This window comes from Gobio gobio (genome assembly GCF_949357685.1).
Source record: "Gobio gobio genome assembly, chromosome: 4".
In the NCBI taxonomy this organism is placed as follows: Eukaryota; Metazoa; Chordata; class Actinopteri; order Cypriniformes; family Gobionidae; genus Gobio; species Gobio gobio.
In genome coordinates, this window is record NC_137100.1 from 40,060,884 (window position 1) to 40,182,563 (window position 121,680).

At 37.7% G+C, this 121,680-nt stretch overlaps 5 protein-coding genes across 11 annotated transcripts; 4 read left to right on the top strand and 1 right to left on the bottom strand.

The window, feature by feature from the left end:
- The first annotated feature begins 27,046 nt into the window (after positions 1-27,046).
- ntmt1 (N-terminal Xaa-Pro-Lys N-methyltransferase 1) lies at positions 27,047-35,644 on the top strand. The gene is made up of 4 exons (XM_079814746.1): positions 27,047-27,204; positions 28,343-28,517; positions 30,442-30,694; positions 34,518-35,644. The coding sequence occupies exons 1-4, from the start codon at positions 27,164-27,166 to the stop codon at positions 34,772-34,774; spliced, it is 726 nt and encodes a 241-aa protein (XP_079670872.1). The 5' UTR covers positions 27,047-27,163; the 3' UTR covers positions 34,775-35,644.
- Positions 35,645-36,067: 423 nt separating this feature from the next.
- On the bottom strand, positions 36,068-44,008 carry ndor1 (NADPH dependent diflavin oxidoreductase 1). Of its 6 annotated transcripts, none has more exons than XM_079813988.1 (15): positions 43,924-44,008; positions 43,318-43,459; positions 43,125-43,202; positions 42,954-43,051; positions 40,802-40,900; positions 40,188-40,289; positions 39,883-40,086; positions 39,673-39,800; positions 39,329-39,546; positions 38,933-39,040; positions 38,425-38,539; positions 38,155-38,301; positions 37,706-37,824; positions 36,734-36,828; positions 36,068-36,564 (listed from the first exon to the last, which is right to left on the bottom strand). In XM_079813988.1, the coding sequence occupies exons 2-15, from the start codon at positions 43,450-43,452 to the stop codon at positions 36,420-36,422; spliced, it is 1,791 nt and encodes a 596-aa protein (XP_079670114.1). In that variant the 5' UTR covers positions 43,453-43,459; positions 43,924-44,008; the 3' UTR covers positions 36,068-36,419. The 6 variants fall into 6 exon arrangements, with proteins under 6 accessions (XP_079670114.1, XP_079670116.1, XP_079670112.1 ...); XM_079813990.1 differs by having other exon boundaries at positions 39,329-39,543; positions 43,924-43,999; XM_079813986.1 differs by lacking the exon at positions 43,924-44,008 and adding an exon at positions 43,619-43,830.
- Positions 44,009-44,442: 434 nt separating this feature from the next.
- Positions 44,443-65,056, top strand: gpr107 (G protein-coupled receptor 107; the record flags this gene model as incomplete). 2 transcript variants are annotated; one of them, XM_079816035.1, is made up of 18 exons in its annotated part: positions 44,443-44,577; positions 44,795-44,917; positions 45,095-45,145; positions 45,444-45,532; positions 45,654-45,796; positions 47,449-47,477; positions 47,565-47,621; positions 47,766-47,888; positions 47,977-48,110; positions 48,252-48,327; positions 48,585-48,658; positions 49,064-49,181; positions 50,694-50,824; positions 51,007-51,050; positions 56,710-56,759; positions 57,296-57,379; positions 57,987-58,108; positions 64,088-65,056. In XM_079816035.1, the coding sequence occupies exons 1-18, from the start codon at positions 44,479-44,481 to the stop codon at positions 64,176-64,178; spliced, it is 1,638 nt and encodes a 545-aa protein (XP_079672161.1). In that variant the 5' UTR covers positions 44,443-44,478. The 2 variants fall into 2 exon arrangements, with proteins under 2 accessions (XP_079672161.1, XP_079672162.1); XM_079816036.1 differs by lacking the exon at positions 64,088-65,056 and having other exon boundaries at positions 44,446-44,577; positions 57,987-58,112.
- A 4,433-nt stretch (positions 65,057-69,489) lies between these two features.
- ncs1a (neuronal calcium sensor 1a) lies at positions 69,490-93,107 on the top strand. The gene is made up of 9 exons (XM_079815374.1): positions 69,490-69,790; positions 69,944-70,072; positions 80,440-80,464; positions 86,047-86,185; positions 87,505-87,583; positions 87,952-88,040; positions 89,149-89,226; positions 89,756-89,876; positions 91,980-93,107. The coding sequence occupies exons 2-8, from the start codon at positions 70,009-70,011 to the stop codon at positions 89,852-89,854; spliced, it is 573 nt and encodes a 190-aa protein (XP_079671500.1). The 5' UTR covers positions 69,490-69,790; positions 69,944-70,008; the 3' UTR covers positions 89,855-89,876; positions 91,980-93,107.
- A 2,192-nt stretch (positions 93,108-95,299) lies between these two features.
- On the top strand, positions 95,300-115,044 carry fbxw2 (F-box and WD repeat domain containing 2). Its single transcript, XM_079815388.1, has 7 exons — positions 95,300-95,762; positions 97,235-97,744; positions 104,230-104,424; positions 104,582-104,715; positions 104,820-104,906; positions 108,922-109,091; positions 111,627-115,044. The coding sequence occupies exons 2-7, from the start codon at positions 97,255-97,257 to the stop codon at positions 111,916-111,918; spliced, it is 1,368 nt and encodes a 455-aa protein (XP_079671514.1). The 5' UTR covers positions 95,300-95,762; positions 97,235-97,254; the 3' UTR covers positions 111,919-115,044.
- The last annotated feature ends 6,636 nt before the right edge of the window (positions 115,045-121,680 follow it).

The following is a 121,680-nucleotide window of genomic DNA, read 5'->3' on the forward strand; positions in this document are numbered from 1 at the left end:
GGCGTCCCAAAACTTTTGGCAATATAGTGTACATCGTTTTTTTCCCCCTCATCGTTAGCCAATTTTGTTATGTATTTGTTCAATCATTTTTCCTTTGTTGCTGTTGTAGAATAAAATGTTTACTATCTGTGACCCTGGACCACAAAACCAGTCATGGTTTCCCATGCTAGACATGGACAAAGTTTCAAAAATTAAGTTGGACGTTTGATGGAGCCAAAAATACTCCTAAACTACTCCGGTTTCTCACAAGTTTCGGAAAGTTTTTTTCGAGTATGCGCCTATGTGACATCAAATGAGGCGGAATTTCCTTAGACGAGTCCTAAGGGCACTTCTCCCGGAAGGGCGCGCATGCACCCGTAGACCAGCGCGAGAGAGCGAAAGCAGTACGCCCATCAAAGCGCTTTGCTCGGCTGTCACAGGACTTCACAACATCAACAATGTCGCCAAAGATGTGTGTTTTTGGTTGTCAGGGCAAGACAACCTGTACAGCTTTCCAAAGAACCCAGCGTTAATGGGACAGTGGATGGAGTTTGTTTTTCCGGAGCAGCAACAGAGTTGTGCAAGTGTTTTGTTTGTTCCCTGCATTTCGGCTACGATGGTTTAAAAGCAAGGCCCAGTTCGACGCCGGATTTGTAGCTCGTCTAATGCTGAAAGATGGAGTGGTCAACGCGATTAAGGTTCACGTCGTGTGTGGGAAGCAGGCAGTGAGTAAAACTGCTTCAAATGTCTTTGTGTTGTTAGCTATCGACTCGTTCATTCAAATGCGCTACTATTCCATTGTTTTTCTATGTAAACACGCACTAGTCTGACGTGCAAAACCATTACGCTTGCTACTGTTAACATTAAATCACATACAATAGTCCATACACCAAGTTATATCCTCATAAACCATGAGTAAACACACACAAATGTTGTAAAACTCACACATGACAAGCCGCTAAGCATATATAAGTTACAGCTACAGTGCATACCATTGAGACATCCTGCTGTAGTCGTTGTTGCTGCTCCTGTTCAATTTCAGCCTCCGGATCTGATTCTGGATCATATATGTATGGCTAAATCTGATTGATCTCCATGGTTTATTTAGGATAACGTTTTTTTTCCACGTTCAAGGATGTCACAGCTTTCAGACGCTCTCAACGCATTAGCTGTATGCGCTCGTGACTCTTTAGCTCCGCCCACACTATATGCCTCCAGCGGCTCATTTTTTTTCCGGAAAGACTAGTACAGCGTATCTTTCTTTTATAAATATAATAAAACCTAAAGACTTTTCGGAGATATGAAGGATGCAATACTACTCTATAGGTACTCAAGATTGACATGAGATTGACTGAAACTGAGTGTTTCACCCCCCCTTTAAAGATGCTTAAAGCCAACTGCAAACTGAATGGTTTTTAATTGATGCTTTTCAAACCGTGTCCATGTGAGATCTTTTCAATATCAAACTGCACGTCTGCAACATCGAATTTTTTGGCAAATTTCTACAACTTTGTTGTAGGCTAAGAATGAACACTTTGTAACGCCTTGTAACACTGTGTCTACACCGGGCGCAAGAGGCACAATATGACAATAAAAGTCAATAGAACCCATTATAATCAGTGATGCTGTCTACATGTGGTATAATACAACGAATCCCAGACAGTAAATTGAAGCCACATTCTATTTCTGACGTACTCCACATGTCGTAAATTTCCCCATGCTGAAGCAACTTATTTTCCATTTCTCTGGGGTAAGATACACCTGACTTTACAATCGCGATATTGTCAAATTCACTCATTTAAATTGAGCAGGGCCCTCTAAAATAAAGGCTGCTCATAAAACAGCCAACCATGATCTGTAATTTGGCCACAACATTCAGGGGGCAAAAACTTTTGCACACCTGAAGATCACATAATTGAAACATAGAACCAAACTTTTGTGACTCTGTGTACAACCACAATCTGGCCACATATAGTGTTAAAAAACATTTCCCAGCACTGTAGATACTTAAAATGAGATTACTAAATCAAAAGTAACATATTTTTGAATAAATTACCAGCAGCCAGTACACAACACGTGAACATACACAAACCTGCCTTGCCACACCCTGAAGAGTCATTCAACCTATTTAGCACGTGACACACCCAACACAGAAGGTGAAATTGTTGCTTGGTGTGGTATAGCCTAGTTAACATACAACAAACTTGATTGCTCCTTACAACTTTTTGTGAAAGGCAGACTCAATCTTATGTAATGTCCCACGTCATTCTCTTCCCGATAAACAAGAGCTGCGCTGCACTGGAGCTGAAAAGGGTTTAGAGCTCACATTAAACCTAACTCTGACAGAGACAGTTTTGCCTACAGTACAACCATCCAGCACTTCTTTATGCCTCCATGTCCTCGCAAAGGCACTTCAGATCTCCTAAAAGTGTGGTAGAAGATCATTGTTATAGGTTGAGCTGGCAAAACTTGTGTTCATGAGGTTTGTCTGTTTGATGGGGATAGTTGAGTAGCTTTAAATATGTTTAACAAGTTTTTAGAGCCATTAAAATGTCCTTTTGCATTTGTCCTTGTTCCCAAAACTGTGGAATTTGATTTTCAGTGTGTACACGGACACAACTTTGATTTTTCATCAGCAAAGTAAGGCGGTGAATGTATTACTGATCTGCTTGCTGATAAAAGCATGAGTAGGCTCTAGAGTCCTGCTGAGGCAGATGAGGTTGACTCACCTCCGCTCCCTGCCCTATCTCCTCTGTGATTTCCAGTCACTGAACTCAGCCCCATGTACTTTTTATGGGCCAAATAGTCCACTTCATCTCTTCCTGTTCTAGCAGCACTGAGTACCTTGCAAGCGCTGGGTCAAGAATACTGGGAAGTGCCCTAACTAACAGTGCCACCTGATGGCTAATGGTTGCTACTACGATAATCACATGACAGTCGATAGGAACTAGAGCACCACCACAGGCTAATTGCCACAACTGCACAGCTGAGATTTCAACAACCTTAACCTTTTTGTCACAGCACTACTTTGATTTTTAGAACTAAGTTTCAGCTATTTAAAAATGTTCAGACTCAGTTAGACCAAAATATTTTGATTGTTTATTTGTTTTGTTTTTTGTACATTTTGATGAAACAAATAAGCAAAAGAAAGGATTGCTATTTCTTCACCATATTCATATCCTCCCTCTGTATTTTGTGCGTACGCTCCATTTCCTGGAAGTACTTCCTTGGTTATGACGCACTTCCTGTCTGTTTCTGTGCAATAGGGGGAAATGGTGGGTGGAGGAGAGAACTCATGGAAGGAGATGACTGTTTTCCTGACTCACATATTCAGATTCCATTACTATTATGTGGAAGGAGAAAGAGGTTAATCTCAGAACAATAGGTGACATGAAGAAGAGAAGATGAACCTTATGGTGACTCCAGCTATGACATTATATGCTGTTTTTAATATATATATATGACCTTCCTTTTTTATTATTGTACTAAAATGCTCAATCACATTTTCAAGACTTGATTCAACTTGATTTAAAGGAATAGTCAACAAAAATATATATATATATTCTGCCATCATTTACCCTCATGTTATTCTAAAGCTGTATGACTAACACAAAAGAAGATATTTCGAAGAATGTTGGTAACAGTTCCAATTGACTTTCATTGTATGGTCAAAAGTATAATGGCAGTCAATGGGAACCAAATATGGGAACCAATATTCCATTTTTTTTTTATGTTTTTCGTTTCGTAGAAACCTCAAAGGTTCACAGCACAGTACAAAATCACACATCAAAACCAGCAAATTGATTTTACCATCGATATATTTGCACTATGAATGGCTACTGTCCCTGTTTTGTAGAAAACCCTGTCTTTTATTGAATTCTGGAGGTCATTTCTCTCATGGAAGAGAGTGAAGAGCTCTCGTTTCCTATAGATCACCAGTCATTTCATCTGTTGAGAAGGACGGATACCATTTCTCTCATAAAACAGAGAGGTAATTTTTCCAGTAGGTGCTCGTATAAGCCTTTTGTTTTATAGAGTTGCATGTATTACAGTTAATCTTTACTCTTGGTTAGCCATGCTCCCCTCTCTGGAACGTGGGTTATTGGACTACCATACTAGAATTTAGAGGTTTAATGGACATTACACCAAACACATACACACACACACACACACACACTAAACCCGAGCCAGGTGATATGTGGTAGGTTCCAGGAAGGACTTTTTTTCCATTTGGGAGAGCAAGTGGGGGATCCCAATAAAGTAAACATTCCTTTCACCTCACCATCTTGCTCTCGCGATGACCCTAATACACCCTCCCTGCCACATCCCACACCCATGCACGGCATGAAGACCCTTATCGTACCACGCTCCCCCTGAAGCCAAGCTGTACAGCTACCCCCGCACTGCAGAGCCCTGACAGGCGCATGAAAAGGCGGGGGCTGGGAGGCATTTGGGCAGGGGGTTCGAAGGGAGGAGGAGGAGAAGGAGAGGAGGGGGAGGTTGAGGGGGTTCCATTTAAATTCCTGCTTTGTTCCCGTGTTCTCCACCAACCCCCTTTACTATTTCCGTTCCTTAGTTTTCTCCTCCTGGAGCTCTGTTTCCCAGCCTAGTGAGATCAGAAGAGAGCAAGAGCGTACGGAGCGCTAAGAGCGGGAGGGCTGTGGGTTAATTGAGCTGAGGTTACTACTTCCTGTTCGACTACAAAATATAACTTCTGCTTCAGTAGAGTTTCTTTGTGGCTTCAGCCTCACAATGGTAGAGCTGTCGGTGTTAGCAAAAACTTAATGAAAACATTTTTTGTTAATGGAACAAAAATACACACTAATTGAAACTCAACTAAAATGCATATTAATGTTCAAAAATATAACAAACAAAAAATCTTACTTGTCCCAAACCTTTGAATGGTACTGTACAGTATAAAAAAATTCAAATGTCATAATCCACCTTCATTAAACATGAAAATTCAACTAAAAACTCAACAAAAACTAAAAGTCATAAAGGGTGAAATAAATTGATTAAAGAGACAGAAATAAAAAAATCAACCCTGAAAACGGTTTAGGGGTCACAATTAAACAGGACCACCTATATCTGAAGGGACCCCTCATAAAGTCAAATGAGAAAAAAAAAGAAAGAAAGACTGGAATCCATTTCTTAGAGGCAAGAAGAGAATTAGAAGTTAAGTCAATTTCTTAGATGTAAAATCATCCTTTCATTTGTATAACCTAAATTTGAACCCTGACAAACATGAACAGACAACTGTCTTCCCAGAGAACTGTGGTTTTGGTAGCCAAATGGCAGCAGCAGGATAAATGAGCCAACAACATTGTTGCCAAGCACAGAATCTTCCCCGTTCCCTGACTGAATCACTGAAGTGTACATGTTAGATAATTTTTGTTGTCCAATTGTAATTTGAGCACAAAGCATTGACACTTCAATTACCGACCCAATCAGAGGCCAAGTCCTTTTCAAGCTGCCTTCTTGGTGGTGTCTTAATATGAGAAAGCAATGCAGTCTGGGAACTTGAGTAAGAAACTACCCTGACCTGTTAAAGCTACCTTAAAAATGTCAGTTCAATGTTCTCTCCACATGCTAATGCTCATGTGGCCGAAGGAATGAAATGAAGTAATGTGGGGACCTCTCTCTGTCCTGCTAAGGAAAGAAAATGAAAAAGAGAAACATAAGGCAATAAAGCTCCAAAGCAACAGCACAGTGCCACAAAACGGTCTCTAAAGCTTTTTTATGTGATTTAGACCTTTTGTGTGTGTGTGTGTGTGTGTGTGTGTGTGTGTGTGTGTGTGTGTGTGTGTGTGTGTGTGTGTGTGTGTGTGTGTGTGTGTGTGTGTGTGTGTGTGTGTGTGTGTGTGTGTGTGTGTGTGTGTGTGTGTGTGTGTGTGTGTGTGTGTGTGTGTGTGAACCAAGCGTGCCACACACGTCCTGAAAAGTGAAGCCAAAGTGTATCGATCGCCCCCAGGTGGTTGGTCCCAGTATAGCTCATAAACCTCGCCCCTCCATTTATTCTAATGGGACACCAGACAAACTAAACAATCAAATTACACTTACACAACTATTTTTCCCCAAAGATGGTTTCTGTCATTTTAGGTCGTTTTTTATCACGCTGATAAAATAAAATAAAAAATGTTTTTCCTACTATGGTAGTCAATAGTTGCTCTATCTGCTTGGTTACAAACATTCTTCTAAATATCTTCTTTTGTGTTCAGCAGAACAAAGAAACTCATACAGGTTTGGAACAACTTGAGGGTGAGTAAATGATGACAGAATTTTCATTTTTGGGTGAACTATCCCTTTAACAGCTAAGATATACAGCTTCTCTGAGTAAGGTTGTCACTGAGGCACCAACTTTTTTCAGTATTTTCAGGAGGAGATTGGAGCTTTAGCTTTAATTTCTACATTTCCATAACTGTTTATTTCAGACAAACATAATAATGAATTGTTCTGCATCTGGGCGGGCTTTTGATATCGCGGGTCTACTTCCTGCTCTCTACTGCGCAGACTCGGGTCCCAAATCAGCACAAGATGTCAGCGCCATTTTCAGACGTTGGCGGCTTTACTTTTCTTCAGTGGAAGATCTTTTTTACGGCCTATTGTATGAACCTCTTTTTACTAGTATTTGCAATGCAAGATTTTATGGAGAGAAAAAAACAAGGAACACCCTCCCTACCTCCAACACAAGAGCCATAAAAGAACATTCACACACATGAATAAAAAAATGTGATCGCACATATCAATGAAAATGTGTTCAGCACATACATGCATGTATTAACAAAAAAGAAAACACTTCAGCATGATCACATTATTGGTATTACTCAAGAGTCAGTCCATTCTGTTCTAGAAAGTGGGAGGAAGGAATCCAGGATCTTGTGATATATATATGATCTTGTGTATATGTATGTGTGTATATATATATATATATATATGTATGTGTGTATATATATATATATATATATATATATATATATATATATATATATATATATATATATATATATATATATATATATACGTGTGTGTGTTTTTTTGTTTAAGTCTTTCCATTGCTATACAAGAAGACAAGTCTTTGATAATAAAGATGATGGACCATTAATACTTTTCCAGTGTATGGCAAAGATGCATTTTGCTTGCAATAAACAAGGGTATACAAACTTCTGTTCATGTATTTTTAAAGATGAGGCAGGTGGAAAAAGACCAAGAATACATATTTTGGGGCAAACCAATTTCTTTACCAATAGTTTTAGATATTACACCAACTACTTCTTTCCAAAAGGACAGTAATTCTCACATTGCCAAATGAAATGAAATGAGTGGTACATTTTCCACAGATATCCAGAATTTGGATTCAATTTATTCAACTTTTTTGGTGTTATGTATATGGGATGATTTTAGACTCAAATTGATTAATAAATGCACACACAATTATCCATGAACTTGATAAATGTTGCAGACATGTTTTACTATCCACAAACAAATGCCTTTTAACTTGTGTGTGCAAAATACAGAATTACATGAATGTGCAGCGATTTGTACAAATAGAGACATAGTTGTGAATACAAAACTTCGATTTTGTATTAATGTAAGTCAGAATTTGTGCGTGCAACGAGTAAGATGTGCATTTGTGGGTCCGGTGACGCACATTAATTCATTGACTCATTTGTGAGACTTTCATTTCGCCGGGTTGGCCTTGCACGATCCACATACACAGCTGTCTGAGAAAACCTGCTGCCACTAGGTGGCAGTATCTGCCAAAACAGACACCGGCACCGTGAGCGTTATTCTGCCAATAAGACGCTTTATGAGTCCTCGTTATAAATACGAGGAAAACGCTTAACAGTAGGCTAGCATTAAAAAGGTATTAATAACGCATAGGCTACTTTGTATAGGCAAGCAGGTTAAATCCGGTTATGAACACAACATTGTTCATCACAATTTTTCTCCCATAGAAAACCATTATAAAATGCTTTATATGCAATATAGAGCATGTTCAATGAAGTGTATAGCCTACTTTTAATTTCCAATTATATTGGATCAATTTAAAATGGGTTAAATCAATAATGTTTGTGCTTGAACCAAGCGGCAACCTCCCGCAGTTTCTCTTGAAGCCAATACGGAAGTGACTTAAACTGCAATTCACCGACTGGCCACTAGGGACAGGCTCCAGAAAGGAGCAGAATCTCATTGAGCTCCATGTTAAAATGCCCAACTTTACACCATAAAAAACATGTTTACAGCCTGGTAAATATTGTGGTTTTGGTCTATACGGCTAATTTTGCTCTTCATGACAACTGTTAGGGGGGTGAATTTTTCTTTTGTTTACATTATATAAAGCCTTAAAGTTCTACATAATTAAGGGCGTGGCCACTTTGAGTGACAGCTGGATTGTCATTTGTCTGCTGTCTGTTAGTCATCGCGTCACCTCAGCTTCACCCACGTCCTGCCTCTTTGCCCATTTTCTATTATCCGGGAGTGACGCGCAATGACGCGCTGCCAAGATGGCAACGGCCAGCTCGTCCCAACTTTGCGCTTCAAAACTGCTCTTCAGAATCCTAAGGGTGACGTCACGGACACTTCGTCCATATTTTTTTTACAGTCTATGGCTTGAACACATTTTTTTCCATTCATTTTCTGTAACTCATTTGAAGGTCATCAATCCGAGCCAATATTTTATGATTTGTTGAGTCTTTGGATGCATTAACAAATTTGCTATGCATCATAGAGATTTTACATTTAGCACTAGGAAATTTAACAGCCATTGATTTAGACTCTTTAAAGGAATAGTTTTCATTAATAAACAAACTGTCCCTTTAAACTCGTATTCATGATGTGTTAGATACAAGAAGTCAGAATGTGTTGGATAACTTATGTACAATTCAAAGATGAGTTGACTGCTGTTTAACATGTTTTTATCTAGCCTACTTTGCTATGTACCTCAATATGGTGATAATATAATTTCATAACTCAGGAGACACAATGAAATTACATTAACTGCAGCAGATAAATCCAGGCACTCATCAGGAGGAAGGTCGGGAGCTTGAATAGCACTCGTACAGACTCTATTTAAGCTTTGTTTTGTAGATGATATCAGCCTTTGATTTTTGTTTTTGTAAATGTTATACTTTTAGAACATTTAAGAGGCAAGTTTGAAAATATCCAATGACATCATTGTAATATTTGCATATGTAGATTATGTAGACGTGCATATGTTGATAATGTATACATATTGTATATCCAAGGAAGACCAATTACAATTATTTTTGCAAATAGATAAGAAATAATTGTAAGATGAAAGAAATGCTTATTTAAAAAACGTTTGAAAAAGTCTTACTGACCGTAAACTGAATCTGCATGCATATACAGAATTGAAATTGGTTGTAATGTAAAAGGATTTATAGCCACTTTGACACTGTAAATATGTTTCTGTACATATTAATGCTTATATACAGCTGATAGAACACAAGGCACACACTGAGTGTCATGACAACGGCATCTCATTTACACAGAACCAAAGCCTTTACTAAAAATTAAACTCACCTTTAGGTTTACCATAATTTTTTGCTGCGTATATAGTGTCTGTCACAATTGCATCACGTGTTTCTGCTTGTAGTTGTAGTGTGTGTTAGTATGTGAATGCATATTTTGTTTTGTGTGTAAATATGTCTATTTTCTATGATCATGGCTTAACCATTAGGACACGTTCTTAATTTCCTTTCCCCTCACTGCACCAATTACATCTGCATTTATCCCTCAGCTCTGTCTCTCTCCCTTTCTCTCTCGCTCCTTCTTGCTCTGTCTTTCCTTTAAATTATAACTAGTGTGTGCAGCTGACTGCAGAATTGATGCAGCTGAGAGAAAGGAGGCGAAGACGAGAAATAAAAAGAGAGCAATGGAAAAGAAAGAGTCGCTCGTGGATGAAAAAAGAACAAGGGAGAACGATAGCAAGACAGGGTTGAGGGAAGGAAGTGGATGGGAAAGAAAACAGAATTAAAAAAGAATGATAGGTAGGCAAAGCGATAGAACAAGTTATGGTATAAGAAGAGGGAGAAATCGGCAGAAGATTAACCAATCAGAGAACCGCTGACAACAGAGAGAGAACTGATCAAAACCACGGAAGGCTGGTTCTTGGCAACAAAGGACTGAAAACGTAAAACACGGATGTATGTATGGAACGAAAAGGGGTGTCTGCTGAAAGAGAGAGCCGGGGAACGAACGAGGAAGAGGGGAACAAATGAAAAAGAGTAGGAATCAGCAGAAGAGGCTTTTGTGGTCCCAAAGCGGAGGGGGGGAGGAGGAGGGCAAGAGAGAGGCAGGTTGGGGATGGGAAGGCAAGATCAATAACTAATTTCAGTGCCGAGCCTCAGTCGGACTGTTTTCCAATAAGCCCTGGACATAACGAGTTAGCTTGAATAGCTGTGCTGCTGCTATTGCTGCTCTCTCTCTCTCTCTTCATCCATCCCCCTCTCGCTCGACCCGCCTCATGTCTCTCAGGGCCCTGGTGTTAGCGATGGCTGGATCGATCCTCTGCACGCACACAAACACGCACATAGACATACAGGCCTGAGTTCTGCAACAGGATGTCAAGACATGTCACTGCTACTGCAGCAGTCTTGCATGCTGTTTCAATGCGTGTGTGATTGTGCGTTATAATTATTTCCATCATTATGAATCGCCTCATATGCGCATGATAAAAAAAAATGTAAAGACCCCCTGTGGTGAAAATCAAGTTGCTTAAATGTCTATGTGGTGTTTTGTGCAAATTCACAAGTCAACACTATTGCTGAGTATTTTCTCCCTAAAACTGCAGTGAACCAAGGACAGTCTCAAAAACGCGGTTTGAAATCGCCGGTGTTTCTTTCGTCACAAACTACCTTGTAACCAATCACGTCAACGTGCGGCAAGGCTTTAGCATATCGTTAACTATGACCGCTTTGAAGTCTCAAGAGAAGCCAGGTTATCACGGTATATTTAGCAAAATAGCGGGTGAATTATGTAAATGATGTATATTACAATGTTATGATGGACTATATGCCTTTCTCCACTGACGTTCTAAGATGTTCAAAGCATTTGTAAGGATACTGATTTTTAGAAGGCAGCTGTCTGACTCTGAGATGGCGAACGGGAACATGGTTTGTGTAACATTAGCAACACATTATTAGTTGTTTGATAACGTAGTCAAGCAAAAGGCTCCTATTGATTACTGTTAATTACTGTAATTACTGTGTCTGACGTTGTAAAGAGCGGCATTGTGCAGCGTTTACTACAGTAAAGTTGACCGAGTGAGTGGAGGCGGGGCTAATTTCCATATTCATGTTACATTCAAGTTATTTTAAGGCATGAAGACATTTTTTCCACAGGATTTTTTTTTTATTATGTCATTTCAGTGATCAAAGATTAGTTTTAAGGGATAAAATGATTGACTATGAGGGGACTTTAAGATTTTATCTGAAAAAAGAAAACTTATCTGGTTGAGTCTTTGCATGTGCAGCTTGTGAATGACTTAGTACTGCAGACAAAGAAAATTCATATCTATATATTTATAACAAATCAAAAATCAGTTTCTTCAAACTTTATTCCCTTAAATAAATATATAAAAATGCTTTGTGTACATTTTGACATTTACATGCAAACTTAGAATTAAAAACATATTTTATTAAATCATTTCTAAAACAAAAAAATGACAACATGTAATTCCACATAAGGGGCCCCGATTTGAAAAATCTAAGCGCATGGTCTAAAGCACATGGTCTAAAACACATGGTGCAAGTGCACTTAGGGTGTGTCCAAATCCACTTTTGCGAGTTTAATGACAGGAAAAATGGTCGGTCCGCCCAGCGCATGGGTTGTCTCTATTCTCTTAATGAGTCATGGGTGTGTTTTGGGAGTAACGCAGGGCAGTAACCACCATAGACATTGTTTATTATATTATTGCCAATATTTGAAATTCTTGCACTGCTGTCCTGCATTCCATTATGCAGCGCTCTTTATGTTAGGATGACAAAAAAGTTTAAAAGTTACATTTTTATTCTGGTCTGCTTCAGGTCTAACGCGGCTTGTCAATGTCAAAATGATTGAGATGGCCAATCAAATCAAAGTAGGCAGGGTTTACGTTCTCTTTTGGCTTGGGCATAGTCTTCACACAGACGAGCGTGTCAATCTATCGCTTCATGCAATTGGGACTCCATTCTTTCCGGTGAAATCACAAAACAAAATGCACACAATCGTGTCCATGCTCTTAATACAACCATTGAAAATGTTTGATTTTAAAGGGTTAGTTCACCCAAAAATGAAAATTCTGTCATTAATTACTTACCCTCATGTCGTTCGACACCCGTAAGACCTCCGTTCATCTTCAGAACACAAATGAAGATATTTTAGTTGAAATCTGATGGCTCTGAAAGGCCTCCATTGGCACAATGCACGGTACACTCTCAAGACCCTTAAAAGGTACTAAAGACGTCGTTACAAAGTCCATCTCACTACAGTGGTTCTACAATAACTTTATGGAGTGACGAGAATAGTTTTTGTGCGCAAAAAAACCCTAAATAACGACTTATATAGTGATGACGATTTCAAAACACGGCATCATGAAGCTTCGAAGCGTTATGAATCAGTGAGTCGAATCATGATTCGGATCGCGTGTCAAACCGCCAAACTGCTGAAATTTGGCGATCCAAACTGCTGAATCGACTCACTGATTCATAACGCTTCGAAGCTTCATGATGCCGTGTTTTGAAATCGTCATCAATGGCCCGCCTATAGGCGCATATTACTAACGCGCTCTTTAAATAACAAAAAAAATATTGTGCCATTGACTTTAGACCAGGTTCTAGTTGGTCAATGGCGAAGTCGATTTCATTTGCCTCAAAATAGTAACGTGCCAACAATGCGCCTGAACACACCAGCATGGCGCTCAAATGGGCGCAAATGCATTTGCTATTTAAACAACGTGGCGCTGGATGTGAAATTAATAACTGCGTCAGGCTGAAACACTGAAGCACTTTTCTTGCTGCATTGCGCTGAGCAGGGCCGGCCCGTGGCATAGGCGGAATAGGCAAATGCTAGGGGCGCCACTCATCTATAGGGGCGCCAAAATATATTACTGATACTATTTTATTAATATTAATTTGAAATATTACCAAATAAAGCGCAAAAAAACGTAACTAAGTCCCCGCATCTTTCCGGTCCGCCTCATCAATCTCCCCCCGCCGATCTACTTGAAGTGCGTCAGAAATACAACGCGCGATCAGTTTATCGTTAGGGGAATTTGTTGTGTCGCGTCGCCTCTCGCCGCATCCAACGCAGACAAGGTTGCTTTCATTTTTTAGGGTGCTTGGCCGTTCGCGCCAGGTGTTGACACGGTGTAAGTTGCCTGATTATTTATGACGGATGGCCGAATTGAAGTGTCTAAAAAAAAGACAGAAGCCCTCTGATGCAGGGAAGATAAGGGATACACTGCTCTTCTTACGTAGTATTTGTGTCTTGTTTCTAGTCTAAATATCTAAAATTCCTAAATCAAGGTTGAAGGTGCATTTACTAGATAAGTTAAATGACAGAAGATAGTTTCTAAATTTCTTGTTTTCTTGAAAATAAAATCAAAATGAAGTGAGTTTTTGCTTAAAACAAGCAAAATTATCTGCCAATGGAGTGGAAAAATAATCTTGTTTCTGATTGAAATCTTGTTTCTGTCCCAAACAGAAATAAGATTATTTTTCTCACCCCATTGGCAGATAATTTTGCTTGTTTTAAGCAAAAACTCAAGACATTTTTATGCACCTTGATTTAAGAATTTTTAGATATTTGGACTGGAAACAAGAAAAAGATTCTAAATAAGAAGAGCATTTTTTGCTGTGTAAAGACAGAAGTAAAGTGATGTAGGCAAATTAGTTGAACAGTTAATGAACAGTTTATTTAATTGCATAGTAGTAAAATACTAATGTTTGCTAATTAATTCCAGTTATTTTTACCTTAAACTTTATGCAAGCAGCTGTTCTGGGTTCTCCAGAGGTCACAGCCAGTGTGATTTTGTAAAAAATAAATAATATAAAAATATTAAACGCATGTAATATCACTTTTGTAATAGCCTAATGTTTTTACTCTGCAGTTGTGCAGTTTAAAGGGGGTGTATAGCAATTTTAAAATGTATTTGCCGAAATTAGTAATGATATTTATATACAGGTTTATTTAAAATGGCAACATTTTATGTAAAATTCACATTAAATATCAAAATTTCTCAGTTGAATTCCTGGTGAAAGCATGAATGCTCATAGTTTAGTGGAAGATTGCTGCCATCTACTGGAAAACAAACACTTTTGCTAGTTCTCAATGAATAGTTTGTGCATGAATGTTAGATGCAATTACTCTTGCTATTTGTGTTTAGGCTGTAATGTGGCATAGGTGTAATATTTGTACAGTTTTACTATCATCAGCCTTTAACAAATAAAAAACAATAATAATATCATGAACATAATGATGGGGTAGAAGGGACTGGACATCATATAAAACAACAACAACAATAAAAATAAAACATCAATGCATTACAAAAATAAAACAGTATGAGTGTTTCCACAACTTAGAATGATAATGTGTAGTGCTAAACCTTGATACAAGGGGCACCAAGTCAAATCTTGCCTAGGGCAGCAAATTGGTCAGGGCCGGCCCTGGCGCTGAGTGTATGTTAGGGTCCACAGTGTTAGAGGTTCTTGTGCAACACGAACATGATAAAAAAATTCTGCTTTTATCAGGACAACTGGTCACATTATATCAGGGATGGACTAGTCCAGTCCTGGAGAGCCACAGCCCTGCAGAGTTTAGCTCCAACCCTAATCAAACACACCTGAACAAGCTAATTAAGGTCTTAAGGGTTACTGGAAAATTACAGGCAGGTGAGTTTTTATCAGGGTTGGAGCAAAACTCTGCAGGACAGTGGCTCTCCAGGACCGACGTTCGCCACCCCTGGACTAGTCATACGGTAGTTTATGTATATATTAGGCCTATATAAAGTAAATATTACAAATAATAAATAAGTATATAATATTGAAAGGCAAAAAACAAAACAACGGTTTGTGTCTGCTTTTAAGTTCTGCCTGCCCCTCTCATTGAAAATACAGTGCTGGCATGCTGTTGACTCTACAATGCCACTGCAAAAGAAATGATGTTAGAAGTCAAGTCAAGTCAAGTCAAGTCAACTTTATTTATATAGCGCTTTTAACAATGTAGATGGTTTCAAAGCAGCTTTACAGTGTTAAACAGGAAAATAATGCAGCTTAATTTTATTTTAGCTGTATAGCCATTCTGGAAAAAACGCTGATGTCATCAGTTCATTTCAATTATCATACAGTGACAGTGTGGGCTTTAGATCAATAATTAGATCAGTAATTTAGTAAATGGTTAATTTAGTTTATTAATTAGATTTATTTCGATGTTTAGTTGAAAAATGTAGTGTCCCCAACTGAGCACGCCAAGCCAGAGGCAACAGTGGCAAGGAAACCAAAACCCCATTAGGTGACCTAATGGAGAAAAATAAACCTTGGGAGAAACCAGGCTCAGTCGGGGTGCCAGTTCTCCTCTGGCCAATTACCAAACAGCTTATTATTATTATTATTATTATTATTATTATTATTATTCTGGCAGCTTTACAGCTCAGAGGTCATAATAGATCGGAATATTCGAGGGACCGGGGGCAACATGCTGGAGACTGGTTTATTAAGGATGATGTTGATTAAATAATTATTAAAGTGCAATATTCGAATGATCGGAGGCAACACGCTGGAGACGGGTTTATTGAGGATGACATATCGATTTAAGTATTATTTAATTGTAATATTCGAACAATCAGAGTCAACACGCCGGAGACGGGTTTATTGAGATGCCGTGTCGATGAGGCAGTTGCAGGGGGAGTCTAATCACGGTCTCTGCAGACACTTAGGGGTCCTGTGTTGGTCTTCTCTGGGCGCAGGTCCACCATCTGAACTGGATACGGCCCGGATCCAGCTGACTGCAGTAAACCTCGGGATAAAACAGAGAGACTATCATTAGCGTAGATGCCATTCTTCTGATGATGTCACGGGTACATCAGGTGTTATGGGAAGTGTTCTCGGTTCCGGCTGACCTAGTTAATGCAGCCTAACAATCATTTCATTTCATAGAAGTGAGCTTGCAGTCTGAACCGGGGCATCGTAGACCCACTGGGGCACAAGTTCCAGTGAAATACCTCTGTGCCCCAGTTAAATATTACTGATAAATGCTTGTTTGGCAATTAATTTTACCAAACACTTGAGAATTTTTTTCGTAATAATTTTTCAGCAATCATGTCACGTGTGTGTTTTCGGATGTCACGTGTGTGAACGAATCGGTCAAAAGTGCACAAGGTCTGAAATTGTTTGCGATTTAGTTTTATGCAAGCAGGGGAGTAGGCTTTTGTCCTGATGAAAGGCTAGAAACACTCCTGGTCTGAACCGAAAGTGCAAAGAAATCATGGGTGTTATGAAATAAGACAATAAACAGACAATATATCCTCATATTGTGTTATTACTGGTTGCACACAGCAACAAACACTGAAGCCAGTTTGTTCCCATGAATTATCGTTTTGAATCAAATCTCACTGAATCAGTCAAAATAGGTGTTGATTTACTCACTGAGCAAGTTAGTTGTTTCATCATGTCCAACTCAAAATGAGTTTGCAAGTTAAATTATTTGTTGCCCTAGAACTGCACAAAATGGTCTCTTTGTGTAATTGTGCTTGTGTCTTTGCAAATATGAGTATACTTTTGCAATGCAAAATAAACCAAAATGTATGAGCACAACAGCTACTTATGTCATTAACAACACTTTATCTTTTGTACCGATGCCATCAGTTTCTTCAAACTTTTTCCTTAAATAAAGCGTTATTTACATTTTGACATTTACATGTGAACTTATAATTAAAGACAATTTCATTAAATCATTTCTAAATCGAAATATGACTATAAACAATGAAATGTAATTCCACATATCACAGTGTTAGAAGAACTTGTGTGATGCAATGTTTGATTCACCTTTGACGGCTGACAGAAAATGAAGGTTTACAGTGATGGCAAAACACTTCAATTGCATCGTTGAAAGCGCATTTTCGTTTGGGCATTTCTCCAGCTTAGCTATCAAACTAAATTGAGAAGCTGCTTGCGTGGAGAGGACGGCAGCATCAAGCGTGTAAAGCAGCCTACATTGCAAAGTGATTTGCTAAAATACATTCTAGAATGAAAGTATCAGCAAATCAACTTGCAATGGGGAAAAACAGCCATGAAGAACCACAAACTATACCAGAGATGGTAGCTAGAAGGACATTGAAGATCATTTCAAGCAAATCTAGCAGTTGAAACCAGGTCACATTAACATTTTTAAAGTATTGTCAGGACACACCTTTTCGTTGGGACCAAGTCTACTTGGCTGTAGAGAAATTGATCATGATTTTAATCGAAACATTAGCACTATAAACACAGATGATGTTCCTGTGGGGAAAAAACTTAAACTGAAATAAGATTAAAGGGTTGTTCAGACACTGGCTCACAAAATAGTTCATTCTATGGCTTGTATCACTTCAGCACATTTCAGCCCATGCTTGGGTCTAATTGTATGTTTTGCAGTGCAGACAATTTTGGCTATTTAGAATCACAAGTTTACTAAATAAATATATACACTACCGTTCAAAAGTGTGGTGTTTCTTAAACACCAAATCAGATCGTATTAGAATGATTTGTGAAGGATTATGTCACACTGAAGACTGGAGTAATGGTGCTGAAAATTCAGCTTTACCATCATAGGAATAAATTACTGTTATTGCTGTTTTTACTGTATTTTTTATCAAATAAATGAAGCCTTGGTGTGTCAAAGAGACTTCTTTCAAAACGTTAAAATGATCTTACCAACCACAATCATAAAAGTCCGTTTTAATAGTGGGGTCGATGTCTTTTATTCTTCCTAAATACAGTTTGGCCATACTACCACTAGATGGTGCTACTCTACACTAGGCTTACAGTGTTCATTGAAACTGATTCACTACAATGCAGAGAAAATATACATGGTTATGGAAAAAAAAAGTCACAAGAGTTGGTCATTTACTTGATACCTACACATATTGTTCCAAGAGAGAAGCACAATTCACAAATGATGTTCAAGAAAATGTTTCAGCTTTAAATCACCCAAAATATTCTTATGTATACCTAGTCTGGCTTGTTTCACCGGATTCTACATAGAGCTGGTTTAATAACAGTAGTCTGGTTACACTGGAAAACAGGATTCCATCCTATTTTCTTTTTAATTCACCACTTTCCCTTCTCTTTCTTCTTCTCTCTTTTATACTGTTTTATCCTCTCTCACTTTCTTTCTCTCCCTCTCCCCTTCTCTCTGTACTGCTTGCATGGTTACAGCTGCACTGGTGATAGGGAGCTTACTTGTGTGAAATATTAATAAGAAAATGGCTTATGCATTTTTAACTATGTGCCAGGCAGACGTAGTCTCGCAGTGGAATAGGAGCGTAAATTCTCTTCCAGACCAGGTGTGGAGCCAGAAGTTTGGTAACTCATAAGTTGGATGAATTGTCTTACACAGAATATCTTTCATGATATCTTTTGGCTTAAATTCAGAACATGATGTTCATCGATCACATGTGAGTTCAATACTAACCCTATGTCTGATTATAATTATTATCTTTAAATGTCCCCAAACAGAAGCTTTTGTCCGATTTAGCTCATTTGTAGGGGTTTGTCCCCAAATCACAGCTAAGTAAAGCCACCCACACAGGACACTTTTATCCTCTCAGTAACCTTTTAGTATTCTCTCTCTCTCTCTGTTTCTAGGTCAGGGGAGGCAGTAGTGAGCGTGTGCTCTGCACCGCTGTCCACTTCAATCTACCCAGCCACGGCTGATCTCAGAAAATATAGAAACAGAGAGAGTTGTTGGCGGTGATGGGGGTGTCAGAGGCTCACATGGGGGAAAACAGAGACATAGGAGGAGGAGAAAAGGCAGAAAGAGAGAAGGAAGTTAGCATGGCAAGCATAGCATGGACTTAAAGGCGTGTAGCTGGGTTGTGTAACATTCTATCCTGTTTTGCTCCATAAACACACACGCAACATTCCAGCAGACACACACACTCACACACACACACACACACACTCACACAGCCTCTGTTCTCAATATGCAAGGCACTGCTGCACTGTGAAACCAGAAACCACATCAGACCTCGGACCTTCAAAGACAGAATTAATCCTGCTCTCACCCAAACCTGATTGTAATTCAGTCATTAGGCATTCAGCTCGACGCACTGCAGAGCTCTGGCTTCGATTAAGAGCCTGCTGTTGACTGCTTGAAGTTTGCTGCTGATATATTGCTATACAGGACTATAATGATGCACCTATAAAAGTACACAAATATTTATAAATACTGTAATAGTATATACACTAAATAATACAAAAAAAATGACACTGCTTTATTTTAACCTTTTATTTACAAACATTATTACATTAATCATATAATACATATATTAATAATATGGGATCAAATCTATCTGTCTGTCTGTACTTCTGTTTAGTTCATTCAATCCCTCAGAATCAAACCCATATTATGTTTTATTATTATTAATATAATGTTTAAAAATAAAATGGTTTAAAAAATAATAGTGTTAAGTACTGTTTATATTTTGTAGTATTATTAAGATTTTGATAGCTTTTATTTTTATATTTATAATCTTTTCTATATCTTTATTTTATTTTTGTTTTAGTTTAGTACTTCAACATAAACTTGTTTCAGCTAGTTTTTAAGTTATAATATAACATAATATATGAACATTATATAAGACACAAATTCATGTCTTTCATCCATTTTGAATGCAGTCATTATTCAGAAATATTTTATATAATATAGACATTTCATATATGCTATGATTGACCAATCAGAATCAAGTATTCCAGATAGCATTGTAAATAATACCAGTCAGCTATACCTCCTCATGGTTACTGATTCTAATACTGAAATTGTACAGGGACATTCAGTACGAACAAATTTAAAGGTACAAACACATTCACACCTATACATACACAGACTTGCATAAACTTCACAGTCTTCAGGGCTATGGCTGAAAACAAGATTGTCTTATTGTTTTCTTCTCTTTCAGGAGAGAACTCAGTCCAGCCAGTCTTTTCATCATGTGTATTTTACCATTTTTACCGTTTTTCACAATACAGGTGCTCCCATCCAAACTACCATGATGTAATCCAACTGTAATCCCAAACATCAAAGAACCACACAGCTGTCATGTGCCACAAACACAAATGCGTACACACACACCCTTCAAAGTCTTTTGCGATGTTTGTTTGGCTAAAATTTGCTTCTGACTTATTTTTTGAGGTAAAATGTCATTCATTTTTGAACACTGTTAGGGATTTTTAACATTTGTTAGTAAGTTAGTTGTTTGTTTTTGCCTTTTGGATCTGACACAGACATTCAGGCCATATGGTTCCGCTTGGATAAGGCATAAGACCTCCTTGTGACCTTGCTGTGTGTAGAAACACAAACATTTGCTTACACATATGCACAAGCACAACCATATGAATGTGTAGCAAATGGCAACAGTCTGTCTCATATTTATCTGTAATTAAGTACATAAACAGACAAATTCAACAAACAGACACATATCCGCTCGCAAGCTTGTATCATGTTAACAAGTCTGTGCTATCATGCACACAATGTACACACATTATAGTTAAATATTATAGCAAATCTTTATTGTATTTCAGCATGCATGCTATATCTATATACAAAATATATAATTATATAAAAATAGCCATTATGCTGAATAAAATGGCTTTAAGCTATACAGCTGTGAATAATAAAGTTATTTTAAAGATATTTTATTTTATATTAAAGTTAAATGCTATTTAACTGTCAGGTTTAGCATGAAGGGTTATCTAACATAAGAACTGTGTGGAGTAACAGAAACTTTTCAGTAGCATTCTGTCATAATTCCAATATCTTTAGGACAATTTGTACCAAGGGTACCTACAGAATATCTACTTTAAATTAAGTTAACATTTTAACAATTACCGTACCGTACCTTACTTTTTTTTTTTTTACATTTTTATGCTATTTCCTTCAATAAAACATTTACTTCAGGGTAGTAGAGGAAGTAGGACAACATATCCAAAATTCCACTGTTAGTGTGTGTCACCCACTGTGATCTGTGCTCTGACCACTATGGGGCATTGTGTTTATTGTTAATGTTAGTTTGCTTGAGAGAACTACAGATTCTCTGGTGGCTGACTGACCAAATGAAGGAATGAATTTAACCTCAAACTGAGCTTGCATTCAGTACAACAGTGCCATCACGTGGCTATTTGAATTAATGCACAAGTGTTTTTGAACACTTATCCAGGGGAATGTTTTTTTATTACAGTTTTTATTACAGAAATCTGAACATTCAAATACTTATTATTGTAATAATAACTTAAGAACACTGTATTATTTGGTGTCACGTTTGTATTCAAATGAGTTATTAATAGCAATATGACACAAATCAAGATTGTCCTACAAATGACCTAACCATACTTTGAAGATAGGGTAGGCAATTTTTTAATAACACTTTTTGTTCTTTTGGTTAAAACTCTCTTCTTACCCTGATATCAATCAATAACAGAAGGTCTAAATATTTAAACCATTTACATATATCTTCTGTGGAAGTCTCATGGCCAAAAAATGTCCAAATGCAATGCAATACAAATGTCCTACATGTCTATCAACACATGTATTTACACACCTCCACGCACACATCCACCACTCATCATCAGGGTGTTCCGTAAGGCTATGCAGAGTTGTAGGCATTTTCTTCAACCAAAAACCACATACTTCCCTTCAGTATAGCAGGTGAAAAACATAAAAGAAGTGTCCAAATTCACAGTACTCATAAAAGAGAAGGCAAAAAGTACCCGGATGACTTACACATGGACACTTTACTAGTAGGCCATGGGAGAGAATTTGTGAATGGCAGTGAAGCCACGTAACTGATGCTGGTATAGTTCACATGATAAGGACAACATGGCAAATGTAGTACGTCCGGTGGGGTAACAAATCGGCTCCTCCTCGAAATCGGGTTTCTGTTAGGACCCCAAGTAATCCCACTGGCTCAAATTACTTTTAATAGGCACTCTCTTTAGCCCTATGTTATACACTATATTAAGCTACATGTTTTAAATGAATATCGTTTGTATGTACTTACTCTAATCATTAAGTGATAGTTGATAGAGACCCGATTTGACACCGGATTACATTCATACTAAACACACTCATACTATGGACATATGGAATGTACTTTTTAATTCTTACAGATGCTAAATGCTTTCAAAGCTAGCTTGCAATTGCTAGGCTCTCAGAAATTGCCTACCCTACCTTTAAGGAAACTTCTGCAGGAGACACCCACATGGAAAGAACCTATATGAGGATATATGCGCATATATGAAACCTATATGCAGTTTATATGCACATATATGCTGCATATATACAGCATATATGCACATATATGATAATATATATGCTGTATATATGCCACATATAGGCAAAATGGAGGTACATATATGTGCATATACAGGCCATATAGGTCTCCTGTATTGCTTCTTTATATCCACATATAAGCCCTATACATACAAGATATGTCTCCTATAGCTCATGGAAGGATCTGGTCATTTTGTAGCTCATATCTCACTTTGGCAACTGTCATACATGATGCCCAGCTCATATTTTCTATTATCAAGGCAAGAACTAAGAACTAACTAAAAAAAATTATGCAAGAACTTATGTATGTGCGAACATGTGAAATTGGTATCACATGTAATTGGCATGTTATGGAATTTAACTATGGCAATTAAGTGAGAGGAGATGGAAAGCTAAGATGTCTACACGTTTTCCTGAAACATTTACAAGGTCAATTCTTTCTTGTATGAAGATAGTGGAAAAGAAGGAAATGTATAACAAAATGGTATGTCTTTTTTTATTTTGTCAATCAAGCCTTTTTTACAATTTCAAGTCACTTCCAGATTCACATTACAGCTCGTACACATCCACACATTCACCGTTACATCCACCAAATTCAATGCAAAATGCAATGTTTTGCAATGTATTGTCTTAATGCAGTTTCTAGAGGAATATGGCTGAAAGGTCATTACAGTCTAAATGTAGCAACAAAAAAAAAATAGTACATACATTCAAGTAATCATCATCATCCCACATCTATCTGAGCATTTCACTGTGGTTAATGAATTTGAAGACTTTTGAAGGTTTTGGTAACACACATATAGGTGAACATACAGGTGCATATATACGTGCATATATGTACCTACACATATGTACCCATACACTCACCTAAAGGATTATTAGGAACACCATACTAATACTGTGTTTGACCCCCTTTCGCCTTCAGAACTGCCTTAATTCTACGTAGCATTGATTCAGCAAGGTGCTGAAGCATTCTTTAGAAATGTTGGCCCTTATTGACAGGATAGCATCTTGCAGTTGATGGAGATTTGTGGGATGCACATCCAGGGCACGAAGCTCCCGTTCCACCACATCCCAAATATGCTCTATTGGGTTGAGATCTGGTGACTGTGGGGGCCATTTTAGTACAGTGAACTCCTTGTCATGTTCAAGAAACCAATTTGAAATGATTCGAGCTTTGTGACATGGTGCATTATCCTGCTGGAAGTAGCCATCAGAGGATGGGTACATGGTGGTCATAAAGGGATGGACATGGTCAGAAACAATGCTCAGGTAGGCCGTGGCATTTAAACGATGCCCAATTGGCACTAAGGGGACTAAAGTGTGCCAAGAAAACATCCCCCACACCATTACACCACCAGCACCAGCCTGCACAGTGGTAACAAGGCATGATGGATCCATGTTCTCATTCTGTTTACGCCAAATTCTGACTCTACCATCTGAATGTCTCAACAGAAATCGAGACTCATCAGACCAGGCAACATTTTTCCAGTCTTCAACTGTCCAATTTTGGTGAGCTCGTGCAAATTGTAGCCTCTTTTTCCTATTTGTAGTGGAGATGAGTGGTACCCGGTGGGGTCTTCTGCTGTTGTAGCCCATCCGCCTCAAGGTTGTGCGTGTTGTGGCTTCACAAATGTTTTGCTGCATACCTCAGTTGTAATGAATGGTTATTTCAGTCAAAGTTGCTCTTCTATCAGCTTGAATCAGTCGGCCCATTCTCCTCTGACCTCTAGCATCAACAAGGCATTTTCGCCCACAGGACTGCCGCATACTGGATGTTTTTCTGTTTTCACACCATTCTTTGTAAACCCTAGAAATGGTTGTGCGTGAAAATCCCAGTAACTGAGCAGATTGTGAAATACTCAGACCAGCCCGTCTGGCACCAACAACCATGCCACGCTCAAAATTGCTTAAATCACCTTTCTTTCCCATTCTGACATTCAGTTTGGAGTTCAGGAGATTGTCTTGACTAGGACCACACCCATAAATGCATTGAAGCAACTGCCATGTGATTGGTTGATTAGATAATTGCATGAGAAATTGAACAGGTGTTCCTAATAATCCTTTAGGTGAGTGTAGGTATATGTATGCACGTATATATGTACACATATGTGCATATATGTACATATAATATAGGAAAACGGCCAAATTTATATTAAAAACCTATATCAAAACCTATATTAAAACATGTTTATATAGGTTATTTCCATATGGGCATTGTTTGGTTCATCTGTTTGACAAGATGTATCATGTGATTTAATTATTTATTTTGGCTTATAGCTTATACTTGTAACAATGTTCAAACAGTATTGAGTTTAACACTCACTTTGAGTGCAATTAATCACATACTTGGTTGCAGTGTATGTGCACACATGATCGTTAGCGCTCTTATATTGTCCCTTTTTTTCCAGGGATGCCATATTTCCTTTTTTGCATGATCTGAACGCCTTAATGAACACATGAGGGTGAGTTTGCTCTATATGTATGCAAGTACAGTAGATTTATAGATTGATGTATGTGTCTGAGTCAGGGTGAGGGAAACTCTACATGTTAATAGATTGAGATAAGAACTACTTTGTGACCTCCACCCTATGCGAGACACGTCTCCACAACTTTCGCTTCAACCACTCTCCTCAGCTCCAGCTGAAAATCACTCCACATCCAGGAGAATCAAAAGGATAGATGTTTATTTTTCTAAATTCAGCTTGCATTGCTATTTTAAAGAACTACTACTATTAGTAATGCTGTTATTGACTAGATTCTAGTAATGTTGTCATTGTTGTGTGATAGGCATAGCCAGTATGTAGCAGTGTAATTTAGTTACAAGACAGCATCAAATATCTATATAAAATAAAATAAAAAATATTAGATGCAAAACATTTGTTCTGCCTTGGCAAACAACTAAAATAAATAAGATGAAGCACTCTTTTTGTTTTTACAAAAAATAAAAATATATATACAGAAATTAATAGAAATAATAAATTACAACATTACTAAAACTTAAACTAAATACATGAAATGAAAACTGAAAATATTAAAATAAAGGCTAATTCAAATATCAACAAATACTATAAAAAAGTACATAAATAACACTAAAATAACACTTGTATCATGTTTATTTTGGCAGTTGATTAATAATATTTTAACTGTCTTCAAAATGTGACCTTTGATGAGAAATTATGAGTCAAAACAAGGTAACAATACTGTCAAACATATTTAGCTGTGGAAAAGAGGTTAATCTAAAAGGAGAAACACAAAGAGGGCACAGAGAGAGAGAGGACCCACAGGCAGAGACAGGTAAGGAGAAGAGCCGGCCAGCTCTGCTGACTCAGGACATTTCAAAAGTGTTGATTTCCGCTCCATTTCTCCAGCCTCTTTGTAATTCTAATGAGAATGTAAAAGGTGTCAGGAGCCAGTGAGGGAGTAGACAGAAGAAGATAGGGTGAAAGAGAGCAGATCAGATTAAATATCGACTGACTTCAGGCTGTCCGATGCAGACAGGCAGTGTACTGAGTCATCATATGTATACCCTGCCAGCTCGGCTGAGAACGAGAGACAGAAAGAGGATGAGCAGACAGAGCCGGGAGGGAGAAAGCGGAAGAGAGGAGTTACCCAGGGGAGTGTGAGGAAAGCAGTGAAACGTTGGGCTTGTGGGGGAGGAGAGACGAGCATAAGTAGTCGAGACAGAGAGCATGCTGTCATGCAATAAGGGGAGTGAAAATAAGGGACGGGATGGGAAGAAAGAAACAGCAACAGTGGAAAATAAGAGCCTGGAAGGAATGCAACATAAATACAAGATCGTTAGGATGAACTAGGATTTTTAGACCGTTCAGATAAACATTTATTAGAAAGACATGGGAAAGGAGAGTGACAGGGTGTAAACCAGTATAAATATGAAGGTGGAAATGTGATGAATTGTGAAAACAAAAGACCTACTTAAAGACCAACCCTACTAGGAAAAGTAACAAGTTAAGTAATTTTTTTAGTGTATATGACAAAAAAAATGCTATAGCTATACTACTTAAAGCTTAAAGTGTTACTTTTTTGTTGCATTTATTTATGCCTCCTCATATATGCCAGGGGGCCTCAGCAAACCTATTCAAAATATGATTAACAGTCAATATTACTATTACTATCAATATTCAATATTACTATTCAATATTACTAGTCATAATTAAAATGGTACATAAAGAATCCCCCATAATAACATGTAATTATTATATGTTTATATATATATATATATAAACAAGCAGATTTATCATAATTCTAGCAGAAATACTGGTGGAAATAGCTTCCCTTATATCTGGGAATGGCCTTTGAGTCAATAAGGGTGAGAACTATTGCTCTATGCAGCCTTAACCTTGTGTAAAAAAAACACCACCGCGCAAAACAACATTACATTTTGGACAATATAAGAACTTTTGAATAAAAATAAAACGCATTTACTTAAATAAATTACAGTTTCTTAGCCACGTACGCAAGTTTAAATGCGGCCACAAGATGGAGACAAATGAATAACAATTCGCTGAGGGGAAACTATAAGGGGAAACGCAGCAGTCGAATAAGGAAATGACGTGCGGTGTTCGGCATTTTTACCCTGGGAAGCCTGGAGAGCTAGAAAAGCTTTAATGGAGCAGTTCTACAGTCGTGCTAAAGTGACATGACCGATTGTAAGAAACAAGCGAGGGCACGAAAGCAAAGGTACGTCGGTGTTCACTGTCTGAATGACTGTTAAGCCAGAAACAGTTCAGAGAAACTCAGTGTAAGCGTGTGATTTAGAGCTGGCCGTGTGTCAACACGTGTGACTTTTTGTCACTACTAAATATAGCAAAAGGACACGTTTAACGACAGCACGATACCGGGGCCACATGTATTATCTTTTTTTTTTTTTTTTTTTTTTGTCTAAATAAACCTACGTTAGTTAGTAATGAGACCGTGACAGCCTACTCTTTCTTCAATTACCTTTACTTACTAAATATGCCTATCTTTTAGTCTAACGCAGTAGACTACAAATATTTAGTGCGTGTTGGTATTGGTATGTTCTGTATCTCCTCTGTATGAATTTATTCATGCTTCCATTTTTGTTTGGAGATTATATGTTGTAATATCTTATTTTACCTGTCATTTGTCTACTGTGAAGTGATGATTTCTGACAGCTGAGCTCAGACAGCAGAGGTGCATTTGGATCCATTTGTCTGAATCTGACAGCTTCAGCGTGTTAGGTCTAGTTACAGGCTAAAAAAATCGTCTCTTAACCATTGAAATTATAATCTATTATTTCATAATACAACTCAACTTGTCTTACTGACCTGACTAGTTTTATATACAATGCATAATTATATGTATAAGAATAGTTGTGCCCAAGGTTTTCCCCTTGCCACATTTGCCTTTCTCATTGGGGCACCAATAAATATTTTCTGTAATATACTACACACACACAAAAAAAATAGCAATGGACTCAATGGAGTATAACAGTTTTATAAGAGTTTTCAACCAATTCACTCATGCATTTTAGAGACTAATGCAGTGTTACACCACACAGAAGCTTCATCTGAAGCTGCATATACTGTGAAAAAGTGCGTTTACAGACTTTTTAAGGCAGCATATGATTTTACACAGAAATTACAGTTGCTATGAAATTGATTTAAATATGAAATAATAAATATTAGATTATATTAGAATAAAACATTAAACACTTTTAATTGTATGCTTGTATACTTATAATTGAATGAATATATGCCACATTTATGAAAATGAAAGTAAGGTAAAGTTTATTATAAATGGTGAAGAATAACTTAAATATGTTGTAAAACTACTTTCTTTTAATCTCTGTGGTCAGGAGTTGCACAAAGATGGAAGACTGCTTGATAGAAGACCAGACAACCTTTTACTCAAAGGCAGAACACTACTGGAAGGAAGTCCCGCCCACTGTGGATGGAATGCTGGGAGGTTATGGCAGCATTTCCAGCATTGACATTAATAGCTCCAAAAAGTTTCTTCAAAAATTCCTTGGGGTGAGTAATTCTACATTTTGATACAATAGTGTTCAGAAGTTTAGGGTCATATACAGGGCTCCAGAGTGCGACCAAATGGTCGCATTTTGCGACAAAAATTTGAGAGTGTGCGACTGAATTTTACATCCAGTCGCACATGTGCGACCAGTAAATTTGCCTGCTGTCGGTACTGGAGAAATTAAGAAAATACACTTACTAATTATAATTAATAGATGTTATGTCTGGCAAATTCTATCTTTGCCAGCCGTTTCTATATGAGAGAATATTAAACCATTTGTCCTTGATGCATTTTTGCCATTCGCAATCCAGAAGAGAGAGAAAGCGAGCGAGCGGGCTCTCTCACATGGAGCTACAGCGAACACAACACACAGTCAGCTGACGATGGCCAAGAACTAAACAAAAGTTTAGTCTGCTTAAACTTTAGGGATGTGCTGTGATATTAATCTAGTTTTATTTTCGATTTTGGCTTCCAAGAATTATAAAAAGATGGAATGAGGTAAAACTATTCCTATAGCCGTGTTCCGTCGAGCGCGACATCCTTCCCTTCACAGCCTTGCGCTGTCATTTCTCCCTAAACCGAAACTAAACGTCAGATTCAGTGATTGTTGTAAACTGCAGTCTCTGCTGTGGCTAAACTGCGGGATGTGTGTGATAATAAAGAGCTATTAAATCCACAATAATCCGCGCAAGAGACGCTGACGCGTGCAACTTCAAGCCGGCTTACGTGTGTGTGCTGCGAAATGGACCGATTTGCACATTATATTGTAGGCTTCGTGTGCGCGTCTAAACCATCAAATAAACAACAAATAGCCGGTGTCAAAATGACCGGATTGGAGAGTAGTTATTTTAACAGTTTATATCTTAAATGGGCGTAAATAGTTTGGAGAAATAGGAGAATATGATCTTATTAGTTCTACATTCGATCGGTCTTAAAGGGGCAGCGTCTAATAAACCTGCTGAAGATTGAGCCATTAATTCGAATCGAACAAAAGGCAAATAGAAAATATTCACATCTCTTGAATTAATAACTTAGCTTTTATAAGCATTAATCTATCAATTTATACAGTGAAAACTATGCAGTGTTATTTTACATTTCATTACTTTATTAGATTTCTTTGTAGGTTTGTTCTTTAGCAGACCTTCCGAATGCCTGCACACTGGTCCATTTACAAATAGATGTTTTATATTTTGTTCAAACTTTGCGGTTTTTTTTGCTATAGATATTTTACTTTTCAGATTATAAAGCCATGTTAATTATGTTCTTAATTATGTTTTTTTTTTTAAATAAAAAAAATAAAATAAAGTATAATAAAAAGAACCGGTAAGAATACTGTTAAAGTACCGGATCGATAAGCAGTATGGGTAAGAGTAGTAATACCATTAAAACCTTAACGATACAGATCCCTATTAGTAATACAGTGGAAATTAGTAGATTTGGTTAGCATGTTGATTTACGGTGTGCGCCCCTAAAATTTCTGGTTGTGCCCCTAAAATTTTCAGTTGGGGGCCACTGTGCTCCTAGTGAAAAAAGTTAGTCTGGAGCCCTGATATATATAATTGTTTCCACAAAAATATTAAGGAGCACAACTGTTTTAAGCATTGATAATAAGAAGAAATGTTTCTTGAGCATCAAATCAGCATATCAAATCTTAGACTGAATATTTCACAATATTAGTGTATTTACTGCATTTTTTGATCAAATGCATTCAGCCTTGGTGAGCAAAAGAGACTTATTACAAAAACATAAAAAAATGAACGGTAGTATAAATCTTGGTGTAAATTCTAGTTCTTTACTAGGTTTTATAATGTGATTATTTGAAAGAAATATCTTAAAAACGTAAGACAGATGGTAATCTTGCCCACAGTTACTCCACCAAAGTACATGAGAAACACCCTATTGTCTGGTTTCCTATTTTACTCTAAGGAAGGCCAGGGTAAGACTGGGACAGGCTGTGCTCTGGACTGTGGAGCTGGAATTGGCCGGATCACCAAGCGGCTCCTCCTGCCGCTCTTCCGTACAGTGGACCTAGTGGATGTGACGCAGGAGTTCCTGGATAAAGCTCGTACATACCTGGGTGATGAGGGCAAGCGGGTGGAGAATTACTTCTGCTGTGGCCTGCAAGATTTCCAGCCCCAGCCAGAACGTTATGATATCATATGGATTCAGTGGGTGATTGGTAAGCCAATAGAACAGATTTATCTATCATAAGAACTAGGGATGCTCCGATCAGGATTTTTGCTGCCGATACAGAGTACCGATTTCTTGTCATGGTGACAAAAAATAGAAAAAAAAACTATAGATGTTGCCTTTATTATATTTTTGTTAAATTTTGTAGTGTAATGTAACTATTGTTTTAACAGGGTACTAATAAATAATCAAAAAATTATTCATTATACAGTGAACATTTTAATATGCCTTTTAAATGGGGTTTCTGCATAACACTATGCATATCAGGATACTTAGTAGGGCTGTATTTTCTACGTTTTTCTATTTGGATGAAAAAAAAAATCTGTATTTTAATAATAATTTTATTTCACATCCTGCCCAATGATGTCCTAAAAACAATGTTGATATTGAAGGCTATAAAGAAATACAGTGAATGTAATGTAGGCATGTATTAATCATTTAGTTTTTTAATTCACTGAACTAAAAATGAAAATAAAAACAAAAGCATATTAGCCTATATTTGATTACCCAATTATATTTTAGAAATATGTATATTTTAGTCAGAATTAATGCGTTCTATTGCGCTCCGTCTGTTTGGCGCGCGTGCATGCGTAGGCGCTTGGAAGTCTGAATTTTAGCGGAGATTTGCATGCATAAGGCTTCTTGTCTCCGGACAGCAAAATGGACATATTTGCATGACTTTCTAACATTTACAGATGGAGAATATCCTTGTGAAATGTAAGTTATGCACTGAGGAAAGCACCACATTTCAAACGCAGTAAACACCGTGGGTATTTATCTGTCCTTCAGCACCATAGGGTCAGCACAAGTAGCCTATCTCTCAGAGCGACAGGGAAAGCTGCTTTAAACTATACATGTTAACAATATCTTACCAGTTATTTTAAAGCCCTTAATATAAAGCATGTGTCATGTTAGGACAAATTGTATCATGCGCTTTCCCTGCATCAGCTCACTCTGTGTATGTTACTCAGCTATTTTTCAGATGCGTTCGTATTAAAGGGTAACTTCAGTGATTTAGCATTAGGCTTTGTATCAGTAGAAACCCGGTAGTATATTCAAATTATGGTACTTCCCCCCCTCATATCCCCCTGAGACGAGAGAATTATGCTTTTTATTTCTGGAAAAAATCCTCCGATGGAGCAAAATATCGTCATTTTGTGTCATTGGAGGATTTTTTTGGCCAGAGGCTAAAGACTACAGTCACTAGATGGAGCTGTTCCGCATGTTATCAACCCGTCCATAGGGGAGAGATCTCACGCACAGAATGTAAGACATTGACAGCCACACGGACAATCATAACGGAGCTCGGTGCTGAGTAAAGTGAGTGTTTCAACTTTTCAATGAATTCCTGTGATAGTTTAGCTTCCATATGCGATCTGAAAACGTGCTCAGCTCTTCGTGATGAATGAAATCTGACACTGCTGGGTCTGTGCCGTGACTTTTGTTCGGCTAACTCGCACTTTATTGAAAAGACACGTTCAGTTTTTAATTGTAGTGTTTATTCTCTAACTGAACAAAATTATTGTATTACTATGAAGATCAAAACAACGGTGAATGGTGTGGCCTCGAAGCAAGTGCATTCTGGGAGTTGTTGTCTTTCATCCACATGAGACAAAAATAATTTTTTTGTCTTTTCTCAGTCTAGAAGGCACCAAATAAAAAAATAATTTCACATTTCTACTGCATAATTGACCCAGTTTAAATACAAAGCTTAAAGGGTTAGTTCACCCAAAAATGAAAATTCTGTCATTAAAGGGTAACTAAACCCCTGCTCAGAGCTTAACTCCACCCACTGGCAATTTTCAAAAAATGCTGGAAAAGTGGGCAGAGCCCGGCGGACACAGAGGGGACGAACCGAGGGCGGGGCTGAGCGGAGGGCGTGCACCTGAGACCCGCAGTGACGGATTGATTGACAGCTGTCAGACTCGCGAGTTGCAAAGATGGAGAATGACTGGAGTGACGCCAGCTTTGCAACAGAGCGGTCATTTCTCCTACCTTCACCTGAAGTGGAGGAGGGTGGATTGTCTGTAACAGACACAAACCCGGAGCCTTATCAATGCGAGCCGCTGCTCAAACTGCGTTAACTCCCGATGCCGACAATGCTAGTGAAGCAGCCGCGCAAGAGAACTGACCTAATCTATCTGCGTCCGCGGCAACCACTTGCGTGTCAGGGTTTGAAAAGCGCGTCTCATGTATGAAAATTATCTGTACACATGACGGGCGGCAATAATATCGCAAGAGAAGCCTGACGTGTACTGACAACTGCATTATTTAACCGTATTTTCTTCAATACAATGTTAAAGCAAGTGTCAAGTGAGTTTCATTCATAATGTTTACTTCATGTAACATGACAGTTCATACTGGAGTGAAGCCGTTCTCATCGTGTGATTGGGGGAAACATTTCTGAGGGCGTGGTGAGCTCATGCTAGGGGCGCGGATAGAGAGCCGTTGGAGGTACCATCCTACGTCACGATGTACCACAACGTCCAATAGGAAAATTCAACTGCAGTAGCCACCGTTCAACCTTAAGAGGGCAGCACTTTGGCGGTTTTACACCATATTTTATAGAATTAAAACACTTTATACTCAAATGTCAAAACATTTACTCGAATCAATGAACAGCATTAATAAAGCCCCATTATTACAGATCATTAACTAAAAAAAGTTGGTTTAGGGTTTAGTTACCCTTTAATTATTCACCCTCATGTCGTTCGACACTCGTAAGACCTCCGTTCATCTTCGGAACAGAAATGAAGATATTTTAGTTGAAATCTGATGGCTCTGAAAGGCCTCCATTGGCACAATGGCACGGTTCACTCTCAAGACCCTTAAAAGGTACTAAAGACGTCGTTACAAAGTCCATCTCACTACAGTGGTTCTAAAATAACTTTATAAATCGGCGAGAATAGTTTTTGTGCGCAAAAAAACCCTAAATAACGACTTGCATAGTGATGACGATTTCAAAACACGGCATCATGAAGCTTCGAAGCGTTATGAATCAGTGAGCCGAATGATGATTCGGATCGCGTGTCAAACCGCCAAACTGCTGAAATTTGGCGATTCAAACCGCTGATTTGACTCGCTGATTCATAACGCTTTGAAGCTTCATAATGCCTTGTTTTGAAATCGTCATCACTATGTAAGTCGTTATTTAGGGTTTTTTTGCGCACAAAAACTATTCTCGCCGATTTATAAAGTTATTTTAGAACCACTGTAGTGAGATGGACTTTGTAACGACGTCTTTAGTACCTTTTTAAGGGTCTTGAGAGTGAACCGTGCCATTGTGCCAATGGAGGCCTTTCAGAGCCATCAGATTTCAACTAAAATATCTTCATTTCTGTTCCGAAGATGAACGGAGGTCTTACGGGTGTCGAACGACATGAGGGTAAGTAATTAATGACAGAATTTTCATTTTTGGGTGAACTAACCCATTAATGCTAAATCACTGAAGTAAGCCTTTAAACTACTGTATATCGATACTTCAGAACGGCGTTCACCCATCCCTTAGGACCGACTGACCTGTGTTCAACTGCTGTTCACATGGAACCCTTCTCCACTTCGGCCTTCAAAGCTCTCGTTTGAATATTTGCTACTACCTACCCCACGCGTCATGTACGCCCTCACGTCATCAAATTGCAATCGGTTCGTGAGATCGGCCAAGTTAGTGAGTCATAAAATATGATTATCGGCCGATCGATCGGAGCATCCCTAATAAGAAAAATTTTATGAAATAAAAGCGTTAAAATGACTAGATGAATCTTCCATTATGTTTGGCAAACAAAATAATGCCTAATCGCTACGTGTATCTCTAGGTCACTTGACCGACGACCACCTGGTGGAATTCCTGAGGCGTTGCCGGAGCGGTCTGCGCCCGGAGGGTCTGATTGTGGTGAAGGATAATGTTGCATATGAGGGTGTGATACCTGATGATGTAGACAGCAGTGTGTGTCGGGACCTGAGTCTACTGCGTCACCTAGTAGCCAAGGCTGGACTCAACATCATCTATGAGGAGCAGCAGCAGAACTTCCCCGAGGAGATCTATCAGGTCCACACTCTAGCGCTCAGATAGCCGCAAGCATTGCACGAGTATGTTTTTATGCGTTTGTTCTGAAGCCAATGATGTGAAAGGAAATTAGGATCAATGTTAGCTACACAAAAAGCTATGTGTTACTGTCAGTGTGATCACCGCCTTTTTTTTTTTAAATGCACAAGACTTGAAGGTGATATTGGGAGCTTGGGATTTTACCTCTAGAGCTTGTAGTATGACAGCTAAGGCTCATAGCTGTCATGAATCTGAATGTAAAAGTTGCGAACGGTAGTTTTTCAGAGATTCGAACAGCTTCACACTCCAGTTGATCCTCAGTTTGAAGTCTTCTGTCTGACTCAGAAAGGTTTTATCACAGTGGAAAAATACGTGGAAGATAGAAAAAATCAAGAGAAAACGTAAACCACTCGCACTGCTTCATTTTTAGCAGTGGCTGTATTTAAGACTTAAAGGGATAGTTCACCCCAAAATAAACAAACATTTTCATCATTTACTCACCCTCATGCCATTCCAAACCTGTATGACTTACTTTCTTCTGATGAACATAAAATATATTTATATATGTATTTTTGTCCATACAATGGAGGTCAATGATCCCCAAAATTGTTTGGTTACCAACATTCTTCAAAATGTTGTCTTTCGTGTTATACAGTCGTACAGGTTTGATGGTGCGAAAGTGATGACATCCTTTTTATTCGGGGTGAACTATCGCTTTAAGACTATATTTAATCAGAGTTTAGCATGTCTATGGCACTGAATGGCGTGTAAAACCTTTTAATAACTTATATGAGCATTCAAATGTTCCATTTTAGTATGTGAATTTACAGCTTTTGACAGAAAACTCAACTGAACCATATGTTGTATTTTGCCTTGAATAAACTAATATTTTGAAGTAGTTCTTGTATGACACTATTATTGTGTGTAACAGTGGCCTCAAACTTTTTGACTCAATATTCACCTTCCCCATCACTGCTAAGATATTTATTGTATATATTCTGTAATTGTTATACATTTTTTTAAATATTTAATTAACAAGGTTGGTAAATGTAATTGAATTAACCACAATAATTTTGTGATTCCAGAAGTCATGTTCTTCAATAACAACAATAGTTAAAACCTAACGATTACAAAAGGGGTTACTGCACCTACGGCTCCTAATTAGTGAATAATGAAGGGGGGAAAAAATGTGATATCTTTTTTTTTTTTTGGTCTAAATGAGCACATCCATACTTATTTTTGACTGGTGCACACCAGTTGTGTCCATATAAACAAGTCATTTTGACGCTTAAATGTAAAAAAGAATCAGTTCTTATATTTCAGTCAAGCTTTATTTTATTTAAAGAATAGTATTCTATTAATAGTAATAGAAGTATTTTCAACTTTGGTTTCTTTCAAGACTTTATTATTTTGTCCTTCAATTGATTAAATTCATAAAATAAAAAAAGAAAGCAGTAACAACCTAGGTTACAGATAATGTCAAATCAAATGATCATGGTTTGGTAGTGTGTGTGTGTGTGTGTGTGTGTGTGTGTGTGTGTGTGTGTGTGTGTGTGTCTGTATCAACTTCAGTTATGCTTGTAGGTCCCAGGTACATTGTCAAAGGCAGTGGGAGAAGAAAGTGGTAGGACTGCAACTGAGGTTCGACCTTCCCCTTTCAAAGTTGATGAGATCAGGACCAGGTTTCACTTTGAAAGCGTCCAGTTTTCTCCATGGCATCAAGCATCTCTTGTGCCTGGTTTTCAGACATGCCACCCTCTTTCTGGAATACTTCTTTTAGCGCGTCACATACACTTGAGGGCATCTGCTTGGCATTTCTGGATGAAAGGGAAAAAAGTTGGCTCATTTCTGTCCTGCTCCTAATATATGCTGTAATGCTCTATAACCAACCAGACATATAGGGTATAACATTCTATAAAAAGCATTTTATTGAAATTATCTACACTATTTTCTTGAATGCCTTACCTTGATGTTAAAAAGACTTACCCTGCTATGTAAAAGAATGCTTTCTTCTTTGCAACCAGATCCCATAAAAGTTTGCTTTGTTCCTTCACGCGATGCTGAACGTAGATTTTATCCTCCTGTAAATTAATCACATTCAAATGTACTTAATTATATCTCACAGCCTAATATTTGAAATATTTCCAGGCAAAAATGATTGCAAAAATAATCAAATTAACACTAATAATAATGTTTCAGTTATTAATGTCATTAATTACAACAAAATGCATTAACATAGATTGATGTGCCTTCTTTTAAAGTAAATACATTCAGTATGGAATACATTTGATTTCAAAAGTCACATGACCATAACTGGCATACTACTGTGTGACAAAAGACTATAACTTCATGCGGCGCTGTGCAGACCGATGGGTGAGAGTTGCCACTTTCAGTCGGGGCCGGAATTGAAAATGGAGCCGTTCTGCTAATCACAGACGAAGTGTATTAGATGCATTATTTGTCAAATACACAGACGTTTTCACGAAGCAACGGAAACACTTTTCATGTACTGCTTAATACAGCGCCATCTGTGCAAAAATAAAGTTCAGCCTAGACTACTTGCACATCAACAAAGTGGGATTTTTTTTATCAGTGTTTTTTGAAAGACATAACAGTATAACATTATGGTTACATAAAAAAAAGAGTTTTTATTGTTATAAAAACAGATGTGAGGATTAGCGGAACTGAAGGTGTCAGAATAAACACGAAACTTGTCATTGTTGTCAACGGTGAATCCGGTCAATCGTAGAACAGCTGTGTCATCTTGACGTGGCGCCGGTACTGTCTCAAGGCGGACAACATTTCTAACTGACATGCACTGCTTCAAGGCAGACGCCAGACGTCAATCGGTCTGCGCAGTGCCACATGAAGTCGAACCCTCCTGGTTCCCTCCTATCATATTTGACACACTGTGCAGTACTCAATAAGTACTGTGCAGCTAAATAATACTCATCTGACCTGATCTCTGGAAAAGGCTGTGACGAGGATCATGTGGCCCGCCTGCACCTTCTCCTCCCATTCTGATCGACAGTAGAAGTCTTTTGATTCAGAGCGGCAGCCAAAAAATAGCACATTAGCTGAAACAGGAGATTTAGACATTAATTACAATGTATTATGACTATGCACTCTGAGACTAAGCAACAGCATTATGCAACATGGCATATACGGTCACTACTTATCAAATTATAAGAGTGTTCTAGGCCATTAAGTTCACATATTATAAAGATATAATAAGAAAAAATATCCCCCCATTTCTTGTTTCTTACCCTCAGCCCAATTCTGCAGAATATATCAGACCTTATGAGGAAGAAGTGTCCCTTACAATAATTTTTTATTAACAAAATACGTTTGACCATGACTTTTCATGTTTTTCACTTCTGAGTAACAACCAGATCCAACAAACTCACCCATCTTCCCCTGAGCAGCCCTCTCCTGTATGGCAGATCTGAAGGGCGCCACACCAGTCCCTGGTCCCACCATTATCACAGGGGAGTCTGGGTCGTGAGGGAAACTCAAACTCCCCTTCTTCACCCACAGCGGTACGTAAACGTCTCCTAAACAATATTTTGGACACCAATAAAGACAGAATTTTTGAACTATCTATTCATACAGATTTCATTTTTATTTGTCTGACTGCATAATTGGCTGTTTTTGACTTTCGGGTCGATCAGACCAACCTTTAGAGGGCTCCAGAGACGCCAGCCAGCAAGAGCAGAGGCCTTTGCGTGGCTTGAAAAGCAGGGTTTTATATTTCACCACAGCAAGCAAGATCTGGATTCGGTCAGGATGTTGCTGTGGAATCAGAAACAAATATTTATAGAAATATTATACATTTACAATACCGTTCAAAAGATTTTTACTCCAGTCATTATTTTGGCTTCAGTGTCACATGATCTTTTAGAAATCATTCTAATATGCTGATTTGGTGCTCAAGAAACATTTCTTATTATTATCAAACAGTGCAGCTTAATATTTTTGTGGAAAACATGACACATTTTTTGAGGATTCTTTGAATAATAGAAAGCTCAAAATTAATTTGAAATAGAAATCTTTTGTAACATGAAATGGTTTTTAATGTTACCTTTGATCAATTGAATGCATGCTTGCTGAATTAATAATATTAATTTGTCCAAATCTTCAACAAACAAAAAAAATATATAAACAAATACATAAAAAATTATTTACCAAGAGAGAAGAGGCAATAGAGAAGGAGCGAGGCTGAATTTCTGGAAAAAGATCCAACAAGAAGTCAATGCTTATCTCGGCTGTGGTGTGAGGGAAGTCTGTCAGTACCTGATCAACAAGAGTATAAAGTTTAAATAACACATCTGTCCAGAGATCACAAAACCTGTTCAAATCTCACTTGTACTGGCTTACAGGAGCTGTCGCAAATGCAGTAGATATTCACTTCCTTTGTGTTAACATTAGAAAGTGATTACACTGCTTGTTCACTAGTTACAGATTTTAGAAAAAAAAGCTTTGTAGGCCAATATCTGAAATCACTTGCATATGACAACAGAAGACAGTGTGACACATTTTAAGTTGTATTATTTTACATCAACAGTCAACGTGACCTCTGACCTCCAGGGCTGTTCGGCGGGGTCGGTTGCAGTAGGAGTGAAGTGCATCCTGACCATGAGCAGAGCTAAACTCCAAAAGCTTTTCACGCTCCAGCTCATTAGAGGCAAAAGTGGCCAACAGCTCAAAAAAGGAACGACGTGGAACAGCAGAAATGTCCAGGAACTGTTCCACTAGAAAGCGAACGGAGCAGGGCTGAGGAAGACGCGCAGGAACTGCTGCTACAGAAAGGAGGGGAACACAGACCTTTTCAGACTTTAAAAGGTATGGCTTTCTTTCTTATGTGGAACACAAAGGGATATGTTTTAACATGCGGGTTAAGTAAGGTTTAAGGTGTTAAGTATCACCTGTGCTGCTGTCAGTGGGAGTTAGTGTGAAGTAGCACTCCAGGTCAAGTTTCAATAGTTGGCAGAACTGCTCCACATCCTCTGCAGCATTACAGGGTCTCATCATTACAACGTCCCCTGCATTGTACCTGTCAGAGATGGACACATTCTTTTAACACCATTTTGTCATGACATCTCTATATATTATTTTAAACGGTTCACACTGCTCACTGGATGTTGGAGCCTGCGATGTCAAACTCGATATGCCTGACATCCTGGAAGTGTGAGGGATGAGTCACTCTCTGATTGAACACGACTCGAGCTGGAAATGGCTGCAGCGAGGTGGGAGGAGCCTTATTGTCAGGTTTCTGGAGATGCTCAATCTGCTTACCTGGGACTGCATCTAGGAAGTGGAAAACGTATCGGGGTGGAAGTCTGAAAAGATAGAACATTTTATATGAAATATATAATTTTTTTAAATTAATTTACTAATTAAGTTTTGACGCTATGAGTGTTAGATTATGTGACATACATACTTTTCTTCCTCACGGATTGGAGCGAGGCCAGCTGGAGGAGGGTAGACTGACAGGGTTTTCTGCCAGAATGAAAGCAACCAGGGGTCAATCACACCATCTGGCCTGAGGAGTAATAAAGAAAATAACAGCTGTACAGAATGCGAACTTCACAAACACTGTATCCTATCCACCATATTTTGCAATGTGAAAGTAAGATATTTGTTGTAAATAACCACAAGTGTAGTAAACAGCAATACTAATGTGCTTATGATTACAATAATAAATTAAAATTATGTGATGATAAATACCAGTTTGCATTGCAATATCAAGCAGCATACGGGCTGTTTTTGTACAGCTAAAATAACTGGAGATTATTACTAATATATATATATAGGTAAGGACGCACAGTATTACGAATCAATGGTTCATAAACTTTTGAACGGGGTCATTTTAATAAATTCAGCTATTTTTTTGTCTTGTGGACTATATGTAAAAAAAAAAAATCACATGCATTTTGTATGATCTCTCTTATTTTGTTAAAATTATTCATATTTTCACAGATTCTGCAAGTGGTTCACATACTTTTTCTGTGAGTGAGCGTGTGTGTGTGTGTGTGTGTGTGGACCTCTACTCACCCCAGATCATGTTGATCATCAGCCAGTCCAACAGGCTGCAGCATATTAGCACCAAGCTGAAGCAAACGCTTATAGAGCTTCTTCGCAACAAAGTTGAACCTGGAAAAGTGGACCGAAAATGTCTCAGTATTGTATCATCAATCATAACATGCAGCCTGAAAACATATCCTCAGTTCTAAATAATTTACTTGCAAATTCATTAAAAAAATATGCAGCTAAGAAACAACAATACATATCAAAGCATAATAAAGGCTTTGTAAGCAGAACATCTGTCATGGAAAAAAGATAGGCTCCAGGTTTCATTTGATATTTTAAAATCGAGTCTGTTAAATTATCAAATGGCAGCAAGGAAGGCAAAGTCTAATTTCTTTTCTCAATTAATTACTGACAACGCAAAGAGATTGAAAGTACTGTTTGACACGATTGATTCTCTTCTAAACCCAACGGTGAATATTGTATCTGAAGCCTCTGCAAAGTTTTGTGAAGATTTTTTAAAAACATTTCACTCAGAAAATTAATGATATTAGACGCTCCATTGTTTATTCTGAACCGTGTCAATTATAGATATTATCCCGGCTCGTCTGTTTAAGGATGTTTTTTCTACCATTAGTCCTATGGTAACAGCTATAGTTAACAGATCTTTAGCCAAAGGTGTTGTTCCAGATAGTTTTAAACATGCAATTGTGCAACCTCTGTTGAAAAAAACTCAACTTGATCTGGAAATGTGCAATAACTATCGACCAATCTCTAAACTGCCTTTCATCTCTAAGCTTTTGGAGAAAGTAGTGTTTTCACAGCTTCAGACTTATTTGGATTTTTTTTAATATTTTGGACATGTTCCAATATGGGTTTAGATCATTACATAGTACTGTGTCAGCTCTGTTGAGGGTTACAAATTATATCTTGCTTGCTCTGGATTCAGGCCCTTGTGCAGTGCTGGTTTTGCTGGACCTGAGTGCGGCATTTGATACCATTGACCATAACATCCTTCTTGAACAGCTAGAATGTGTGGTAGGTGTCAAAGGCACTGTATTACAATGGTTTGCTTCATACCTTGCGAATAGGACTTTTTCTGTAAATTTAGGGAACTTTTCCTCATCATCTGCACCTGTTTTGTGTAGTGTGCCCCAGGGATCCATTTTGGGACCTTTATTGTTTTCCCTTTATATGCTTGCCTTGGCCCTCATTTTTCAGAAATACAACATTTCATATCACTGTTATGCAGACGATTCCCAGTTTTACCTACCAGTAAGACTGGACACTACTGGTTCATCTGATGTGTTGTTGAAAAGTGTATAATAAATTATATAATTTTTTGCAGCTAAATGAGGATAAAACAGAGGTTTTAATTCTAGGTTGTCCTACAAATTCCTCCCCTGCTCTGGAAGCCCAGTTAGGTCCTCTTCCAACAAATGTACACAAACAAATACAAAATCTTGGAGTGATCTTTGACTCTTCAATATTCTTTGATAAACAAATTAGAGCTGTTATTAGAGGAAGCTTTTTCCATTTAAGATCTATTGCAAAATTTAAGCATCTAAAAATTTAAGCATCTAAAAAGCACCTTTCAAGCAAAGATTTAGAAGTTGTGATTCATGCTCATGTAACATCACGATTAGATTATTGCAACTCTCTCTTTATTCCGGTCTCCCTCAGTCTTCATTATCACGATTGCAAGATGTTCAAAATGCGGCTGCTCGACTGCTGACTGGGTCTAAAAAGAGGGACCACATCTCCCCTATTTTAGCATCTCTTCACTGGCTTCCCATTAAATTTAGAGTTGATTTTAAAATCCTTATGTTTATTTATAAGGCATTGTCTGGCCGTGCACCAAGGTATACAAGTGATCTTCTTGTGCCATACTGTCCCGCTAGGGCACTTAAATCTTCTACTCACTTGCTCTTAACTGTGGGTGATCGGGCATTTTCTGTGGCTGGGCCCAAGCTTTGGAATGGTCTCCCCTATCATGTGAGGTCTGCTCCTTCATTGGACATTTTTAAATCTACTCTTAAATCGTAATTTTATTCTATAGCGTTTGAAAACCTGTAACTATTTTTGTGTAGATCTGCTTTGTACTCTGTACAGCACTTTGGATCAATCCATATTGTGTTTAAATGTGCTTTATAAATAAATGTTGTTGTTGTCATCTTACTTAGGATACGAGGAGTCTCCAAGGCCCAGCACAGCACAGTCGAGCCGACAAAGAGAATCAGCAGGCAATGACTTCCTGAACAGGAATCTCCAGAATTTCTATATGACATATATTTAAATATATGTAATGCATTCGAGTTTATAGTCTAAATTCTGTTGTTTATATACTGACCTTCATATTGTCGGGAGGGTCTCCCTGTCCTGTGGTGGCGCAGACAAACACTACCAGAGACTCTGAGATCAGGTTGGTCTAATGAGGAGACGTGATAACATAAAGCAGAGAGATCATGTGAACTTATAACCCCACACCCCAATTCAATGCAAAGCTACGCATGTCTATGTATGACTGCAGACTGTGCACTGACCACATTGTAACTGTCCAGGGATTCCATTCTGACTCTCATCCGCCTCCTCTGCGCCTGACGGCCGATCCGCTCTGCCGTGTCCTGCGCTGTTCCCGTCTGACTCCCGTACAGGACCAGGAGAGTGTGGATGCTCATCTTGACACTGGAATCAGAGAAGCAAATAAGTGCAATGTTGTCAATATTTATTATGTTTTGAGCAATTGGCTTCCGATAAGAAAATACTCTTCAATACCGGAACTTTTTATAATGAGATCAAAAGGCATGGTTTGTTGTGAAGGCATGACAGCTTTCAGTCACCCACCTACGTGACATTTCACATGCATTATTACCCTACATCTTTTCGAGATCTAAGTTAAAGAAAATATTCCGGTGTGTACGATCCTTAAGCACCTTAAGTGATACTCTCACTATCGTCAGCACAGATTAACAGCAATGACTAAATGTAAAAAAAAAAAAAAACTTCACTGGGACACCAGCATGTTGTCATGGAGCGCTTTACGGCAGAATTCAGTCATTTTACGACAAGTGCGCAATTCATTCACGCCGCGTGTATATTTTGCTTTGTCAAACCTGAGCTAAAAGAGTGAAAGATTTTTGGAAATATACCTGATTGGTATTAATTCTCCTCTCTTCTTTTCGCCACAGTTGACAGCTCCCGAACAGTCAGACAGAGAACATAACAAGCCCTGGGCTCAGTGGGCTGGCATTGGAAACAGACCAATAGAAACGCGTCTTACGTTCACCAATCACTATTGGCCCCGCCCACTGAGCCTAAAAATATCTATCTATCTATCTATCTATCTATCTATCTATCTATCTATCTATCTATCTATCTATCTATCTATCTATCTATCTATCTACATTCGCAAGTAAAACTCAAGACTCCAAAACAACAACAATAACACAAGTTTTGTGGGGGAAAATACTTGCATGCATAATAAATATAACAAATAACACCATACCCCAGTGTATTAGAACGGTAAATCAATATATTGTAGAAACTGAAATACTATTTATCCTAATACAAACACATTATTCATCGTACATTTGGCAGGTTGACTGGTCTTTTTTCCGTCCGCTAGAGGGCGTCTTTCATTGAATATGTGAACCGGAAATAATAGTACGATTGACCTGCTTTTATTTTTGAAGCTGTTTTTAAAAATGGCGTCTAGGAAGAGATGTATGTTTACAGTTATTAATGCGATTATTACGGCTCTTATCATAGAAAGTCAATGTCGACTCCATCATCTCATTCTGAAGGTATGTGTGTGCTGTGCTTCGTTTTTATGTGATATGCGTATAGTCACTGTATTGTCACCACTGTTGTTTAATGCCAACAGATGCTGTCTTTAGTGTCTTAAGATTTATCAATCATAATCGTTTTGTTGTGACAATGCAAATACCATTAACAGATCATTCAAACGCATCTCAGCTGCTAAATGTCCGTGCGCCACTAAACACACTTGTTCTGTTTTAGGACGACATCCGTCAGCGGGTCCACCTGAACACATTCGGGTTTTATAAAGATGGTTACATGAATATAAGCATGAACAGCCTCAGCTTCACTGATGGAAAGGCGGACAACATTGACAGCTCCACGGTTAGACCCTCTCCTGTCTGTCAAATTTCAGATTCATACGGTCTACTTTAATAATATGATAAAAATAACACAGTATGAAAATGTCTCGCACATAATACATGGAACTTTTTTATCTCACTCTATGCAAGACACACTTTCAGAAAATACAAATAAATATCTTGAATATTTTTTTTGCAGATTGGTTTTAGCCTAGATCGTGCAAACAATAATGGCTTCTCCACATATCTGGTAAGTATCTCTCTTTGAATCTCCATCTGAATATTGTTCTATGCTGCTGCTGTATAGTTGTTATCAGAGGTGTATGATGACTGTGTCTGTAGATTTGTTATTGCTTGTAAATATGCATACATTAGCATAAATTAACAGTTGTAACTTGACCTTCTTGTCAGTTAAGGATCTTACAGCAGTACAGTATGATTCATATAATATAATATTAGATTTAGGCTAATATTAAATTCAGTCATTCGTTGTGTGATTTTTCGGTCAAACTGATTCAGATAATTGACATCCTCTCTTATGCACACAGGATGAGGGTCTTGACTATTGTCCTCTGAAAAAGGATCCAAGTAGTAGTTTTGCTGGGGTACTTCTATTGCTGGACTTCAAAAATAACCTGTGAGTTTAATTTTTTTTTTTTTTACATTATAACCTGTTTTATTCATTACAATTAGAATCAATGAATTTGGGAGTATTATCTAGCTTGTGAATGTTCTGCCATGATTTGCGATATCCTCAGAGTGAGGAAGAAGACTTCAGCGGAGGCTGGTGTGTTTCCCAACATCATACCAGTGTTGCCCAAAAGCATTGCAGAGGACCTGCAAGCTGAAAAGGGGAAAGATCTCCATGACAATGGGCCAGATGATGGATCTCAGTCTAAGAGTAAATCTTTTTTATTATTATCTTGGACTGTAAATCACATCATGTGGTACACTACTGTTCAAAAGTTTGAAAAAAAAAAAAAAAAGTTGTTGAAAGAAATGAATACTTTTTATCAATAAAAAGCCACAGGCATTTATAATGTTTCAAATTATTTATATTTCAAATAAATTCTGTTCTTTTAAACTTAGTTCGTCAAAGAATCCTTCACAGTTTCCACAAAACATATTCAGCCGCAGAGTAAGAACAAATTTTGAGCACCAGATCATCATATTATAATAATTTCTTAAGGATCATGTGACACTGAAGACTGGAGTAATGATGCTTTAAATTTCAGCTTTGCCATCACAGTAATAAAAAATGACATTTTAAAAATGTATTCAAATTGAAAATTATTTTAAATTGAAGTAATATTCCTATATATATATATATATATATATATATATATAGGAATATATATATATATATATATATATATATATATTTTTTTTTACATCAGTAAACTGACTTTTTGATCAGTAAAAGCAGTCTTGGTGAGCAATACAGTAAGGTACTCCTTTAAAAAACATAATACTTACTGACCCAAACTCAGCGAGGGGGGGGCCGACCACCCTAACATCTGGTCGACCAACCCCCACCCAGCCCTCGAGTGGGTGCCCTCATGTTAGTTTGTGAGGCAGTACTGCCCTGGGATGGGTATAGGTCGTCAAATACATGGATTAAAAACAAATTGTTTTCATTTCGGTTCGTTCTTAGCAAAAATTGTGTTTTTTTTTTTTTTCAGGTTCCAGAGCGAAATTAGTACTGAATAGCGTTCACTTAGTAATGAGAGTATTTTGCTAATAATCTTTGAAAATAACAACAAAAATCGATCAACATATTATTTGTGTAGCTATTTTACATTTTAAATTCTATAGCAACAGAGCAGTGTGGGCGGAGGAGGTTTAGCTTCAGATAATGATATTTTTCTCTTTCATTTGAAATAAAATTACATTATATTACATATTAATAACTGTAGGCTATATTTACAATTATTTATAATTGAATTATTTATTAATTAAATGATAAATGATTAGGTAAGCTAAGCATCATGTTTGTGTTTTTTTGTTTGTTTGTTTGTTTTTTCTTCGTCATCTACAATATATTCTGGCAATTAAAACAAAAATCAGGCTTGTGTATTTATGACATCAATTACTGCTTTATTTGTTCAGAAGTAACTTAAAATGTTATTTGTGTGTTGTACTTTTCATATTTTTAGTATATTACAGCAAAACTACAGCACTTCCAGTAGGCTACTTTATGGAACTGTTAACAAACTCCGGTAGGCCTTCAGTTGATTAAAACCCCATGCATATATAAAACTGTTATTAAGTTGTATATATAAAATTATTTTATTTTCAAGTTTCTCCGGCAACCCCCCCATAGTATGTCACCTGTTGTGACAGCGGAATCGAGCGGATGTCAGGTAGCTTGTAAATGTCATCGCTCAGAGAAACCCCTGCCCAAACTTTTGAACAATAGTGGATATCTGTTCTCATCTTCTTTGTATTGTAAACAAAAGCCTTTTAATTAAGGGAATTTTAATGTTCATTCAGTTTTGTATCAGTCTACTTTTCAATTAAAGGTTTGTTTATTTTTCTCCTATTTATTTGCAGCGGGTTCTAAATCCAAGCGAGATGTTGAGGTGAGATCTGCCGGAATTGTTTAGGACTGGGCATCGTCTTAAAAATACGCTAATAATGTCTTAATTCTGCATTTATTACTCCCACAGAGCAAGGCAGAAGATACATATCCTCTTCAGAGCAAAGACAAAATCTACTCTTTTGAGGTAGGACACACCGTATGAAAGGCTATTGTTGAGAGCTCGTGAGATTCTGAAGCACATCAAGCTAGTTCTGAGCTGAACTAATATCTGTCCATTTCTAGATTTTGCTTTTCTTTTTTTTCACTGAATCACCTGCTCTTGTTTCAGTTTTACTTCAACATCGCAACGGACGAGCAGCAAGGCCTTTATAACTTTTATTTCTACAACTGCTACTCCATGCCAGTAAACCAGGACAGCTCTGTGTTAGACATGCTGCCTTTCAGCATTGATGTGAGTGTTTTTCTGAGTTCTAAAATAGTGTCCATCAATATAATGCAGTCATGCAGTTCATATACTCAGGCAATAAATATAATTTCAGATCAACATCAAAGAGAAGAATCCAGAAAGCTTCCTCTCAGCGGGAGAGATTCCTTTACCTAAGCTTTACATCTGTATGTCCATGTTCTTCTTCCTCATCGGCACACTTTGGGTTCATGTTTTGCGTACCCATAGGCAAGTGCTACAATAACAGACCTTTTGTACATTTTCTATTCAGCAGTTTCATACAAGAATTGACCAGTAGAGAGCAGCAAAATCATATTTCAGATTGAGCAGATTATTGGATCACTGTGTAATTCTCTTTTTTTTAATTAGTGCTGATGTTTACAAGATTCATTGGCTGATGGCGGCTCTTCCATTTACAAAGTCACTTTCCCTTATTTTCCATGCTGTGAGTTATTACTTCTTTGTTTATATGTGAACGTTTGAAGTAAATGTTTTCAGCTTTCAAGAACGTTATCTAAATCATACGCAATAAATGAGCAAACATGATAGTTCCACCAAAACTTGCAATTTAGGGAAAATTTTATTTAGAACTGAAATTGAATTCCATTTTGCGCTATGAACCACACAACTGGTTTACCTAGATACCAAAGGTAAAAGCAGCATTACATTGCTTTTTTTAACCTTTATTTTCCTATTTTACAGATTGACTACTACTACATTTCCAATCAAGGCTTTCCAATTGAAGGCTGGGCTGTGGTCTACTACATTACTCACCTGTAAGTTCACCAACATAAACCGGATAAGACAGGAATATTGTGAAGTAAGAAAAATATAGTTATATATGTTATGTTTTTGCTATTACGGCTGTAACACACCACACAACCATTCAAATCACACACTTGCTAACTTAAATGGTTACAGGGAAAACTGGGCATCATACATCATAAACAACTGAAGATCAAGTCATTCTGAACAAAATCTGCAGACTAGCTTTGACTTTCGGCAACTAGCGTTGAAAATCTGGACAAAAGTTGTTTAGTGTATTCCAGCCTTTTAAAAAGTTCCTTAGGTTGTTTTAGGTAAGTAGAGAACTTGTATTTTGGATGAAAACCTCTGCGCTGTTGTCTTAATAACTTTAAATAGCTGAATATTTGACTTTTTGAATGTTTTCATTTGTGCAGGCTGAAGGGGGCGCTGTTGTTCATCACTATAGCATTAATAGGAACTGGCTGGGCCTTTGTCAAGCATATCCTCTCAGATAAAGACAAAAAGATTTTCATGATCGTCATCCCCCTGCAGGTATTGCCCCCCCCCCCCCTCCTTTTGAAAACAGCATCAGTCCTTATTTGTATGAATATTCATTTAAAATCCCCATTTTTAAAAAACAATATAGAGGTCACCAAACACTAAACAAATGTTTCAAGACATTAGTAGAACAGTGTTGCACAACATAGATGATGACAGCACATTATTTTTAAAGGCCATTGTTGCATCACCGCTACACTTAAGGTTTTCAATGGCATCATATTGACAACAAGGAATATTGTGTAGCTGCATTTGTTGATCTGGCAAAGGCCTTTGACTCTGTGGACCATTTCATACTGCTGGATAGGCTAAGAGGTATTGGACTCTCTGAGAGCTGTCTGGCTTGGTTCAAGAGTTACTGTTCTGGCCGTTCACAATCAGTAAGGGTGGAGGAGTTTTGGTCAGATCCCCTGTCCCTATTTAAAGGAGTCCAACAAGGAAGTATACTGGGGCCTATACTTTTGAATATTTATGTTAATGATATTGCTCTAACTGCATTATTGCAGGCCAGTTTAACCACATCCAACATGCTTTCTCTAGTCTTCATTTAGTTTTAAATACTAATAAAACAAAATGCATGGTTTTTAATAGAAATCTACCACATGTTGAATATCTGCCTAAAATGTTCTCATTGGGTGGCTTGGAGATCGATTATGTTGAACGCTACAAATATCTTGGTATCTGGCTTGATAGTAAGTTGTCATTTGAAACTCACATTAAATAGTGAGGAACCTTAGTAAGGTTAAATCTCGTATAGGTTTTCTTTATCGTAAAAAATAAATCTTGTTTTACGCATTCTTCAAAACAACTTTTGGTTAAAATGACAGTGCTTCCAATTTTGGATTATGGTGATGTAGTTTACAGGTCTGCTTCATAAACTGGATGTTATTTACCACGCTGCAATCCGCTTTGTGACTGGAGCTTCATTTAACACTCACCATTGCCACTTGTATTCTTTATCGAACCGGTCTTCTTTTCATTCTCGTAGACAAATTCATTGGTTTCTGGTAATGTATAAAACTCTTATTGGAAAAACTCCATTGTATTTACAGTCACTTCTTAATATTCTTAATAATAGTCGTAGTCTGCGCTCTTGCAGTTTAATTAATTTCTGATTACCCAAAGTCCTCTTTTGGTCATTGCTCTTTTCAGTTTTCTGCTACATATGATTGGAATCATCTGCAGCAGACTTTAAAGCTTAGGTCATTTATTTCGCAATTGTTTTTAGTTATTTCTTTGTTTTACATGTCATTATTTATAGGTGTGTTATTTGTAACTCTATAATGTTTTTATTGTATTGTACCCGCTTTTTATGCTGCCTCTTGGCCAGGTCGTCATTGTAAATGAGAACTGGTTCTCAACTGACTTACCTGGTTAAATAAAGGTTAATTCATTTAAAATTTAAAAAAAGATACGTTGTTCTTGGGATTTTAAGCTAAACTACTGCTGTCCTATGGTAATTACAGTTATAATTGTAATGTGGTGATGTTGGCCTTGTGATATCAGGTTCTGGCCAATGTGGCGTACATCATTATTGAGTCCACAGAGGAGGGCTCCAGCGAGTATGGTCTGTGGATGGAGATCCTGTTTCTAGTAGATCTGCTGTGCTGCGGGGCTATTCTCTTTCCAGTTGTCTGGTAAGTGCTCTCCATGATTGTCCTTTTGATGTGGCCCAGATTTAATTTTCTGTACCATAAATGAAATAATTTGAAGACTAATGGACCAAAGTCTGATGTCTGTCTTATATGAGTAAATGGCTGGCTGTTTTGGCTTTTTATCTTTAGTTATTAGTCTAAAAGCAATTGTTTTTGTTTGGTAGGTCCATAAGACATTTACAAGAGGCATCAGCAACAGATGGCAAAGGTATGTCGAAGTAACATTGTCAGGGCACTTTGTGGCCAACAGTTCAGTAAAGTTTGGTATAAAACTTGATCACCACATCTACCATTTGGAGTGTAATTTATAACCAGTTGTAAAAGACGTCAGTCATGCCACAATGTTGAAGACATTTTGAATGAAATATTGTGGAAAGTGCAAATTTTTAATCTTTCCAAATGCTTTGCTTGGTTGATTGAGCGGTACTCCTTCACATTTGGCTGTTCTCTACATGCTGTTCAAAAGACTTGGTCTTGACAGCATGAAATTGGATTGTGCTGTCTTCCAGAATGCAGCAGTTCTAGACATGCTGCTCTAGACAAACATTAAAGGGGTGATGAATTGAGAAATCAACTTTCCTTTGAGCCTTAGGTATTTAAAAGTTCATCATAATATAAGAATATCCTGTAAGTTTCAGAGCTGAAATTGTCCTTGTTAGTCAAAGAAAAGCTTTTATAGACACCAGGCCCAGAAAACGAGAGCTCTCACAATATGTCGACCACTGACGTAATAGGACGCAGAAACACTGCCTCAAGCCCGCCCACCGACTCGTGGAGCTAAACGATGACGGTTCCAGTCCACGTGCGTAAGACATTGCGTTTGTTTGCTTCATTTCACCGTGGAATCGATTGTAAACAAGATAAAGGTCGAGACTGTATTTGCAGACATATTGAGATTAAAACACAATGCTTTGCCTTCTATATTGGATCCGACAGGAATGGTGCAACACACTTATGTGAGTAAAACATGTTTTTATATGTGTTATTATTGCATTGTTACAGATCGTTTGACATCTATTGATTACATACCTTAGCACGCTGACACAGGCTGGAGAAGGTGTTATTGGTTCATTCGTGATCAGACTCTGACTTGTAACGCCAGCTTGCAAAGCCCAAAGTCCCGGGGCTATGTGTTTTTAGACGGGCTATCACCTTTCGTGTGTGTGTACGGTTTGCGGTTATATTCACTGATGATCGGGCGAAATGATACAGAAATAATATTCCAATCAATCGCAGGTGGATGAGAGATGAATCATTGTGTTTGTTTGATAAAGATATTTTCCGAGCCCTGTGAACGTTTCTCCAGACGCTTTCAAAACACAGGGTTCCCACGCTTCTTGAAAGTCCTTGAATTTCATACACATGGATTCAAGGCATGGAAAGTACTTGAAAACAAACATAGGTCCCTGAAGAAAGTGCTTGAATTAAGGATGAACTACATTTTGTTAGAGTAGCATGGTGCTATTACAAAAATTGGCCTTTATGCGCTGCCAAAACCAGAAAAAAACAGTGCTACTGATTGGGGAGGAAGCAGGAAAAACCTGAAAAAATACTGCATGAGCGGATGGATCGTGATCACGTGCAGGCAGCTCTGCATAATGAGCACATAACGTGGAGCTTTTAGTGCCAGGGAAGTGCAAATTCAGTGACGCTTGGCTCAGTGTTGAGCTACATAAAAATTGGTTTATCAAAGTTCCAATGAATAACGCTTAATAAAGTAGTGTTTATAAGCGCAGCCCTCCTTTGTTTACAGAGGTTACTGAGGAAACCAATATATTTCTGCTGTTCCATAGAGACAGAGCGACACGCGTCATAATCTGAAGACCACGCCCACCGGGGGGGAAAACAATCAAACCGTCTCCATTAACTTTGCATTGCGTGAAGCGGCCTTTTTGTCATTTCGGACTTATAACAAAAAAACTGAACAATGTATAAAAGCTGATATGTGACAAGGTGTACAGCAAACAAGCTAAACAAAACCCAGAAGCAAAAACCCAGACGTTTTTATAAGCTGTTGACCCAAAAAACGAGCGTTTAAGTACAAAAAAGTGGATTCAGGCCATTGAGACAGAGCGCACGGGTCATATTACACTGAGAACTACGACGACGAGGGAACGTAATCAGCGACAGTAAATATAATATATAAAACGGACATTTGGATATTTGACTTAACAGTGACAACATGTTTACTGCACACATAGACATATTGAGGCATACTGAGTGTCAGGATCCCAAAATGTACCCATTCTTCCTGCTGAACTTCACTTCGTATTGCCTGTATCCACTTTTATCTTCTTAAACGCTTGTTTTTTTGGGTCGACAGCTTATAAAAACTTATTTCTGTGTTGTTTAGCTTGTTTGCTGTACACCTTGTCACATATCAGCTTTTAGACATTGTTCTGTTTTTTGTTATAAGTCCGAAATGACCATGAGGCAGCCTCACGCAATGCAAAGTCAATAGAGAGCGTTGGATTGTTTTCCCCCTCGGTGTGGGCGTGGCCTAAATACGCTCTGTCTCTATAAGCGCCATCTACTGTCAAAGAGTGAAATTGCATTATCAGCGCATCAGTTGGTTTGTTCAGACTAATGCATATTAACCCATATTTTTACACCATTTACACACAGAGTTGTAAATGTTAACTGGTGGATCGATGAGAAGCTAATGTGTTTTTAAAAAGTGTAGAATAATAATATATCTAGAATATTAAGTTGTATTAACATATTAATATAAATATTAAGTTGTATTAGTATTAATATAAAGGAAAGTCCTTTTTTACAGTCATTTTATGGTTTAGGAAACTTTCCATAAACACTGATATCACCCTGTGCAGGTCTTAAAAGCCTTAAAATAGATTTTTAAAAAGGTACCATGTACAGGTGATTAATAAATAATTAAATTAATTTTAATGCCTAACAATTAACGTGTCCATATCTTTTCATTTAATTGGAAAATTCATGTATACAATATTATCTCTATATTTTGATGTTTTAATTAAGTAATGATTTATAAAAAAGAAAAAAAAGAAAACTAAAACCAGTGTGAAATAAATGTTAAAAGCAGGAATAAGAGCTCCTGCAAACTGCATCTCTCGTTAAAACTTGCTCCCTCTCTTGTACACTCTACCAGCCTCTTTCCTCATTGGATTTTAAAAGTCACATGCCTTGTCAGTATATGCCTTAGCGTTACTGCACACACACCCACATTTATCGTATTTATTGTGCTTGGATTAAAATTAAAGGTGCTTTAAAAAGTCCTTGAATCTGGTGTTCATGAAAGAGTGGGAACCCTGAAAACAATTCTTCATATGTACTGACAGGGGAGTGGAAACTCATTAAATTTGCAAATCTTATCCAATCCTAGCCGTGGGCGTTTACTTCCAAGTCTTCAGTGCGGCACGCCCATCAAAACCGATAGTTTTTCAGAGAGCCTCAAAACCAAGGCAGAAAATAGCCTATTACTTATTCATTATGATGTTTTTGAATGTAAAAACCACGCAAACGTCATCAGTTGACCTCAGACAACAGTATAAAAAAAATAACCTTTAACCAAATTGTTAGTTTCCCATTCCCTTGAACAAACAGTACATGCGTCATCCCTGATTTATCTCTTCAGCAAGCTGTGTGACTTTCATCAAACAACACACGTAGTATGTCTCTATTGTGGTTTGATAGTTTTAGGGTGGAAAAACGGATCATGCTAGAGATGCTCTCTGTGGCATGTGCTCCGCCACCGTGTATTGTTGCCTGTTGTGACAGCAGATGCCAGACGGCTTGTAAATGTCATAGCTCAGAGAAACCAGCCTGTGCTATGACTTTATCCTACCCACAAATCCAGGGAATAGATAGACAGATTTGACCATGCAGCAAGCGGTCTATGCAAATTCCATAACTTAATTTCATTAAAAAAAAAAATTAAATGCTTTATTGTAAAATACAATAATTGATTATTTATATTATTCTGTATCCTCCTCTTATGTTGAAGAAAATCTGTTATTTCTGTGTTCAAAAGTCAGGGATCAGTAATGTTTTTTTTGTTGGCAGAAATATTAAGCAACATGTATTTCAACATATTAATAATAATAATAATAATTTGTTTCTTGAGCACCATTACATCCAGTGCCATCACAGAAACAAATTATATTTTAAAATAGAACATTTTTTATTTAAAATTGAAATAATAATTTACAATACTACAGTTTTATCACATTTGATTAAATAAATACAAGTCTTTAAAAAAGGAAATTCAAAAAAATCTTACTGACCCCAAACTTTTGAACAGTAATATATCTAGACCTTATTAAACTGACTTAATACATATGTTTCACCAAAATGGCATTTTTAGATGATGAAGATATTAGTCACATCCAGTATAACCATTTATAGCTTTATATATATTTGGTGTTATGCATAACTACAGAAATTTGCCAGCTGCCATATTAACCTGTAGTCCAAGACTGGTTGCCCATTGAAGCTAAGCAGGGTTCAGCCTGTTCTGTACCAGTATGGGAGACCTTCTGGGAAAACCAGGTTGCTGCTGGAAGAGGTGCTCACCCTGTGGTCTGTGTGGGTCCTCCTAACGCCCCAGTATAGTGATGGGGACACTATACTATCAAAAAGCACCATCCTTCGGATAAGACGTAAAACTGAGGTCCTGACTCTCTGTGGTCATTAAAAATTCCCAATATGGCTGCCGTCACATCATCCAGGTGGATGCTGCACATTGGTAGGGGTTGAGGAGATTCCCCCCTTCCATGAAAAGCGATTTCAGTGCAGAGAAAAGTGCTATATAAATGTAACAAATTATTATTATTTATTATTGTCTTAGCATTCAGCCTGTCCTCTCCGGTTGACTGGGACGGGTTTTTTTGTTGTTTGTTTTTGCATTATTTTTAGCTTATTCGCATGCAGTCAGATCTTCATTAATCCAATTGAATATGTTCTAACCAGTAACACGTACATGAAAAATGAATGCTTTTTACTAGCAAAGCTTTGGCACTATCACAAGTCCTTGTATCTGTTAACTATATTTTTGTTGTATGCTTTGCTTAAAGCCAACCCCCCCCCCCTCCCATTGACTCATATCTATTAAAATATGCTGAAATAATAAGATCATTTCTTTAAATCTTGCATATAAAACCCTTAACCTCCTGCTAAGAAAAAAAGTGCTTAATGAAGAGAGGTGTGCGGGTCTTGATGACAACGTCCTGCTGTGCCTTTAGCTTCTGCGATATAGAGATGTTTGCTGAATGATGCTATTTCAGGTCGGTGGCCTGAAATAAATGTGTGCTGTCTTTTATTTCATATCTTTGATGTGATCCCTGAGGATGCCTATTTCCAACAATCTAACATGCTTACAGTACTTACTTTTTCCCCACCAATATTCAAGGTGTGTGAGGAAGATCAGCACAAAATGAAGCAGGTTATTCCCTTAGCCCCAATGTTTGTGTCCCAATTTTTGCCACTGCAGAAAAAGGACTCTCTCTCTCTTAAGTTACTAAAGTGGCAATATTTAGGCACAATATAATATACATATACTGTAGCACCACTTTATGTTGCTTTGGTGTATTATGACTCTGTATAATCCTATATTGAACAGAAAATATTCTCTTCAGGCATTCACCACTCTTTTATCCCCTCTCAAATAATCATTGTTTCATTGCTGCCCGTGACGTTTTTTTCCTGCTTTCATCTTCTGCCTTTCCCTCACAGGGCACAAAGATATAGACTTTGATTGCCTTCTGAATTTGACAATTTTCACAGTAGGAGTGAGAACCACAGTAATTGAACCATGAAAGGTAAAAGGAAAGCTCATCCCCTCTCTCACTCTGTTTTAATCGTAATGTTTGGCTTTCTCTTTCTCTTTGTAGCTGCCATCAATCTGGCTCAACTGAAACTATTCAGGCACTACTATGTGATGGTATGTATTCACCTCGCTGTCATTCTCACTTGCATACAGACGCAGTTCTTTTAAAAGGACATGTGCCTGGTGCTAAGTCATGGCGTGAGACTTATTAAACAGTCACTGTCTCTTTAAATGCATTTATTTATGAAGGTCTCTGTATGAATACATTGCCTTTTCACTGTATTTTTCACCTTTGTCTGGATTTGTCATTAAATGCATGTCTCCAGCTTTGTCTCTGTCCATTTTTCTAATTTAATTTATTAGTTTGTAATGAAAGAAAAGACATTACATGAAGTTACATTAATTTCTGTAGTATTTTGTTGATCTGACTGTGAGGAGTTCACATGATCAGTGTCACATTTACTTATTTTTGGTTGGTGACCTAAATAGTCCAAAACCTTAAATACATTTCTTTATTTTGTCGTAAATTTGTTCTAATCAAAATCAGATTAGAAACACAATTTTCTAATCTTTTAGATAAGTGTATCTCTCCTCTTTCTCTCTCTTTTTATTCTATTCTCACTCTCACTCTCTCTCTTTCTGTGTCACAGATTGTATGCTATATTTATTTCACCCGCATCATTGCCAGTCTCATCAAGGTCATTGTCCCTTACCAATGGAAGTGGCTCTACCAGGTGAGTGATGGCAGCTTCCTCAAACTTATAAAACAAATAAAAACAGCTGGCAAACATCAGTAAAGTAAAAGTACACTAAAGACTTGCTCACATTAAACATAAACTTCCCTATCGATCCCTTCACACAGACATTCATATGTGTAATATTTTAGCAATATTTAGTGTTTCATATTAAAGCTAATTAATAGAGACTGAAGTCATTTTTCAGCATCACCAAGGCAACATATAGTGTGGAGGCCTTTGCTATGTTAATTCTCTGTTTGGTTTGGCTGTAAAAGACCCATTTTCCAACTGCATGAGGGGTCACCTATGATTGTTTTACTTAGCCGTATACATACGGGTGACCACTTGGTTATTGCTCTGTGTCAGGACAGTAGATGTGATTTTATAGGACAATGCAACACAATTACTACTATTATACTATGTAAATATTGATTTAAATTAGTTGGGAAGCCTATTTTTATTTTTCCTTTATTAGACGATGCAAACAATAAATGCATTTTACTGGATGAAAAAAAAAAGTCTGGCCTTTTGCAAACTTTGCACAAATACTTGCATGCAACCATTCAAAGTTTTATTTTGTATTTTTTCCTACTGTAATTCATAGTTGCTGGATGAGTTGGCCACTTTGACCTTCTTCTTTTTAACTGGACACAAGTTCCGACCGGCCTCCTATAACCCCTACCTCCTGCTGTCTATGGAGGAAGAAGACATGGAGATGGACGATGTGTAAGAAATCATACTTAAATACATAGCTACTCAGTTATTCATGCGTTGCCAATGTACTTGAATGTGCAAGGATTCCGGTGTCAGCTGCCTCCACTCATTTTATCTGTACAAAAAAGTATGTTTTGTTGCAAACAGTTTATTTTTATCATAATGTATGATTATTATCTTAATCATACACACTGGCTTGTAGTGCAAACAGTTTTATTGTGCACTGCATTGTTATTCTTCTACTTGTTTACCTAGAGACTAATGAACCAGAAGTCTTGCACAGTCACAGGAAATGGCTTACTTCCACATTAAAAAATAAGGTGGATATCATCAGAGACACTTTGAATGTTTGAAGTTCATTGTGTCTGTAACTTAACATATTTTCATAGTGCGTCATTCTTTTATTTTAAAAGATCAAGGGCAATTTGATGGTATGACTCACTCAGCACAGAGAGCCGGTGATGTCGGATGACCATAACCAGACACAAGAGATCGTATGAGATCAATTTAGAAGGATAGTTCCCTCAGGTTGTTCATTTACTCACCCCAAACCGGTATGAATTTCTTTCTTCTGCTGAACACCAGAAGATATTTTGAAGAAAGTTGCTAACCAAACAGTTGATGGACCCCATTGACTTCCATAGACCTATAGATACTATAGGTCTATAACTTTCTACAAAATATCTTATGGTGTTCAGCAGAAGAAAGAAATTCATACAGGTTTGGAATAACTTGACGTTGAGTAAATGATGACCGAATTAAACATTTTGGGTTAACTATCCCTTTAAAAACGTATTGCTCTTATAATTGTTAAAAAAACAACAAAAATGAGAGTGTGTGTGCACGCAGCTCTTCTACATACCGTGACCCTATTGCGCTCCATTACCAGCTGCTACACGGACAGGCTTACAATGATCCAACCACCTGTCATGGCTCTAGAAGAAGCCCAGAGGGGTTCCTTCTGATTGGAGGACCTGGTAGCCATCCTCATTACATGCCCTAGCTGAGAGCACCTGTCATGCCCTGTTTATTTTCATCCGGACTCCCAAACACAGACTCCCCTCCATGCTGGTCATTTCCTGCTTATTTTAAAGCCGTGCCATTTACTTACTCTAAACGGCGTCATCGGGTCAGACGATTCTTTGTTTTAATATCTTTCTCTTGCTTCATCTCTACTGGCTTTGTTGGGGATTTTTTTTCTCCATCTTCGTGATTTTCTCGCTATGGTCTTGGTGGATTCCGTTTCTCTCCACTCCCTGATGTCCAAGCGTGCGTCTCAATCACAGCTCCCTAGTTCAGTAGTCAGGGCACTGATCAGGGAATAAGTCAATGGGCTGACTGCCCTGACTACTGACCTAGGGAGCAGATTTAGACGCACCCCAAGTCTTGTTCTGCTCCATAACAACCCCCATCCTCCCTTCCTTCCCCCAAGTCCCCATCTCCCATTTACCCTGCATTCAGCGTCCCCTCGGGCAGTATGTGCTCTATTCACCCCCCCCCCCCCCCCCTCCCTGGCACTTCCCAAAATAGCCCTGTGACTCCATATGTCCTTGTTCCTTGCTTGCACTTTCCCCCTCTTCTTCTTCTTCTTCTCCTTCTCCCCCTACAATATCTCTCCCACCTGCCATACACAGGACATAGTGCTCTACTCTTGCTTGTTTTCCTCCTAAGCTGAACAGGCAGAGGTTTTTTTTGTTGGCCTATTTTCCCTAAACTTTTTTTGGGTGACTTGGGGTGTGGCCTGATTCAGCTGTCCTCATTGAGTCTCGCAAAGAACACACCGAAAAGATGGATGACGGTAACCACAAAAATAGAGGGCATTGCTCTCATGAGCATTCAGAGTTTAGGTCCAAACTGTCCTGTGTGGTTTTATTATTTATTATTATTATTATTATTATTATTATTATTTTAATCTCAGACATCTTTAAATAGTGCAACAGTTGGGTTATGAACAACTTTCCATTCATTCCACGTTTAGGGACAATTTGTTGTGGTTATTTCAACTATAGGCGAAGAACTATAGTACCAGTGAATCCTGAAGGGAACGCCCACCTACTTAATATATTTGTGAAAACTGTGATGCATTTGTTTTTTCAATAGAAAGTTTATCAGAGCAGCAATTGATTTCTATTTTAAATAGAAATCTTGTGTAGCATTATTATTTAAATGTATTTACTGTCACTTGTAAGGCAGAATAAAAATTACTTTACAATAGTGAATATGACTATTTTGCAACAGATTTAAAGTATATTTTAAATGTGACAGTAAATCAGTGTATTGTTTTTTTATTATTATTATTATTATTATTATTATTATTAGCCATACTTTATGGGATTGTAGTTCATTGCCTCATAAAAGATGTACACATTTGTAATTTTTGATTTAATTTTGGGGCTGGTTCGCTTCGTTAATGGCACTGAAAAAGTGGATGGTCACAGTTGCCCTCTTTTGTAAAATATTTTATAAAATTAATTTGAACTCTTCAACTATTAATGTGGTGGTAAATTGGGCCTTTTCTCCTCAAATCAAAGGTACTTTGTTACACTTCTATAGTGCCATAAAATGAAACTGATCTCACAGAATTCTAGCTGTTAATAGAACTTTATTGGAGCTTTTTTTATTTTATTTAGACTTTAGACTTTGTGTCTCAGTAGTCTGAGGCTGCTGCTGCTGCTGCTGAAAGGCAAGGACTGGTGCTGTGGTCTCTTGCCAAATGGTGAATGTCTTGACCCCTGCTGGGATCCTGTTCTGTAGCAGTATTTATGGATTGCGTTTAAATTGTTGAAAAAGTTGTCATTGTGTATCTCAACACTCAGTGACATGTTTGCACCCAGTTTGACTAGTATATTGCACTCATGTTTTCTCCTCTATTAATTTACATTTGATTGAATTAAAATGGACCTCAAATGGGTAAATCTTGTTGCTTCAACAACAGTAGATGTGTGGTGCATCTGAGCCATGAACAGTTTGCTGGTATTAGTGTGGCCATATGCAGTCCAATCTGTGCTCAAATCATTATTAGGAACAGAAGGGCAGAGTATGAAAGCAAGAGACTTAATGAGTGTGTTGCTCTCACTTGGTCTCAGTTTTTGTTCTGAACATTCTGTCCATGTTCGCATCTAATACTGAATGCTTACCCAAATGAACTGAACTGAAATGAACTCATGGTCACATTGTTTTGGTTGTATATAAATAAGGCACTGTTTGTGTCAAATAAGAAAATGAATGCAAATGTGATCTTGGTTTAGGTGATTCAAACATTTGTTGCTCAGTGGGAGAAGACTCACAACAGATCTTTTTCTTAAATATAAATGCTCATTTTAATTACACATTTGTTTTGAAAATTGTTGCTATCTTCTTAGAAAACTACGGTGACCAGGAAGAGACATGTTCGGTTCACTGTTAATGTGATGATAAGTCGTGGCCATGAGATCTTATGTTGAGGGAATTATATTTTTCTCTTGGCCACGAGTTAAATGCGTAAACAACCTGCGCAATCATAGCAACCTCGAATTATCAGAAATGGATAGGCCTATAATAATTAAAATTTTTAATTAAGAAAAAGTGCATAATTAAGAAATGATTATATTAACATATTTTGCCTATTGTATTGTATTGTGTGCGATGTTGCCTATAGACAGCATTTGAATTGTTTATCATCAATAAATGTTAAGAGTATGCCTTTCTCATCTATCCCATCCAACAGTCTTTTAAATCCATTCACTGATCATTTCTTTTTTTATTTAATATTTTATTATTATTGGATACATTTTTTTGTTCATTGTTATGCATTTACTTTATTTTCCTCCTCATTTCCCGTATCTCTTTACCTAATTAACTTTCTGTATATTATGTTTCTTAAAGTATTGATTTTGTAAATACTGTAAATGCCCGTGAAGTTGCAATGCTATCTCACCACCAATTCATACAATTTGTCTAAACTGCTGTGACGGGTAGGTATAGGGGCGGGGTTCGAGGTTTGGTCATTCGTTCAAAATCATACGAATTGGCCACCTCGTAAAATGCGTACGAATTGGGTTTGAAATTTTGATTTTGACTGCATTTCTCTAGACTACACCAGTAGCCTACAGTGACAATAAATGAGCATGCATGTATTAGTGCTGTCAACGTTAACGCATGAGATTTTTAATGTTTTTCAGTTTAATGTGTTAAAAAATATTTTACACAATTAACACAACATCTGTTTTTCTGTCATCCTTTGCATATTCTTTTATCATTGATTGATAATAACAAAGTTCATTAAATGCTGTCTAGCAACCATTGCGTGCAATATAATGGGCTATAATACAGGCCAATATAAAAATGTCCTAATTCCACCCTTATTATGTCATGGTTAAAAATAAATATTATTATTATTATTATTATAGGCAGGCCTGTCTCAAGGGGGGTGCCAGGCCCTGTGCGAACGTGATGTGCGAGGCCCGGGGGTATATTAACAGGGATCTACTGTTGCTATAGTAACAAATAATTTTTTGTTTATGTGAATGTTTAAGAAAAAAAATCGTATATTTAAAAGCAATAGGTTTAAAAAGTTAAACTTTGTAACTGAACTGCGCAATGCGCACATTTTGACGCTTAAATTATGTTCTAAATTATGAATGGGTCAAACATGTTTGCGAAACGGCCTGAATCCACTTGAATTCGTTTGGACTGCTCTCTCATTGAATCATCAGAAGATATTTCTTAGTCAGGAAAACAGACAGTATTGTCAAAACAACCAGCGCTGTTTTTCAGTAGTTTTCCTCTGTGAACATGTGCTATATGGATGTCTGAAAATTTTTATTTTTTCAGATTTAAAAACGTTTAAACCGTCTAGAGATAGATAGAGTAGGCTTTACTCGTTCTGCGGCACCGTTGCTCTCACTCCGAAAGGTGCGTACTAGTTAGGCTATGCTTATTTAACTTTAGTGTTAAATAAAAACCTTTTGTGCGTACCGTCAGATGAAATCGTGTAGGCGTCTGTGCTTTCATAAGCGTCCAGGCGTCCATGGATTTCTAGAAGTATATTTACTTGGAACTTCTTAGCTATGGTTTGACCCATTTCAGAGGCGGCCAAAATCAGAATTTGAGTGGACTGACTAAATCTCTCTATACAAACTTGACGTGAGATGCCGCGCTGACCTACATGTATGGCATGAATCACTGTCACATGCACAGATAAATATTTCAAGTTACTGCATAATAGCTACATTTTTAACAAACAGAATAATACACAATACACATTTCTTAGCATGTCTTTTAACTATTATAGTATTTCGAAGGACAAAAACATGAATTTTAACTATTGGCTTTTACATCAAGTCAGCTGTCACTTTACTTTGCACAAGGCCCTGGTGAGGCGCGAGGCCCTGTGCGGTCGCACACTTGGCACAGCCCTTGCGACGGTACTGATTATAGGCTTATCCAGAGCCGTTGATCATCACGCAGGTTGTTTATGCATTTAACTCGTGGCCATGAGAAATAGATGTCTTTCCCTCAACATAGGATCTCAAGGCCACGACTTGACATCGCGTGGCTACGACAAGGATGCCGTTACCTCGACAAAATTATCTTGTGGCCACAACAAAACTAAGTGAACCGAACATTTCCCTTCCTGGTCACCATAGACAACAGAAAGATTGTTTTGTTTTCTTTAAAGAAACAGATTCTGTCTTTTATGAATTAAAGATCAGTTGTATGCATGCAAGATCGCTGAAGGGCTTTCCCCAAAATTGGGACAGTCTGAAATTATTTGAGGACCTGTTTTTAGTTAGCCAGCATTACTGATCCAGATTCTATCCACACTGATATTCACAAGAAGTGCAAGACCAAATGTAGAAACATTTTTAGCTCTTGAATGTTTTGTGTTTGAGTATATAAGAGTGTTTGGCTCCAAGTGATACCTGGAATTTTTTTCAGAGTGCATAATGCTGCACAATAGAGCTTGTTTTTGTTGTTAATGGTGCTTTTTTTCTTCTTCTTTCATTTCAGGGTAACTACATCAACAGCCATGGGAGAGGGCGTTAAGAAGGTGAAGAAACTGTCAAACGGACCATCAGAGGAGAGGGAGAGCATGGCATGATGGGAGATACAATTCTCTGTCGGTTCTGTGTGCCTCTGGACTTTGTGGCCAGCTACTGACATGTGGGACATTCTTGGAGAGCTTAACAGCTTCATGTGCAGAATTCCCAGTGGACCTTCTCGCATGATCATGACTCCACCTTCCATATCCACATATATGTCCGGCTCTGTAAATGTTGCACAAACAGTATGGAGAATTCACAGTACGAAGCTCGATGATTCCTTTAGCCACTGTAGTTTTAATTGAAACGCTAGGTGCTGTGCTTTTTCATTTTACCTTGATGATTGCGTGTGTGCGCGCGTGTGTGTGTGTGTGGGCTTTTTTTCTTTTTTCTTTGGTTGTTTTTTATTTATGACCTTCCTACGCATTGCTTGATCTTAGACACGCTGTGGCACTTTAACAGGTACACTCCAGTCGAGTGAAGGCGTATGTGAGGTCACTGGATATCTGTAGAAAACTGCCGTGCCAGTGACGTCTCTTTCAGCTATTATTTAAATGATTATTTCCTGCTCTGAGCTCTCAGAATGAATCATTTTAATGTAAACATGCAGGCCCTTAAAAACATACGTAACCCAGATTAATGTTACAAAGAATAAAATGTACAGTTCTCAAGCTTAGTCAGGGTTTGATGACAGCTGCTTTGTATTTTCTCAGTATTTGTGGGTTATTGTATGGATGATGAAGGACTTTCATGAAATAGATCCAGGGTGTTTCAAATGTATCAAACTTGGATTAAAATGATTTCAGGGATCTTGTAATTTACGGTTATTAGTAATGCAATGGAGAATTTTATTTTGATGTTTAATATTTTGCTTATTTTTGGATCTCTTTGAGAAAGCTTTATGAAATTGTGTTTCAGTATTAAATTGTGCAATGGTTTCGTTTGCATTTGTCTTTTGTATTTGGTTAAAAATGTATATATATCATGTGAAATTGTATGTCAACCTATATGATAAAGAGCCAATCAGAAATCAACCCTGAAATTCTTATCAGCGTTTTTAATGATTTTGTTTTTAAACATACAGAAGGACAACATTTTCTACACCTCTTCATGTTTACCAGAAACGATCCTGGTAAAGACTATAATGCTAAAGTAGTAGCCTATCTTATGCTAGGACACTGTAAACATTCGACAGCACTGAAGCAAACGGCTCGCTTATAATTAATTCACAAGTCTCGAGTCCTCTGCTCACTTCTGCTCAAGTCCCATTAAGAACATCTGATATTGACGAAATGTCAGAGGGACTAATGAAAAGCTTTGGCTGCTGTGGGTGGGAGAATTGCAAATGCTAATTCTATTCCCCTTGTGCCTGCTTGGATAATAAAGCATGAGAAAAATGTTTCAAATACATTTTATTTCCTATCCATGATCCCTTAATAATAATAATCAGGACAGATGCAAGCTTCAGTAACGCAGTTAGAGATGTAGTGGCACAAAACGCGGACATTGGATGAATTTATTCTTGCAAATGTCATTACTTGTTTGGAATCAGTAGGATAATAATTACCAGAAGAACTGTGACTTTTTGCTACTTGATTACTTCATATTTATACGTTTTTTGTGTCACTTGGATGGTCTATTTGTAACCAGACTGTGTGGTGATAAGGAACTAGCTAATAGATGTTCATTATGCTTAAATAAAAGATAAGAGGATATACTGCAATGTATTTTAGTTTTCTTCTTATCTTGTTTAATTAAAGGTTTGTCTTGTCACACATTATTTAAAATTATTTCAAAACATTATTATTATTTAAATCTAAATGACTTAATCTGAAGCTGTGTTTATCATCTTAAAAGGCTAATAGCGAGGAGGTCAGGGGTTAGCCAGCTTTATGGTGGTGATAGTCGTACATGGTGTAAGAGAGAGTGACTAGAAGCAGGATTAGATAGCAGTTGACAATATTAGTTTGTGCCCAGCAGGGTGAATTGGGTTAAAGATTAGTTGTCTGGCTAAAGCCGTCTGTGCAACAATATAAGGAATGGTTTGAGGGTTGTTTAAAATCCCGTCTCTAGGAAGAAGCGAGGAACATTCTTTTCTTTTTCCATTAGCAAAATGAAAAGGAATGCCTCAGCTTTAGAGTTTTTAGTAGCCTACGCAATCACAATGTTCTAGAAGTGGCAAACTTTTTTTTTTTCTTTTTTTCTTCAAAACTGGGCATCTAGTTATTTTGAATATAAAAAGAAACATAATAAAAGCCTTCCAGACCTCGAATTTGATTGGCTGATTGGCATTCATCAGTGATTCTTTATTTTTGTGATTATTTGGCGCAAAAGGCTATCACTGAAATCAGTCGTTTAATTGTTTAATCAAACGATTCTTTATCAACATTATGGGCACTGTCCCAAATGCACACGCTTCATATGCAAGTTTGATACTTTACTTCTGGTGGACTTACAAGGGCTGTCGGCATGCCGCGGCCCGCATGCGCGATGGTTTGTTCTGCTGTGGCTTTGTGTGGAAATATTTTGGTTGGCAGAAGTGTGTCTAAAATGTAAGTTACTCAATATTAATTTCTTGTTTATTGGACTGTTAACGGCATTGTCACACTGGCAAAGTCTGAAAAGTGGCAAGTTCACTAAATATGATCTGAGAGGAAGCATCTGCCACATATTTGTTTGTATTGAAGTACTAAGAAGAAAAGCAGTCCTAAATAACTTTAACAACGTTAAAGGGAACCTATTATGCTCCTTTTTTACACAAAGTAATATAAGTCTCAGGTGTCCCCAGAGTGTGTCTGTGAAGTTTCAGATCAAAATTCCTAACAGATAATTTAATATACCATTTTGAAAATGCCAATTTTTGGGTTGGAGAAAAATGAGCTATTTTCTGTGTCTCCTTTAAATGCAAATGAGCTGCTGCTCCCCTTCCCACAGGGCAGAGCCTTCACAGCTCTTGAATGAAAACTGAAACATGATGCATCTGTTTGTTTTGATGATCATCTCTTTCGCAGACACGCTCATGTGACATTGCAGTTCTTCATCATCATGAAATATTATCATCTGCATGCGTCTTTAAAGCCTTATCACTCTCAACTTGAGCACACACACTCGACGCATGCGCATAGAGAGCTGGATGTCGGCGCTAGACTAGTTCTCTTTCATGTGTAATTGCGAACTGTCAAATGCACACAAGGTTATGTCAGAAACACAAAGTTTACATGAACACAGTTGGGTTATGTCTGTGCACTTATGCAGCTAGTACAGAAATCCTGTGTGTATATTACTAGATCCGTGTAACGTTACTAAAGTGAAAGCAGTGTAATATACAGTAGCTACTGCTATATCTGCTCTTAATATGAATCAAACAACAGAAGAACAAACAGAAAATCACTCACTGCTCTTGACTGAATGGACTTTAGTAGCTTTATTAAGAACAAGTTTCTTACTTGAATGCTCTGGTGAGGAGATAAACATGGCAGACTGTGTACAGCTATCTGAGGGCAGGGTCTATGCTAATACGGCATTGTCAATCAACACTCGTAGGTGGGGCCTGTGAAATGTGACGTCACTTTACCAGGTTTCTGCAAACGGCGTGTTCTGAGACACTGCTTATGATTTATGGAGATTTAAAAAAAAAGGAATGGGTGGATTTTTACCATTATAGGGTGGTTGTGTACACACACTGCCAACACACATTTATGTTCAAACACCATGTAAAAGGGAATTTTGCATAATAGTGGAATTATTGCAAATCCTGAGTGGGCATAGGTGGTCGAGGTCTCATTTTCTGAGAAAGAACGATTTCCAGTGGCGTGGACACTTTGACTGAATTATACTCCACTGAGCTTTTGTATTCTGGACCAGGGAAACTACTAGAAAAAAGGCTCCTGTTTTAAACGCTTTTACAAAAGGATCTGGTGGCACCATTGTATAATGGTAATACCGTTCTTTGTGCTATAGTAGGCCTACTGAATGGTATTCATTTCTCATGGTATTTCTAAGGTAATCTAAGGAACTACCATGGCACACAACAAATATGTTTTTTTCTTAAAAATATAGTATTTTTTATTATTTCATTGTAAATGACAAAGTAACAATAACCAGTCACCATTGTTGAGATATTAAAAAAATATTTGGCTACAGGACAAATACAAATTGAATTGTCTGCAGCATACTTTTAAAATCTATAAAATAGTTATTCAACTAACGTTAAGTGGTACAAATAGTGTTCTAGCAGGTGATGCTGTTGGCAAAGGCCGCTGGGTGTTTGGAGCAGCATGACGCTGACTCAGCGTCCTCTTCTGGTTCAGTAAAAATCAAACACTTGCCTTCTTTCTTTCTGACCCTTCAACTGCACAAGCTAAACCTGAATTGGCCTGGACTTAAACTGGGCCAGCAGATTAAAGCCGTGGCTTCGTCAGAATATGACAGAGTGAGCCTTTACTCTGTACAGCTGCACTCAACTCTAATCCTATTTTGGGATTATTCTCATGAATGTACATGCATATCAATTTATATTCAATCCTTAAAGGTTTTAGCCTTTGCCTTCATATTTTATACATACGTAATTTGAAAAAATTTATATATATATCTTTGATAAATTCAAATATTTGGCCTTTTACAGTTATATTAAAATGTTTTACAACCATTTTATATTAAAAGTTTTATTCAGTGTTATGCTAATAAATGTGCAATATTTACCCTTGGATGTTTAGCCTAATGTTTAGATGTGTATATTTTAATTTTTATTGAAATTTCCATCCATTTGGATTGTTTTAACAAACAAATTATATAGCCTATTTGTCATATTTATCAGTTAAACAAAAAGAGATTTATGCAATTGTACTAATAACCCCAATGTGTAATTTAAATACACAGTTTAATATATTTATCTATGTATTTTATGTAAATCTCATACATTTTAAACTGTGTTCATACTTTTTAACTGACAAAATGTAATTGTTTTAAATTTAACAATTTTAAGATGATTCTTAGAACTTAGAATAAATGTGTTTGGAAATATGATTGTTTACATGAAATCAAATAGATGCAGATACATACAAAAATGATCCCATGATTTATTTTTGAGTGCTAAAATATGTGTCTGCCTTTTTATATTAATATGATATTATCAAATATAACGGTCAAATATAACGTTTTAGATTTTAGTAAGGGCCTTTTAAAAAAAACGAAATATAAAAAAGCAGAAAATCTTTGTCAGGGGAACAAGAACATTTTCATGCAGTAGGACCGAGAGCACTAGGGGAGTGGCTTCTGTTGTCAAGGACAACAACATCAACACATAGCGTGGTGACAACACACGCCCGCACCCTCCCACACACACACACACACACACACACACGCTCACTCACAGAGAGAGCCAACAAATGCGTCTACATGTCTGACATCGATTCCTCTTCCAGTGGACCGAGCCAGACAGCAGCCAATTGAAGAGTGCCTCCCCTGGGCTCGAGCACTGCTCAGAGAGCCCCTGATTCCACGAGGGAACCGCAGACACTGGCAGGAGGAGTGGAGGAGGTGGAGGAAAGGGGAGGAGGGACACCGGTTAACAGACTAAAGCCCTCTCTGTTTCTCTCTCTCTCTCTTTCATTCCCTCCGAGTTAGGAGAGACAACTCTAGGAACTGCATGCTGTAATCACATTGCTTCTGTGTAATTTGCTCCTCTCAATTACTTGTCCTTCCTCCTCTTTTTTCTACATTCTGCGGTCTAGAGGAAAGGCACGATTCAAAAGGACTTGAGCGTCTCTTTTGCATCCCCCTCTCTCTGTCTCTCTCTTCCTTTCTCTCTTTCTTTAAATGTAAGTGGAAGGTGGGATTGGAGGGAGTGATTTAGGGAGTGGGGATAAACCGTTGTGACCAGCTGGAGAGATGGGCAAATCCACCAGCAAACTAAAGCCTGAGGTAGTGGAAGAGCTGTGCAGAAAGACCTACTGTGAGTACTGCTATTTAGTCCTTTCTTCCATGTCTTGTGCCATTTTGTGCTGGTTAATTGCATGTTATTTCTAATTTTTTACTTTAAAACCATCTTTTTAAAAATGCAAGTATTGGTGGATCTGCTGATGAAGTTGCATTTGGCTGAAGTATAAGCTTAATACAACTACGCTGTATTGTGAGACTGTACTATTGATTGTTTGTTTACGTGTTTGTATGTCCTACCTTCCTGCTTATGAGCGATTATGTTCATGTCTCTATAAATCGAACAGGATCATCATTTCGTCTCTGGGGTCATTGATTTTCCTCTGTCACTAATCATATAATCATTAAGCGTGTTTTGACTGGCTTGCATCTCTGTTGTGAGAAGATAAGGTGCCTACATGAACAGCTGGCAGCAACTCTCACGTCGAGTCAATATGGTGTGGGGCTAACTGAAAATTGTGTTGCAACAATCCTTCCCTGAGGTGGAGAAAACATATTAGCTTTGTCATTATCACATCAACTGGCTTTGACTTGATTTAGATTACTGAAATGAGATGAGGCTTTGAGACCTTGCTAATGCTGCATATTAATCATAGTGCGAAATAGGTGAAGATAATTTTAGAGGGGAAGGTATAACAGCAACGACATAATTAAGTCTACATGACTGGATTACCAACAACTGTTTTTGTTTTGTTTTAGTGTAAAGTCACGGTCACACTAGACCTTGTGTTCAGTTCATTTGCATTCATACACACAAACAGAGAAGAGCGGCAACACAAGCACATGCAAAGAGGTTTTGATTAGTTAAGGTCACACAAATATACGTTACCATCTACTCCGCTTTCTCACAAGCCTTCAGCTTTGAGGTTTTTGTTCTTTAAATTCAGCCATTCAGTCTGTAAACTTGAATGTTTAAAAGTCAATGAAGCTTGACAGTTTAAAAAAAAAAAGTTTTTTGTGACCCCAAATTTAAGCAACATATAAAAGTTCAAACCTGGTGAATTGCCATAGTGCAAAGACATTTGACCAGTAGAGAATCTAAATGTCACAGATTGACCTCCTGGCTCAATACAAGCAATACAAATTTCATAGCTGCATGCTTTGCATTGTTAATGGTAAGTGTTGTAGATATATATTTTATTTATCATGTATTAAAACATCCTATAGTGTCCTCATATCCTATTGTCCATATTTGTTCATAATTTACTTGGCTTAAAGGGATAGTTCACCCAAAAATGAAAATTGGTGCGTCTCAATCGGCTCCCTAGCTCAGTAGTCAGGGCACTGATCAGGGAGTCAGCCCATTGACTTATGTCCTGATCAGTGCCCTGACTACTGAGCTAGGGAGCCTATTGAGACGCACCCAATGTTATCCTCATTTACTCACATGTCATTCCATATTATCTTTTGTGGAACATAAAATATATTTGGAGGTCAGTCGGTTAAGTTACCAACAAAATATATTTTGTGTTCCGCAGAAGAAAGAAAATAAAGATTTAGAACAACGTGAGGGTGAGTAAATTATGAGAGAATTTTCATTTTGGAGGGAAGTATCAAGAACCTGAATTGATAAATGATATATGTTATTAATTGTAACAAACCTTCTTTCAATACAGTGATGTCATTCAGCAGTTAGTAAGAAACTGGTGCTAAAGAAATGAATGACACTCTAGGCCTACCATTTAACATTTTCAGTTCCCTTGGACATTGTCAAAGATCCATTTGCTACAAGTATAGGTAACTTGGTTAAAATTCTACCAAGTTCTCCTTTAAACTTGAATGGAATTTAAGCACATTCCCAGCGGTATTGAACCGTGTTTAATGAGCATCTTCAGAGGTCGGATTTGTGCGCAACGGGGGGTAAAGCAGGGCTGTCAGGAAATAATTTCCTGCTCCTTCGCTGTAGGGTTAGTGTGGGAGCAATGCACAAATCTAACAGGCTTTCAATAAAAACCATGTCTGCAATAGAAGCCAAGCATCAAAGACTCATGTCAGTCACTATTCAGACAACAAGTGTTTTAATGCACTAGTCATGTAAGTGACCTGAAGATGTTTTTTTTTAGAATGATTGAAAGCACCCTGGTCTAGCTGAGATCCATTTAATTCCTCTTGCTTATTTCTATGCTATGGGCTAGTGTGGTCATTGCTATCGAAATTTAGAACAATTGGCATTAATGTTTTACTCTAAAGACTTTGATTTTATGGATGTCATCCTAATATCACACCACAGATTTCAAAGTGGAAAGAGACAAGAAAGAGACACGTAACTCCAACCCAGTTCTTCCTCAGCACAGTCTTTCAGTGTTCTATAATGAGACGCTGAACAGGATGACCTATCATCAAAGTCAATTCAATGTGAATTGATGTCCACATCTTATTTTCCCTCCTTAATGCAAGATGATGCATTTATGAATACAACAGTAAGGCAGGGACTTGATTTTGGAATTCATTATATAGGATAAGATGGCGGTTAAACACGAGACTTTGCCAGATCATTTGCCAAAACAATAGCCAGTAGCCTGGATTGCCCAAGTCATGTCAGCAGAAAAGAAAAGTTGTCTTTTTACATTTTGATTAAAGATAACAAGGAGAAAACTCTTAGGTTCTGTAGAAAAAAAAAGTGCACTGGTGATTTGCCCTTATTGTATAAGACCAGGAATATGCAATAAAAAAAAGTAAATAGGGTCAGTATTTCATGTTGAGTTTAAAGTCAGCGTGACATGGAATTGGATCTGTTTTCTAAATGCATGTTATTGATCTTATTGTGAAGGATTCATCCATGTGTTTCTATTATTATTATTAAATGTCATGACTCTGCAGAATTTTCTCTGGTGATGTATGCTGGACTCCAATCATTTACTCTGCTTAAACCCCGCCCTTTCTTAAAACGGACTGCAAGCTCGCATTCAGATCTGCCTCCATCTATTCAAAAACCCATGGATAGAACCAAGTCCCTGCCGTTCATTTTTCTTTTTTGATAATCTGTTCACTTGCGTTTATGTCACAACACGAAAGAGCTTTTGCGACCCGCTACATTGCGACTTTAGGCAGAGATAAAGTTCTTTGCTCTCCAGTCATTACAGTAAACAATGTACAATACATACATCATGGAGCAAGCCTTTCTTACAAATACCAGTTATTTGAGTAGAGTGCATGAAGCATTTCAATATTTGCACTGCAGTAACAGCTTTATGTAGGCCTACATGCACAATAACAAGCAAGCAATCTGTAATCAAACATTAATCTTTTTCCCTCTCTTCTCTTTCTCCTTATCTTCTCGCGTTCTTTTTCAGTTTTCTCCACTCTAGTCCTCTCTCGTCTTTTCTCTTTCAGCCTGGTTGCAGCTTGTCTCTTCTCATTCTCTTTGCCTAGTGTCTACACTGTCTGTTCCACTCACCTCTCAATCTTTGTGTCATCACCACTGGTTTCACATAAGCTGTGTTCAGCTTCTCTCGTCCAGAAATGTAACCTTTGGGCTTTCTGGATTGATTCACTTAGTAGCGGACCAACAGCCGCCTGTTTTCGCTCCGCAAGCTGTCTGTAATATCATAATGTTTTGCTCAGATTGTTTTTTTGTGTGTGTCATTACTTCACACACACTATTTTCTTCATTCTGTTCTTCATTTTCTACAGTCACCATGACGATGAGCTGAAACCATTGTTCCATTTAAAGAGTGCTAGTATGTCTTCCACTGCTCCGATGAGTAGAAATAGGATGATAGATCCCCTCCTTGCTAGACTTCATATTATTTCCACCTGCTCTGCAAATGATATAGTCATTGGACTATAGTAATTGACTTCTATGAGCCTCTGATTCAGAGTGCTTTCCACAGTGTATGTTGTCCCATGACGTGTGTATAGCATTAAAGGGATAGTTCACCCAAAAATGAAAATTCTATCCTCGTTTAGTCACGCTCAAGTTGTTCCAAACCTGTATGAATTTGGAATAATGTTTATAACCAAGCAGATCTCGGCAGCCATTTACTACCATAGTGGATGGAAAATACTATGGTAGTCAATGGCTGCCAAGATCTGCTTGGTTACAAACATTATTCCAAATATCTTCCTTTGTAGAATAAAGAAACTCATACAGGTTTGGAACAATAAATGACCGAATTTTCATTTTTGGGTGATCTATCCCTTTAAGGCCTTTTCCCACCAAGACAAATATTTAGTGCAATAAACATTTTAGTGTGTATATTAATCCTGTTCGCAAGCCGTTGGTATGACAGGTTTTTTTTCCACAATAAAGGGTTCTAATCGCTTTTCCATCGTACTGTGAAGAATAACCTATAAACTGAACAATAAATAAGATTTCTGCTTTTATTACATGCCAGAGCTGCTGCAGTGACTTGGTGGCACTCATGAACGGCCTATTTTACTAAGTGACAGTGAATAGAAGAGGAAAAATCCAGACAGTCTATTGTCTCTGTACTCTTTTATTGGGTGTTGTTTAATAAACACATGAATACAATAATCTGAAATACTGTATGACTTCCTTGAAAATTGGATGTCAGAAACTAAATGTTGCACAGCAATTTGTGTATTGGAGGAGTAACCATTGTATTTCTGCTTTTAAGCTTCACCTATTGTCAAGGAGTACATTTGCATTCAGACAATCTTCTGTTTGTTTGTTTTTACACATTGTGAACAGACAAATCGCATGGAAAAATTTTAACAAATTTTAATGCCAAACACTATTAGAGGTGCATATATGTCGGATTATTCCTTTATTGCCCCATGCTGTTCCCTCTGTACATTGAGTGTGTACATGTGTATGGGTGTTTCTATATTCGTGCATCCAAAGAAGGCATCCGAAGATCCAGAAAGAGACAGACAGGATAACCCAGCAGTGGTGGTGATGGCAACCGGTCAGTCTCCTTCCCTGCCTTCACATCGAGTTTATGTCCACAAATAGGCTTAATCAAATATAACAGTGGTTGGCCCAGGAGAGGCAATACAGGTTATGGCGTTTTGTGGAGGGAGATTTACAGGGAGTCTGCTTCACAGAATGTGGCCCACACAGGCAGCCTGGCTGGGGATGTCCTCTGATTCACATAATCAGCAATGCACTGCACTTTCATGAGATGTTTTTAATGGACTGACTTCTTTTTTAGTGTATACTACTCACTTTAGCCGCAAACATTGGGACTATTGTATGCAAGCCCAATGGCACAGATATCACTAACTTTACCCCTTAGTCCTTGCACTCTTTTGTTAGCTGTGACTGTGTCATAATTCTTGTTGGTGCTGCATTGAGGAGAGAAATGCTGCTGTTGTTATATTGCAGCCTGTTTTGAAGGTATTGTGTTCATGATCTTTCGCAGCTTTTGGGATTTTTACTTCAACCTGGTACTGCTTGAGTCCCTTTGGTGGGCCTGTAGCAGTTTGAAAGGTGTAGCAAATGTTGGGCAATTTTCTGTTTGATTTTACGGGTGACTACAGGTGGAGCAGTCGTCCTGTCCAGAAGCTGCATGATCACGTTAGGACTGAATTGTTGTTTCTGCTTTGAGTGGAAAAAAGTAATTCATCATCATCATCATCGTCATCATCATCATCATCATCATCATCATCATCATCATCATCATCATCATCATCATCATCATCTTCCGCTTATCCGGGGCCTGGTTGCGGGGGCAACAGTCTTAGCAGAGACGCCCAGACTTCCCTCTCCCTAGCCACTTCCTCCAGCTCTTCCAGGGGGACCCCGAGGCGTTCCCCAGGCCAGCCGGGAGACATAATCCCTGGGGCCTCCTCCCGGTGGGACGTGCCCGGAACACCTCCCTGGGAAGGCGTCCAGGAGGCATCCGAAATAGATGCCCGAGCCACTTCAGCTGGCTCCAGAGGTGGACAAAGTACACAACTTCATTACTCGAGTGAAAGTAAAAGTACTACTGGTCAAATATTACTCTGTTAAGTGAAAGTTGTTAAAAACTATTTTTACTTAAGTAAAAGTACAGAAGTACTTGCTTTTAAAAGTACTTAAGTATCAAAGTAAATTTCCCTTTTTTATGTCAATGCATTATTTTATTATTGTTGTATAAATGCACGCTATGCCATGGTGGTTTAAGCCAGTCTGTGATGCTCCATCCGACATGCTAGCTTTTTACAAAGCTGCTGTCACTTTAAGGCAGAATGCACAAATCCTACACACTGATACACATCCGATATTACCCCAACTGTTTACGTTCACTTAAGACATAATCAACTTTGTTTACGTGAATACTTTCCAAAATGAAACATTTACGAACACATTTACATTTTGCAAAAAAAAAAACACTTTTACAGAAGAAGAAAAATCATCCACTGACTTGCAAAGCTGCTACAGAAACGACTTTTGACTTTGAGGACCTTGATAGAAATGTAGTGGAGTAAAAAGTACGATATTTGTCTTTCAAATGTAGTGAAGTTAAAGTAAAAGTTTCCCTAAAAAATAATACTTCAGTAAAGTACTGATACTCAAAAAGTGTACTTAAGTACAGTACTCAAGTAAATGTACTTCGTTACTGTCCACCTCTGGCTGGCTCCTCTCGATGTGGAGGAGCAACGGCTCTACTCTGAGCTCCTCCCGAGTGACCGATCTCTAAGGGAGTGCCCAGCCACCCTACGGAGAAAGCTCATTTCGGCCGCCTGTATCCGGGATCTTGTCCTTTCGGTCATGACCCACAGCTCATGACCATAGGTGAGAGTAGGAACGTAGATTGACCGGTTAATCGAGAGCTTCGCCGTACAGCTCAGCTCCTTCTTCACCGCGACAGACCGGTACATCGACCGCATTACTGCAGAAGCTGCACCGATCCTTCTGTCAATCTCCCGTTCCATCCTTCCCTCACTCGTGAACAAGACCCCAAGATACTTGAACTCCTCCACTTGAGGCAGGAACTCTCCACCAACCTGAAGTGGGCAAGCCACCCTTTTCCGACTGAGGGTGTCTTGCCCACTTCAGGTTGGTGGATTAAATTAAAAGTCATTAATTTAATTAATTTAAAAAATGCATTAATTAATTTGCTTCATGGTGTATCTGGGGCTGTATGTCTTATGTGAGAAGGTAGGAATTTAAAAAGGAAATTAGTGAAGACAGACCAGCCTTGAGCTTTTCCATGAAAAAGGAGACCTAAACTAAATGCCTATAGGGAGATGGCTGTGGTAATTGGTAAATACACTCACAATCTCTTGATTCTTATAACAAAGACTAGTTTACAACAAAAAAAAACATTTACTAAGAGCAGATAGGAGCAAGACAACAAATACACAAACAAAATAAATGTCTATGAACGGACTGAATCCAGTGGTATTCTGGCTTCAGGGTTACAATAGATTTTTTTATTGTTTTTGAAATAAGTCTCTTATCCTCAACAAGGGTGCATTTATTTGATAAAATATGATATAATTTAATATTATTAATTATATAAAGTAATATTAATTAACTACATGTACTTACAAGTTTAGGGTTAATTAATTATGCTATAGTAAGTTTATGTAGTAATGTGTATGTCACCTTAAAATAAAGTGTTACCTTTTTAAAATGTAATTTTAAAATTCGCTGATGTGATGGCAAAGCTGAATTTTCAGCAGCCATTACTAAAATATAGTTACAAAAATAGTTATACTGTAATAAGTCTTTACTGTCACTTTTGATCAATTTAATGCATCCTTGCTGATAAAAGAAAAAAAATGTATTTGACCCCAAACTTTTAGACGATATTAATTGAAAAGGAAATATCAAGAAGCCAAAAAAAAAAAGAAAAAAAGATGCATGTGTTGCTACTGTAATGGTCCAGGTAGTTAGCGGAATGATACAATTTGTGTTCAGAATTGGGACTGGTGTTTTGGCATGTATGTGGATTAGTATATATTCGTATATATGATCAAAAAACACCCCAGAGTCAGAACCTTAAATGCTGGTGTGTCTTGCAATCAATTGAGTTATAAATGAGACATATGGCTCCCAAGGCTCCAGATTGTTCATTATTCTTTGCCTGTCTCTGTCTTTTGCTCTTGTCTTGCTCTTTGCTGGTCTTAATTTGCTGCCACGGCCCACTATAGCTGAGTGGAATTGTAGAATGAGAAGTGCTCTTCAGCATGACGGGCAGATTAGATGAGATGTTTTGTGGTTTAAATAGTGATTTGCAGAGTATCTTATATTGAGTATCTTATCAATTCTGTTTTGGATGGAGAAGGATGTTTTTTTCTCTCTCTCTCTCTGTTGTTGTTTCTTGTAGCAGATGGAGAAGTATGTATTGAATGGAGTCATGTTGGATCATGAGCGCTGATGAGACCAACGAGACACACCTGTGTTACCAAGTGCCCTCTGCCCTCTCCTCTGCCTGTCCAGACATCTTTTTGTTATACACTGGTTACATTTATCCTTTAGTAATGTAAATATTTTATTCCTTTATAGATTTATTATAATATTTGCCACTATATTCAGCTAGTGCTCTCACTCCTCAAGGCCTGGTTGTGTCATAGACCTTTTTCAACAAATTTATTTCTCCTCATCCATAATGAAAGAAATGCTGATCCACTTTTAAATATCTTCATTCAATCTTCATTTTTTTTTAAATTTTTTATTATTACTTTTTTTCCCTCTCTACCTTTTGCTCTACTTGGATGCACATCACTAACCTTGGTAATGATTACACTCCTGCTCCAGACAAAGAGCTGTCTGTGTGTGTGTGTGTGTGTGTGTGTGTGTGTGTGTGTGTGTGTGTGTGTGTGTGTGTGTGTGTGTGTGTGTGTGTGTGTGTGTGTGTGTGTGTGTAGGCAGTTGCACACAGTACTCAAGAGTATTAAGATGTAAACAGTGCATTTACACAAATCGCAATGTCCATCTGAGCCAACGGCATATTGATATTATATCAGGTCAGTAAATGCAAAAGTGTTGCATCATCCTCTAGTCTAGTGTATCATCTCACTGGGGCATCTCATGACACGTTGTTCAGAGTTTTAAACATAAGAACTCTGTGCCTACGAAGTTGCTTTAGATACATTGAGATGCAAAGGCCAAACACATCCGTCTAGTCAGTGTTGGGAAGGTTACTTTGGAAATGTAATACAAATGTTACAGATTACAAGTTACCCTGTTTAAAATGTAATTATTAGAGTAACTATTTCAATTAATTTATTAAAGTAATGTAATTGATTACTTTTGGATTACTTTTCTAAATTTCAAACATTTAAACCAGGTAGGGTTAACTTCTAAAAACAGAGATAGTTATATTTAGTTAATAAATATATAACTATATTTTACATTTCATTTCCTGGTCTTCTCACTGTAGCATTGGATCTGAAAGTGTATGTCTGCTCATGCATATGTATGAGGAATAAATCTTTGTGAAAAAGCTCTCTCTGCGATGGCCCAGGGGCTGTCAAAAATAGTGACAGTGTTGTGACAGACCTGATGTTAGTAGTGTTGACATGGCAGTCTGCCTCTAAGCTGTGAGAGACAGCTACAGCAGTTCTCCTGTCAGGTTTCTACTTTTCCCTGTCTCCTTTCAGCTACTCAGCAGCAATATGATGTTGGTTATCTACTGGAAATACAATGCCAATAATTCACTCATTCCATGATCTATCTGTCTGTCTTACCGTCTTTAAAGAAATGAATACTTTTATTCAGCAATGATGCATTATTCAGCAAAAATTTATATTTCAAATGCTGTTCTTTTGAACTTTTCTATTCATTAAAGAATCCTGAAAAAGTATGACCGTTTTCATAATCAAGCATATGTACATTCCATGCACCATGCCAATAAAGGCTGGTTAAATAATTCACTCTGAGAGTTGTCATCGACATATATTTATGAATTAATAAAGCATTCACACCTCAATATTTGAAACCTTCAAATTAGGCAATGCCAAACCATCATTCAAAGTTTGTCTTGACAAACATTTTTTTTACTAATTAAAAATTACACTTATCGTAGTTCTACAAATTTTTATGAATCTAAAGTATTTTTTTTACTTCTTTGTTTAGCAATAGATGTACAGTACAGATTAAAGTCCTAAACTTTTTTACAGTTTCTTAAGCAAATTTGGTGAATTGTGCTTTTGATAATCAAAACTTGTATAGGAGTTGCTGTGACATTGTGGATTATATAGCTGCAGAGGGAAAAAAATTGTGTTATTATTATTAGGGTTGGGAATCGAAAATCGATTTAACTTAAATTATAATTTTACTTCAGCATTCTGTTACTTACCTCATTTCAAATTCAGAAATTGATTAGGAATTGCATTGTCAATTCAACCCTTAGTGGTTACATTGGACCACCAGCTAGACCAGCACAAACCAGCCTAGACTAGCATGGGATTTTTCAGAAACTTTCATCTAGTTTCTGTAGTTTGAACAAAATCTAACTGTCTTCTTTATTCTGTCTTGTTTTGCAGTCACAGAGAAGGAAGTTCAGCAGTGGTAAGTGTGCTCTTTATGTCCTTTCTGTAAGCATTGCCCTCTCTCACCTTTCCTCATCATGAGTTAAACTGAGAGATAAATCAATCACTCATTTAAAATCTCAACAAAGATTTTTTTTATCCAAATGTAAAAGAACTTTTCATCCTCCTCCATTATTACCAATAGTGCACGGGATTGTTTTCTCATCCATACTGAGTTCATAGTTCTGACATGGGCAGAAAATGCTGCAGAGAGATCTGCTTTAGTAGATTGGTTTCATTGGACAGACTGCTTATTTTGCTTGTTACGTGGATTATTGACAAATATAAGTGTCCATGATAAAGATTTTTTTAATGTAAATAAAATGTTGTGGGGTGTAACCATCGAGTAATAAGAATAAAATAATAATACTATTTCCTTACTCCTTAAATACATGTAAATTAATTTGGATCTATTAATTATGCATTCATAAATGTAATTGTTTAGGAGGATCCGCACCACGTGCCAAAAGAGCACTTTATTTTATTTTAAAGAGCACCTATCATGGCATTTAAAATGTTCCAAATATTGTTTTAGAAGTCCCCAACAACAGTTTTGCATGCATGCAATGCCAAAAAAGACTTTAGTTTTCTTATAATATGCATTTATTTTTACCTGTTTTGACAGCGATTCTCAAATGATTCCTTTAGTGATTCACTTTTCAAAACCCCGCCTTTACGTGACGCTAATCTGCGGTGATTGGTCAGATGACCCAGTCAGTTGTGATTGGTATAGTCTGTGCAGATATTCTCGGAAACGGAACGCCCATCAAAGTCTTATAATGACAGTAATTTGTTAAGATGTGTCAGGAGTTATGAATATGAAAACCGCGTCGGTACTGTTTGATTGTAATATGAGCCTCAGCTGATCTCATTCATAAAAAAACTCCTCACGAAGACTCGCGACAAATCAACATCCCTCAGGGCTTTTAGTTCAAAAGTGTGCAGATGAGGAGACATATTGATAGATTCTCATATGTCTGTGTCAAATTTCTAAACAGAGGAGTATTTTTTATTCAATACTTCCTCAAAATGGGCAGAAATAGCCTAATCATGAGCGATTGAGTCTCTTATGTGTTGTTTTCAATTCATACTGGCAGCCGGAGGGCGCTCTGTGCACATGTAATCCATATATGGTACAGACAGACGAAGAAGATACCATGTGCCATAATAAAAGTCCATAATAAAAGCTTCCTGAGATCGCGAAACATACATTTGACGACTAATAATAAACACTCAATCGCGACGATGTATGGTTTGTCTTCAAGCCACTTAGTCTTCAAATGCTCATCCTTGGGCAGATGAAAGAAGTTTGCTTTTGAGTCGCACTTCAGAACACAGGGTCTCGTCGCCATGATGTTTTCTAGTTTTCACTGGCGTCTTGGAGCGCAATAAGTGGGCGTATCGTATTCAAATAACTTGACAAGTTGACGTCATCTAGTCAGAGAAAAAGCTTCGGTCTTCTAACGATTCTTAAAAATGACTCCGAGTCGACTCTTACTTTTGAAAGAAAATAACTATATATACGGTGCACTGTCATATTTCAAGCTATCACAGGATGTTTTTGTTCACTTAGATCTATGTTACACACTACATGAAAGGTACATTTCAAAATTCCATGATAGGTGCTCTTTAAAAGACTTATTGACCTTATTCATACCTATTTGACCATATATGAATTGCATTTTAGTGTATTTTGACAAAAAGATAAAGAAATGGGACACATCATTGAAACCATGGGACACTTTCTGACAGCAAAACAATGACCGTACCTCTCCTCTTTACTACTATTACTGACTCATCTTGAAAATGTCTGCCACCAAGGAAGAGGATGTTGTAAAGTACCACATCATTGTAGATATTCAGTGCACAAATTCTCCATAAATTCTTAACTTCACATGCCAACATCTATACTCCTCCTGGCTGCTCTATTCCTCTCATGGCAGATGGGGAATGGTTGACTCTAGGCAGGGTGCCCAGTAGGGAAAGAGAGAAGGATCAAGAGAGGGAGAGAGAGCGAAAGAGCAAGAAAAGAACTAAAATCATGAAACAAAGAAGTGAGATTAACAATCCAGATAGAGGCAGTCTACAGTACGCAGGGTATTGGAAAACAGTTTTCTGCTTTTTTGATGACATTTCAAAGGTGGGCCAATCTTCTGTGACTGTTCAAAAAGCCTTGTATTTTATGTGTTTATCTAGAGCAAGCCAATAGACACGCTACCTTTTACTTCTTGTCTGATTCTTATACTCACAGCTGATGTACTGCACTGTACTTTATACACTGGCATCTCACTAGAGACAGCTCTGTTAAAGTCTTGTGTGAAATGTCTTGTGTTGAAGCTGATCAGATCGCTAAGCAGCAAGCCTAGACATGCCAGGCAGTCATGCACACAAACACATGCACACACACAGCTCAAGGTGCGCATCACTTTATTCTTCTATATCTCTGATGATATAGAAGTATGTTTGTTGATACCAGAAGTAGACTTGCCTTTGAGCTATCTGTAGGCTATCGAGTCCCTTGAGCCTTACAAATGCAATTTCAAAGTATTCCTGGGGAAATGTATCATCAGTCTCACATCTTTTCTGTTCCCTTGTTTAGCACTAGATGTACAGTACAGCAATTTTAAAGCATTTAAAACATGTTTTACAGTTTATCAAGCTGATTGAGTGAATTGTGCTTTTGATAATCAAAACTTATATAGGAGTTATTGTGAAATGAAGAGTTTTGTGTATTATAGCTGCATTGTTGATTTTGTGTCTTTCCGATTATATTAATTTGTAGTAGATATTTGAATCTAGCGGGTCATTTTCAGGATAAATTTGAGTTATAATTATGGTTGGGAATCGAGAATTGGAATCGAATAGTTGTTATGAAATTTAAATTTCCATTCCTCTTTTCGATTTCATTGTGTACATTTTTATATGACTTTAAAACATTCAAGCACAAGAAGACCCGTCTGCACAAAACGTTTCTGCGTACAGTAAGACGCCTCCCATACTGTATAGTACGTGATAATGAACTGAGCTCTCTTCCCCGTCTTTTTGCACTCGAACGAACAAATGCACACAAAAATATGTCAAGACATCCTCGTAAACAGTTGACAAAGAAACGCATGTGTAACAATATATTGGATCCGTGCAGCTCTTAAAGTGACGGCAGCCTAATATACTTGCTGCCGTCTCTATAATAATGTTAATCAAACAACAAAAGACAAAAAGAAAATTCACTCGATGTTCTTGACCTGAATAACTTTTGTAACTATATTTGTAATATATAAGTATATATAAATGCAGCATTATTTTACATTTTATTACAGTTTCTATTCCTGAATACCTGAAAATCTTAAAACACTATTTATTTCAATTGTATCTTTGTATTTTTTTATTTTTTTATCTTTGTTTTTGATAATTTGTTCTTTTTCAATTACTGTGTTTACTTGTATTTGCAGGGTACATTGCACACAGTTTCTGCCAATCTCATGTTAATTTTGAGTACCTATAGCGTAGTATTGCATCCTTCAGATCTCCAAAGAGTCTTTAGTGCAGTGGGCGGAGCTAAAGAGTCATGAGCGCGCACGCACATAATACATCATGGCATTATCCCTGGATAACTTTCGACTTACTATACGTTTGTTTTGTTTAAATTATATGCACTTAGATTGCCAACAAAACACAGACATTTGATGCAGTTTCACTCACCGCCTGTGGTTTCAACTCATGACTGGGAACAAACAAACACACTTGCAGGACTGCTCCGGAAAAAAAAACTGCATCCACTGTTCCCTTAACGCTGGGTTATATTTGGGAAGCTGAACAAAGTTATCTTTCCCTCACAACCAAAAACACACTTCTTTTTTTTGACGTTGTTGATTTTGTGGTCTAAAAACAAAGCGACAGCTCGGCTTCCGTAACACGAACGAAGCTCGTTGATGGACGTGCGCTTGCTCTCGCTCTGGTTGATGTGCACACGCGCTCATCCAAGAGAAGTTTCCATACAAGCAATTCCGCCCTTTATCAAGGGCCATACTCAAATAAAACCTGTTGGCCATGTTTAGCATGAGAATCCAACTCTTTAACAGTGTAAATAAGTCAGAATGCATGAAATAGCATTAGACACCCTGTCATCCTGAAGACATTTATTTTATGATAATGACTGACTAACTGCACATTATCTCTCTTATTACGTGGCTAGCAAGTAAATCACTGTACATTTAAATAGTGATTTGAGTTTAGATTGTTAGAAAGTGAGCGTGGAGGGAGACATGATATTGTGTAAGAGATTTGGTTCCAGAGGCAACAGTCAGATAAACAATTTAGTGGTCATTACACGAAAAATTTCACCAGAGAATGCTGCAGTTGTGAAGTACATCAGAATGAAGTACTCAAGAGGTGAAAAAGGTGTTCAATAAACATAATTATTAGGTCTGAAAGGTTTATGTGACTGTATAACAGTGGTATGATGGCATATATCCCCATCTGAATTTAAAAGATTTTCTTGAGCAATTTATTTTTGATCATTTAAAGCATTAAATTGTGCTGCACATATGTTGTGACAGGATTCAGTCATCAAGCTGCTGTAAATTAGCATAATGTGAAAAATCTCTCTTTGAAAGTCCCTCTGAGGAGGTAATGAACAGTTAGCTAATGAAGTGTTTTTAACCGCAACATATGCTGGAGATTTTTATAATGAATCTGAGGGCCATTTTGTACAATGATTTCATGTGTTCATAGAAAATTTTCATTGTGGGCCAGTGTTTTTAAAAAAATTGTTTGCATTATACACGCTAGTACCAATATTATATAGAATATTTCAGGTCAGTTAACAGATCTTGCAACTAGCAAGTTTGGGCCACAAATACTGAGAGCGATTCCTAGAATGAGGTCTAAAATGCAGAATCCAAACTGATCTTCCTGGAAATTAATTTGCAATTGAAGACTGACCTGACCTGTAATATCCTGGGCAACCATTTCACCCTTTGCACTAAATTGCTCGGAAATGATCCCCAATGATAGCACTCAGATTTTTCAGGGATCAATTAGCATACAGAAAATGAGCAGCGCTGAAGTGTTGTTTTTGAAAATTACAGGATACAGTGACAGAGGTTCAATTTGTCCTGACCACATGTTCAATTTGCCCTAATCACATGTTCTGTAACACAGCAGTGCGTTTGGGTGCTATCAGTTTATCTTCCCAGGAGGAAGAAGTCTGAGTTTTGTCTTTGGGTTGTAATTTTTTTTTACACATCTCTTTTACACGTGTTCAGAAGTCAGTAAGATTTATTTGATCCTTTATTTGGTTTTCTATTTTAATATTTACCTATTTTTTCCTGTATTGGCAAAGCTGAATTAAAGTTTCACATGATCCTTCAGAAATCATTCTTTTAAGCTGATAAAAAAAAAAACATTATCACAGTTAAAAATGTTTTTTTTTTTTTTTAAATTGAATGTGCCCTTGCAGAATGAAAGTATCAATTTCTTAGAAAAAAACAGTCTCTCTCTCTCTTTTTCAATCCTTCCTCCCCACTCTTCCTATCCTGTTTCATTTTCCTGTCCATGTGGCAGGTATAAGGGTTTTATTAAAGACTGTCCCAGTGGTCAGTTGGACGCAGCTGGCTTTCAGAAGATCTACAAGCAATTCTTCCCTTTCGGCGACCCCACAAAGTTTGCCACCTTTGTCTTCAACGTCTTTGATGAGAACAAGGTAACAAGAGTGTGAAAAAAGGAAAAGTCAATAAAAGATAAGCACGGTTATATTAGCCTTCTGGGGCTTTTTAAAGTTGCAGTTTAACAATAAATGTTTTGATATGAAGTGTTTTGAATCATCATCTTAACTGAGTTGGAAAATGATCACCACTATAATCTCTGCCTGAAGAGCTGTTTGGCTAAACAGCTAAAAGCGTGTAATTCACTTTAATTTACTCAGCGACAGGGACATTATGTTTCCATTTTAGTCGTAGAAATGCTGCTTCAACAGATCTGTGGTAGAACAATTTGCTTTCTGTGTCTGAGCAAAATGATGATGCATTTAGGAGCTTTATAGAGAACATTACCCACAAGAAAGAAAGAAGTGTGTTTGTGTGTATCCTTAAGGCATTCCCTACATTGTGGTCCCCAAGATGTCCCCATAAGGATAGTAAAACCAGATTTTTCTTTTTTGGTCCCCTGTAATTCATGCTAAATGTTTTTATTTTATTTGTATTTTTTTCATGTAAAACGTGAGGATTGTGTTTATGGTTAGGCTTATGGGATAGTGCAGAAATATGCAGTTTGTACAGTATAAATATCATTGTCTATGGAAAGTCCCCATGAAACTTGGAAACCCAACGTGTGTGTGTGTGTGTGTGTGTGTGTGTGTGTTTTCATGTTTTTCTATCCCGGTGGGGACTTCAACCTGAATGCTCCTTGACTAATGGGGACTTTAATTGAGGTCCCCACGAGGAAACAAGTTTATAAATCATACAGAATTATTATTATTATTATTATAATATATATATTTTTTGAAAATATAAAAATGCTGAAAGTTTCCTGATGGTAGGTTTAGGGGTAGGGTTAGTGTAAGGGGGTAGAATACAGTTTGTATTGTATAAACTGAAACACCGTTACATCTATGGAGAGTCCCCACAAAGATAGTGAACCAGACGTGTTTGAAGGTGTGTGTTTGAGTGAGTGAGACTGCACTACCAATGTCCCTGTAGAATTCTCAGACGTTTCTAGATTTTCAGTGGCACTACAATCACATCTTTAGACACAGATCAGAATCACTGTCAAAATGACATTGCCGATATGTGAAACCTTCTGTAAAATGGTTGTGAACACAGGTAACATAACAGCCTTCCCTGCTGCTATACTGTATTTAACTGCAGTGTGTTGTTTACTGTGTCACTCTGTAGTTGTTTGCCATCCCAGGTGTGAGGCTGTAACAAAGCTGTATAAAATCAAACCTTTGTGTCAGCCCTTTTAGACTCATTTTTACAATTCACCTACCAGTTATCATGCTGTTTTTCTGTTGTGTATCCAAAGGATGGACGCATTGAGTTCTCAGAATTTATTCAAGCTCTGTCTGTCACATCCAGAGGGACACTGGATGAAAAACTCAGATGTAAGACCAGAATTTCTTTATAAATCTCATAATGTCAGCAGTAACTCGATGCTTTCTTGTTTCTGCTCCAGATATGTGTTCATTTATCTGCAGAAGAAGTCTCGGGGAGTGGCATTTCATTGTCTTCTATTAAGACAGCTCTTATCCAAACTGAATGCACTACTAGATGATGTGAACAAGTCTGCCACTCCATTTTTATTTATCATCTTGACTAATGAAAAGATGGTCATGTCAAAATAATAAATAGAAAAGTCTAGCATTAGTTTTCTAATGAGAAGATACACTGTTATTCTCAGCTCTTTTGAAGATGTTTCAGATAGAGAGAGAGAGAGTTTTATTAATGTACTTGTTTGTTATTGCTGTCACAGGGGCCTTTAAACTTTACGATCTTGATAATGATGGCTACATAACCCGAGATGAGATGCTGAACATCGTGGACGCCATATACCAGATGGTGGTGAGTCATATGCTTCTCACTGAACCATAACTTTCTATTTCTATTGAGTAAATGAAAGGGCTTTCTTGGAAGGCCAACATGGTGTTTATTGTAAAGCCTAAACTCTAAAAATGGATTATGAGCATTTGATTGATAAAGAGACTCCAGGGTCTACCTTTGCAAATACTGGCTTCCAGGAAGCTTTATAGCATTGTGTGCTTTTTTTGATCTCACAAGAAGTTTTCATGCTGTTCTGATCATATGCAGTTGGCAAAGATGCTCATTCATCTGTGCTGTAAAATGAATCCCAGTTATTACAATTACCATTTATTATTTGTATACCATATTGAACATATCAGATTTGGCTTTTTTTTTTAAAAGTGAGAATGCGTTTGTCTGCAATTTTCTATCAAATGAATGTGTGTAACCCATATTGTGTGTGTGTGTGTGTGTGTGTGTGTGTGTGTGTGTGTGTGTGTGTGTGTGTGTGTGTGTGTGTGTGTGTGTGTGTGTGTTTGTGTAAAAAAAACTGGTGCAGAAACTAATTAACAACCATGGAAACTAAGGATAACTGGGAATTCAGGCACATGTTACAACAACATGGTTTTTCAGATGAACTAATAATTAACAGTACTTTTAAAGTATTTATTAAGTAGTATTTTTTAAATATAAATTAACAAATTGTTCATTGATAGTTCCTGATATCAAATACATAAAATAATTTTATAGAACCTTATTGTAAAAACCATTTACGTACAGCATGAACACTGCATTTTAGATTTGGCCAAGTATTGTGTTTTGCCCTTGAATGCCACTGAATTGACACAATTCACCATATTTTAACTGCTGGAATCTCGCATTGATTTTTTTTTTTCTTTTTAAATCCCATTCAATTCAATCAAATACATGCGGTCAGCTTATATTAACTGCCGTGTTCTTTTTGTTCAATTGGTTGGCAACAATTTTTTATCTATATAAACAAATACTATATAGTTCTCTTTATTTTCCACATAAAGAGATTAATGGGTAACAGATTATTTGTTTCTGACTGGGGTTGTTTCTTATCCTGCTGTGAAAGGCCATGTGTAGAATGTGTCCGAGAAATGTCCGTCTTGTTTATGTCTTGCAGGGGAACACAGTGGAGTTACCTGAGGAGGAAAACACACCAGAGAAAAGAGTCGACCGCATCTTTGCTATGATGGATAAGGTTAATGCTGTATTTATTTACTGTGTATTTATTGTCTTCCACTGCCTTATTTCTCCTGTGGTGCACAGCATTACATGTATAGTTGTCTATTTAAAATAAAACGTGGAAAATGTACCCCGGTTGATATTGAATTGCACTCTCTGATCATTTCAGTCATTGTCTATCAATCCAATCCCATGACTTCTTACGACTAAGTATTCATAGCTATAGGTTTCATACAATGGCTCATTTTTGCTGTGATTGTCAGGAGAGCTGTCCTTTGTCAGGCACTAGAAACACAGATGGTACGCCACATGAAAGACGCAAAATTGAAGCTCTAGAGGCTCTCAGAAAGCTTTGATAAAAGAACCTTTGAAAGAACATGGAGCTCTTGAGAGAAAAAAGACATCTGAATACATTATTTTAAAAAAATGTCTCTACCTGATTCCCTGCATATGTTTGCCCACCAACTGTAAGCATTTAATACCTAATATGTGTGGCTGAAAACAGTGATGTGACTTATGACTAACAGTCTTCCTTTTGTCAAAAGAATGCAGATGGGATGCTGACTCTGCAGGAGTTTCAGGAGGGCTCCAAGGCGGACCCCTCTATTGTACAGGCACTCTCCCTTTATGACGGCCTGGTGTAGGCCCATCTAAAAGTGGCGTTCAGTGAGTCCCATTTCATATTTTCCCAATTGCTGATGAACACAGTGTTATTTTAATATTATTTATATACTATAGTTTTTATTAATTAGCTTTTATTTGTATATTTTCATTAATTTTAGTTTAATTTGTTTTTGTATGAATAGAAATACCCTGCCTGGCCAAAAAAAAAAAAAAAATCGCTATTTGGATTTAAATTGGCAAATGCTTAAGAGTCTATGATTGGTTGATTATTGCAGTGATTATTTTGTTTCTAGCATGTTTTATGTTTAGCAACAGTTCTTCTAACCATAACTGATGGAGTGTGTAGCTTTTCATTTCTTGAACAACCATGTAGGAAGACACATCATGACCTGGATCAGAATGTCAAGATTCATCAGGCTCAAGTTGGAAAAGAATGGTTGGGAGGGAGCATAAACAATCATTTTCACATATGAATTGGCAGTCCAGACCTTAAATTCATTGAAAGTCTTTGGGATGTGTTGGAGGAGACTTTACAGAGTGCTTGACTCTTGCATTGTCAATACAAGATCTGGACCAAAAATGTATGCACATCTTGATGGAAATAAATGCTGTGATTTCCATCAAGAGGTGCATCAATACTCCAGCATATCCCAAAGACTTTCAATGAATTTAAGGTCTGGACTCAGAGGTGCCAATTCATGTGTGAAAATGATCCTTCATGCTCCCTCCCAACCATTCTTTCACAGTTTGAGCCTGATGAATCTTGACATTGTCATCCTGGAATATGGCTATATACTGTGTCTTCCTACATGGTTATTTAAAGGTGCCATAGAATGAAACTTTCACTTTTGTAGCTTTTTTTGCATTTAATTAGTTTCTGAAAATCTGAAAAGAAAACATGCAGCCAGTTTGTTATAAACTGTCTGAGTTTGAAAATGTGTCATTCGGTGACCTGTTTCAATTTGTTGCCGGTTTTGACATAACTAGCTAGTTATTTGAATATGACCGCCCCCAAGCAACATACGAAGTCCACCCTCTTCCCCTCAGCCCGTTTTGTACACAGATAGCGAAGCGGCTAACTTTACAAAGAAGCGATCCTGGCATGCAACCTGCTCTGTGTTAAAGACGAGACTAAAATGTAGTTAAAAAAAAAAAACTTCACTCTTTGGTTTTGTCAGGGGAAAAAAGATGAGCGTTTGAGCGTTCCTGCTTGCAGTTGCCAGATTTCAGTAATTTAAATCCTCCAATCAGAGCATTTCTGTTAGAAGAACACATGTTCTATTGAGTACAGGGTCTCTGCGGAACAAAAGTGGGCGTTTCTAAATTTGTGGGTGTTTTCAAACTGATGGGTGTTTATAAACCATGGAATGAAAATGATCCCCTTCACCCGACCCCACCCCTAAACCCTACCCACACTGTGACGTGGGCAAATCAGGTAACGCAGTGAAAAACGCCCCTCTGTTTATGGCCTTGCCCACTGATCTAGTAACTCCTATTACTATCCTGCAGAGACCTATACTTGATTCTATCCAGTGTTCGGTTTTACTTAAACCATGCGCACGCAAGCTCTATATCTCTTGCGCGGATGCTCTGAAAACACCAATAAACAAGTAAGCTGCATTTCAGCAATCTCCATTTGACATGTAACATGCTAGAAACAAAATAATCACTGCAATAATGATCCAATCATTGACTCTTAAGGATTTGCCTATTTAAAAAAAAAATAATTTTAAATTAAAACTTTTTTTTTTTGGCCAAGCAGTGTTTTTATATTTCGCTTTAATATTTTTTTTTAAAGAAATTTAAGTTAATTTTTTTTCATATTTTATTTTATTTCAGCTTAATTTTTAATAGATTTAGTTTTAGCTGAAAATAACACTGGCACGCATCTTTAAAGTTCTTAATGTGTGTAAAGTTCTTCTTACTCTTCAGTGCAAATTGAAAAAAATACACTTGGCAAAGAAAAAATTGTACTGTAGAATGTTAAGCCTGATCGACTCTTTTTAATGTTCTGATGGACGCTAAGGCCTTTGACAGTTGCATCTGTTTGAAAGAACTAATTAAATTAACGGTACTTTTTGCAATTCATTGATCATTTACCCACTCTGTGTAAATGTAAAGTTTCTGTCTTTCATTCCTATCTAGATAATCAATACAATACATTTATGTCATTCTGCTGGCACTGTGAGAAGAAAGCTGACCTGTCACTAATCTCTTTGGCCTGCCAACACGAAGGTGCATTGTGGGCGCTGCTCTTGAGAGGGGATCAGCTGTCAATCACTCATCTCCGCCGTCACTGGCAAACCAAAAGCCGCTCAAGACAATGTGAACCCTTCCAGAACTCATTTGGGAAGAATGATGTACAATAAATGAGGTCTGATGGGTTCAGTGCCCTTTTTGTAAAGAAAGAGACACTCATACGGAGAGTGACTTTGAGGGCATTCACATCAGTGTTATTAAATGTATAACTCAAACGTCCTTAACACCAATGAATGAGTTCCTTATGTTGCTGTGGTCTTTGTCATAAGTGATAGGGTGGACCTCGCTGGATTTTAGTCTAGCCTTCACCACTACATGATGAACGAAGATGAAGCTGCACCGCTCCACGGAGCTTCAGCCAGCACTGGCATTGAACAACATGCTATCAGTCGTATTTATTTAAATAACCTGTAAACAATAAACAAAATCTGATCATTAGTCCTTAACTCTGACAGCTGTATGAAATTCTGACAGCCATGATGTATTATATCAACCTGTATCTACTGTCATGCTTGACCCACAGGCAGTCTCACTGTACAACTTGTGATATAGAATGCAACTTTTCTACAGTATTGCATATGACTGTTGTGATGGTGTGAGAGTACATGTGATACATTGAACACAGGCACACGTGCTCTTTTCAGACCGCTATTGTGTTGCACCTTTAGCTCGTTTGAAAGAATGAGATTCATGTGGTATCAATAGCATAGCATTCAGCAGCACTACACATGCCCACAGTTTTCGAAGGTCTGCACAGTGTTGGTATATTTCGATTTCTGGTAATGTTAACGGTGTGAAATGAACAACCTTCATGTATTTTTTTTTAAAGGTCAACTTTTCATCTTTCTAATATGGTCATTTGAAAATGTTACAAGGTCTGTCTGCTCTCCACTTACAAAATGCACTGCTGAGTTTGTTGCAATATCACACAGACACTGTAGTAGATGAATTATTTTGGAGTAATGTTAATGAAATATAATGTTAAAGGGTCTCTTTAAATAAATTTTTTTTTAGAAAATGTCTTGCGGGGTCTTATTGTTCTGCAAGAAGACATTTCACCTAAATATTGCATGCTATAGATAATAATCACCATCTTAATGCTCTAAAATAACAGGTGATTCAATATCATATTTTTGTGTAGAGAGAATCACTGCTGTGAAAATATATTTTTGGTTTTAATATGTTTTATGATTGCAGTCTTTGTTCATTTTTAACTCATTTTCAACTCATTTTCGTTACATCAAAAGACTCGATATGAATATATCCTGCCTGTTAGCTTCAATCATTTATCCCACTCTCCACCCTCCAATAAAAACTGGTGTAATGGACATGCAGTATGAAAAGATTCTAGGCTAAAAGGGCCAAAAATGGAGATTGAAACTGCTTGCGTAACACAATGGAACAATTGGCCTTGTTCAATAATCAGTTAAACCAACCAGATTTCTCTCATGGAAAATAACAGTCTCATGATTAATGAAAGCTGGAACAAAAGGCACTAGAAAAGAGAAAATAAATTAGGCCTCTGACAATTTCTGTACTGTTATTCATACTCTTTCAATTAAATCTGCTGTATATATTAAATCTGTAGTGTTACAAAACAATCAGATCCCAATCCCATTATTAAGTTATTATAGTGAAATGTACGAATCTCCTTAACCATGATTTCATTAAATACATCACTGTTGATATTACCAAAAATCTTTATCATGACTCAGTGTAAACACTATACTCCCCGTCAAAGCTCCTCTTGCCCATATGAGAACTGTGCTTACTGATTATACCAGATATCTACACATTCTTGCTGGGCTCAGCCTCATCTGACAGCCCATCAATTTTAATGGGCTGCTTGGGCTCAGGTACCCTCAGCCCTAGGAATGTCAGTTCACCTCGCTTCTGTCATGTCATGCCTCGGTAGACGTGTTGTTAACAGCAGGTGGTAGTATGGCAGGGTGAGACTGTTTTGTGTTTACATGCAGCAGAGACACTATCTCTAACAGATGCACAGCCTCCTCACTGAATTTTGTGAATATACATATACATATTTGTTAACAGGTGTTTAACCTGTTACATTAAACAAACGATTCATCAATTTGGGTGAATACAAGTATGGTCACATTATATATTAGGTGTCTTTAACTACTGTGTACTTGCATTCAAAAATAGGTACAATGTACTTATTGTGTTATTGTTTTGCAAACACTTTTGCTGCTATTGAGGTGGGATAAGGGCCAGGTTAGAGGCAGGTTTAGTGGTATGGGTAGGCTTAAGGGTGGTTTAAGGTGTAAGGGAAGGCTCGACAGTGTAATTATAGACGTAATTACAGAAATTAATTACAACTGTAACAGGTTTTTTTTTTTAATATAAGTACAATGCAAAAACTTAAATGTACACAATAAGTGCATTGTATCAAATTATTCATTTAAATTTTAGTATAGTTAAGGACATTACTGACCATACTGACAACAATCTTTTATACAGATATATCATAAATATTAATTTGAAATGAATTATTTTATTCAGCAAGGACACAAAATTTAAAATTGATGGTAAAGACATTTATAATGTCCCAAAACATCTACTTTCAAACAAATGCTGTTCTTTTAAACTTTCTAGTAAAGAATCTTGAAAAATATTATGCAGCACAACTGTTTTCAACACTGGTAATAAAATTTCTTGAGCTGCAAATCAGCATATTACAAAGATTTCTGAAGGTGACATCATGTGACACTGACGACTGGAGTAATGATGCTGAAAGTGTAGCTTCGCCACCACAAAAATAAGTTATATTTTAATACAGAAAACACAACAGTTAACAATATTACAGTTTTATTGTATTCAAACGTTTGAATGGTAGTAGCAGCCAATGATAATATAAAACAAGTAGGCTATCATATACGAATTAAAACGAGTAATTGGGTTTACTAAAAACAGTCATATTTAAGACTTGTACATTAAATGTCTAATTTTCTTGCTATGGTTTGTTGGCATAGTGTGCCCCCTGTTGACCACCGACCGATGCGCAACATACACACCCATCAGTGTGACTTTAGCTCGATAAAGATATTTAAGCTACAGCATCATATGAGGTTTATGCATAATGACTCACATAATTTTTGCATACAGTATTTAATGAATGCAAACTCATTCAAAGTCATGGTTGGAAGAAGTGACAGGCGGCGGACACTCCTCCTGACTTCCTCCCGCTTGTGTCAAATTGCTCATCCCGCAACTTCCTGTCGCTGTTATTCCTCATTGCTAACGGAGACTCCTTATCTTAGCCTAGCCAGCTAACTCCACAAACAGAAGAAAAATAACAACACAACAATAATGTCCATTAGATTAACGTATGATATTACGTTCCGGAATAATATAGCCGTTAAAATGTGAGCGAACAGAGATCGAATACAATTTCCAAGTCAAAGCGTTTCCGTTAGATTATACTGTATACATGTTATTATGCTAGCCCAGGAATCTAGAGATTTGTTTGATGTCAGCTAGCTTGGAGTTTAACTTTTCTATGTTCGTCGCTAAAATTATATGTTAGGCCAGACTGTGACTCAACCGCAAAAACGAAAGTTTCTCTTTTGTAGAGCGATATCGATTTGTGTTGACACCTGTTAGCTAGCGCGGCTAGCTAGCGCTCTCCACAGACTGATTCTACTGGAAATGGTGAGTATTTTATATTCACCGTTAAGATGGAGTTTAAAATGTATATTATCTTTGAATAGCTACTGGTCATGTTATTGAGATTGAGTTGGTCAACATAATATATATAAGTTATATATATATTTTTAATCAAGTTTCTACTCTGGCCTGCATTTTAGCTACTCTGTTTTGGCAAGTGTGTTTGGAAACCAGAGAGTTGCGTTCCAGTTACATGACAGCCTGTCAGTTTCTGTGCAGAGAGCTGTGTTAGCATGTCAGTCAAGTAATCCTTGAGATCTCATCTTTTTTCCCTCAGTCTTGTTTTACCGTTATGCCGAAGTCTATTTCTATTGTTTACTCTTAGGTTATTGCCAGAGTTAAAGGGTTAGTTCACCCAAAAATGAAAATTCTGTCATTAATTACTCACCCTCATGTCGTTGGACACCTGTAAGACCTCCGTTCATATTCGGAACACAAATGAAGATATTTTAGTTGAAAGCTGATGGCTGAGAAAGGCTTCACACAGGCCTCCATTGGCATTCAGTACATTGACACTTCCAAGATCCATGAAAGGCACTTAAAACGTCGTTACAAAGTCTCTCACCACAGTGGCTCTACAATAATCATACAATGCGACGACAATAGTTTGTGCGCAAAAAAAAATCTAAATAACACCTTTATCCAACTTGTTCTCAACTTCCGTGTGTGCCTCCACGACGCATGCGCGAGAATATGACGTAGCGCCGGTGTTCGGGAATCGATGAAATACACACTTAAGCCCCATTTTGAGCACTACGCCGAGACCTAAAGCACGATCAATGTAGAATCCAACAGCTTAGACACGCGCGTCTTCCTCTGCTCGTAAACAAATCGCTTCTGGGTCATATGTCCGAACGCCGGATCTGCGTCATATTCTCGCGCATGCGTCGTGGAGGCACACACGGAAGTCGAGAACAAGTTGGATAAAGGTGTTATTTTGATTTTTTTTTGCGCACAAAAACTATTGTCGTCGCATTTGTATGATTATTGTAGAGCCACTGTGGTGAGATAGACTTTGTAACGACGTTTTAAGTGCCTTTCATGGATCTTGGAAGTGTCAATGTACTGAATGCCAATGGAGGCCTGTGTGAAGCCTTTCTCAGCCATCAGCTTTCAACTAAAATATCTTCATTTGTGTTCCGAATATGAACGGAGGTCTTACGGGTGTCCAACGACATGAGGGTGAGTAATTAATGACAGAATTTTCATTTTTGGGTGAACTAACCCTTTAAGGTTAGACAGACTTCGAGACAACACCGTCATGGTTTGGCTCTTCAAATAAATTAGTACATTGATTCACACCTTGTTTTAAACGCTTTGAAGCAATGTCGATGACATTTACATTATTCAAAGTTTGCCTCAGAGTGGAAAGTGTTTGAGTTCTCTTACAGACATCCATTATGTAATTTATAGGTAAGCATAAAGTATGTTAACCTGGTTGCTTTATCTGTCAACAGGTAGACGCCCTCATGTGCCCATGGAGAAGGCGGCTTTCGAGGGGTGGCTGGAGTCAGTTTCCACCTCCTTCCTGGCGCTAAGCGACCAGCAGCGCAACCATTCACTGGACCACCTCATCTCACTGAGCGGCGCCGTCCAGCTGCGACACCTGTCCAACGGCCTGGAAGCGCTGCTGAAGCGGGATTTCCTGCGCCTGCTGCCGTTAGAGCTGGCCTTCTACCTGCTCCGCTGGCTGGACCCCCAGACCCTTCTCACCTGCTGTCTGGTGTGCAAGCAGTGGAATAAGGTCATCAATACCTGTACAGAAGTGTGGCAGAACGTGTGTCGAGACCTTGGCTGGCGCATCGATGAGGCCATCCAGGATGCTGTGCACTGGAAGGGTGTTTATCTGAAGGCCAAACTGCGCATGAAGCAGCTGAGGGAGGAGGATGCGTTTGAGACGAGCTCTCTGATTGGACACAGTGCTCGGGTATATGCTCTCTACTACCGGGATGGGCTCCTCTGCACAGGTGCGTTACCAATTGTAGAGGTTGTTTTTGCTGGTGTGGTGGTCAAAATGAAATCTTTAGGGATATTAAAGTCAGCAGGGAAATTCAACCTAAATTCATCTAATTTATAAATGCATATTATTGATCTTATTGTGAATGATTCATCCCTGCATGTTTAATAATTTTTTCATCAAAATGTCCATTCAACTTTTTGGTCAATCTGGTGTGATACCAACCCCAAACTTTTGTATACCAGACTTCTCCAATCATTTAGGCCTAGACCCCATCCCTTTTTTAAATTCAACCTCAAGCTCGCATTCAGATCTGTCTCTGTCAAATAAACAACAGACATATAGAACCAAGTCACCACTCCACATTTTTTTTTTTTTCTATAATCCATTTCAAATATTGTAGAAAAGATTGCTACTTCTGTTACATTGCAACATTAGTACTAATTTATCCCTTTCATAAGCTCAGTTTTCAGTCTCCAATGTGGGAAAGAATGTATTGTTATAAGTCAGGGTTCCTCAAACTCTGTCCTGGAGGGCCACTGTCCCGCAGAGTTTAGCTCCGACCCTGATCAAACACACCTGAGCAAGCTAATCAAGGTATTCAGGATCACTAGAAAATCACAGGAAGGTGAGTTTGAGGAACCCTGTTATAAGTTATTGAATTTTATAAGTTATTGTGCTTCTTATGGATTCTTGTTACAACCTGTTGGTCATAAAAACCGTAAAATTATAGGACATGTTAATCTGAATTGCATTTTACAGATGGTTTAAGACTTAGGGCTGGACGATATGGCCAAAATTTATATCACAATATATTTCTTAATTTCGGTCGATACGATGTAATTCCGATATCGATATTAACTATATAAAAGCCTCAGAAAAACTGAACTCCCACAACGGATGGCTGTACCTACAAACTTCTGAAAAATTAATTTGCCAAGTCTATGAAACCTCCTATAAAAATATATAATATTTTAGAAATAAAAATGGTACAAATAAATTAATGTTCAACTTTTATTTGTATTTAGCCTTCCTACTAAAAAGAAATGTGAAATCACCGTCAAATAGACATAAGACTCTCACTCACTTTATTAATATGAATATTTTTTACTTTAAACTATAACGGAGGCTAGGGCTGGGCGATATGGCCCAAAAAAAATCATCACAATGTAATTTTCCATATCAGTCGATATCGATAATTAGCACGATAAATGTAAAATCTTTATTTCTTTAAAGTTTAAAGGCAAATTTTTGCTCCTGAGTGAAAGATGTAGAAAACAGACAGTTAATTGTGGTTTTAAACTATCCTATATTGTCAAAACATGACAAACACTTCCCAAACAGGTGAGCAATTTATCAGAGCTGAGGTAGATTTATTTATTACTAATAAAATCAATATTAATAGAGTAGAATATTATTAACATAAATAGAATATAAATAGAATATATCAAATAAATATATATAGTAAAATCTAGAACTGTAATGATATAACATTTGGCTCTGCTGACTGCAAATGCAAAGTTAAAGTGCTTTAAAGATAATGTTTGTCAATAAAAAAAAAATGTTCTGGTCAACATGCCAAACCTTTATATAAATGACATTGACAATATAAATAAAATAAATAATGGTCAGCTTTTTTTTTACTCTACACTATATATCAATAATATAGTTATATATACTTAATTAAAATAATTGTGTAAGTAGTAAAACAATAAAAACACAAACGGGCAAAGAAATGTGTTTTAAGTTTAGAAACATTAAGTCCCCTCTCTCTTGCCTAACAGTGAATTGATCCACCATGCACCTCACCGACACACACACACCTCACCGACACACAACTGCGGTGGCTGGGAGAGAGTACAAAGTTCAGTAGTTGTGGAACTCCAGTAAGGGCTGTCAAGTCTATTTTATTCACTTTAAACATCGGATGAAAATTATTTTATTTCGCTTTTAATACAGGCGATGCTGAGTTACTAATAAATCACCAAAGACAAAAAATTATGATAGCGATATTTTCCATAAGTCCGATGTTTTAGTGATTATAGTTTGGTAACGTTAGCTTGTTGTAAGTCACCCACTACAACTAACAAGGCGATAAGCCTTGAACTGATATTAGGATAATGTAGATTTACCGCTGTGTTGGGCTCAGTGCTATATGGAAGAACTTTGAAGAAGCAAGATAATTTAATAATTATATCACCGTGTGGTTAACCTATAAACAGTGCACGTCGCTGTTTTATGTCGGATTGCAAATAGCCAAAATATCTCCAAACCACTGAAGTTGAGTGACCTTTCCTGTAGGACTGGGCGATATATCGCATGACATTGTTAGGCGCATCTCGTCAGTAAAGCCGATTAGTAGTAAATCGCCATCACCTGCTTTCAGATAGAGCGGCATTTACTACACAGAGCCGTAGTTCACTGACAAGCTGAGCCATATCGCATTAATTATCACGGACGTATCGCCTGCGATAATTAATGCGATATGGCTCAGCTTGTCAGTGAACTACGGCTCTGTGTAGTAAATGCCGCTCTATCTGAAAGCAGGTGATGGCGATTTACTACTAATCGGCTTTACTGACGAGATGCGCCTAACAATGTCATGCGATATATCGCCCAGCCCTACTTTCTTGTCAATTATATCTGTGTCCTCCGAGCTGGTCGTGAGCGCTGAATTTTCTTCACTATCGCTAATTTTTCTTGCTCCACTCCACTCTAATTCTCCAAGCCTGTCAGCCTGTCAGCCACTGTGACTTTCAACAACACCGCGTGCGGCACCTAGAAGCCCGGTCTGCAAAACGCATGTGCTGCATTACGCATGGCATAAGCATTATATAGAGTATTTATCGAACTGTTATCGTTTTATCGAGGAAAATTATTTCGCAATAATTATCGTTATCGTTTTATTGCCCAGCCCTAAAGTAGGCTGATAATATTATTCTTAATCTATATTAAAACAAAAGTGCTTCAGCCAGGATAAAGAATATGAAAAGTGCTTCTGACTGGATGGTGGAACCGATTTGATGTGTTCCCGTTGCTAGTCGGCACCAGGGATGTAAATCGGACGGTTCATCACGATTCCTAACCGCAGTCATTCCAGCTGACGGTGACGTCACGTGCATACCCTCAATACAGAGCGGCACAAAGCACTTATGCGCATCCCGTGTACAGAATCATGCGTTTGATGCAAAACAGAGTCACAGCGTGCAGCACCTAGGCCTAAGCATTTTCAATTTTAAATTTCAGTGTGAAGAACGATTCATGGCGCTCTATTCTCCTTATATGCAAAACCATAGACCTTTTATCTACTGAAGCACAAAAATAAATAAAAGAAGGCTCAATTCAGTGGCCTATTTGTGCTCTATTTAAGATGAGTGCACGCTGCTTTTTGCAAGGCTTTAAAGAGCACCTATCATGGCATTTAAAATGTTCCAAATATTGTTTTAGAAGTCCCCAACAACAGTTTTGCATGCATGCAATGACAAAAAAGACTTTAGTTTTCTTATAATATGCATTTATTTTTACCTGTTTTGACAGCGATTCTCAAATGATTCCTTTAGTGATTCACTTTTCAAAACCCCGCCTTTACGTGACGCTAATCTGCGGTGATTGGTCCGATGACCCAGTCAGTTGTGATTGGTATAGTCTGTGCAGATATTCTCGGAAACGGAACGCCCATCAAAGTCTTATAATGACAGTTATTTGTTAATATGTGTCAGGAGTTATGAATATGAAAACCGCGTCGGTACTGTTTGATTGTAATATGAGCCTCAGCTGATCTCATTCATAAAAAAACTCCTCACGAAGACTCGCGACAAATCAACATCCCTCAGGGCTTTTAGTTCAAAAGTGTGCAGATGAGGAGACATATTGATAGATTCTCATATGTCTGTGTCAAATTTCTAAACAGAGGAGTATTTTTTATTCAATACTTCCTCAAAATGGGCAGAAATAGCCTAATCATGAGCGATTGAGTCTCGTGTTGTTTTCAATTCATACTGGCAGCCGGAGGGCGCTCTGTGCACATGTAATCCATATATGGTACAGACAGACGAAGAAGAACCATGTGCCATAATAAAAGTCCATAATAAAAGCTTCCTGAGATCGCGAAACATACATTTGACGACTAATAAACACACAATCGCGACGATGTATGGTTTGTCTTCAAGCCACTTAGTCTTCAAATGCTCATCCTTGGGCAGATGAAAGAAGTTTGCTTTTGAGTGGCACTTCAGAACACAGGGTCTCGTCGCCATGATGTTTTCTAGTTTCCACTGGCGTCTTGGAGCGCAATAAGTGGGCGTATCGTATTCAAATAACTTGACAAGTTGACGTCATCTAGTCAGAGAAAAAGCTTCGGTCTTCTAACGATTCTTAAAAACGACTCCGAGTCGACTCTTACTTTTGAAAGAAAATAACTATATATACGGTGCACTGTCATATTTCAAGCTATCACAGGATGTTTTTGTTCACTTAGATCTATGTTACACACTACATGAAAGGTAAATTTCAAAATTCCATGATAGGTGCTCTTTAAACAAATCGCAGCAAATGATAAACTTTCGTGAAGCACTGTCCGAGCGGCTTTCACAAGCTCCGAAAGGTAATTTAAACGAGAATGAACGCGTTGGCTATAATACAAAAACTGACATTGTGTGAAAATGTGGAGTGTTAAAACAAATGTGCCTCTTAAATATATAAATAGCCTACATGTACTGATTTTTAACACTTGGCATCGATGCATCGTATTGTTAGACATTAGATCGATGTATTGTTGCACCACTGTCCGGCACATTTTGCAGCACACTGAAACCTGAAGTTTAATATCAGATCTTGGATAGCCAAACCACTTCCACGCCACTGAATTAGTCTTTCCTCTCTTTCCTTTCTTCTGCTTTCTCCTTTCTCTAGGAAGCTCGTTCAGTCACGTTTGTATTGCGGGAATACTCATTTTGTAACTAAAACTTGCCGCGTTGGATTCTTACTGTTGGATCCTACCTGTGTTGCCAACTCTCGCGAGACAAATAAGCAACCGCAGCTTCAAAAACAAGCCCAATATTATTATATTATTTATTATCATCAATATCATTTATGATACATTTTTTTTTCATCAATAAATGAGCCTGCAACATATTAAACTGAAACCTCTCAGAGTTTGAAAAGCAAAAATCAAAAATCATCAAATGGCAATAAAGGACAAGCAATATTCTCCGATCAGCTGTGAACCGAATTGGAGATGGAAAAAGAGAAAAAGTGACATGTAGGCCAATCATTGTAACCCATAGTCGCAGTCAGTGCACACATAATAGGAGCAGTGAGTAGTGAACACACACACACACACACACTGCAAACCGTGAAAAAGACAAGCCCTGCGTCTCAATGTGCATACTATCTGCCCTAAATAGTATTGAAAATTACTAATGTCACACTATTTAGGATGGATAGTATGCACATTGGGACACGGCAAGCACTAAGGGAGCGCTGCAATATAGCCACAAATTTATAATAAAATTAATTTGAACCATGCCTACTGTTATTATTAGTATACTTGTTTTTTTTAAATAATAGTCTGAAATGATAAATGCATTATAAAAATATTAATATCCCCGTTTCCTCTCCATCTCTGTACATCTGTGCTGGTGGCATTGTTTGTAAAAATGTATACGTCTATTTGCGTCTACTAACTAGCATTACGTGCATTTATAACGTCACACGCCTGCATGTTGAATGCGATTTCTCTTCAATGAGGGGGAGAAGGAGGCGGGATGTATGAGGATGAATTACTACAGCACTTGTATCATTGCACTGAATGGCTATTAGCTGTGAGAAGACGGTGTCAGCCAATGTATTGAACAAAACAGCGATCATAAATATAAAGAAGCGAAGTTGCTTATTATATTTTCCTACCAAGCAACCCAATTTTTTAAAATAAGCCCAAACAACTGCAACCCGCGACTCGTGATTTTTTTTAAAGCGACTTGGCAAAAAAAGAAGGCCAAAGTCGCGTGTTATACGCGGACTTGGCAACTGTGGATCCTACTACTGCTGAGCACTGGCTGGGTTTCTGTGGTGTACGTCATCAAGCAAGTAGCCAATCGTGTTCTGCTCTTTCTGACGACTGCGCCCTGAACGTCAAGTCAGTGAGAAATGCTGTAACGTAGGCCTATGTATCGAAATATCGGAAATGTGTTTAAAAATCAAATCACCGTTATTGAGAAAAATTATATTGTGATATATATTGATATTTAATTATTTTCCAGCCCTAGATTGAATTGAATAAAGCAGCAGTTTTATTTTTTACCAAGCCATATTTGCTCTATGGCACTAAACCAACACTTCTCTGAAACCTAGTAATCAAATTAATTTATTTTGATGATACATATGAATGGGTGGTGGTTTACTGGTGAAGCATGGGGTAGAAGACTGAAGTTATTACTTGTTTTAAATGAAGATCGTGTTTAGTGGCTTGCTGATTGTAGACGTCCTTCCACTTAGGTTCCGATGACCTGTCAGCCAAACTATGGGATGTTCGCACAGGGCAGTGCGTCTATGGCATTCAGACCCACACTTGTGCCACTGTCAAATTTGATGAGCAGAAACTGGTAACAGGATCTTTTGACAACACCATTGCATGCTGGGAATGGAGCACTGGTGCCAAAATCCAGCAATTCCGAGGACATACTGGGGCAGGTTGGTGTCAAGCTTTGTCAGCAAAAAATGGCACAAAGAAGATTAATAATTAAAGATTTTGCTTATGATTTTGCTTTCCTCACTGCTGACCTTTACGTTCTCATGGCAGCAAGACATTGCATATGCATAAAAAAACCTGTTTTTACTGTTGTTGCAGTATTCAGCATAGACTACAACGATGAGTTGGACACCCTGGTCAGCGGCTCAGCAGACTTCACTGTAAAAGTCTGGTCCCTGTCTGCAGGAACCTGTGTCAACACTCTTACTGGACACACAGAGTGGGTCACTAAGGTAAGACTCTTATTTTGACCATATCTCATTGTGGAATGAAGCATTGTAGTTTGTTTTGAGTTGGAGATCAGTTTTTCTAACTCTGTACATCTGTGCTGTTTTAGGTGCACCTTCAAAAAAGCCAAGTTGAGTCTATGATGCACAGTCCTGGTGACTACATACTACTGAGTGTTGATAAGTATGAAATAAAGGTAATGTAAATCACTTGTGCAAGTATTTTTTTCAAGCTCCATTAATGTTTTTCAAATTGCTGTTCAGTGTGAAGTTTGATGTCTAAAACAATTAGACTGTGATTTTAAATGTAAAGATGTTTTAAAGTCTTTTTCCATTGCATTTAGGGCTGTCACAAACCTTGCCGCCTCCCTATACTCGTGGTTTGAATGTGACCAGTGTTGGGAGTAACGCGCTACAAAGTAACGCGTTACTGTAATTCCACTACTTTTAGCAGTAACACGCATGTAACTAAATATTTTTTTTATCAAGTAACGCAATTACAATTACTGAAATTATGGATGCACCGATACCAGTTCTCGGGTGTCGGTCCGATACTGTTGTCAAGTACTCGTACTCGTACTCTGCAATATAGCTTTCACATCTTTGTACATCTTTGGATGCGGAGCCGCGCGGAAAGTTACATAATTCGGTGTGCACACCCGCACACCACGGCGCCAAGTGCAAAGGGGTCTCACACTCTCGCACGACTAGTATGGCTTCATTTTTGCCGCGCACACCTGAGCGCTAGTGCGGACGCGGCGAGTATAAACCAAGCTTAACCGCTCGTGAGGCAGATACCTCTCGGTAGTGAGTGCTTAAAGTGAAAGGCTGTTTAGTAGGGATGTGCGCAATGACTAGTCAAGTCAAGTCAACTTTATTTATATAGCGCTTTTAACAATGTAGATTGTTTCAAAGCAGCTTTACAGTGTTAAACAGGAAAATAATGCAGCATAATTTTATTCAGCTGTATAGCCATTCTGGAAAAATTTCAAGTATCATACAGTGACAGTGTGGGCTTTAGATCAATAATTTGATCAGTAATTTAGTTTAAATGGTTAATTTAGTTTATTATTTAGATGTATTTCGATGTTTAGTTGAAAAATTTAGTGTCCCCAACTGAGCACGCCAAGCCAGAGGCAACAGTAGCCTAACTCCGGTAGTATAACAAGCCTAAGCAAGCTTAATTGTTATACTAGTTTGACATGACATGGAAGAAAATGGAAAAGTTTTGTGTAAGCTTTCAAAATCCCTCCTTCAACTGAGTGGAGATTTATCTGAAGCCTCCGCAAGCGCCAGAGAAAACCAATGCATGCAAAACCTGAGGTAAAATGTATATATTTTTTTTTTTACTGCAGATATACACTTTTAAAAATAATATATTAATTTCAAGATATAACATTAACATGACAGTAATTTAAACATAACCTTTGTAAAAAATATATATTTAAAGCAAAACCTTAAATATGCCAAAAAATGTAAACGACTAGTAGCAGCGCTAACGTTTAATCGACTAGTCTCACACATCCATAGCTCAGTGTCACACATTGTAGATGAAAACAGAAACAGGCTCATAGCTGATAATGGAGAGAATTTTCTTTTCATCAAAGAACCAGCCTCTCACTTTTTTCCGAAAAGGACTGTATGGCTATGATAACATTATAATAATTTAATTCAGTTGTTCTGCTACTATGTTGTGTGGTACTGGAATCCATTGATTGTTACAGGTTACATTTATGTGAAATGGGCAGCATGTTTGTTTAGGAAAACACCAAGTTGAATGTTAAAATGTCAGCAACAGCTTCAATTTGTGTATTTACTTTGTTACAGTCAGAAAGTGAAAAACATCTGATGTAAATAAAACATTGTTAGAAGAACTGTAATGGTATTATTAAGTACTCGTATCAGTACTCGGTATCGGCAAGTACTCAAATGTAAGTACTTGTACTTGTACTTGGTCTGAAAAAAAGTGGTATCGGTGCATCCCTAACTGAAATTTAAATGAGTTCGTTACTCGTGTTATTCTCTTTTGTGAAAAATGAATGCTTGCAGACAAGAAGCTCAAATCTAGGCTCTAGCCCGGCCCATGTCCGACAGCTTATCACAATTCTTGGCCCGAGTCCGACTGGAGCCTGTGTTTCAAAAAAAAAAAGGTTTTATCCTCCCTATTAAATATTGTTGCAGCCATTAAAATAGTTCAGTTTTGTTTTTAATGTCAAGGTTATATTTTGTTTAGTTTCTTTATTAATTTAATTTAGAAAAATGTTTGGAGCATTTTTTTGTTTGTTAAATTAAAGTTTTTGTTTTTTTAAAGTGACAACCAAGCAGCCAGCGGCCGACAGTGAGTTAACCCAACGCTTTAGCCTCTCAAATCAACACTTGACTTGTCTTGCTTATAATAAAATCCATAGATATAAAACACTTCAAGCACAGTAAAAAGGCATTTTTTATAAATTGAGGTAGGCTGATCATAGGTGCTCGCAAACTAAACGGGCTACACAATCTAAACAAATAAAAAAATGCAGGTTGTCTTACTTTACACCTCTCCGCAAAATGATTATAAAGCCTATTTTCAATTCCCACGCTATATGCACTTTTAACGGAGTTCATGTCAACGAAAGCAACAGATATGAGCTACATTTTAATCATCGGCTCATTTCAAGATCAAAGACCGCAATAGGAGAAAGAGCGACCTAAGCACTGGTGAGATCATTTAGTCTAATTAGTTTTAATAAAGATGATTGTGTTTTTGAGCATCTGAGACTTACTTCACTTGTGGCAGTTTGCATGTTGGCTTGCTACTCATTTGCGGCGATGCGTGTTGCAGTAGCGCCGTCATATCTGGCTACAACATGTCATATATAGCCTATAACACGCTCACATGTTTATTTTTTTACAATTTGCCAGGAGTCAAATTTACATGTACATGTGGCGGCGGCAGCAGAAGCAGCATTAGAGTGCAATAGTAGTGGCACAGTTACACAGCATGAGTCAAATGTAAGCAAAGTATAAACAGTAGCCTTGGTACAAGTTGGTAGTGTTTTCACAGGAAATCTTAAGTAAAAGTATAACAACTCTTTAACATTTTATTTTAACAACAACTAAAGTAATTTATGCCATGGTCTGTCTGAATATTCGATTCTGATTGGCTGGAAGGTGTACAATAAAATTGTTAAATGCACAGGTAGTTCCAAGTCAGTTGAATCACCGTTCTATATTAATGCGCTGTTTTAATTGAAGCGCACGCACACATAGGCCTACGTCACTCGCATACAGAGAGCGGTGATTGCGCTGCACATTTCGGAGCACAGAAAAGTGTCAATGCCATGCCGTGACTTTTAGCAGTAAAATAGCTAAGCTACTGGATCGGGTTACATCGCTATTTTTAAATAATAAATGCACATCTTCATTGTTAAGAGAGATGCTGAACAGATGCAGTCACGCAGGTACAAATCTCTCTCTCTCTCTCTCTCTCTCTCTCTCTCTCTCTCTCTCTCTCTCTCTCTCTCGATAATTAATTCAAATAAATGCTAGGATTCATTCATTCAAATAAATGTAATCTTACACACTACATTATCTCTGTATCTGATTCAAAGCAGACAGAATGCTAGTTCTAACGAGCCGTAACTGACGATTTTACCCTTCTGGTCAAATATTGAGCTGCAAACATCAATAACGGCTTTAAGTTGTCAAGAGGTCTGACCTTGTAACCAAGTATCGTCATCGGAGGCTGACATGCTGCTCGTACTCTTAGACAGGTGTTGTTGTTGAGCGCGCTAGGGAACGTTGCGTCGCTATATCATCATATATATTTATACCGGTGTTGTCGTGGACGGTATGATATGCACACCCCTATTGTCTACATTGGATGTAACGTGACACGACACGACTAAATCCCGTGAGGAAACTGATGCCTAATTCTATTTATGATGTACTGACATGAAGGGTAAATACTTTGCAGCGGTCGCTTTGTTGCGTCCAGTGTAGAGAGCTTCTAGCTGTTCTACGGTTGCGTCCGGTGATTTTGTGTGGCAGTAGTAGCTATATGTCTCAAACAGATAATTACTGCCGCTGGATTATTTGCAAAGTTATCATGTGTAGTATCAACATTGTCAAAACCAGTATTTTGTGACACCCCTAGTTGCATTGAAGTAATGTGATATTCTGACTTCAAATGGACAGTATTTATCGGTTGCTTTTTCTGTTTCTCCATAGGTGTGGCCTATAGGGTGTGAGATCAACTGCAAGTGCTTAAAGACCCTATCTGTGTCAGAAGACCGCAGTGTCTGCTTGCAGCCGCGATTACAGTTCGACGGCCGGTACATTGTCTGTAGTTCAGACCTGGGCATATATCAGTGGGACTTTGCAAGTTTTGATGTCATCAGGTACATTCATTCCCGTCCGTCCCCCAAGCTGCTAATAAACCTGTATAATCAACTGTCCTGTTAAAGGGATAGTTCACCCAAAAATGAGTTTTTTTCTCTTTTGCTGAACACAAAATCAAACAGTTTGATACCAACATTTTTAAAAAATATCTTTTTTTGTGGTCGTTATTGTTTATGCAATTTATGAAATTATATTTGATTTAAACGTTCGTTTAAACTAGGGCTGCTCGATATTTTCCGAAATCTATAGCGATTAGTGCGGTCAATCGATAACATATATATTTTTTACTAATTTTAATTTATATCATTAGTTACTCTCCAAATGACTGTAGAAACAACAGACAGCAGATATTTGTGGCAATGACATCTTTTTACGAATGAAGGCCAGTATCACTGATACTAATACTTCTACTGATGTCTCTATGAAATTTATTTATTTTTTATTTATGATAGACATTCAACGTTACTGTATAATTGAAAGCATAAATTTCAACATTAGGCTTTAAAAATAGCTTTTAATTTAAGTGAACTTAAAACAATCTTCACATAAACCCATTATAAAAAATGTCATATTTACCACAGGTAGGAAATATAGAAACTGAATAAAGAATTTCATACAGAAATTTAATAAAGTTATCAAACCGTCTGCACTGCATAAATAATATATTAAATGTAGCTTAATCCTTATTAAAGCTACCTTACCTTTGTTCTTGATTATCATTAATGACAGACATCACAGCAACTGCCGCTGCCTAACATGACACGGATCTGACATGCTGTCACATGCATCATGACTCATTTAAGATGTTATTTAACTAATTTAAGACTGCTCTTATGAGAATATATTTGATAAAGCAGGCAGTTTGGTATAATTGTGTGTTCTTGTTCGTTCAAGCGCAAAAGAGAAGTCAATTCTGGTGCGTTGTGTGTGTGTGTATGTCAGGACATTCACAGACAGCACGTTCCCTTTGTCTTAAATGGTTTAAAAGCATTTGCATGGATAAAAGTGTGATCATATAATGTGACGTTAGCCAAAGGATGACAGGAAAAACGGATGCTGCGTTAATTATACTGAAAAAATTATTTGCATGCGTTAACATGTTAATTTTGACAGCACTAATGGCGATTGGAAAACAATTACACCAGATGACTTGAATAGCTCTTTGGAAAGAACTAATCATTCTAGATTAATTGGGGTGATTTTGTAGAGTGCAAATGCATAGCAAATAATAAACCAATTACAAGCATAGATAAATACAATAGAACAAAGATACAAATGAAATAAACAGTGCTTTATGTTTGTCAGTTAAGTCTAACAGCATTTTGGCACAGAAATTGAATCAACACTGCATAGTCTTGATTGTATAAATTAAATATAATTCTTCTTTGTTAAAGCTACAGAAGTGATTTTCTCTTTTTATTTTGTTGTTTGATTAACCTTGATGACAAACAGCAGCAGAAATATTAGGCTGCTGTCACTTTAAAGGCCCACTGAAGTGCCTTGAAACGCACAGAATTATTCAATGTGTTGACAGTAATTTCCCCTGAAACAGCTCCAGCTGTTAGCAGCTCCTCCCCTTTTTTGGAACAGCCAATAGAGTTTCGTTAATACCACAGTTTGACTAGAGCCTTTCTGTTTGGTAAAGCCAGAGATTCCTCCTAATCTCTAACCGTTTATCATCATAATCTCCTCCATATCGCTTTGAAATTCAGCATTCTGTGCAGAATTTAAATGGGTCCGATATGTTTTGTTGTCTGCACCGACCCATGCATATGATCCGCGCTGCGCTCTTGTCTCTAGTCAACTGCTCTGGTCTAGACAATGTGTGTGCACTGCGGCGGTGTGCATGAAACTAACGTGAAACCAGACTTAATTCGCCTCAACTGAAAGCATATTTACACTTTCTGAATCGTTTCCTATCGCATGTATAGTGTGCTATGTGCCATTCACCATGTATAAAATAGTAAATGTGTGAACAGCTGACGATTTCAGCCGCTGCTTCAGCGTCTATTTATAGTGTAGGGGGTGGGCGCTTCAGATTCTAGAGAGCGTTTGGTTGGACAGAAGATGTGATGAGAAGATGAAGTCTGCGATGATGTCATCAAAATCTGTGATTTATTTTTACGGAAGTAAGAGACTGTAAGTTTTGAATGCTTTTGAAAACGATGGCTCGAATTTAGTCATTGTTTTGGAACACACCAGCTTATTCATAACCTTAAGGCTAACATAGTCATACTAAAAGCTAAAAAACTTTGATTTCAGGGGGCATTTAAGACCAAATGCATGGATCCAATATACTGATACACATTGGTTTCGGTTGTTTAGATTCTCTTGTGTTTACGAGGATACTCACCTGAGACGGGCATTTCGTCGTAATTGCACACATCGCGATATCAATGCTAAAACTATATTTTGACGTTTGACAGCCCTAGTACTATATTTCTAGGTCATATAAGCAAAATTTGTGCAACTGCATGTTGTTTTAACAAAAGCGAGCATATGTTTATCATTTACTGATTCTTTCATATTTGCAGGGTCATCAAACCACAGCAGGAACCCTCTAGCCTCTCTCTGCTTGGTTTCGGTGAGATCTTCGCCCTGCTTTTTGATAACCACCACCTCTATGTTTTGGACTTGAGGACTGAGGTCACTGTGGGCCGCTGGCCACTGCCAGCCTACCGCAAATCCAAACGTGGCTCTAGTTTCTTACCGGGCGTCACCTCCTGGTTCAACGGACTGGACGGCAAGAACGATGCGGGCCTGGTGTTTGCCACCAGCATGCCCGACCATAGCATTCATCTGGTTCTTTGGAGGGAGAACGGCTAGAAACACAAAGGGGGTGAATACTAGCCCTGTGCTTTGAAATCAGGGGAGACTTTTACGAAGACGACAAAAAGAAGAAAAAAGGGTGCTCTCGATATGAAAAAAGAAATGACAGCCAACCAAGTTAGATAATGCATGGACCAAAGTGTTTTCACCCCTCCTCGCATTTGTTTCCATTCAGATTAGGGATTTACTCTTGCTTCACTCTTTCTCAGTCACTTGCAAACCACGCATTCTACACGTTGCGACCTATAGAAATGTCCGCTGACATTCAGATTTCAGCTCCTTGTGCTTTCACACCAGTGAGAGGTAGTGAAATGCTACAAGCGCCATCGGAGCACAGATCGCTTCACAGCAAGCATGAGCAGTGGAGTCCAGCACAATCACCAAGAATGCTTTTTTTGTTTGAGTGCTACCTTTTCAACAAATTTGCATTTATTTACAACGTCAGGTATTTGCCTGTAGACAGAAAAATGTTGCCTTAAATCTATGATTTCCTTTTGAAGAATTTGAATTTGCAGAACTCTGCGTCTGTAGGTGCTGGCTTGCACCCCAGACATCTGTGTTGGTCATTTTGCTGAGTTTTGAAGACTCTGATAAAATGCTGTCTGAATGAATGAAATGGGTTTCCTATGAAGGTCATTTAGAGGTGGCTTCTCAATATTGCTGACCCTTGGTTTTATTTTTCATTCAGTTTATTAGTCATGTGCATTTATTTTAACACTTAACCCTTTGCATTTACAGTGGTGCATTTTGAAATCCAATGTTACAATCCTCCCTCAATGAGAGAAAAATGTTTTATGCTTATTTTTTTAACCTAATGTAATCGACACTGTAAGAATTAGTCTTACCACTATTTAGCCAGACTAGATTGCACAAAAATGTTTCTTGTGAATCTCATTGAATGTTCTTTTTTAAACTTTATTTTTAAAGACTGATCATATTTTTGGCATAATCCAGGGCTAACCAGCCTTTGTCACTTTATATAGCTGCTTCTCTAGTTCTGTATATCCCACTGGAACATTAGAACAATGTAACTTTTTATTTTCCCAAACCATCAAAACAAATGAATGAGTTTTTTTGGAGTTGATAGTTTAATGTGTTTCTCACCATGTTGCTCACACATTTCAGTGGATAGATAATTATGATTATCCGAAAATGTCATTGAGGAGTTTCGACGTCTGTATGCACTGGTCGTGTGTTACTTCACTGAGATACAAACTTCACGGACAGTTATGCCATCCATCCATCATTAGCAGAATTCAGGTCTGTTGTTTGTATAACAAAATAACATGCTGTCTTACAAATAAATGACAGTAGCTAATCATAGAAAACTTACTTTTGACTTATGTTTGCTGTTTTTCCTTAAGTGCACTGTCTAGTTATGATATGTCTTGCATGTGATTTATCAATTTAATCCAGCTCTGTGTCAGCAGAACCTCTAGGTCGCTGAACCACAATGCAAGTAACAATCGTATTAAAAGTTATAACCAGAATTAATGGAGCCTTTCTCATGTGAGGAGGAACATGATTTGAATCTGTTTGCACACTAGAGGGCGATGCTGCAACATAATGGGGTAAAAGACTGACTACTGTCCTCGCTGCAGCCTGTAGCCTGTAGTGAACGCATGCTTTTCCCGCAGTAGATTCAAAATGTTTGTATTACTAATGTCAATCACAGTGCTGATGGCATACATGCTACAACAGATAACCCCTAACCATAAACTGGTTTATGGAAGAAAAAAACCCTTTTCCACTACGTATTGGATTTAATGTAATAATGCTGAATATAATTATATATATGATTTAAGTAAATTATGAATTTTCCTTTTTGTTAGACTGTCCCTTGAAGACACGTATAACGAAATAATTTAGAGCTCGTATAAATTTGTCATTCCCACAGTTCGACGCTCCGCTTACAATCAGTCTGATCTCAGTTTTCCCTCTTCTTGCTCAATTGTCTCTCAGCTAATTTATATTCCCCGTCTCTTCCTTTCTTTGCATTCTTTTTCTTCCCCCAAGCTCCCCCTCGTGCTCCTCCCTTCAGCCCCTCCAAAGCTCATTGGAAGGAGTTAAAGGCAGAAGAATAACATGGCATCTCTCTCACTCTCTTATTCCCTCTGTCTCCCCCTCTCAGTCTCCGAGCCAGTGCAAAATTAATGGGCCATTTGGGCTAAGCATTATGGCGTAATCCCAAAACTTTCATTCACATCACAGTTTACACAAGCAGTCCCAATTTCTCATCCTTTTTTCCATAGAATAGACCTTTTCTGTCTTTAGGCAAATGCTTGAAAATATGCTTTGTAAAGGATCAAATTGAATCCAATTCAAAGAGTAGAGTACCTTGAAAAGGTTTCTTTACCCAAAGATTGATTCTATCCATTGTTATCACAGTTGAGAGAGGGATTCAGACACGGTTACAAAACTAGTTTAATATAGCTACTAGTTAAAGCTGAACGTGATTTTGAATACTGACATGTTATTCCAGTACTGGAAGGATCAGGGAAAGCTGTTGCCCACCGCAAACTTAATTATGAAGAAATAACAACAAAGATGAAACTGAAATGCTTAGCATACAACTCGAATGAAAGTCAAATGTTTTGTCGTTGTTTCAGTGCAGAAGGTTTTCCATTCCTATAAGACCACCCACATGAAAAGATTTATAGGCTATCAGTATGCTTTGGAACCACAAGCAATTACAATGCAAAGGACCACTCTGATGAACTCCATATGCTTAAAATCACAAATGTCTATGGCAAGCACAGCATATTAAGTCTTGATGAGATCTCTCTTCTAATCATTTTGTGCATGTTTAATTATGAGTGCTCTAAACATATTGAAAAGGCATGTCCGCACTGTTTCTATTATGGGATGAGAGAACACCACACACACACACACACTGGTGTTTATTTTCACCCTGTCCGCAGACCAAACATGATTACAAGTTGTACAGTCAATATTTAGATATTGTGGTTAGGCCCTCAGCCATACTCTCTATTCTCCTCCCCTCAGTGTGTGCATGTCATCAGACAGGACATTCCCACTTTCACTGATCACTGATCTCAGTACTGTGTTTGGCTGCATGGAGCAATCATTGTAATGATTAAAAGACATTTCTATGTTCTTTGGAACTGTGATGTAGTTGTCAGTTCATGTGCTCTGAGATTTTATTATGCTTTAGTGCTCATGCAGGGAATGCAAAGTCAAGTTTGGTTTACATAATTTCCCAATCCCGTTCTCTTTATCATTCAAGTCCCATCTATCCTATCAAATTCAAAAGTAAAACGTCCCAGTGCCCGTGCTGCATCATCTAGGACAATTTTAGGCCTATGTTAGTATTCAATAACGATACAAATGTGCATATAAGCGTCTTAGGGTAGTAATGCGTACCTTACACTATTAAAGGTTTTTGCAGTGAGAACAGTTCCTAAAAATTACTAAAAGAACCATTTTTCTACACAATGAGACTGTTGGCGCTCTAGCAAGAACGGAATAATATTATAGCCTGAGCTACTTAAACACTTAGGCTTCTGAAATTGCATACTCCCTGGCCCTCCCTGGAGTCAATTCTTTCATGACTACTAAAAAAAGTATGAGTGTGTGTATTAATATAATCTGGACGTACTACATTCACCATGTTGTCATTATCACGTGACCTAGTTTCAGTTACATTGCATCACCTCCATTCACAAATCCTCTCCCATGGCCTCATGGGATGGTAAAGTGTCCATCGTAGTAGGCCATCTAGGTACTTTTTACTTACTCTTTTATGAGTAGGCCTACTGTGAATTTGGACATACTTCTTTTGTCACTTACTAGTAGGGGAAGGATGCGATTTTTGGATGCAGCCTTATTATAGGCATACCATAGTGATTCAGGATAAGATAAAAACACAGTTCGGAAGTTGAAATCATGAACTTTTTCCACTAAAGAACCTTTTGTGGAACATTTCCAGGAATGTTGAAGGTTCTTCATAACCCCATTGAATAAGAAACAAAGTTGTCCCTTTCAGGTACTGTTCCAGTGACAAAATGTCGTGCCCCTAAAGGTAAAAACAAAACTAAAAAGAATTTCTGAGAGTTTTAGGGGCTCCTCCAAATGGCTGACAGCAGCTTGTCCAGCTGTGTGTGAGACTTGATTCCAAATGCACAACCTATGGTATATGGGAATTTAAATCAATGTGAGGATAGCTCATGTCTGTAGACGTATACAGCGATTTATTAGTGCTAGTGATGACATTTATTTCAACCCAGTCTGCCACAGATGGTAGAACAATTTGGTAATTTGTTGTAACTTGCTAAAAACCTATACTGTATACACTATATTGCCAAAGGTTTTGGGACGTCTGTCTTTACATGCACATGAATTTTAATGACATCCCATTCTTAATCAGTATATGGTTTAATATGGAGTTTGCCCACCTTTTGCAGCTATAACAGCTTCAACTCTTCTGGGAAGGCTTTCCACAAGGTTTATGAGTGTGTTTATGGAAATTTTTGACCTATTCTAGAATTCTTTTAGAAGTGCATCTGTGAGGTAAGGCACTGATGTTGGACGAGAAGCCCTGGGAAGTCTCTGCTCTAATTCAACCCAAAGTTGTTCTATCGGGTTGAGGTCAGGACTCTGAGCAGGCCAGTCAAGTTCCTCCACACTAAACTCACTCATCCATGTCTTTATGGACCTTGCGTTGTGTACTGTTGCGCAGTCATGTTGGAACAGGAAGGGGTCACCTGTTCTAGAGTCCAGTGGCGGCATGCTTTGCACCACTGCATCCGACGCTTTGCATTACACTTGGTGATGTAAGGCTTGGGTGCAGCTGCTCTGCCATGGAAATCCATTCCATGAAGCTCTCTATGCACTGTTCTTGAGCTAATCTGAGGGCCACGAAGTTTGGAGGTTGACTGCAGAAAGTTGGCGACTTCTGCGCACTGTGTGCCTCATCATGTGCTGACCCCACTCTGTGATTTTACACGTTCTACCACTTTGTGGCTGAGTTGCTGTTGTACCCAATTGCATCCACTTTGTTAATACCAATAACAGTTGACCATAGAATATTTAGCAGTGAGGAAATTTCACGTATAGACTTATTGCACAGGTGGCCACCTATCACTGTACCACGCTTGAATTCACTGAGCTCCTGAGAGCCACCCATTCTTTCACAAATGTTTGTAGAAGCAGTCTGCATGCCTAGGTGCTTGATTTTAGACACCTGTGGCCATGGAAGTGATTGGAACACCTGAATTCGATGATTTGGAGGGGTGTCCCAATACTTTTGGAACTATAGTTTTAAGGTAACAGCAGTCTTTCAAACCCATTCCCTTGCAATTTTGTAATGATCGGACCAAAAACTAACACAGATGCAATGAAGGTACATAAAAATCTCTGCGTTTTGTCTAAACTCTTTAACCTATTCAGAAACTCACTGTCATCTGTGTTGATAGTGTGAATTCAAGGCCCAAACAATTCCACTCTCCTCCCCTCTCTCTAGCCCTCCACGGACAGACAATGGATCATTCACGCTACCCTGTCTTCATGCCACTTGATTGGCTTATGGTAAAAAAAAAAAAAAAAACATTCAGGCCTTGTGGGAACTTTCCAGCCGAGATGATAATCAGAAGGGGGAGGGAAGGGAGAGGGACAGATACAGGATACAATAGGCAACAGAGACCTTATTTACATCTCATATCCCCTCCCTAAACAAATCAACAAAAACATGGGCCTAATGAGAGGGACAGAGCTGGTGTCATTACACTCGCTGCTGATGTTAACTGCTTTGCTTTGGCATTAGGCAAGGCAAGTTTATTTATAGCACATTTCATACACAATGGTAATTCAAAGTGCTTTACACAGAAAAGGAATTAAGATAGTGATAACATATGCATAAGAAATAGCATTAGTGCACATGTGATGTATATGCACTTAAACAACAATGCAGTTCAAGTCTAAAATGTTTAGACTTGTTTTTAGTGTTGTTACTATAGTGAGTTTACTTGATGAGAAGGTTTGTACCAAAACTTGATGTTGATTTGTAACTAAGTGACCAACAGCTGTGTGTCAGTTTCCCAAGTTACAAAATATGATATCAATTGTACAAGATTGTAAAATGATCTACAATGGGAGAGTAAAGCTCTGCTCAGGACCACCATGATTTCTCTTTTAATCATCAAACATATTTAGGCTTAATTGGTCAAACCGTCTGGGATATGAGAGCTATGATGTAAGTTAGCCTACATGGAACAAATTTCATCTGTTTTTTGATGAAAAATGGTTAACACTTTGCAGAAAGGTTATATAGCATATATTAACATTAGGCTACTTGAAACAACAGCTAGTGGGAATAGCTGAATATGGCACTCTATACAGATGCATATTAATACAGTAATGCTTTAAATTTCACAACAGCAATAAGTAATTCATCATTTTCTTTTAAAGTCACCACAAAATCAAAATAGATTATTCTTATTTTTTATGGAATGTTCTGTTTATTGTGAGTGATGCACATTACTATTATTATTATTAATAAAAAACATTAAAGGAGTAGTTTGTGAAGCGGCGGCGGGCTTTGCGGCATCAGTGATGACACATATTTTCATATTTCAAAATGAAAACTACCCCATGATTTAATCGCCCTCAAGCCATAGGTGTATTTTACTTTCTTCTTTCTAATGAACACATGTTATATTAATAAATATATTTATAATGGCAGTGATGGGGTCCGTTGAGTTTGAAGCTCAAAAAAGTGCATCCATCCATCATAAAAGTACTCCACGCCGCTCCGGGTGGTCGAATCGGTGGGGTTTTGTAAGAAAAATATCTATATTTAAAACTTTATAAAGTAAAATCGCTGCATTCATAAAGCTTAAAGCGTCAGGATATATATCAATATAACTCTGATTGTGTTCATCAGAAAAAAGAAAGTCATATACACCTAGGATGGCTTGAAGTTGAGTAAATCATGGGGTCATTTTCATTTTAAAGTGAACTACTCCTTTAACATTAAACATTGACAACGCAACTACATCTCTTCTCTGATTTAATGTACAGACGCGAGGACAGGGCAGTAAAGTTGTCTAATAAAGTTTTCGAGCTCCAGCAAACTGTCACTCATCCATTTAGTTCGCAATTCCACCTTCCAATCAATTCCTCATGGGCAAAATCCCGTCCTGCATTCTGTCTTATTTGATAAGCTGCTTCACGCAGATACGTCACAGTAAAGAAATAAATATCATTTGCAATTTCCATTTCATGCTGACTTTAATGTTCAAACTGCTGTGTTCTGACAAACTGAAAATACTGTTAACAGATAACACAACATATTAATAATTTGCAAGGAGTATAACTTGTAAAACAACCAATGTATGGGGATTTGATGTACATCCAAAAGCAGTGCAGATGTATAACAATGTAAAAAAAGAAGAAGCATGTGGCTTGTTTAAAAGCGTATAGCGTATATTGTAGAGTAGATTCTGTCGTCAATTTTATTCAGTGTAATGCCCATCTCAATAAAAAAAATGAGCAGGTGAAAAAAATATATTTAGCATGTTCAAGGCCTTCTATTTAGATATTAGGGCAGCACACAACCAGAGATGATTGTTTCAAAGCTGTCATGTGATTTAACATTTTGCCCAATTAAATTATGTTTAAGAAGTCAGCTTTACCTGTGACAACAGCCCTCATTTCTGTTCTATTCATTTCACAGATGCTTTGTAACTATGACCATACTGTTTAAATATTACCAGACCATTACTTTAGGGTCAAGTGCACTTTACAGGTTGTCTAAGTAAGGACGGTGTGTGTGCGTGTGTGCGTGCACACACACAACAATCCTTGACTTTAAAAGAGGGAAATTCCACATAAAAGTATGTGCTCAGTTCAACAGATGGTATTTATATAAAACGCTTTAGAGAGGGTCTTCCCAATAAAAAAAGCCCCATGAAATGGCTATATTTGCTCGAGATATGAAAAAGAAAGCAGACGGTTAAACAAACATAGACCAGTGAGAGTAACAGAGAGACAGTAAACAGCGGTTTCCATTAAATCAGAAAGAAAAGCCTGGACTGGTGGAGCCGGGCCGTTTTGGCAACAAACTAATATCATAGTGTGCAGTCGCTGTGCCTTTGAGAGCTTCTTGACGAGGGAGGTGCTGATGAATATGTTTTTGGCAATGAGGCTTGAGTCTGTGTAATCATTTGTGACAGTGGTGGAGACGTGAAGACTGAGACTTCTGGAGTGCTGAGAAAGCCATGTATCTTCTTTGCAAAAACAACCCTCAGCATTCAGAGTTTTTATGACTTATTGTCACTGTGGGCAACAGTTCAAACTGTTTCAACCGGAAAAGGAAATGCTGTGTTATTTTTATTTTATAAATTTTTTTATTGAAAGAAAGCAAAGAGTAACCCAGGCAAGTTTAAAAAAAATAAGATACAGCATTAATAAATTGTTAAGGAAAGAATGAATGCATGAAAGAATGAATGGAATGGATTTGACTATACACAATATGATCAAATGTTGTTGTACAATATTCACTCAGAAACCGCTAGTGAATTTCACAGTTATTTATAAAGAAACTGCAAGTAAAACATTGAATTAAACATGGAAAAAACTAAATAGTTTTATTGTAAAATATACTCCAGTAATCCTTGTTTTATTTAAAATATCTATAAAAGTATTAAGTATGGAACTGGTTAAAGTTAAGCAGGCCAGATCTGTCCGTTCATGCCTCTGGCTTCATCTGAGCGAGAGAAAATTTGGCTTGCTTCATTTCTGGTCTGCGTCCAACACTGACATGATTCGCACAGGATTTCAGCAGCATGCGTGTACGGAAAGAGCTACAACTAGAACTCAAATTATACAAATAATTAGACAAATCTCTGATCCAGGTTTTTCCACTGAAAGTTCTTTTTTAGTTTTCCCCTTGATCGCAAAGCCTGGGCTACTTTACAGCAAATAATGATAAACAGGTCTGACAGCTTGGCAAGAGGGAACAACCGACTCCTCAGAGAGATTCTGAATACATTTCACAGCAGTTCTCTCTATACGAAAAGGAAATGCCAACATCTTGCAGTAATAGTCTCACCAGATCGAACAATTTCATCCTTTGTGAGGAGTGAAGACTTGAACTCTGGAGTTGCTTGGAGTTCTCTGTGTGTGAACGAAAATGTAGGGCTCATATTTTGTTTTCTCACTGTGTTGGGCAAGCAGTTTCATTGCTTGTTGTGTTATAGTTTGGTGATTTTAGAAAGTGTGATGGATCTATTATTTGAAATAAACTACAGCACTTTTCTCATTACCCGTTTAAAACAACATTGTGAATCTCACTAGCTATGTCCTCTCATTTCTTCACTTCAACAAAAACATGCTTGTGAGAAATGGATGTGCTGTATTACAGTTTTACTGTGGAATGTCAGAGAATTAGCATGAGGCTGTTTGCTCCTTTCCTCCCAAATAGGCCATCTAATCTCTCTAATTGGGAAAAGGAGAAAATGTTGAAAGGTGGGGGTAGGGATAGGGGGCATTTTTGGCCAGCTGCCCAAGCTTTGTGGTTTGAGTGCAGCAGTCTGATAGGGTCAGTGTAGCATGGATAACACAGTCCGCTCTGTTCTCCAAAAGCTGCTCCTTCCCTTTATGCAGATCTAGGCCAGGTGATGAACATCAGTCATTTAGAGATGGAAAGCACAGGATTTTTACATGATGAGCTAGGAAGTCAATGCTATCTGTTTCATGGAATTTAGAGATATACATAATGTAGGCTATATAACATCAAAT

Excerpts from the sequence above, each read along its gene's own strand:
- ntmt1 (XM_079814746.1), top strand. The coding sequence starts at position 27,164 with ATGACCGATTGTAAGAAACAAGCGAGGGCACGAAAGCAAAG. Across the intron at positions 27,205-28,342 it reads GCGAGGGCACGAAAGCAAAG|GAGTTGCACAAAGATGGAAG; the intron begins GTACGTCGGTGT and ends CTCTGTGGTCAG. Across the intron at positions 28,518-30,441 it reads TTCTTCAAAAATTCCTTGGG|GAAGGCCAGGGTAAGACTGG; the intron begins GTGAGTAATTCT and ends TTTTACTCTAAG.
- ndor1 (XM_079813986.1), bottom strand. Across the intron at positions 36,829-37,705 it reads CAGCCTTTTCCAGAGATCAG|GAGGATAAAATCTACGTTCA; the intron begins GTCAGATGAGTA and ends ATTAATTTACAG. Across the intron at positions 36,565-36,733 it reads GCATTCTTTTACATAGCAGG|AAATGCCAAGCAGATGCCCT; the intron begins GTAAGTCTTTTT and ends CCTTTCATCCAG.
- ncs1a (XM_079815374.1), top strand. The coding sequence starts at position 70,009 with ATGGGCAAATCCACCAGCAAACTAAAGCCTGAGGTAGTGGAAGAGCTG. Across the intron at positions 80,465-86,046 it reads GAGAAGGAAGTTCAGCAGTG|GTATAAGGGTTTTATTAAAG; the intron begins GTAAGTGTGCTC and ends TCCATGTGGCAG. Across the intron at positions 87,584-87,951 it reads ACTGGATGAAAAACTCAGAT|GGGCCTTTAAACTTTACGAT; the intron begins GTAAGACCAGAA and ends TTGCTGTCACAG.
- fbxw2 (XM_079815388.1), top strand. The coding sequence starts at position 97,255 with ATGGAGAAGGCGGCTTTCGAGGGGTGGCTGGAGTCAGTTTCCACCTCC. Across the intron at positions 104,425-104,581 it reads CCGAGGACATACTGGGGCAG|TATTCAGCATAGACTACAAC; the intron begins GTTGGTGTCAAG and ends CTGTTGTTGCAG. Across the intron at positions 109,092-111,626 it reads GCAAGTTTTGATGTCATCAG|GGTCATCAAACCACAGCAGG; the intron begins GTACATTCATTC and ends TCATATTTGCAG.